This window comes from Mus musculus, chromosome 6 (assembly GCF_000001635.26).
Source record: "Mus musculus strain C57BL/6J chromosome 6, GRCm38.p6 C57BL/6J".
Classification (NCBI taxonomy): Eukaryota; Metazoa; Chordata; class Mammalia; order Rodentia; family Muridae; genus Mus; species Mus musculus.
The window spans coordinates 60042897-60187075 of NC_000072.6; the positions used below are offsets into that span (position 1 = coordinate 60042897).

General features: G+C 37.1%; 1 long non-coding RNA gene and 1 other non-coding gene across 2 annotated transcripts; one reads left to right on the plus strand and one right to left on the minus strand.

Moving 5' to 3' along the window:
- Positions 1–28161: 28161 nt before the first annotated feature.
- On the minus strand, positions 28162–28290 carry Gm22723. Its single transcript, XR_003956585.1, has one exon. It is a non-coding gene; the product is annotated as a small nucleolar RNA SNORA44 (small nucleolar RNA).
- Positions 28291–35122: 6832 nt separating this feature from the next.
- On the plus strand, positions 35123–107149 carry Gm5570 (predicted gene 5570). Its single transcript, NR_152156.1, has 8 exons — positions 35123–35257; positions 39546–39685; positions 40366–40436; positions 40522–40671; positions 42852–42962; positions 43392–43493; positions 74811–75001; positions 105523–107149. It is a non-coding gene; the product is annotated as a predicted gene 5570 (long non-coding RNA).
- Positions 107150–144179: the final 37030 nt, after the last annotated feature.

Genomic DNA, 144179 nt, shown 5'->3' on the forward strand with positions numbered 1-144179 from the left:
TTGGTGTTTTCCTTTATTATCCTTTGAAGGGCTGGATTTGTGGAAAGATATTTCAGAATTTGGTTTTATCATGGAATACTTTGGTTTCTCCATGTATGGTAATTGAGAGTTTTGGTGGGTATAATAGCCTGGGCTGGCATTTGTGCTCTTTTAGGGTCTGTATAACATCTGTCCAGGATCTTCTGGCTTTCATACTCTCTGTTGAGAAGTCAGGAGTAATTCTAATAGGCCTGCCTTTATATGTTACCTGTCCTTTTTCCATTACTGCTTTTAATATTCTATCTTTATTTAGTGATTTTTTTTTTTTGTTTTTGTTTTGATTATTTTGTGTCGGGAGGAATTATATGTTCATGTTCATCTCTTTCTTTAGGTTTGGGAAGATCTCTTGTATAATTTTGTTGAAGATGTTTGCTGGCCCTTTAAGTTGTGAATCTTCATTCTTATCTACCCCTATTATCTGAAGGTTTGGTCTTTTCATTGTGTCCTGGATTTTCTGGATGTTTGAGATAGGATCTTTTTGCATTTTGCATTTTCTTTAATTGTTGTTCCCATGTTCTTTATGGAATCTTCTGCATCTGAGATTCTCTCTTCCATCTTTTGTATTCTGTTGCTGATGCTCACATCTATGTTTCTATATTTCTTTCCTAGGTTTTCTATCTCCAGCATTGTCTCACTTTGGGTTTTCTTTGTGTCTACTTCACTTTTTAGGTCTTGTATGGTTTTGTTCAATTCCATTACCTATTTGGCTGTGTTTTCCTGTATTTCTTTAAGGACTTCTACACTTTTAGCAGTGTTCCTCTGCATTTCTTTAAGTGAGTTATTAAAGTCCTTCTTGATGTTCTCTACCAGTACCTAGAGATACGATTTTAAATCTGAGTCTTGCATTTTGGATGTGTTGTGGTATCCAGAACTGGATGAGGTGGGAATTCTTGGTGCTGGTGCTGGTGAGTGGTCTTGGTTTCTGTTTGTAAGATTCTTACGTTTGCCTTTTGCCATCTGGTAATCTCTGAAGTCAGTTGTTATAGTTGTCTCTGGTTGGAGCTTTTTCCTCCTGTGATTCTGTTAGCCTCTGTCAGCAGAGTTAGAGGTGATGCTCTCTCCTGAGTTTCAGTGATCAGAGTACTCTCTGCCAGCAAGCTCTCCTTTTGCAGGCAAGGTGCATAGATATCTGGAGTTTGGACCTACCTCCATGCTGAAGATGAAGGCCTGAAATGGGGCATGCCCAGAAGTTGTGTAGCTTCTGTTGTCCTCACACTTACCTGTGCAGACTAATCACTGAGTGATTGGGGACCCAAGATGGCTTCCCCAGGTGCTCTAAGGCAGAGCCATCCTGGGCGGGAATGACACCTCTCCTTTGGTGGGCAAGGTGCATGTGTGTCCTGAGCCCGAAATAGGGTATTTTCCAGAAGCTGTGTTGCTTCTGCCTGTCCTGGAAGCTGTGTAGCTTTTGTAGTCCACACACTCACCTGTTCAGACTAGTCACTGAGGGATCCTGGACCCAAGATCAAAGACCAAGTTTCTTAGTTAAAATTTCCGTAAGTGTGAAGTAACATCATGAGCAAGGGTACTCTTATAAAGGACAATATTGAGGTGGGGCTGGCTTACAAGTTCAGAGGTTTAATCCATTTTCATCATGGTGAAAAGCATAGCAGTGTCCAGGCAAGCATGGCCCTGGAGGAACTGAGAGTTCTATATCTTGCTCTGAAGCCGTTCAGGAGAATACTGCCTCTTCTACACTGAGCAGAGCTTCAAAGCTCACCCCACATTGACAGACTTCTTCCAACAAGACCTTACCTACCCAAATATGAAAAGAACTAGTAAAAAATTTTAAGGAATCAGATGTTTACAGTTTTACTCAGAGCTTCAATCTACCTTTGAACTTTATGTCTTCAGGGATAGCAGGGCAACTACTTCACATATGGACTTAAGCATTCATGAAATAAACCTGAGAGCCTAGCAAGATGAAGTCTTTGCATTGAGAGTAGAGGATGGCATGCTGTTTTGTCCCAGCAGAGGAGCTATAGCCAACTGACAGCTGCTGGGAAAGAAAGAGCCAATTTTAAGAGCATAATCAGTTACTGGTAAGTTGGCCATACTCCAGAGGAAAGCCACACATCAGAGAACATTTGAACAGTACAGAAAGGCTGACATGGGTTTAACAAGTGTAGCCTAAGGTTGTGTGGGTAGGGAATGGTGGTTGATTTGAGATGAGTTGAGGAGAGGTGCATATAATCAAAACACATTGCATGGAATCCTCAAATAATAGTATAAGTATCCCAAAGACGCATAAATAGTGACATGTATTTATATCTGGTACACAAAGTAGAAGAAATATATTCAAGGCAGCTTGTTCAGGAGTAACTCATAAAGCCTGACAGCTAAATGTTATTTGGAAAAGAACTACACACAGTATAAGAGGATAAGGAAACGGGACCAGGCTTTTGACCCTCAGTGAACTGAGCAGCTTGCTTCAATTGTTCAAGAAGGAGAAAGTATGTGTATGTAGGAAGTTGGCTTTCTAGGGCTCCATTGGGCCTCCTGTTTTAGCATAGTAAGCAGAGGAATACATGTGCACAGCCATTCATCTGAAGATCCGTAATTCATTCGAGAGTCAGGGTGTGCCTGATATGATATGGAGACTCGCCAGCAAGGACACACACAGGACACACACGGGTTCTTCTGCAGCATAGCTTTAATCCATCTCGAGAGAAGGATCATTAGCTTCTTGGGGCGGAGGCCTAGAACACAGGAAACTCAGTCCTTTTGAAACCCACAAGAGTGGTTGGAGACGTGACTCACCCTGACTAGCTGCTCACTATCAGCCCAGATGACGTGCCACGGGACAGGCAGGGCACACGGAATGGAGAAATAGCTCAGCACATACGCAGACTAATTGTTTATCAGTTAGAACACCGGATATGATTGCAAGGGCGGCTCCTTACATCAGGGCTTCTTAACAAAAAGGATCTTACATCACATTATAAACTCCTTTTTTTCACACTGTTCTAAGTAATCATTGGTAACATTTTTCCAGGGGTCTAGTTTATAACTTCCCAGAGAGCTTCCCTCTCCTGCATAAAAATAGTCATTAACGGGCTGAACATGGGCTATTTCTGGCTTTGCTGCTCCTTATCATATCCTTATACCTCTGTTTTGCTTTGAATTTGTGTTTTGCTTATATTATGATACTGGGGTGGGTACTCAGGGCCTTAAGCATTTGAAATAAGGACTCTTCCATTAAGCCCTAGCCCTTGCCCAATGCTTTCATTTATGGACTGATGAAAGACACATCATGGTAACTAAGACAAATGCAAAATGGCCCCACCCACTGCAGCTATGTGTGTAGGAGTGAAAAGTTAGGGATACACTAAATGCCCATCAATACAGCACAAGATAAATGGACCCAACATATCCATATAACAGAATGGTGTCCAGATCTGAAAGCAAGTATGCAGCATATTTGAAGTGATGACATGATTTTTAATATCTATTTGCAAAATAAGAACACTGTATATGAGTGTTTTCCAGAACTGAAATGCACACATGCACATATACATAGACCACCACACAAACATACATCATCTGAGAACTTAATATGCATACTTAATTCCTAAGAGATAATCTCAGTGGCAGAGGCTAGAGAGAGATCAATTTTCTACTAAATAAATAGATAGCTCATCGTATATGTATGTACTTCAATCATTTTTTTAAAAACTTAAATCAAAAAGCATGGCTAGTATGCAATTCACTTTCTCTGCAGATTTAAAAAATAGATCATTACCATGCTAACCAATCTCTCTCTCTCTCTCTCTCTCTCTCTCTCTCTCTCTCTCTCTCTCTCTCTCTCTCTCTCTCTCACACGCACACACATACACACACACATACACACACACACACACACACACACACACACACACAGAGCACTTATGTGTGGGACATTGTGTGGGGAATTTTGTGGAGCATTGGGCTATGAACAGACAGGCTGGTCTCTCCAGTTGAGCTGAGGTCTGAAGAGTGATAATTCACCTACATGCCACTGTAGGCATTCCCTCATGCTCCTGGAACTCTGGCTCCTGTCTAAGTCACTGCCCCCACAACCCCCACAAGAGGAGCATGGCTAGAAGGCACTTAGGCAATGTCCCGAGCTTTTGACCTTCAGGCTAAACACCTCCCCAGTTACCTAGCAACAAAAATGATAGCAGCATACTTTAAAAGCGGCAGTTAGGCCCCTCCTTGCTCTCTTACTCCAAACTCTCTCACTTCTCTCATTTCTTTGTTCTCTTATCTCTCACTTCTCTCATTCCTCTCTCCTTTTTCTTTGTCTTCTCCCTTCCTCTCTCTTCTCACTCTTTCCCTCTTACTCCCTCTTTCTCACTAGCCTTTTCTCTCTCTATCTCTTTTCTACATTCTCTCTTCCCCCCTGCCTCTCTGTATTAAAGCTCTAAAACCATAGACAGTCTCTGCTCATTAAGATCTGCTCTGCACACTCTTGTCAGTTTGGGAACTTCTCTTCCCTCATCCCTCTCTCCCATAATCCCAGAGTTACAGGGAGTGGCCATGATGCCTCAAGTTTGGGCTACCCCTTATCTACCCCCAAAAGAGATGGTCAGAGGCTTGGATGCACACCCAGGGCTGAGTGGAAAGATTGTGGCATTCCTCCCATGTCTACCTGTACAGAGCATAGGTGGAACTCTGGCGGGGAGTGTGTCCTTCCTCAACTCTTTGCCTGAGCCCCATTTTAGTTCCCGCACTTATGCTTTTCTCTTCTCAGTGTTTTTATAAGATTGACATCTATAGTGGAGTCTTCCAGAAGATGAACACCCAGGAATCTATTGTAAGCAAATGTAACCAACATTTCTCAAGTTTCCTAATCAATGACCTTTCTTCTGCTGTTGTATGCTCTCTGTTTGGTGATCCAGTGTTTGAGAGATCTCGGGGGACTTAGATTATTTGAGACTTCTGGTCCTCCTGCAGGATGGCCTTTCTCCTCAGCTTCTTTCAGCCTTCCCTAATTCAACAAAATGGGACAGTTGTTTCTGTCCATTGGTTGGGTGCAAATATCTGCATCTGACTCTTTCAGCTGCTTGCTGGGTATTTTGGAGGGCAGTCATGATAGATCCCTTTTTGTAAGCTCCCTATAGTCTCAGTAATAGTGTCAGGTCTTGAAGCCTCTCCTTGAGCTGGATCTACTCTGGGCCTGTCACTGGACCTTCTTTTCCTCAAGAACCTCTCCATTCCCACCCCTGTAATTCTTTATGTCCTTATCAAACTTATGGAATTCTTAACGAATGCAATCCTAAGGGTAAACTCATAGCACTGAGTGCCTCCATAAAAAAAAAAAATAGAATTGGAGAAATCATACACTAGCAGCTTAACAGCACATTTGAAAGCTTTAGACCAAAGAGAATCAAATACACCCAAGAGGAGTAGACAGCAAGAAATAATCAAACTCTGGGCTGAAATCAGCCAAGTAGAAACAAATATAACTATACAAAGAATCAATACAACTAGGATTTGGTTCTTTGAGAAAATCAACAAGCTAGATCTTCAGCAAATTTAACTGGAAAGCACAGAGACCATATGTATCCAAATAAGAAAAAATCAAGAATGAAAAAGGAAACATAACAGAAAATGAGGAAATTAAAAAAATATATATCAGATAGTACAATAAAAGACAATATTCAAAAAAACTGGAAAAATTTAGATGAAATGGATAATATTCTTTCCTTCCTTCTTCCTTTCTTTTCTTTTCTTTCTTTCTTTCTTTCATTCTTTCTTTCTTTCTTCTTTCTTTCTTTCTTTCTTTCTTTCTTTCTTTCTTTCTTTCTTGATATTCTTGACAGATACCAGGTACACAAATTTAAATCAGTATCTGATAAGCCACATAAACAGTCCCATAAAACCTAAGGAAAAAGAAGCAGTCATTAGAAGTCTCCCAACCGAAATAAATAAATAAATAATAAATAAATAAATATATACATAAATAAATAAAAATAAAATGCACTGCCACATGGTTTTAGTGCAGAATTCTATTAGACCTTCAGAGAATACCTAGGAATAATACTTCACAAATTATTCCACAAAATAGAAAGAGAAGGAAGACTACATAATTCCTTCTATGAATCCCCAGTTTTGCTGATAAATAAACCACAGGATACAACACAGAAGAGAACTTCAGACCAATTTCACTTATTAATATTGGTGCAAAAATACTCTATATAATTCTTGAAAACCAAATCCATGAACAGATAAAAAGGATTATTCACCATGATCAAATAGGCTTCATCCCAGGAATACAGAGTTGATTCAATATATGGAAATTCATCATTGTGATCCAATATATAATTAAACTCAAGTAAAATACCACATAATTATTTCACTAGATGCTGGTAAAGCTTTTGAAAAAATAAAACAGCCCCTCATATCAAAAGTATTAAAAAGATCAGGAATTCCAGATCTACACTAAAATATAATAAAACCAATATATAGTAAACCAATAACCAACATTAAACTAAATGGAGAGAAATTCAAAGCAATCCTATTAAAACCAGGGACAAGAAAAGGATGCCCACTCTCTCCCTACCTATTCAATATAGTTCAACGCACTAGCCAGAACAATTGCAGAATAAAAGAGGAACAAAAGGTTATATATTGGGAAGAGGAATTCACCTTATCAGTCTTATGAGAGGATATGATACTTTATATGAGCGACCACAAAAATTCTACCTGAGAGTTTCTGCAGCTGATATACAACTTCAGCAAAGTGACTGGATATAAAATTAACTCTAAAAAACCGGTAGCATTCCTCTACGAAAAGGATAAACTGAGAAAGAAATTAGGGAACCAACACCCTATACAATATTCAGAAATAATAGGAAATTTCTTAATGTGACACTAATCAAGCAAGTGAAAAATCTGTATGACAAGAACTTCAGATCTCTGAAGAAAGAAGTTAAAGATGACACCAGAAGATGGAAAGATATCCCAAGATCATGGATAGGCAGGATTACCATAGTATAAAAATGGCTACCTTGCCATAAGCAACCCACTGATTCAATGCAATCCCCATCAAAATTTCAACTCAGTTCTTCAAAGAGATAGAAATAGCAATTCTCAAATACATCCAGAATATAAAATAACCAAGGATAGTTAAAAATATTCTCAACAATAAAATAATTTCTGGGGAGATCACCATCTCTGACCTCAATTTTACTACAGAGCAATAGTGATAAAAACCACATGGAATTGGCACAGACAAAGGCAGATAGATGAATGGACTATAATTGAAGACACAATTAAACCCACACACCTATGATCATTTGATATTTGACAAAGACGCAAAAACCATCCAGTGGAAAAAAAGACAGTATTTTCAACAAATGGGGTGGTTCATCTTGCTGCTGGCATTTAGAGGAATGCAAATTGAAACATTCTTGTCACCTTGTACAAAGCTCAAGTCCCAGTGGATGAAGAACCTAGACATATAACCATATAAATGGGATCTAATGGTCAAGAAAGTGGGGAAGTTCCTCAAACATGTAGACACATCGGAAAATTTCCTGAATAGTTCACCAATGTCTTATACTCTATGAACAATAATAGTCCAATGGTATATCATAAAATTACAAGGCTTCTGTAAGGGAAAGTACACTGTCAATTGGTAGTTCCTAAGAGAATTAGAAATAGATTTTCCTGAAGACCCAGCTACACCACTCCTGGGCATATACCCAAAAGATTCTCCAACATATATAAAAATGAATCATGTTTCATATTATTCATAGAAGCCTTGCTTATAATAGCCAGAAACTGGAAATAACCCAGATGTCCTTCAACAGAGGAATGGATACAGAAAATGTGGTGCACTTTCACAATAGTATACTATTCAGCTATTAAAAAAAATTATTTCATGAAATTCTTAGGCAAAAGGATGGAACTAGAAAATACCATCCTGAGTAAAGTAAGCTAGTCATAAAAGAACACACATGGTATGCAGTCACTGATAAGTGAATATTAGTCCAAAAGCACAGAATACCTCTTATATAATTCACAGATCATATGAAGCTCAAGAAGAAGGAAAACCAAAGTGTGGATGTTTCAGTCATTCTTAGAATGGAGAATAAAATACAAATGGGATGTAGGGGTTGGGAGGGACTTGGGAGGAATAGAGGATGAGGAGGAGAATAGGGGTGCAGGATACAGTATGAATAAAATACATATGGTCAGGAATTTGAACAGAATTTTTTAACAATGGAGCATAGGGAACTGAGGATAGCCACAAAAAATCCCAGATGCCAGGAAAGCAAGAGACTCCCAGGACTCAACAAGGATAAGATTAGCTGAGCCATGAGAACTTCATGGTATTCTGTAGCATAGCTCTGCTTGTGGTATTCTCAATCCTTACATGCTTCTTAATATAAGGGTTGTATGTAAACTTATAGCTCAATTCTAGGCTCTCACTCAGCAGTATTATTAGCACTCTCAATAATACTGAATGATAGCCAGGCAGTGGTGACACACACCTTTAATCCCAGCACTTGGGAGGCAGAGACATACCGATTTCTGAGTTCAAGCCATCCTGGTCTATAGAGTGAGTTCCAGGACAGCCAGGGCTATACAGAGAAACACTGTGTTGATAAAAAGAAACAAAAACAAAAACAAAACAAAACAAAACAAAAACAAACAAATCAAAACAAAACAAACAAAATACCCCCCCCAAAAAAACAAACAAACAAGCAAACAAAACCACCCCCCCCCCCAAAAAAATAGTGAATGATCTTTGTTAATGATCACTGCTGGAACAGTTAAGGATTAAATCACACATTTGAAAAGAATTCACAAATATAGTTTGTTAGCAATGACCACAAACTTTTTACTTTGGAAATGAAACTTGTTAGTAAAGCTAGGTTAAGTTGTTTTTGTTGTTGGTGTTGGTGGTGGGGTGTGTGTGTTTCTTGTAGTTATACTATCCAAAATCTTAGGAAATAATTTGAAGTTCAGTAAAGCATATTCTTAATAGTTGAGCTAGATAGGAATAGATATTATATTACTCAGAGTTTTATAGCTGTAAAGAGACACCATGACCAATGCAATTCTTATAAAGGACTATATTCAATTGGGGCGGGATTATAAATTCAGTGGTTCAGTCCATTATCATCATGGCAGAGGCATGTCTGCATCTAGGCAGACATGGCACTGGAAAAGCTGAGACTTCTACATCTTCATTCTGAGGAAGCTAGGAGCAAACTGACTCTTCTGCACTCTGCAGAGTCTCAAAGCATACCCCCACAGTTACACACTTCACACAACAAGGCAACACCTCCTAACAGTACCACTCCTTGTGGACCAAGCATACTCAAACAACCACATTAAACACCCTGCCACTCATAGTCTTTTTCAAGCACATGGCTCTATGGAAGCCATAACTAAACATAGTCTATGGAAATTTCAACAATATTAAAAGTCCAAAAATCAAACACATTTGTGAGATTCATTCAAGTACTTAAATGTATAATTGCGTATAAAGTAAAAATGAAAGAAAAGCAGAGCACATATCTTAAATGTCTCAGGACGCACGCTATCATTCCAAAAGATAGTAGTGAGGAAATACTGGAAAAAACAGGAACAAAAACCACCTAGGCAAATTCCAAACTCTGCATCTATATGTTTGATGTAATAGTGTTCTTCATAATTCTAATTCCTCATCATTGTTGACTGCAACATACTTCTTTCTCTTGGGCTGTTTCTCTTCAATTGTGGCCTACAAGAGTCTATAGGAACTATTTAGGGCAATGGAGAGATAAAGAAAAAGAAATAAAACTTGGGAAAAAATCACATTTACACACACAAACACACACACACACGTATACACACAAATTGTCAGTGAATGAAGCATGGAAAATGCCAAAAAAATTATTTTTTCTTACACTCCTTATATATTCCAGCATAGACTTTCAAGTAGCAAAAATATTACTATGTGATTATATTATAGTTTTTTGAAAGAATGATTATTTTTATAAAATTTTGTTCCCCAAAATCGTATTTTTTCTTAAAAATAAATTATGTATTACATATAAAGCAAAAATTATTTGCAAGAACCCACACACATTCAAAACTAAGCAACTTGTTATATATTAAGAAAGCCATGTAATTTTATCACCCAATTTTTTTTTTTATTGAATGGCTTCAATTTGTGGTTAATAAAGAGATGATCAATTATTTCAAGATCAATCTTAACATGGAATGTTTATGAATCTTAAAAGAATAACATATTAACTTATATTTAGAATGTCAGGGATTTTCATTGCTTCCTACTCGACATGCAAGAAAGATGCAACAAACAGAAATCTTCTGTGGCAAAAGCTTTATTGCTTACTTCTTCAGGAAGACCCCTAACCGGGAAAATGGCACTGCTTATATAGCCCACAGAATGACGTTTAAGCACCTGATATGGCCTGACAGCTCCTGATTCATTGCTCACCCATCACCCCACTACTATGCCCCGAGAATGGGCAGTGACTAGGAGTGAGTTCACTCTCGCACCTGCGTACAAGGCTTGTTTACTAGTTAGGCACAGCGGAGGCCAGCACCCTCTTATAATGGCGATTGCTCGTGGCACGCACAGCTCTCCTCAGTGATTGCTTGCGGTATGCACGTGATTGCTTGCGGCATGCACGTGATTGCTCGCGTCACGTCTCTCCACATCTCCCTCTTTTTATTTTATTAAAATTTGAGGCTGGTCTAGGCCTGTGTAATCATGCCCATCCCCTGTGGCTCCTCTCTTAGGTCGTTCCTCCAATGTCACAGCCTTTCCTGTCATAGTGTAACCCTATTGCCACCAGGCCCCATGTCTTAGGTTGATCTGAGCATAAGAAAATTTGCCCGTCCCTGGACACCACAGTGCTATGTGACAGTAACTACTAAATGAACTAGGGTGAACTCTATAAAAGACGCCAGCCACCAATGTGAACTAATTTTTGAGCATAGATAGCCAGATTTCGGTGGAGGCCCCTTGCTCAATGGCAGCAAGTGCTTGAGTTATCACAACCTTGTCATTTGTTTGTTGGGTTCTGAGCTTGCAAACCAACCAGAGCATGAACACAAGTCCACAGCAAGTGGCAACACCAAATAAACCTATGCCCACCCATTCCTTAAAATAAGAAAATGCAGATGAAATCCAGGAGGAGAGGCCCTCTGTCAATGACAGGTCTACTCATGTCGAGTTGATCTTTAGAATTGCCGCTCTCTGGGCCTCAAGGGTCTCATCGAATCTTTCAGACCAATTTCCTGCAAGATATAAAGAAAGCTGTCTTGACAGATTAGCTGCATAAGTAAAATTTTCATATTGGACAGAGCTTCAAGTTTTCTTTCACAACCCAACAAGGCCATCTGGTATAGAACACCTATCAGTTCCTCCGCCAGGTCAAGGCGCTCATTCAAAATCATCAGCCCACCCTTTAACTTGGTACTAGCAGAGGTTTGGACAGTGATGGCATCAGACAGATCTGCAGAAAGCTGATTTAATTTTGTGCCTGATTGAACCGTACTAACCATAGAATACCCTGCAGGTGTAACAGCAGCTGCATTGGCTGAAATTGCTATGATCACAGCAGCAGTAATGCCAAAATCTCTCTTTTGTCAAAACAGAGATAAGGTGGAGGGTGTTTCCACCGGAACAGGGATCAACGTGGGATCCATGCCACCATGGCACGGGTGTTTTTGGTTACATCCCAACATTGAGAAATCCAACAAGAATCATTGGAACAGACTTCAAATGAATCATTTGCAAGAATAAACAAGAAAGGGCGGTAAACACAGACTGGGGTAGATGGATAATTAATCTGGTTTACCAAAGTTTTATTGAACCCAGTGATCTCTACACTGGTATTAGTATATCCATAAGTGTCCTGGGAGGCATCAATCATGTATTCCCCAATACTGAGCAAATCTTGAGATGCCAGTAGAAGAAGCCTTTCCAACTGCTCCTCCTTGGATAAAAATCAAAGGATTGAGTTCTGTACAACTGCCATTGACTCCACAAAACACCCACTTGTGAAAGGGTTCTATTCTAAAGTCCTGTATGGCAAGTCCCTTTTTCATAACAAATTCCTTCTCTGGGCCATCTATCATGTTGGGAGAAAAGGAAAATGTTTTACTCTGATCTGCCCAACGAGTGATGGAGGATTGACAAGCAGACCAAGGCAGGATCAGCCCTTCATCTTCCAAGCTACAATGAGGAGCTATTTTTCGTGGGTGGGGACGTTCTTTGTCTGAAAGTTAGGTGGTAGAAATGTACCAAATTACCTCTTCCCAAAAGGTCCAATTTGTAATGGTTATATCTACATTGGAAGTATCTTGGGTTGTGCTCACCCAACCTCCTCTGTGCTCATTAAACTTCCCCAAAGCTTGGGCTCTGAGGTTGATACAATTTCCTGGTCCATTAATTTGAAAACATAAAGAACCTTGCTCTAGTAAAGAGCAATTTTCTCCTAATGGTTCTCGAATGGGATCATAGGGTAATTATAGCAAATCCACTGTTTTATTACTAGTAAAGAATTTTGGAAAAACTATAGCATCATGCCAAACTGGCATTGGTTTAGGGAAAGTCGAGAGAATAGCCCATCTCTGTTCGTCTATTATAATAGGAACCTGAGACAATTTCAGCATTGTCAGGATCAGGAACAGTCCTTGGGAGGTCAGCATCTTTTGCACCATCCTTTATGAATATCCTGCGGGTGAGTCGTTCTGGTAGCCAAAATGGGTTATCTTCACTCTGTGGAAAAACACAAACAGCTCCCCGGGATCTGATTAAGATAGGATCCTGGCCTTTCCAAAGACCAGTTAAAACATCCTTCCATTTGACCATTTCTTTTGGTCTATCAGGGTCTGAGCTATGTCACTCAGCTGCAGAACATCCCTGCTCGTTGAGATTCAAAAAATTAAGTGTAAAGAGCGCCATAAATACCGCTACTCTTGGCACTGAGGGCAGAGTCTCATGAACTCCCCCTTTTTGTTTTATAAGATAAGATTTGAGTGTGTGGTGGGCACGTTCCACAATGCCTTGTCTTTGAGGATTATAAGGAAGGCAAGTCAGGTTAGTGACATCCATTTGTTAACAAAATTGTTGAAATTTAGTAGAAGTATGTGCTGGTCCATTATCTGTTTTAAGAATTGTGGGCTTGCCCCAAGCACTCCATCCTTCTAGGCAGTGTTGTATAACATGAGAGGCTTTTTCACCTGTTAAAGGTGTGGCAAACATTACACAAGAGCAGGTGTCATTGGAAACATGTAAATACTGATTTCTCCAAAGGAGGAAATATGAGTGACATCCATTTGCCAGACCTGCAATGGCCTGATGCCACAAGGGTTTACCCCTACATGAGAAGTAGGTAAAAATTGACAACAGTTTTGACATTGGGTGACAATGTCACAAGCTTCTTTCCTGGTTAAAGTGAAATGGCAGTGTAATGTCTCAGCTGTCACATGAAAGCGTTTGTGAAACTCCCTTGCAGTCTCTACCTGCGAGGACAGAGCAGCAGCCACAATTCTAGTGGCTTTGTCTGCTAAGTCATTTCCATAAGACATGGGGCCAGGAAGGCCAGAATGAGCTCTAACATGAGTAATATAGATACGATGTCATCTGTGTAACAAGGATGACTGAATTTTTTGAAAAATGTGAGCAAGCTTACTAGATGGTTTAATTAAGCCTGCAACTTCAAGTGTATTAACTGCATTAACTACATATAAGGAATGAGATACAATATTGAGCGGTCCTGGAAAAGTTTCAAGGACTTCTAGAACTACCAAACACTCTATAACCTGGGGTGATGTCTCATTATATTGTTTAGATGTTACTTGGCCATTTACTACATATGCACCTATACCAGATTTTAATCCATCCCTATACACTACTACCCCATCCGGAAGTGGGTGTTTGGATGTTATTATTGGAAACACTATAGCTTGACTTAAAGCAAATTGTAAAATTGGATGTTTTGGATAATGATTATCAATTTGTCCTTAATAGGAGGCAACCAAGACTGCCCAATCGTTAGTTGTTGCTACCAGGGTTTGAACTTGAGCAGAAGTATAATGCACAGTTAGCATATAAGTTTCTTTCCCAAAATAAGTAAGGGCGACTTTTATCCCCCTAAGTGCAAGTTGAGCAACTGCATTAGGATACCACTCAATGATTTTTGCAGGGGAAGCATTAGGATGGATTCATAGTAAGGGCCCATTTTGCCATAAGATCGCTGTTGGCAACTGTGCAGTTTTTAATATGCACAATTCAAATGACTTTGACTCGTCAATGCATTGCAATTGAGCATCTTGTAAGGCCTTTTCTACAGTTTGTAAAGCTTGACATGCAGGTAGGGTAAGTGCTCTGTGGGAGGAGATATGGGTATCTCCCTCTAATATGTCAAATAAGGGCTTTAATTCTGCCGATGGTATTTTCAAAAATGGTCTCAGCCAATTAATATCTCCTAACAATTTTTTAAAAATCATTCAAGGTATGTAGTTGATCTTTGCTAATCTCTAATTTTTGAGGAACAATTTTGTTAGGATAAATGAGTGACCCTAGAAATGTTCCCATTCGAGCAACTTGCACCTTTTCGGTGGCCACCTGCAACCCCAGTGCCCTAACATTTTTATTAATATAGGGTATGCATCTTGCAATAACTGTGAATTTTTATGGCAAATCAAAATATCATCCATACAAATTATCACCTGTAATGATGGAAAATGCTCTCTAACTGACTTAAGTGCCAATTGTACATACAGTTGACACATGGTGGGGCAATTCACCATCCCCTGAGGTAGGACCTTCCATTGGTATCTTTGATCCGGCTCTAAATGATTAATGGCTGGGATGATAAACGCAAATCTTTGCCTATCTTGAGGGCATAAAGGTATATAGAAAAAGCAATCTTTAATGCCTATACTTATAATTTCCCAATTTTTGGGTAAGGCAGAAAGCAATGGTAGCCCTAGCTGAACTGGTTCAAACAGAGACATTTGTGCATTAATTGCTCTAAGATCATGTAATAAGCGCCATTTGCCTGATTTTTTTCTTAATTACGAAAATAGGTGTATTCCAGGGTGAGGTAGAGGGCTCTAAATGACCCAAGTGTAGCTGTTCAGAAATTAGTTTTGTTGCTGCTTCTAATTTTCAGAGTAGAGAGGCTATTGAGGAACCCATACAAATTCCTCTGTAAGCCATGGTATGGGTATGGAACACACAACAGCTGTTTCTAGAAAAAACACAAACCTTGTCTCCCATTATTACCTTTTTGTGGGATATGTTCAAGTCTACCCTGCTTTCCTTTCCCTAATCCCCTTCCTTCTTTATAGCCCATTTTCTTCATCATTTGAACAGCTTGTGGCGAGTGTTCATTAGTCAAGGTCAGTCCTAGTGCCTGTAAGATGTCTCTCCCCCAGAGATTTACCGGGAGTGGAAAACATAGGGAGTGAATCTTCCCGTTTGACCTTCAGGCGCTGTCCAGCTCAAAGAACAGGAACTAATAGTGGGACAGGGCTGATAACCTAAACCTTGCAAAGAATGTGATGACTGAGTAACGGGCCAAGTTTTTGGACACCAGTGAGAAGAAATAATACTTTTATCTACTCCTGTGTCTAAAATCCCCTTAAATTGTTTCCCTTCTATAACTAACTCTAAAGATGGCCTGGATTGTAAAGGCATTATTAAGTAATCTGAATCATTTCCAGTAGAACCAATCCCTCTGGTAGCTCGAGGGACACGAGAAGAGGGAAAACAGCCACGTAGGCTTGGCAGAATTATTAACTGAGCTATTCTATCCCCTTGTGAAATAGAAAAGACATCCTGAGGACAGGAACAGAGAACTTGAATTTCCCCTTCATAATCTTGATCTATGACTCCAGGGTGAACAATAAGAACTTTTAGTGTAAGGGAAGCCCTGCCCAATATTAGGCTGACACTCCGGGATGGCAGAGGTTCTTTATAGTCAGTAGGAATAGGCTGCACTCCCATTTGAGGGATCAGCATGAATTGGGTGGTGGTTTGGAGGTCCAATCCAGCTGAGCCTTCTGTTGCCCAGTGGACTATGGGTTCCACCTTTCGCCTGTCGAGGTCCCTTATGTTTTCAGGCCCTGAGACCTGAGGTCCCTGTACTGGTTTTTTGAAAAGGTCTCATTATCTATTGCTTGAGGGAATCCTGGCTGCAGGGGCCTGCCTTGAACATCCCTGACTGAACGACAAGCACTAGCCCAATGATATCCTATTCCACACTTAGTACACAGTCCTGGCACTCTCCTTTTGACAAGGGCTTTAGAGTCCTTTTTTAAGTGTCCCAGTTTGTCACAATTATAGCAGAGTTTGAGCTCAGCCATGTCAGGGCGTTTTTGCCCTTGTAGAATGGCAGCTGCTAAACCAGCATTAGTGAGTGGCCATCCAAGTTCACAGCAAACCTTCAACCAGACCTGCAGTCCCTTGCCTTTTCTAGGTGTAATAGCCACCCTGCATTCCTGGGTAGCCTGTTCATATATCAATTGTTCAATTAAAGGCATAGCTGCTTCTGTATCTCCAAATATTCTCCCTGCTGCTTCTATCATTCTAGCCACAAAATCTGAGAACGATTCCTCGTCGTCCTGAGTGATCTTGGTCAAATGCCCACTTGCCTCTCCCTTCTTAGAGAGTGCCTTCCATGCCTTAATAGTGGCAGCTGAGATCTGGGCATATGCTCCCCAATGATAATCTGTTTGGTTAGCATCATGCTGTCCCTGACATGTAAGCAATTAAAACGTCCATGTCCTTTTGTCCCCTTCCATGTTTTGCATTGGCCCTTGCCTGCGTCTGGCAGGAGTCATGCCACAAGGCTTTCCATTAAAGATACTGTAGTGGCTATTCCTGGTTGTCAACTTGACAATATTTGGAATGAACTACAATCCGGAATTGGAAGGCTCACCAGTGACCCTTATCTGGAGGCTTGGAGATCCTTATCTGGATCTTGCTTTGGAGATCTTCAGCCATAGTGGCTATGGATTCCAGAAGATTGAATCTCCGAGTTTAAGGAACACACCTTTAATCTGGGCTACACCTTTCATCTGGGATTAAAGGTGTGGTGGAACACACCTTTAATCTGGCCTACACCTTCTGCTGGAGACAATATAAGGACATTGGAAGAAGGGAGTCTAGCTCTTGCTCTTGCTCCTTCGCCTGCTTGCTGCGTGAGACTGAGTAACTGCTAGATCCTTGGACTTCCATTCACAGCTGCGACTGAACCATTGTTGGGAATTGGGCTGCCGACTGTAAGTCATCAATAAATTCCTTTACTATCTAGAGACTATCCATAAGTTCTGTGACTCTAGAGAACCCTGACTAATACAGATACATTCCCATACTGGGGGCTGCAGCTTTTACTACAGTCTGCCAATCACCAGGAGTCATATCGTGAGTCACAAGCCTTTCAAATTGTGCTACAGTGAAATTAGCGCTGACTCCATAATTGCGAACTACTTCTGCAAGCTCCTTAATCTTTATATACTCTACCAGAACGTGAACACGCCCTCCCTCAGCTCTTTCAAAAACTGGAAATGCCTGTTGTATTTTCCTCTGTTCCTCTTTTGGAAGAAATGAGTCTGAATGATACCTCTGCACATAAGGTGGAGGTGCACTAGAACCCTGAATTTGCGGATCCGAAGACCACACAACGATTTGACATTTGTCTCTAGCTGCTTTCATGTTATTCTGTAACTGATTAACTCGTCTTTCATCTGACTGGTATCTTTCTCCCTCATAGCCTGTTGCTTCCTTCTCTAAGTCTGTTTCCTCAGAGGAGCTAAGTTCCTTATCCGATTCTGAGCTACTGACAGCTAGCTGCTTAAACTCATCTAGTGGTGGGTAGAGGCTCCTTTCCTTATGTGCCTCTCCAGCTCCATCTCCCTTCTTCTCTCCCTTTCCATCCCTTTTTCTAATCTCTCCCAAGGCTTTCTTTCCTTTATATCTCTTTTCCTCGGGCTCAAGGCCCTTGGAAAGGCCTAAATTCTTCAGTGCACTTTGTTTCTTCTCTACTTTTACTCTCTCTCCCCGCTCTAATTCTGATAGACTTTCTTGAATTTCATCCAGATCTTTCTGCCCTGCTTCTACCATTTGCTGACAATCCTCATTTGTTAAACACAATTTCACCAATTTCCACAACGGCATGTTCCCTTCTTTAAGTTTTCCGTTCTGCTGTTCTCTAACTAGATCTCCTTTCAGTTTGTCCCAAAAGGCGACAGTTAATGACCCTGAGCAAGCATACCGTGGTGCCACATGGTCTATCTCCCTGACAAATCCCTCTAAGGTCTTATTGGCGATTTTTAGGCCACACTGCTTCAGGATGGAGGGTAAGGCAACTACTATAGAATGGGAGATTTCCATACTGCCACTGTCCTGTCCTGACCGTGACTGAAACTGGTCGCTTTCCAGGGGCTTCCCAGTCTTGACTGCGACTGAATCTGGTTGCTGTCCAGGCGCTGTCCAGGCCTGACCGCGACTAAGAACCAGTTATCAGTTCCAGCGGTGGAAGCAAAACAAAACTGAAAGGAAAAGTACAATTGTAGTGCAAACAATCAAAACTCTGGAGAAATTTCAAGATTGTACGTACCTTGAAGAGACTTTTGGCCCGCAGTTCTGGTTCCACCCTGCATACAAGGGATCTTCCTTGCGCCTGTGTGATGGTAGTTCCCAGGTTCCTCGGCACCACTTATTGTGTCCCACTTGACCGGCAAGAAAGATGCAACAAACCGATATCTTCTGTGGCAAAAGCTTTATTGCTTACTTCTTTAGGAAGACCCAGAACCGGGAAAATGGCGCTGCTTATATAGCCCGCAGGGTGACGTTTCAGCACCTGATATGGCGTGACAGCACCTGATTCGTTGCTTGCCCATCACCCCACTACTATACCCGAGAATGGGCAATGACTATGACTGAGTTCACTCTCGCACCTGCGTACAAGACTTGTTTACTAGTTAGGCACAGCGGAGGCCAGCACCATCTTATTATGGCAATTGCTCGTGGCACGCACGGCTCTCCTCAGCGATTGCTTGTGGCACCCACGCAATTGCTCGCAGCAAGGCTCTCCACAGATTTCTACATAAAATCCTCAGGGTGTACTTTTACTGATCACCAATGTTTTTATTATACTGTTTTGAAGCTGTTGGCATTAACAGGTTTAAGAATTTAATCATCACCTTGATCATTTGCCTAGTTCTGGAAAGAGAGTCATGCCAGGTAGTGCTGATAGTGCTGCCATTGTTCTTTTTCATTTTCCACAAAACTCCCTAGCTCAGCAATTAAGAGTGTTCCTTTCTGAACTTCAAATTAATAGTTAAAATTCAGTCAGTAGAGCTGTGTGTGTTGGGGGAGACCTTATCCTAACTTAATTAGCAAGCTACAACTCCAAATTATTTCTAAAGTTGGTGATCTTTGCTGGAAATCTACATCTCTAAATTCTTTTCAAGGGTAGTGATGAAGTGATTGAATCATTAATCTGTTCTAGGAGCATTTCTTAACAAAGATCAAGCATTATCACTATGAGTGCTAACAACACTGCTTTATGAGGGGCTGGAAGCCCCATGTGAGTTTTCACACAATTAGAAATGTAAGATTGTGAAAACAGGGAGTACAAGCAGAACTATGCCCCATAATGGCATGAATTCCAGCAGGATACTTAGTCTTCAGAATTCTGCCTCCCTGGGGCATGCCCATGGTAGTTGTTCTCATGGGACAAAGCACATGAGTTCAAAAGCAGTTTGTTGTTCCTCCCAAGTGGCCTGCTACATTGGTATGGATCATAGATTGTCTGCTTGATGGCATTTCCCCATAGGTATATGTGTGACCTGTGTTTATTACAAATCATGGTATAATTACTTCATAAGAAGCAAGTAAATGCATAAGTAACATATATTTGTATGTATATGCATGTAACAGCAACTAATGAAATATTTTACATTACACTTCATAATAGGATTGATTCAAAAACAGAAATTGGGAATGTACATTCATATAGGGCTTTGACACCAATTAGTTGAAAAGGGGCACTGGGACTGGACAGTGGCTGCACATGCCTTACTCCCAGCACTTGGGATGCAGAGGGAGATGGGATTTCTGAGTTCAAGGACATCCTGATCTACAGAGTGAGTTCCAGGACACCCAGGGCTACACAGAGAAACACTATCTCAAAAAAAAAAAAAAGAACCAAAAAACAAACAAACAATCAAAAAAACCCTAACAAAAATTCAAAAGCAAAATAAATAAATAAATACATAAATACATAAATAAATAAATAAATAAATAATAAATAAATAAATAAATTAAATTGAAAAAAGCAATTTAAACATATGGGAGGATTTAGAGGGAGAAAGAAACTATGATACAATTAGAATAAAATACAGAAAATGAAAGTAACTTCAAAACCAAGTGTCCTTCAAAAAAATAGCAGGAAGTATCATTTCTGTATCATCAACCATAGCATTGGATTGAGAAGGGCAGATACAAAGTTTATAACCATTGCAGTATCTCAGTGGACACTTGCATTCATGTGGCAGGAGACCTTGTCTCAAATATATGGCAAATCTTGGCACAGGTGATTCTGTGTCCTGAATGCCAACCCTCACTCAAGGTACAACTACATGTCTGACCAGAGTTTTCCTGGGGCAAGGCTGTGCTATAGCACATAATGGTCTATTTGGAGGTGGCATAAATCTGTGACATCACAGTGCTGAATTGGCCTTTTAAGAACATGCAGGATGGAAACACAGTGCCAAAAAATCATCCAAAAATCTGGATCATATCCTACATGGAGGAAATATTCACATTGCCAGTCAAGGCACTCTAAAATGAGGCTCCATGCTCACATTAGGAAAAATAGCGTCTCCAGTCTTATACAGCTGCTGGTACCACCTTTCCAGCCAGCAAACAACTCATAGTGAAGGAAAACAGCTGCTTCTGTGAGCTGATGGACTGGGCTGGGACTAGTTACAGTGAGATGTTTGAACTAAACCACAAAGGAACACGGAGAGATTCAGAAATAATCCAAGTTCAAATAAACTGGTGAAGTAAGACATTTATAATTATGCTCCAATTCAAAAGAAAATAGAGGATGAGGTATAAAACCTTAAAAACTAACTATTTTGGAATTAATGAAATAAATTCCTTAAGATAAAATTAAATAAATTATAAGGAATAAGTCACACAGGAATGGAAAAAAGTTTAGAAAATGGAACACAAATAAGACATCAAGGTTAGAAAGCAATGGCATATAAAGATAGTCATATAATGATTTCTGAGGAAGAGAAAAAATAGATCAATGTTTTAAATGGTGAATACAAGCTACAGAAACAGACCATTTACAGTAATAGAAATATGGATGTAAAATATAAACATATGAATTCTTCAAAAAAGGAAAGAGAAAGAAAATTAAAGTTTCCTCAAGAAGATGAGAGTTAGATACTAAAAAAGGAAATATTTTCCATATAAAAATAAAAAAACACTGTAAAAGAAGGCATTAGGACTCCATATAGCTTTAGTTTTACTGTCCACATGAAAGGATTATATGTTCAGTAGTAATTATAATTTTATCTATCTTCATTAAAGAGAGAAAAGAATAAAAGAGACTTAGAGAAAGAGAAGACTAAAATATTAAATGCTAGATCTAAGGCCAAATAATAGAAATTAGAGGGTACTTTAAGTCACAATTAAGAGTCTTCACAAAATATAATGTGGAACCTACAAAACAAACAAACAAACAAACAAAGAAACAGAAAAAAATGATTGATGTTTTCATGACTCAGAAAAATTCAGGGTATTTGTTTATCTAGGCAGTCAGTGCTCTTTGTCATTTCTGTAGCTTTGAGAGGTACTTGCTCTGCACTTCCTGCATACTCAGGTAATATTTAGTTCCTCTCATACCTCTGATGGGGTTGAACACTACATAGGTATAGTCTCACAATTAAGACTAATTTTTTTTTAGGATTCAGAAAATGGTTTTAGATATAAGGAGATATTCCTTGGTTATAAATACAAGTATTGATAGAAAAGGATTTCAGAATTCTAAACTCATCAAGGTAGTGCCTTTTCCCAGATTGCCTAATAAAAGGGGGGTAAACATTTTAAATGTATATTTTACTTGGTACATTTTAATATTTGTTATTTTTGTATATCAATAATAGAGATGAAATGTATATTGAACTAAAAGGGTGAATTGTTGGAGTTGGTTTTGTGTGTGTGTGTGTGTGTGTTGTGTATTCAGATGTTGATTTATGTATCTTGACATCTGGTTGCAGTCAGGACTACACTGTGGTCATCCATCTTTGGTCTCTATGATATATAACAAACTGTTTTGCATCCCCTCTTATTGATTAAGAATAAATCTGATTGTTCAGTTACCTGAGCATAAGGGGGGATCTTCTGATACTAGTCAGGATGTCCAAGAAGGAGTGGGAAGAGAGTAGATAAGGACCACAGGGGAAAGAAGGCATGGAGAAATCACCTGGAGAGAACAGGAGGGTTTCACCATGAGGTTGCTATGAGTGAGCCGCCATCAGGAAACACATGGACCCGGTAGCCTTTACAAGATGGCAAGTAGCAAGGCATTTTTCTGGGTTTTACCTGTGTAGTCATGTTTGAATAGCTCAACACCTGTGTAACTTTGAGTTGCAATGTGTTAATAAAAATGTCTTGTCTCGAGCCTTGCATGGTGACACACACCTTTAATCCCAGAATTCAGGAGGCAGAGGCAGGCAGATTTCTGAGTTCTAGGCCAGCCTGGTCTACAAAGTGAGTTCCAGGACAGTCAGGGTTATACAGAGAAACCCTGTCTCGAAAAAAACAAAATAGAAAAACAAAACAAAAACAAAAACAAACAAAAAGCCTGGTCTATGGGTCTCATTTTCAGAAATTAAAATTGTCTAGAGTTGTCAGAAAATGCCTGAGAATTTTATGGTGGCAAAAGTGACAGAGGAATCCTTCCTCAAATACTATTACACACATCCATGAAGCAACATGCATGCTTTAATGCACACACATACAGCCTCTTACATTTGAATACTTGGTCACTAGAAAGAGTTGGTACTTGAGAGAGATTTTAAGGTTGGCCTTGTGGCAGTAGATGTGATCTTGTTGGAGGAAGTGCACTGGGAGTGAGGATTGAGGTTTCTAATGCTAAAGGCATGTCTAGTGTGTCCTCCTGTTTCATGATGATTAGGATTTGGGACTCTGAATTCCTTCCCCAGCACTGACAATGCCTATGCCATCCACCATGCTGATTATGATTAAACCTCTGAAACTGTAAGCTTTCCTTTATAAGAGTTACAGTCTTCATGGTGTGTTTTACCAGCAACAGAATATTTTGTAAGACATGTCTGTAATTGTTTCTTCTTGGAATTAAAATACATACATACATACATACATACATACATACATATATATATATATATATATATATATATATATGTATGTATGTATGTATCCAAAAAAAGAAAATTAGACAAACCTCCTTTTGTTGTTTTGGTTTACTTGTTTGTTTTTTTTTTGTTTGTTTGTTTGTTTAGTTGGTTTTGTTCTTTGAGGAAGTTGTCAAAGAACATTAATCTGAAATGGAGAATCTTAAAAGTTAAAATAATCAACATGAGTAAAAACATGTTTCTGATATCAATTGTGACCATAAAGGTTTCCATTATCCAGACTTCTGTAGAGTGTGGATGTACCTATATTTGTGAGTTCAGCTTGGTATAATTGACATCATGCATAAAAATCTAGATTTAATATTCACCCTAAAATTTTGTGGCATTGTTTGGAATCCTGTTATTTAACTATGTTTCATGTATCTCATTGAAAATATTGTGTGAAAGAAACAGCCCCTCAGAAAAATTGAAGGCAATCCCCTTTCTTGTTTTTCAGTAACACCAGCACTTTTCTATGCATCCAGTTTGGCCAACAGGGAACACACATCTGCCATTCATAAGCAACACTTGGCTCAGATCCTTAAATCCTAAAGAAGAAAATAAGGACCCATACTGACATTATAGAAGTTGAGAAGCAAATAACCTTAGTACATTTTAAATCCCAGTTTCCCTCTCACAGCAGTTAATTCTTTTTATAGCTTCAGTCCATCTGAAAGAAAAACAAACAAACAAACAAACAAACAAAAACCAGGATTTTCTGCCTGTTCTAGCCCATTTTAATTCCTGAAGAAGAGACACAAAGACCAAGCATTTTTTATTAACACACTGCAAGCCCAAGTTAGGCAGGTTTTGAGCTATTCAAACATGACTATAATTTAAGATTACTTAGTGAGAGATTGAGCCTAATCTTCCTGAGGATAACAGGCACTAGTGTAAGGAGGCCATATCTAGGTGGATGAGCACGTATGGGCAACAATAATTTAAATATCATGAGGAAGAACAGATGAAGTGTTGCTGATCTCTGATAATTTATAAATTCTTCTATCTTATACCCTTCTACCTTTTACCCTTGTCCATTTTTTTTTTTTTACACATTTTCCCCTCTATCACGAGATCGGAGAGAAAATATAGGAGAGAGAGAGAGAGAGAGAGATCCTGAGTCACTTCTCGTATCACCTTTGAGCAATACAATTAACAAACCATAATCAGTAACACTGAATGACCAGGACTCAGGACCAACAATGAATAGACAACAGTCAACCCAGACTCTCAATAATCTAGAATTTTTATACTGCCTCTAAAGGTCTCTGAATTCCAAATATCACACAATAGTAAAAACTATCTGAAGCTGGCAAAATCACAATCCTGCTAAATGATAAGGGAAATAGTTGCTGTGGACTCTCTGAAGCAGCCTCACACCTCTTATTGATTCAAAGCACATTCTTATAATATTTCTCTGTGTTTTAAAGAAGTTAATATTCCAAAATTGTCATTACAGTGAAGTTGAGAGAAAAATATGAGATATTTCAGAGAAAATCGTTGGAATTTGAAAGGAGTATATGAGGGTAGCTAAGGTCAAGATATAATATATATTTATATAAAAATTTTGAAATTGTATAATGCCCCCCCTCAAAAATACTCTATAATCAACAAATTTGTAAAATCGCCAATTCACAGTTTGAGATTTTTCAACTTGTTCTTAATTATCTCTTAGTGTTCACTGGATTTCTTAATCACTGTTGTATTGTTGTGAACATGTCAACAAACCAGCTTACCCTTCTTAAGTTTTTTTTTTTTTTTTTTCTGAATGTCAACAGTTCTGGAACATTTATCTTACACACCACTGAATTCCAATCCCATGGATTAAAACAAAGCAATGCCAAACACTCACAAATATTGCCAGTCTGCCAACCTGGTCTGATAAATAAACAAAATAGTGAATTAGCACATTGTGCACACTGAAATGCTTTGTGATCCTTTTCAGTTCATCATTTCAAAAGCAGCTGAACACCTATATTTTTCTACTTCAGAAGAAAACATATTCTGGAAGATTATTCTACTGGCAGTAGCCCCTTTGGTTCCTGAAGCTGAGGAACCCTTAGTGGTAAAACGTTGGGCTTTGACGAAGTTATGTAGCAAGAAAGGTGGATGTGGTGAATTTATCACAGATTGAACTGACAATCAGAGTGATGTATGGACATATTGGTTCCATTATGACTTTTGTATTTATAATAAAGCCACACTATAGATACAATTTTACCTCTTTCATACTAGAATCTGAGTGATTTCTAAGAGGAAATTGGTACTAATGCTTTGCAACACAAAGTCTTTTGACATCTTATATGATTTTTTTTATTTATTTGAATGCATATAGTATGCAGATGTTAGAGACCATACCTTGAGAAAGCGAGCTTTTCACAATCTCCCACCCTGACAAGTCAAATGGCCTTGTGCTAAGGAGCAGGTTGTCATTTCCTTTTCCCTGTTCCCTTCCTGGCACTTGAGGCTGTAAATGCTGAATTATAGTCCCCTCTTCCTTATCTCTTTCTGACTCCCATGACATCCAAGGTCATGAGTTACAGTGCTGAGCCCGGCCTGACACCCATGGCTGTTAAGGAGGATCCGAATTCAGGAGATAAGATGAAGAGTGCCAACACCAGGAGCCTGACTTCGGCCCTCATGTCCCTTGTGTCCACTTCTTTGTTCTTTGTTAATTCCCCCTCAACCCCTCCCTATCCCCCCTCGATGTATGCTTTAAAACTGCTCATTTTAGCATAATAAACGGAGACATTGATAGGAATGTTCTACTTGGTCTCCACTCCTCTTTTCTCTCCCTTCCAATTTTGACGTAGGTTTGCAGTCCCCCTTGAACCCACGAATAACTGAGTCCTGCTGGATGGGATATACAGATTTTTATTAAAAGTTTTTAAGATTAATTATTTTTTGTCAATGCAGCTTCCTAACAGGAACCTATAAGCTATTTTCTACACTTTATTTCTTATTCATATTTTATATGATACAAAATTTAGCCATGTACATATGAATATATGTTTTCAATTAGACATTAGGCAATTATAAGGTATAAATAGAAAAACACAATAATGCTGTCACCACATATATATAATTGTTTTCTATTACAATATTAAATATTTTTATTTCATTACTTAAACATTGATATCATGCTTTTATAACCTTAAATGTTCACAAATTTCATTTTATCATTTTATGTGTATGGGTGTTTGGTCTACATATATAATATGTTTATGTAGTATCCACAAAGACAATATGATATTCCTCAGAAATGAAGTTAAAGAAGATTATGTACCAGCAAGTAGATATGGGGACTCAAACTCATATGCCCTGACTGATGAATTTAGTTCTTCATTATTATTAGTCTTCAGGGAAATTTAATACCATCTACCTAGCAGCCAAAACTGTGAGTACAATGGCATTTAGTATGCTGATGTGTGCGGTTAATTATTTTAACTAATATAGATTAATGATCATGGCATTTTATGTCAGGTAAGAAAAGTTATTTGGGTAGAAGAAACAGTTTGTTGAAATGGGAGTCAATGAAGTCACTTGCTTCGTTTTGTTGATTTGAAAAATGGTGTCAATTAATATTCTGAGCCCTAATTCCATCCACAAGTCTTGGTGCAGACAGTAAGTCACTCCATTCCCTACAGGAATCATATACTGAATAGATGATTAATGAAGTCATTTATGAACCAAAGAATAGCATCATAGAAGACAGGATCAAGACCTGGAATGTGTCTCATTTTAAGCAATATCTGTTTTTTTTTTTTTTTAGGGACAAATAGATGTTTCATGATAATGTAAAATAAGGATTGCTTATTGCTTTATATGTATTGTTTAGGAAAAATGGGAAGCACCAACTACTCACAGTTTTGGCTGATAAAACTGAGTGGATTTATAGCTCAAGTTCCTTTGAGAATCAATGGTTTAGGATGGACTGCAATATTTACATGTTCTGCAAGGAATGTGATTTTTTTCTAACAATGTCTTCAGTGGATAAGTGGTTCATTGTGTCTAATGTTACAGGGTGTTTCTTCCTAAGAGAATGTCCCAAATCAAACAGGACTGATTCCATCCCTGGGATGTGGAGTTTGCTTGATACAGTTTGTCATTTTCTAAACATCTACTTTTATCCAGTAATTGAGAGAGGCTTATATGGAAGTGAGGAAAATCTGCTCCCCAGCAGTATGATAGGGAAATGAACTTATGAAAGAAATCTTTCGATGTGACACAAAGCAAACAAAAATCAAAGAAATATTTAAGTACAGGTTTTGTTAATGTTGATCAAATACAGGCATTGAGTTTTTTTTTTTTTTTTTACTTCATGTTAAGAGATAAGGAAATATTTCCCAGACTCAGTGATTTAATGTAGAAAAAAATATTTGGAAGTATGGCAGAAAACGGGATTAATATCGGAGAATTTTCAACTTTGTTTTAAGAATAATATAATTAAAAACATATATGAGATATATCAAACTTACACTATATGGCCTAAAAGTGTAATGCTTATGAAATATAAATGAAAATTTCTTATTTCATAAAGTATTACTTTATATAAAATGATACATAATTTGTATATTATAAAATATAACAAACTATTATAATATAACAAATATAACCATATGATGAGAATCAGTGAAAAAAGATTGCATGAATTTGAAGGAGATTGTGCATGGGCACAAAGAAAGATTTATTTATTTATTTTTTATATACAGGAAAGCTGAGTGGCAGCTGCAGGCTTTGTGCTGATCTGCCCTGTCAAAGTCTCTCCATTCCTCTGGCATGCATTTGAAGATCCCACAGCTACAAGCAGCCACAGCCCATGGAAACATGCTTACAAACTCAGATTTTTATGGGGGAAGGGAAATTTCAAAATAACGAAACTATATTAATTTCAAAGCTAAACTATAAGTAAGTAAATAAATGAATAAGAATGTCTACATCATGTTCTTATGAAGGAAAATTTATTTCTTCTTGTCCCAAGTGATTTATATATTGTGACACATTTTGTCTCCAACTCCACCATCCTGTTTGAAGCCCAGTTTCTTAATGATGGGAATTACTTCCAGAATCTGGCAGGAGCACTGAGTATGTAAATCTTATATGGGAGAAAGATTTTTTTTCTCTTTTTTATTGCAACACAACAGTGCCCCTAGCATTTACTTTCATGACACACTGGTACAGGGATGTGTTTACTAACATATTTCAAGTATAATCATGATTGTGTGAAATCTAAGTTGAATGGTGCAGGATAATTTGAATACTAATTTAAAAATGCTTTTAAAATTCTTGATTTTAATTCAGTGAATTAGATATGATTGGATGGAGAGATATTATCTTATCCTGAGCAAGAATGTCTGACATGACTTCAGAATATTTCCCTGAGTGGCATCACCATTGTGGTAGGGAGGATTGCTGAAGCAGCAGGATTTAACAACTGATGAGAAGACTTGATGAACTTTGACCTTTTACTGTGATTATAGTGACTGTCTCTTCTGATATTTCTTCCATGCAATGTAGAAACTAGAACAAATATCACTGAAAAAATGTAGAAAGAATATGTGAAGCTGACTCAGCAACTCAGAATTCCTAATAAAAATATTGAAAATGTCTATGAAAGAGTTAAGTTGGTTCCTGTAAAATTAGACCAAAGGCAACTTCAAATTAGAGCAAATAATAAAGATTCTTGTTTTCCATGTCAGTAATATAAAATCCTTACATGAAAATATGATGGAAATCGAATAGAATTTTAAACTGTCTCCCTCTGTTATTAAAAATCATTACTGGATTTATGCATGGTTAATTACATGATTTTAAATTACAACAGATTTTTCAGTAAGTTACCCAATGAACATCCTGCAGTGGATTTTATCCTGAGTCAGCATCAAATACTCATCACCCTTTTTTGAATGAGAACATATTGTACATTTTTTATTGGATATTTTCTTTATTTACATTTCTTTTTTTCTTTTTTTATTGGATAATTTCTTTATTTACATTTCAAATGCTATGCCATTCCTGTTTCTCCTCTGAAAACAAACTCCCCCTATCCCCTTACCCTCCCTTTAATCAAAAACCCACCTACTCCTGCTTCCTGATCCTGGCATTCCCCTTACTGGGGAACAGAACCTTCACAGGAACAAGGGCCTCACTTCCCATTGATGACCTACTAGGCCATACTCCGCTACATATGCAACAAGATCCATGAGTCCTACCATGTGTTTTCTTTGATTGTTGGTTTAGTCCCAGGGAGCTCTGGGGGTACTGGTTATTTCATATTGTGAGCTGGAAGACTGTGAGCATTCAATGCTGTATTTGCCAGGCACTGGCAGAGCCTCGCAGGAGACAGCTATATCAGGCTGCTGTCAGGAAGATCTTGTTGGTATCTGCAATTGTGTCTGGGTTTGGTGGTTGTTTATGGGATGGATCCCCAGGAGTGGCAGTCTCTGTATGGTCATTCCTTTAAGTACAATATTTTCTTTTCATAATGAGCCCAGTAGGAGAATGAATTGATTTATAATGCCCTAGTATAATCAAGTTTAGGATCAATTGGATCCATGTATGCATCATGCAGTTCTTGTTTTTCAAAAATTATTTTCTTTTCTGCTTCGTCTGATAGACATCTTGGACTGTTTAAATTTGAATCTCCTAGTAATTTTCAAACTAATTACTTAACTCATATGTACTCATTACCAATGTTAGGCTTCAGCCTGTTAAGATCTCCATTAATTTATGAAAAGCGTCGTCAAAGTTTTCATCGATTGATTTTATAATCCAGAATAACTAACTGAATCTTTGCGTTGCATTTTTTTCTGAAGCCTTTGTAATGCCCCCACATGGAAGAATTTTTTTTCTTTTGTATGTTACCTTACACATTTTTTTCTAAAACATCTTTGTCAGAATCAGCAAATAAAATATCATTCACAAAATAATTAATGATAGACTGATAATAATAATTAATGATTACTTACAAACTATTTTTATTATTTGATACACAGAAATATACTTGGGCTTTTCATATTCCTTGAGGAAGTACTTTCCAGTGGTTTCTCTTTAGTAGATGGCTATTATTTAATGTAGATAGTGAGAAAGCAAGCTTTCCCCATCCTTTTGATGCAAGGGTAGTGCTAAAAAAGCAAATATTCAAGTCAATTATGTTTACAGGCCATGAACTCAGTAACAAAGTTGGTAAAGGAATTCCAGGATGTAAGGTCCCATTGCTTGGATTACCTAATTAACTACTCTTAAATAAGCCAATTACCTGAGTAGCAGAGAATAGGGAAATTTTTCTGATTCTAGTCAGGACATCCAAGAAGGAGAGGATATAAAGTAGCGAAGCACCACAGGTAGAAGAAGGATTAGAGAAAGCATGTGGAGAGAATAGGAGAATTTGAGTGAGTAGCCATGAGAAAGCACACGAACCATTGTGGGCCTATGCAAGATGGCACGTAATAAGTCATTTTCTGGGTATTATCTGTCTAGTCATATTTGAAGAGTTCAAAACCTACCTACTTAACTTAGGATTGCAGTGTGGCAGTGTGTTAATAAAAATGCCTGGTGTCTCTTTTTTAGAAATTAAATGGGCTAGAGCAGGTGAAAATGCCAAAATACCTTTATTTATGTGGAGGCAAAAGGGACCAAAGAACCGCCCCCCCAAAAAAATTTTCCACACATCCAAGAAACAGCCTGCATGTTTTAATGCACATATATACATCTGTATGCTTTGTTCTTAGGGAGAGTTGCTTCTTAGGAGATTAGAAAATTGGCCTTTATATGTTACTTATACCCCAAATAGACTGGACCAGAAAAGAAATTCCTCCCGACACATAATAATCAGAACAACAAATGCACTAAATAAAGATAGAATACTAAAAGCAGTAAGGGAAAAAGGTCAAGTAATATATAAAGGCAAGCCTATCAGTTTTACACCAGATTTTTCACCAGAGACTATGAAAGCCAGAAGAGCCTGGACAGATGTTATACAGACACTAAGAGATCACAAATTCCAGCCCAGGCTACTATACCCAGCCAAACTCTCAATTACCATAGATGGAGAAACAAAAGTAGTCATTGACAAAACTAAATTCACCCATTATCTATCCACAAATCCAGGCCTTCAAAGGATAATAAGAGAAAAAAAACAAAAACAAAAACAAAAAAACAAAAAACAATACAAGGACAGGAACCAAGCCCTGGGGGGGGGGGGGGAAGAAGGTAATCCCTCAACAAAACTAAAAGAAGACAGCCACAAGAACAGAATGCCAACTTTAACAACAAAAATAACAGGAAGCAGCAATTACTTTTCCTTAATATCTCTTAATATCAATGGACTCAACACCCCAATAAAAAGACATAGATTAAAAAACAGGCTACACAAACAAGACCCAACATTGTGCTGCTTACAGGAAACTCATCTCAGAGAAAAAGATAGACACTACCTCAGAATGAAAGGCTGGAAAACAATTTTACAAGCAAATGGTATGATGAAACAAGCTAGAGTAGCCATTCTAATATCTAACAAAATCGACTTCCAACCCATCATACTCATCAAAGTTAAAATCCTCCAAGAAAAACTCTTAATTCTGAATATCTATGCTCCAAATACAAGGGCAGCCACATTCATTAAAGAAACTTTAGTAAAGCTCAAAGCACACATTGCACCTCACACAATAATAGTGGGAGACTTCAACACACCACTTTTACCAACGGACAGATCATGGAAACAGAAACTAAACAGGGACACAGTGAAACTAACAGAAGTGATGAAACAAATGGACTTAACAGATATCTACAGAATTTTTTGTCCTAAAACAAAAGGATATACCTTCTTCTCAACACCTCATGTAACCTTCTCCAAAATTGACCACATAATTGGTCACAAAACAAGCCTCAACATATACAAAAATATTGAAATTGTCCCATGCATCCTATCACATCACCATGGACTAAGGCTGATCTTCAATAACAAAATAAATAATAGAAAGCCAACATTCACGTGGAAACTGAACAACACTCTTCTCAATGATACCTTGGTCAAGGAAGTAATAAAGAAATAAATTAAGGACTTTTTGGAGTTTAATGAAAATGAAGCCACAACATACCCAAACTTATGGGACACAATGAAAGCATTCCTAACAGGAAAACTCATAGCTCTGAGTGCCTCCAAAAAGAAACTAGAGAGAACATACATTAGCAGCTTGACAACACACCTAAAAGCTCTAGAACAAAAGGAAGCAAATTCACCCAAGAGGAATAGAAGGCAGGAAATAATCAAACTCAGGGGTGAAATCAACCAAGTGGAAACAAGAAGAACTATTCAAAGAATCAACCAATCAAGGAGCTGGTTCTTTGAGAAAATCAACAAGATTGATAAACCCTTAGCCAGACTCACTAGAGGGCACAGGGAAAGCATCCTAATAATGAAAAAAGAAATGAAAAGGGAGACATAACAAAAGATCCTGAAGAAATCCATAACACCATCAGATCCTTCTACAAAAGGCTATACTCAACAAAATTGGAAAACCTGGATGAAAGGGACAAGTTTCTAGACAGATACCATGTATCAAAGCTAAATCAAGATCAGGTTAATGATCTCAACAGTCCTATATCCCCTAAAGAAATAGAAGCAGTCATTAATAGTGTCCCAGCCAAATAAAAAGCCCAGGACCAGACAGGTTTAGTGGAGAGTTCTATCAGACCTTCAAAGAAGACCTAATTCCAGCTCTTCACAAACTATTCCACAAAATAGAAACGAAAGGTACTCTACCCAACTCATTCTATGAAGCCACAATTACTCTGATACCTAAACCACAAAAAGACCCAACAAAGATAGAAAACTTCAAACCAATTTCCCTTATGAATATCGATGCAAAAATCCTCAATAAAGTTTTTGCTAACCGAATCCAAGAACACATCAAAACAATCATCCATCCTGACCAAGTAGGTTTCATCCCAGGGATGCAGGGATGTTTCAATATACGGAAATCCATCAATGTAATCCAGTATATAAACAAACTCAAAGACAAAACCACATGATCATCTCGTTAGATGCTGAGAAAGCAATTGAAAAAATCCAACACTCATTCATGATAAAAGTCTTGGAAAGATCAGGAATTCAAGGCCCATACCTAAATATGATAAAAGCAATCTACAGCAAACCAATAGCCAACATCAAAGTAAATGGTGAGAAGCTGGAGCAATCAAACTAAAATCAGGGACTAGACAAGGCTGTCTACTCTCGCCCTACATATTCAACATTGTACTTGAAGTCCTAGCCAGAGCAATTAGACAACGAAAGGAGATCACGGGGATACAAATTGGAAAGGAAGAAGTCAAAATATCACTTTTTGCAGATGATATGATAGTATATATAAGTGACCCTAAAAATTCCACCAGAGAACTCCTAAGCCTGATAAACAGCTTCAATGAAGTAGCTGGATATAAAATTATCTAAAACAAGTCAATGGCCTTTCTGTACACAAAGGATAAACAGGCAGAGAAAGAAATTATGGAAATAACACCCTTCTCAATAGTCACAAATAATATAAAATACCTTGGCATGACTCTAACTAAGGAAGTGAAAGATCTGTATGATAAGAACTTCAAGTCTCTAAAGAAAGAAATTAAAGAAGATCTCAGAAGATGGAAAGATCTCCCATGCTCATGGATTGGCAGGATCAACATTGTAAAAATGGCTATCTTGCCAAAAGCAATCTACAGATTCAATGCCATCGCCATCAAAATTCCAACTCAATTCTTAATGAATTAGAAAGGGCAATTGGCAGATTCATCTGGAATAACAAAAAAACAAGGATAGCAAAAACTCTTCTCAACTATAAAAGAACCTCTGGTGGAATCACCATGCCGGACCTAAAACTGTACTACAGAGCAATTGTGATCAAAACTGCATGGTACTGGTATAGTGACAGACAAGTAGACCAATGGAACAGAATTGAAGACCCAGAGATGAATCCACACACCTATGGTCACTTGATCTTCGAGAAGGGAGCTAAAACCATCCAGTGGAAAAAAGACAGCATTTTCAACAAATAGTGCTGGCAAACTGGCGGTTATCATGCAGAAGAATGCGAATTGATCCTTTTCTATCTCCTTGTACTGAGGTCAAATCTAAGTGGATTAAGGAACTCCACATAAAACCAGAGACACTGAAACTTATAGAGGAGAAAGTAGGGAAAAGCCTCGAATATGGGTACAGGGGAAAAATTCCTGATTAAAACAGCAATGGCTTGTGCTGTAAGATCAAGAATTGATAAATGGGACCTCATAAAATTGCAAAGTTTCTGCAAAGCAAAAGACACCGTCAATAAGACAAAAAGGCCACCAACAGACAGGGAAAGGATCGTTACCTATCCCACATCGGATAGGGGACTAATATCCAATATATATAAAGAACTCATGAAGGTGGACTCCAGAAAATCAAATAACCCCATTAAAAGATGGGGCTCAGAACTGAACAAAGAATTCTCACCTGAGGAATACCGAATGGCAGAGAAACACCTGAAAAAATGTTCAACATCCTTAATCATCAGGGAAATGCAAATCAAAACAACCCTGAGATTCCACTTCACTCCAGTCAGAATGGCTAAGATCAAAAACTCAGGTGACAGCAGATGCTGGCGAGGATGTGGAGAAAGGGGAACGCTCCTCCATTGTTGGTGGGATTGCAAGCTTGTACAACCACTCTGGAAATCAGTCTGGTCGTTTCTCAGAAAATTTGACATAGTACTACAGGAGGATCCTGCAATACCTCTCCTGGGCATATATCCAGAAGATGTCCCAACCGGTGAGAAGGACACATGCTCCACTATCTTCAAAGCAGCCTTGTTTATAATAGCCAGAAGCTGGAAAGAACCCAGATGCCCCTCAACAGAGGAATGGATACAGAAAATGTGGTACATTTACACAATGGAGTACTACACAGCTATTAAAAAGAATGAATTTATGAAATTCCTAGCCAAATGGATGGACCTGGAGGGCATCATCCTGAGTGAGGTAACACATTCACAAAGGAACTCACACAATATGTACTCACTGATAAGTGGATATTAGCCCAAAACCTAGGATACCCAAGATATAAGATAAAATTTCCTAAACACATGAAACTCAAGAAGAATGAAGACTGAAGTGTGGATACTATGCCTCTCCTTAGAATTGGGAACAAAAATCTCATGGAAGGAGTTGCAGAGACAAAATTTGGAGCTGTGAAGAAAGGATGGACCATCTAGTGATTGCCATATGCAGGGATCCATCACATAATCAGCTTCCAAATGCTAACACCATTGCATAAACTAGCAAGAGTTTGCTGAAAGGACCCAGATATAGCTCTCTCTTATGAGACTCTGCCGGGGCCTAGCAAACACAGAAGTAGATGATCACAGTCAGCTATTGGATGGGTCACACGGCCCCCAATGGAAGAGCTAGAGAAATTATCCAAGGAGCTAAAGGGAACTGCAACCCTAAAGGTGGAACAACAATATGTACTAACCAGTACCCCGGAGCTCTTGTCTCTAGCTGCATATGTATCAAAAGATGGCCTAGTCGGCCATCACTGGAAAGAGAGGCCCATTGGACTTGCAAACTTTATATGCCCCAGTACAGGGCAACGCCAGGGCCAAAAAGGGGGAGTAGGTGGGTACGGGTTGGGGGGGGGGCTGTGTATGGGGGACCTTTGTGATAGCATTGAAAATGTAAACGAGGAAAATACCTAATTAAAAAAAAAAAAAAAGAAAAGAAAAGAAAAGAAAGTTGGCCTTTTACATGTGACCTTGTTGGAGGAAATGGCACTGAAGGTGAGCTTTGAAATTTCAAATCCTAATGCCAGGTCCAGTGTCTCTTCCTGTTGCATATTGATTAGGATTTGGAACACTCAGTTCCTTCTCCAGCACTCTACCTGTAAGTGTCCTTGCCAACATCCATCCTGATTATGGACTAAACCTCAAAAAATATAAGCAGATCCAGATTAATGCTTTCCTTTATAAGAGTTGTCATCATCATGATATCTCTTCCCAGGATCAGAAAATTTCATATGACATGTACCATAAGTGTTTTCTCCTTGGAATTAAATCAAAATTCAAATAAAGAAAATCAGAAAAATCTTTTGTTGTTGTGATTTTTGCTGTTGTTGTTGTTGTTGTTTCTGTTTTTATTCTTTGAGGAAGTTGTCAAAGAGAATCTGAAATTGGGAATAAAAACTTAACAGTAATCAACATGAGTGAAAGTATTTTTCTGATATCAATTGTGACCATAAAGGCTTTTACATATCCATACTTCTGTGTAGTGTGGACAATCTGAAGCAGCTCACACCTGGCATTATCTGAAATCACATTCTTATAATATTTCTGTGTGTTTTAAAGAAACTAACATTTCAAAATTCTCATTACAATGAAGTTGAGAGGAAGAAATGAGATATTTGGGAGAAAATATTTATAATTAGAAAGGAGAATTTGAGGGTGGCAATGACCAAGATACACCATACATCTTTATAAAATTTCTTTTAAAAAGTATAATATCCCTCCATAAAAATAAACTTTAACCAACAAATTTGCAAATTCCTCAAATTATTATGATGAGATTTTCAAACTTGTTCTTACTCATCTTTTGATGTTCATTGGCTATCTTCATCACTGTTGTATTATCGTGATAGGGTCACCAAACCAGCTTGCTGCTCTTGACTTTGTCTTTGAATGTAAAAAATTCAGGAAAAATGGGCTGCCTTTCTATACCCAATAGAAGACACACATAGTCCTACTGCAAATTGAAGTCAAGGAGTGTTGATATCCATGGTCAATCTCCCCTTCTCTGATGTGAAAAAGAAGGGGGATTGGGAGAGGGGTGGTGAGAAGGAGGGACTGGAGGAGATATTATCCTCCACTTAATACTTTTGCATTGTTGTGACAATGTCACCAAACAAGCTTGTTCTTCTTGACTCTGTTTCTGAATGTCAATAATTCAGGAACATTTATATCATAGTCCACTGAATTCTAATCCCATGGGTTAATATAAAGCAATGCCAGACACTTACAAACACTGCCACACAGTATGCCAAACTGTTCTCAAAATTTAAAAAGAGTGAATTAACAGGTTCATCACACATTGTTCAAACTGAATGCTTTGTGAGCTTCTTCATTTCATCATTTCTCCAGCAGTTGAACAACTCTACTCTTCTACTCTTTCCAGAAGAAAGAGAAGATTGTGGAAGATGAAGTTTCTTTTTCTCCTTGCTTTAGCCTGTTTGGTGTCTGCTGCTGAGGAACCCTTACCGGTAGAGGGATTGGCTATCAGGGATTTAAGCAGGAAGAAAGGTGGCTGTGGTGAATTTATCACAGTTTGACCTGACATCCAGTGTGATTCCAAGAATATATTGGTTCCATTTGGGGGGTTGTATTTGGAATATGTCACATATCTTAAAACATTATTTGTTTTATTTTAAGGTATTATTACCTCATGTGAACTTCTCATATTGCCTAATTTTATTTTCCCTAGCTAAAGGGTATTAAAGTAAACTCTTATTAAGTCCATTTAATATTTATATATATATATATCTATAATTGACATTATTTTCATATTGCAAAGTCAATATATAGTTTCATTAAATGTTTCACTATTCTGCACGAATTCAGGGATGACTATTAACCAATATAATAAAAACAAAATCAATTTGATATCTTCAGAGTAAACATTTTGTATACCTTATATTTGAGGAATAAATTGCTCTCCTTTAAAATCATTGGACTATGGTGAATATATGAGACAATATTAATATTAATTTTAATCCTGCAATATCTCTAAAACAGGGACTTAGTTTTTGAAGTTTGATTTTACATGTTTGTGTGTGTGTTTGTTGGTGTGGGTGTGTGCCTGTGTCTACAGGTTTTGAATGGAAAGTTGCAGGAAAAATGTAGAAATCAAGGATAAACCACACAAAGTATAAATTTTAAGTCTTTCCTTCAATTTATGAGTAATTTTTTTTTTTAGTATAAAATGAAGTTTATTTGGGGGCATTAGAAGGAGAGTTGAGAAGGAGGTAGAGGCAAAATAGAGAAGTGACAGAGAATGGCAGAGAGAGAGAGAAAGAGAGAGAGAGAGAGAGAGAGAGAGAGAGAGAGAGAGAGAGAGAGAGAGAGAAAGAGAAAGAGAAAGAGGAAGAGAAAGAGAAAGAGAGAGAAAGAGAAGAAAGAGAGAGGAAAGGAAAAGAAAATAGGCTAGCCAAGAGCAGGTGTATGTGGGGGGTGGGAGAGGGGTCAAAGAGAGAGAAAAAATGTAAAAAAGTGATTTGAGTGATTTTTAAGAGGAAAATTAGTCCCAAGGCCTTGTCATACAAAGATTTTGACATCAAATATGACCGCTGGTTTTTTTTTTTTATTTACTTTGAAAGCATTTGGTGTGTGGATTTCTAGTACATATTATTTAATTTTAATTTTACTTATATGAGTACACTGTAGCTGTCTTCATATATACCAAAAGAGGGCATCAATCAGATCCCATTTCAGATATTTGTGAGCCACCTTGTGGTTGCTAGAATTGAACACAAGACTTCAGGAAGAGCAGTCAGTGCTCTTAACTGGTGAGCTGCCTCTCCAATCCTTTATTATATATTTTTAAGATTACTCTTTTTATGTTGATGTAGCTTCTTAACAAAAACCTATAATCTATTTTTACACCTTTTTCTTAATTATATTTTACATGATACAGAACTATTATCATGCATATATATAGTTTTTCAAATAAGATATTTGGCAATTATAATGTATACACAGCAATACATAATAGTGCAGTTAGTACATTAAATATACATTTTCTATCACAATGCTAAATTCATTCTATTTCTTTACTTGAACATATATAATTTATTTTCTAGCTATTAATTTACCTTAAATTTTCACTAAATTTATTTTATCATTTTAGGGGTGTGGGTGTTGGTGTGCATGGTTCACTGTGAGTATGGAGTACCTATAAACACCATAAGGTATCTCTTAGAAATGAAGTTATATGAGATTAGGTTCAACGATGTAGTGCCATTCCTCAAACAGGTATGCTCTGATATATGAATTTAATTCATATTACTGTTTTAGTTTTCAGGGAAATTCAATACGATCTACCTAGCAGGCAAACATATGGATACAACTGCAGAAAATAGACAAGTGAGGATGCTGATACGTGAGGTTAAGTATTTTAATCAATACAGCCTCATGAGCATGACGTTCTATGTCAGGTAAGGAATGCTATTTGGTTAGAAGAAATAATATTTTGAAATGGGAATCAAGTCATTACAATATATTTTTGGGAATAAGAAGGTGACTGAGATTTAATACTAATTTGAAGAAAGTTTAAGTTGGGAGCGATTGCATCTAAAATATATTAAACCTGAGTGTTCACATCTTGATGATTTAATCTTTTTTTTATACTAGCATGGTGAAAAAACCAAAACAATAAAAAATACATCATGTTATAAAACCTGTTTGCTAAAAGTAAAATATAAATAAATGTGAATATGAATAAAGTAAAATATGATAATATATGATAAAATCAATGTTTATTACTTCACTGTGAAGAATGTTCCTCCTCTTGCAAACCATCCAGATAACTGGATAACTGGCATTGCATCTATGAGGTCACTTGCTTCACATTGTTGACTTAGGAAATCCTGTCAATTTGGATCTGAGCTCCACTCCTATACACAGGTCTTGGTGCACACAGGACGTCAGTTCATTTTCTGACTGAAAGATGATTAATGAAAATATTTACAAACCAAAGAATAGTATCATAAAAGACAGGATCAAGTACAGGAATGTGTATCACTTTCAGCGAGAAGTGTTTTCTTGGGGGAACAAATCGATGTTTGATAATAAATGTGAAATAAGGAGTATATATTGTTTAATATGTATTGTTTAGGAAAAATGGGAAATGCCAACTACACACAGTTTGGGCTGAAAAACTTGAGAGGACATTTTGCTCAATGTCCTGTAAGTATTACTGGTCATTATAAATAATGACTGCATTATTTATAAGTTCTGTAAGTGATGTGATCTTTATCAAAAGTGTCTTTAGTGGCTTATTTTACAGAGTATAAGTTCCAAGGAGAGTGTCCTAAAAGAAACAGGACTAATCCCATCACTGGGACCTGGATGTTGCATGATGCAATTCGTCATTTTCCAAAAATCTATACTTTTCCAGCACTTGAGGGAGGCTTAAATCGACGTGAGTAAAACTGTCCCTTATCTGTTCTCCAGCAATTTTGGGGCAGGGGATGCACTAATGAATGAATCTTGCTAGGTGGCACAAAATAAACAAAAATCAAATAAGTAATTAATTAAATAAATAAATAAATAAATAAATAAATAAATAAATACAGATTTTGCTAAAGTTAGTCAAATACAGGCATACACTTGATTTTTTTAACTTCAGGTTAGAAGATTTAAAAATAGGTTTCACTACAGAACAGAAATGGCTTGTGCTATAAGATCAAGAATTGACAAACGGGACCTCAAAATTGCAAAGCTTCTGTAGGGCAAAAGACACTCTCAATAAGACAAAAAGTCCAACAACAGAGTGAGGAAGGATTTTTACCAATCCTAAATCTGATATGGGACTAATATCCAGCATTTAAATAGAACTCAAGAAGCTAGGCTCCAGAAAATCAAATTAAAATTTATTATAGCTCTTCACCCATTAAAAATTGGGTAAAGAGCCAAACAAAGAATTCTCAAATGGAGGAATACCGAATGGCTGAGAAGCACCTGAAAAAATGTTCAACACCCTTAATCATCAGGGAAATGCAAATCAAAACAATCCTGAGATTCTACCTCATATCAGTCAGAATGGCTAAGATCAAAATCACAGGTGACAGCAAAAGCCTGCCAGGTTATGGAGAAAGAGGATCACTCCTCCATTGCTGGTGGGATTGCAAGCTGCTGGGATTGCAAAACTACTCTGAAAATCAGTTTGGAGGTTGCTCAGAAAATTGGACATAGTATTACTGGAAGATTCAGCAATACCTCTCCTGGGCATATACCCAGAAGATGTTCCAATTCCACTATGTCCATAGCAGCCTTATTTATAATAGCCAGAAGCTGGAATGAACCCAGATGTCCCTCAACAGAGGAATGGATACAGAAAATGTGGTACATTTACACAATGGAGTACTACTCAGCAATTAAAAACAATAAATTTATGAAATTCTTAGGCAAATGGATGGATCTGGAGGATATCATCCTGAGTGAGGTAACCCAATCACAAAAAGACTCACATGATATGCACTCACTGATAAGTACATCTTAGCCCAGAAACTTAGAATACCCAAGATACAATTTGCAAAACACATGAAACTCAAGAAGACCAAAGGGTGGATAATTTGTTCCTTCTTAGAATGGGGAACAAAATTCCCATGGAAGGAGTTACAGAGACAAAATTCAGAGCAGAGACTGAAGGAATGACCATCCAGAGACTGCCCCACTTTGGGATCCACCCTAGAAATAACCACCAAACCGAGTCACTAGGCAGATGCCAACAAGTGCTTGCTGACAGGAGCCTGATATAGCAAGGCTCTGCCAGTGCCTGTCAAATACAGAAGTAGATGCTCACAGTCTTCTATTGGATGGGACACAGGGCCCCCAGTGGAGGAGCTAGAGAAAGTATCCAAGGAGCTGACGGGGTCTGCAACCCTATAGGAGGAACAGCAATATGAACTAACCAATACTTCCAACCTCCTGTCTCTACCTGCATATGCATCATAAGATGGCCTAGTTGGCCATCATTGGGAGGAGAGGCCCTTTGTCTTGAAAAGATTATAAGTTCCAGTACAGAGAAATGCCAGGGCTAGGAATTAGGAGTGTGTGGGTTGGGTAGCAGGGCAGGGGAGGGTATAGGGGACTTTCAGTATAGCATTTGAAATGTAAATGAGGAAAATATCTAATAAAAAAGAAAAGGTTTCCCTGACTCAATAATTGTACATAGAAAAAAAATATGTTGTAGTAAACTAGAAATCATGGTATTATTATGAAAGAATTTGCAATGATCTTTTAAGCAAATATAATTAAAAACAGATATGAGATACATCCAAGTTACATTATATGTACTGAATTATATTCATGAATAAATATTTCATATTTCACAAAATAATATTTTATGTAATTAATACATGATTTGTGTAATATAAAAATATTTTAATATGATAAATATAAGTGTAGGATGATAATCAGTGAATAAAGATGTCCTGACCTTGAAGAAGAGTGTGTATGGGCACACACCTGTTTTTTTAGGGGTGGAGGGAAGATTCACAATGTTGTATTTATATTAAAATCTCAAACCTAAGCAATATGTAGTTAATAAATAGCAAGCTCAATATCATGATCTTATGATGGAAAATTTATTTATTTCAGGCCCCAGTGCATTTTTTATTAAGATACACTTTGTCTCAAACACCACCATCCTATTTGAAGCCCGATTTATTAATGATGGGAATTATAACATCAATCTGTCAGGAGCACTGGGTATGTAAATCTTATATGGAAGAAAATATTTTCATCTTGTGGTTAGTTGCAGCATGAATGTGTCCCCTGCAATTTATTCCATGGCACAATGCTGCAGGAATGTGTTTATTATTTCAAGTATAACAGTCATTGTGTGATATTCAAGTTGAATTGTGCAGGATAATTTGAATAATAATATAACAATTATTTTAATATTCTTGATTTTAAATCAATGACATAGATATGATTAGATGAAAAGTTGTTATCTTATCCTCAGTAAGACTCTCTGACCTGATTTCAGAGTGTTTCCCTGACAGGCATCACCATTCTGGTAGGGAGGGTGGGGTGAAGTAGCAGGATTTACCAACTGATGAGTAGACTTGATGAGCTTAGACTATGACATGTGGTTATAGGGGCTGTCTCTTCTGACTTTTCTCCCATGCACTGCAGCAACTGGAACAAATATCACTGAAGAAATGTGGAAAAGATATGTGAAGCTGACTCAGAAACTTAAAATTCCTACTAAAAATATTGAAAATGTCTATGAAACAGGCAAGTTGTTTCCTGGAAAATTAAAGTAATTTATAGCTTGAAATTAGAGCAAATAATAAAGATTCTTGTTTTCCATCTCAGTTATATAAAATCCTTACGTAAAATTATGATGTAAATCCAATAGTATTTTAAATTGTCTTCCTCTTTGTCTCACTTTACAGATAAGTGCCCTAAATGGGAGCCTTGATTTCATGAGCAGAAACTTTGTATCAGTCACTATTCTTGGATCACTGGAATTAAATTGTGAGGTCAATTCAAGATTGTAAACACAAAGTATTCACAATTGTCACTCAGGAATTTCTGTAAACCCCACTGTTATTAAAATCATTACTGGCTTTATTAAAGATTAATTACATTGATATCAATATTACAAAAGATCTTTCAATAAAATATCCAATGCACATCTTGCAATAGAAGTTATCAGGAAATGACATCGAACTCATATTCATCACCCTACCATGAGTGCGAATAGTTTGTGCATTTCAAAATGTAGGAGTTACAAGTATTTAAAAGTCCTAAGGATATCAGGTATTTCAATTACTTTTCTGTTGTGTGGTTTCGTTCAGAAAATTTCCAAAAAAAGTCTTAAGGGGACATGCTGAATGCCAGCCTCGTCAGGTTAAGATAAACTGGGGTGAGGGCACAGATTTGGCAATTCATCACACAGCAGATTATTCTGAGGGAGTAAAGTTTGATTCAGTGGGGCAAGCAATTCCTGTGACCTACAAGAGGTTTCAGATGGAGGTTATGCTATATATTAGATGCTTTTGATTATAAAGTAAGATAAGAATAGAAAGATATTTATTAGGTCATTAAATAGAGAATTCTATATGATGTCATTTAGTGATGGAGACAAGAATTCAAACATCTCCAGGAATTGCCTTCCTTCATTATTTCATTCATTTCACTTTCTCTTCTATCAGATTCAGTCTATCTCATATTACTTTGAAGTCCTCAATCCATTTGAAATTGATTTATTTGCAAAACGGTCAGTAATGGTCTACTTTTTTCTTCTGCACGAAGCTATCCAGTTTAACCATTATCATTTCTTAAAGATACTATTTTTCTTAGTGCATTGTCTTAGTAAAATTTTTTCTTCTTTTTCTTCTTCTTCTTCTTCTTCTTCTTCTTCTTCTTCTTCTTCTTCTTCTTCTTCTTCTTCTTCTTCTTCTTCTTCTTCTTCTTCTCCTTCTCCTCCTCCTCCTCCTTCTCCTCCTCCTCCTCCTTCTCCTCCTCCTCCTCCTCCTCCTCCTCCTCCTTCTCCTCCTCCTCCTCCTCCTCCTCCTTCTCCTTTTCTCCTTCTGCTTCTCCTTCATCTTCTCCTCCTTCATCTCCTCCTCCTCCTCCTCCTTGTCCTCCTCCTCCCCCTCCTCCTCTCCCCCCTCCTCCTCCTCCTCTTGCTCCTTCTCCTCCTTCCTCTGCATCATCTCTCTTATTCCTCCTCTTTCTCTACTTCTTCTTCCTCTTTTTTTTTAATTATGGTGTGCATAGGTGTGTGGTGTTGTGCCAGGGTTCATTTCTATTTCATATCTCTTTACTGCAAATTAAAATAAGAAATCATGCCAATTCCAGCAGTTCTTTTATTCCTGATTGTTTTTTTATTCATTCTCTCTCTCTCTCTCTCTCTCTCTCTCTCTCTCTCTCTCTCTCTCTCTCTCTCTCTGTGTGTGTGTGTGTGTATGTGTTTTCATATGAAGTTTAAAATTATTTTTAAACATTTCAGTAAAGAACTGTATTGGAAATTTGATGAAGAATTGTTTTCTGAGGTTATTGAGAAAACTCTTCTTTCCCTAATGTCTTTCTCAGTATATTTGTCATTGTGTATTAGATCACTTGGTGTGTGTGTGTGTGTGTGTGTGTGTGTGTGTTAATTTTATATCATGTAATTTTGCTAATATCAACTGCAGATTCTTTCTGGTAAATTATTTAGGGTTTTTTAATTAAAACCATATCTACTATAAATAAAAATACTTTTATTTATTCTTTTCCTATTTATATCCCCTTGATGTCTTTCAGTTATCCTAATACTTTAGATAAGACTTAAAGTACTATATTGAACTGATATGGAGAGAGTGTGTCTCTTTCTTATTTTTAATAGAAATGCTTTCAGATACTTTGGATTTAGGATAATGTTGGCTATTTACTTATTGCGAATTATCTTCATTATGTTGAAACATATAGTTCATATTTATAGTCTCAAGATCCTTTATTATGAAAGAGATGCTGGATTTTATCAGTCACTTCTGTATCTACTGAGATAATAATATAGTTTCTGTCGTGTAAACTGTTCATATGGTAGATTGTATTTACTGATTCCCATTGGTTGAGAAATCCCTGAATTTCTGGAAAAAAAGACATTTGATTATATTGGATAACCTTTTGACATATTACTGGATTTGGATTTTAAGTTTTCTATTGAAAATTTTTTGCATCTAAGTTATCACAGAATATGGGTATATAATTTTCTTTTTTAGCCTTTGTATGATTTAGTTTTAGAGCAATAGTGGTTTCATAAGAAAAATTTGGGAATGTTCCTTCAGTTTCTATTTTGCAGGATAGTTTGAGGAGCATTGGTATTAGTCTTCTTAGAATACTTGACAGAATTCTGCACTGAATTAATCTGGTTCTGGCATCCATTCAGTTGTAATATTTACTTCAATTTCAGTAGGAATTGTGAGTCTGTTTCAATTATTTATTTTATATGGAATTAATTTGATTTAATGTATTTCTATTATCTATATTACTATGTTTTTATGTATCTCTATCTCTAGGTCTATCTATCTATCTATCATTCAATCTATCTATAGGAGAGAAATAGAAAGAGAGATCAGAAGAACAGAGGGATAGAGAGATCTTTCATTAAAGTTTACCAAACTTGTTTAAGTTTCCAAAGAATCTACTTTAATTTTCTTTGATGCTTTATATTCCTAAAATTTCTACATTATTATTTTGAGGCTCAACTTTGTAGTTAGAATTCCTCCAGTTTTTTTAAAAATATAGACACTAATGCTAAGAACTTTTTTCTTAGATCTATGTTTTGCACAATGGATTTTGGCATGTTGTGTTTTCATTTTGATTCATCTTAATTTTTTTCATTTCCTTCTTGATTTATGTCTTGACACAGTTTTCATTAGTGAGTTGTTTAGTTTCAATTAGGTTGTTTATTTTCTTCCATTATTATTCTAGTTATACATCTTTAATCTACAGTGACAAGACAGGATACAGAATATTTCAATTTTTCTAGATTTCTTGAGATAGGTTTTTGTTCTATTATATAATTAAATTTGGAGAAATTTCCTCTGGCTGAAGATAAAGTAAATTTTTTAGTACTTGGGTTAAATGATCTGAATGTGTTTTCTAGGTTCTTTTCATTTATGATATTACTTAATGTCACAGTTTCGCTGTTTAATTTTTGTTGGGATGTTCTGTCTGTTAGTGAGAGTGGTGAAATAAAATCACCCATTACTACTCAGTCTGGTGGTTTGAATAAAAATGAAATCAACAGGCTTATAGGAAGTGGCATTATTTGAAAGGATTGGAGAATATGTGGTCTTGGGAGTGGATGGGTACCACTGTGGGCTTAAGGTTTTTGAAACTGAATCTGTGACCAGTAGGGTCACTCTTTTTTTCCTGACTCCTTCTGTAGAACTCTTAGCCATCAGTACCAGGTTGACCTGTGTTTATCCAGCCTTCCTGCCATGACCAAAATAGACTAAATCTCCGAAGTGTAAGCCATCTCCCTTTCCTTTATAAGAGTTTCCAAATGTTCATGGTCTCTCTTCACAGCAATAGAAACTCTAAGACATTATGTTAAGGAAAACATGTGACTTTTTTGATGTAGTAGTGTTTATATTCTGGAACAGTAGTAGGTATACTTGACTTTCTAATCCGTGCTGTTAGTATTTGTGTTTTTTATGTGAGCTATTACTTGGCAAACTTTATTGATTTTTTTGGTTAGTTATTGTTCTTCTATTATTGTTGATTTTTAAATATTTTACCTCTTATGTATAAGTGGTTTTTGGATTATTTATTAATGCCACCCTCACCTTATCCAGCCGTGCCACCTCCCTCACCTTTTTCAAGTTCTCTGACAGTTCTACTCTTTCAGTCTCAAACAGAAACCCTTTGCTTATAAAATCACACAAAAGGGATAAACTGCAGGTCATCAAATAGAACCCATGTTAAAGATGGTACACAGCACGAAACTATGAGTACCAAATTTATTATGTTATAAATAATTTGTTAGCAATGGTTTATTTTGATTACTGTGGCCAAGCATAAGATTCAGTTAAAAATATGAATTCTGATTTAGGATAGGTAAAGATCCTTTCCCAGTCTGTTGGTGGTCTTTTTGTCTTATAGACAGTGTCTTTTGCCTTGCAGAAACTTTGGAGTTTCATTAGGTCCCATTTGTCAATTCTCGATCTTACAGCACAAGCCATTGCTGTTCTGTTCAGGAATTTTTCCCCTGTGCCCATATCTTCAAGGCTTTTCCCCACTTTCTCCTCTATAAGTTTCAGTGTCTCTGGTTTTATGTGAAGTTCCTTGATCCACTTAGATTTGACCTTAGTACAAGGAGATAAGTATGGATCGATTCGCATTCTTCTACATGATAACAACCAGTTGTGCCAGCACCAATTGTTGAAAATGCTGTCTTTCTTCCACTGGATGGTTTTGGCTCCCTTGTCGAAGATCAAGTGACCATAGGTGTGTGGGTTCATTTCTGGGTCTTCAATTCTATTCCATTGGTCCACTTGTCTGTCTCTATACCAGTACCATGCAGTTTTTATCACAATTGCTCTGTAGTAAAGCTTTAGGTCAGGCATGGTGATTCCAACAGAGGTTCTTTTATCCTTGAGAAGAGTTTTTGCTATCCTCGGTTTTTTGTTATTCCAGATGAATTTGCAAATTGCTCCTTCTAATTCGTTGAAGAATTGAGTTGGAATTTTAATGGGGATTGCATTGAATCTGTAGATTGCTTTTGGCAAGATAGCCATTTTTACAATGTTGGTCCTGCCAATCCATGAGCATGGGAGATCTTTCCATCTTCTGAGATCTTCTTTAATTTCTTTCTTCAGGGACTTGAAGTTTTTATCATACAGATCTTTCACTTCCTTCGTTAGAGTCACGCCGAGATATTTTATATTATTTGTGGCTATTGAGAAGGGTGTTGTTTCCCTAATTTCTTTCTCAGCCTGTTTATTCTTTGTGTAGAGAAAGGCCATTGACTTGTTTGAGTTAATTTTATATTCAGATAGGGGACTAATATCCAACATATATAAAGAACTCAAGAAGGTGGACCTCAGAAAATCAAATAACCCCCTTAAAAAATGGGGCTCAGAACTGAACAAAGAATTCTCACCTGAGGAATACCGAATGGCAGAGAAGCACCTGAAAAAATGTTCAACATCCTTAATCATCAGGGAAATGCAAATCAAAACAACCCTGAGATTCCACCTCACACCAGTGAGAATGGCTAAGATCAAAAATTCAGGTGACAGCAGATGCTGGCGAGGATGTGGAGAAAGAGGAACACTCCTCCATTGTTGGTGGGATTGCAGGCTTGTACAACCACTCTGGAAATCAGTCTGGCGGTTCCTCAGAAAATTGGACATAGTACTACCGGAGGATCCAGCAATACCTCTCCTGGGCATATATCCAGAAGAAGCCCCAACTGGTAAGAAGGACACATGCTCCACTATGTTCATAGCAGCCTTATTTATAATAGCCAGAAACTGGAAAGAACCCAGATGCCCCTCAACAGAGGAATGGATACAGAAAATGTGGTACATCTACACAATGGAGTACTACTCAGCTATTAAAAAGAATGAATTTATGAAATTCCTAGCCAAATGGATGGACCTGGAGAGCATCATCCTGAGTGAGGTAACACAATCACAAAGGAACTCACACAATATGTACTCACTGATAAGTGGATACTAGCCCAAAACCTAGGATACCCACGATATAAGATACAATTTCCTAAACACATGAAACTCAAGAAAAATGAAGACTGAAGTGTGGACACTATGCCCCTCCTTAGAAGTGGGAACAAAACACCCATGGAAGGAGTTACAGAAACAAAGTATGGAGCTGAGATGAAAGGATGGACCATGTAGAGACTGCCATATCCAGGGATCCACCCCATAATCAGCTTCCAAATGCTGACACCATTGCATACACTAGCAAGATTTTACTGAAAGGACCCAGATGTAGCTGTCTCTTGTGAGACTATGCCGGGGCCTAGCAAACACAGAAGTGGATGCTCACAGTCAGCTAATGGATGGATCACAGGGCTCCCAATGGAGGAGCTAGAGAAAGTACCCAAAGAGCTAAAGGGATCTTCAACCCTATAGGTGGAACAACATTATGAACTAACCAGTACCCCTGAGCTCTTGACTCTAGCTGCATATGTATCAGAAGATGGCCTAGTCGGCCATCACTGGAAAGAGAGGCCCATTGGACACGCAGACTTTGTGTGCCCCGGTACAGGGGAACGCCAGGGCCAAAGGGGGGGAGTGGGTGGGTAGGGGAGTGGGGGTGGGTGGGTAAGGGGGACTTTTGGTATAGCATTGGAAATGTAAATGAGCTAAATACCTAATAAAAAAAAATATGAATTCTGCCCTCACGAAACTTAGTGCTAATGAATCCCTGTTCTTATTCAGTTTGAGAACACATTCAAGGTGCATTTGAAAAATATATGTAAGCAATTGACTTTAGAACCCCAATACATACAAGTGTGAGGATATAAAGTTTTAGTTCCATTAATGAAGAGATAGAGAAAGAAAGTACTGAGAGCTCACTAGCTACCCACTATAGCATGAAATGTGATCTCTAGGCTGAATGAGAGACACTGCCTAAATAATTAAAATAAAATAAAAAAGTAATAGGTTGAAGTATTGAAGAAGTCACCCAAAGACAACACACACACACACACACACACACACACACACACACAGAGAGAGAGAGAGAGAGAGAGAGAGAGAGAGAGAGAGAGAGGATACACATCTTTATTACTTTGGATAGATAACTATTTTAAAAACCTTCAAAAACATAAGCATAGAACAACACCATTTTAGAACATATCTTCTTAAGGCTTAGAATTCTAAAATAAGGTTTATGTCCATTCTTTATTTCCTTGGGAACCAAGAATTGAATGTGAAAGTCTGCCACTATAGTTATAGAATGAAAGACACACCATTCCAAAAGGGAAGCAAATTTGCCTGCACAGACCAGTTCATTGCTATGCTAGGATTTCCTGTCAATTCTACATGGGATTAGGAAAGTGACCTAGTGTCCTGTTGGTGAAGGGAGAAAAGGTAAGAGACTTGTAACTTTTTCATTATATTATTTGCTTTTTTTTTCTAGTTAAATATTGAAGGCATCAAAATTAAAATGAAACTCAACGGAAACAGGTAAATGTATAGATATATCTGCAAAGACATAATACCACAATATTCTTAGAAGTACTACTCCTAGGAAGAGGGCCATAGCTGAAGTGAACTTGAGCAGTGTACTGGATAGTTTTGTGTCAACTTGACACAGCTAGAGTTATCAAAGAAAAAAGAGCTTCAGTTGAGGAAATGCCTCCATAAGATCCAACTTTAAGGCATTTTCTCAATTAGTGATCAAGGGGAAATGCCCCTTGTGGGTGGTACCATCTCTGGGTTGGTAATCTTGGTTCTATAAGAGAGCAGGCTAAGCAAGCCAGTAAAGAAACATACCCCCATGGCCTCTGCATCATCTCCAGCTTCCTGACCTGCCTGAGTTCCAGTCCTGACTTGCTTCAGTGATGAACAGCAATGTGGAATTATATGCCAAATAAACCCTTTCCTCCCCAGTTTGATTCTTGGTCATGTTGTTTGTGCAGGAATAGAAACTCTGACTAAGACAAGCAGTAAAATCAAATAGTATGATCAATAATCAGCTATATGTAATAAATGATCATGATTTTTCAAGTTTTAAATGACTACAGATAACATTTCTTGAGACTCAAATATGGAGTGATTTTCTTCACAAAATAATTTCTATCTATCTTCCTAGGCCACTTTTATTTTCCTGATATCCACCCTCTTACTATCACTTGCATGTAGAAGAAAATGGAAGCTACAGTTCCCCCATGCCAGGGAACATTTGTTTTTTGTTTTGTTTTTTTTTTTTTTTTTTTCTGGGCCTGAATTAACTTAGATGATATATTTGCTAGTACATTGCACTTTTTAGAAAATTCCATGATTCCTTTTTTTTTCTTTACTGCTAAATAGATCTAAGTATATGCACATCACATCTAAAGAATATGTTAATCATTTGATGGATATTGAGGCTGTTTACTTGCTAAAATGAACAGAGGAGGAATAAACATGGAGGAGCAAATGTCTCTGTGATAGTGTGGAGTTCTTTGAGTGCATTCCCAGAAAGAGTGCCACTATAATTATAAAATAAAAGACACACCATTCCAAAAGAAAAGCAAATTTGCCTGCACAGACTAGTTCATTGATATGCTAGGATTTCCTGTGTCAGTTCTACATGGGATTAGAAAGTGACCTAGAGTCCTGTGTGTGAAGGGAGAAAAGGTAAGAGACTTGTAACCATTTCATTATATTATTGAGCAATAATGAACGTTTAATTTTTAGCTTTTTAAGAACACTTCACGAAAGGACAGGTGTCCGCCTGGCTTGGGAGGCGACCTCAGCCTCAGCAGCAGCGGTCGCCATCTGGGTTCCGGGACTCCACGGGACCTAGGAAATTAGTCTGAACAGGTTAGAGGGTGCGCCAGAGAACCGGACAGCTTCTGGGACGGGCAGAAGCACAGAGCCGCTGAGGCAGCAGCCTGGGCAGGCCGCAGATAACCGGCCACCATCCGGACCAGAGGACAGGTGTCCGCCTGGCTCGGGAGACGGCCTTGGCCTCAGGAGCAGCGGTCACCATCTTGGTTCCAGGACTCCCTGGAACTTAGGATTTTAGTCTGCACAGGTGAGAGTCTGCACCACAGAAGCTGACAGCTTCTGGGAACTGCCAAAGCAACACAGCTTCTGAGAGAGGCCCTGTTTTGGGCCTTCTTCTTCGACCAGGAGGAGGTCCAAAAACAAGATATCTGCGCACCTTCCCTGTAAGAGAGCTTGCCAGCAGAGAGTGCTCTGAGCACTGAAACTCAGAGGAGAGAATCTGTCTCCCAGGTCTGCTGAGAGACGGTAACAGAATCACCAGAAGAACAATCTCTAAACAGAGTCAACTATAACTACTAACTCCAGAGATTACCAGATGGCGAAAGGTAAACGTAGGAATCCTACTAACAGGAACCAAGACCACTCACCATCATCAGAACCCAGTACTCCCACTTCGCCCAGTCCAGGGCACCCCAACACACCCGAAAACCTAGACCTAGATTTAAAAGCATATCTCATGATGATGGTAGAGGACATCAAGAAGGACTTTAATAAATCACTTAAAGAAATACAGGAGAACACTGCCAAAGAGTTATAAGTCCTTAAAGAAAAACAGGAAAACACAATCAAACAGGTAGAAGTCCTTACAGAAAAAGAGGAAAAAACATACAAACAGGTGATGGAAATGAACAAAACCATACTAGACCTAAAAAGGGAAGTAGAAACAATAAAGAAAACTCAAAGTGAGGCAACACTGGAGATAGAAACCCTAGGAAAGAAATCTGGAACCATAGATTTGAGCATCAGCAACAGAATACAAGAGATGGAAGAGAGAATCTCAGGTGCAGAAGATTCCATAGAGAACATCGGCACAACAATCAAAGAAAATGGAAAATGCAAAAAGATCCTAACTCAAAATATCCAGGAAATCCAGGACACAATGAGAAGACCAAACCTACGGATAATAGGAGTGGATGAGAATGAAGATTTTCAACTCAAAGGACCAGCAAACATCTTCAACAAAATTATTGAAGAAAACTTCCCAAATATAAAGAAAGAGATACCTATGAACATACAAGAAGCCTACAGAACTCCAAATAGACTGGACCAGAAAAGAAATTCCTCCCGACACATAATAATCAGAACAACAAATGCACTAAATAAAGATAGAATACTAAAAGCGGTAAGGGAAAAAGGTCAAGTAACATACAAAGGCAAGCCTATCAGAATTACACCAGATTTTTCACCAGAGACTATGAAAGCCAGAAGAGCCTGGACAGATGTTATACAGACACTAAAAGAACACAAATTCCAGCCCAGGCTACTATACCCAGCCAAACTCTCAATTACCATAGATGGAGAAACCAAAGTATTCCACGACAAAACCAAATTCTCACATTATCTCTCCACGAATCCAGCCCTTCAAAGGGTAATAACAGAAAAAAACCAATACAAGAACGGGAACAATGCCCTAGAAAAAACAAGAAGGTAATCCCTCAACAAACCTAAAAGAAGACAGCCACAAGAACAGAATGCCAACTTTAACAACAAAAATAACAGGAAGCAACAATTACTTTTCCTTAATATCTCTTAACATCAATGGTCTCAACTCCCCAATAAAAAGACATAGACTAACAAACTGGCTACACAAACAAGACCCAACATTTTGCTGTTTACAGGAGACACATCTCAGAGTAAAAGATAGACACTACCTCAGAATAAAAGGCTGGAAAACAATTTTCCAAGCAAATGGACTGAAGAAACAAGCTGGAGTAGCCATCCTAATATCTGATAAGATTGACTTCCAACCCAAAGTCATCAAAAAAGACAAGGAGGGGCACTTTGTTCTCATCAAAGGTAAAATCCTCCAAGAGGAACTCTCAATTCTGAATATCTATGCGCCAAATACAAGGGCAGCCACATTCATTAAAGAAACTTTAATAAAGCTCAAAGCACACATTGCACCTCACACAATAATAGTGGGAGACTTCAACACACCACTTTCTTCAATGGACAGATCATGGAAACAGAAACTAAACAGGGACACACTGAAACTAACAGAAGTGATGAAACAAATGGATCTGACAGATATCTACAGAACATTTTATCCTAAAACAAAAGGATATACCTTTTTCTCAGCACCTCATGGTACCTTCTCCAAAATTGACCACATAATAGGTCACAAAACAGGCCTCAACAGATTCAAAAATATTGAAATTGTCCCATGTATCCTATCAGATCACCATGCACTAAGGCTGATCTTCAATAACAAAAAAAATAACAGAAAGCCAACACTCACGTGGAAACTGAACAACACTCTTCTCAATGATACCTTGGTCAAGGAAGGAATAAAGAAAGAAATTAAAGACTTTTTAGAGTTTAATGAAAATGAAGCCACACCGTACCCAAACCATTGGGACACAATGAAAGCATTTCTAAGAGGGAAACTCATAGCTCTGAGTGCCTCCATGAAGAAACGGGAGAGAGCACATACTAGCAGCTTGACAACACATCTAAAAGCTCTAGAAAAAAAGGAAGCAAATTCACCCAAGAGGAGTAGACGGCAGGAAATAATCAAACTCAGGGGTGAAATCAACCAAGTGGAAACAAGAAGAACTATTCAAAGAATTAACCAAACGAGGAGTTGGTTCTTTGAGAAAATCAACAAGATAGATAAACCCTTAGCTAGACTCACTAGAGGGCACAGAGACAAAATCCTAATTAACAAAATCAGAACTGAAAAGGGAGACATAACAACAGATCCTGAAGAAATCCAAAACACCATCAGATCCTTCTACAAAAGGCTATACTCAACAAAACTGGAAAACCTGGACGAAATGGACAAATTTCTGGACAGATACCAGGTACCAAAGTTGAATCAGGATCAAGTTGACCTTCTAAACGGTCCCATATCCCCTAAAGAAATAGAAGCAGTTATAAATAGTCTCCCAGCCAAAAAAAGCCCAGGACCAGACGGGTTTAGTGCAGAGTTCTATCAGACCTTCAAAGAAGATCTAATTCCAGTTCTGCACAAACTTTTTCACAAGATAGAAGTAGAAAGTACTCTACCCAACTCATTTTATGAAGCCACTATTACTCTGATACCTAAACCACAGAAAGATCCAACAAAGATAGAGAACTTCAGACCAATTTCTCTTATGAATATCGATGCAAAAATCCTCAATAAAATTCTCGCTAACCGAATCCAAGAACACATTAAAGCAATCATCCATCCTGACCAAGTAGGTTTTATTCCAGGAATGCAGGGATGGTTTAATATACGAAAATCCATCAATATAATCCACTATATAAACAAACTCAAAGACAAAAACCACATGATCATCTCGTTGGATGCAGAAAAAGCATTTGACAAGATCCAACACCCATTCATGATAAAAGTTCTGGAAAGATCAGGAATTCAAGGCCCATACCTAAACATGATAAAAGCAATCTACAGCAAACCAGTAGCCAACATCAAAGTAAATGGAGAGAAGCTGGAAGCAATCCCACTAAAATCAGGGACTAGACAAGGCTGCCCACTTTCTCCCTACCTTTTCAACATAGTACTTGAAGTATTAGCCAGAGCAATTCGACAACAAAAGGAGATCAAGGGGATACAAATTGGAAAGGAGGAAGTCAAAATATCACTTTTTGCAGATGATATGATAGTATATATAAGTGACCCTAAACATTCCACCAGAGAACTCCTAAACCTGGTAAACAGCTTCGGTGAAGTAGCTGGATATAAAATTAACTCAAACAAGTCAATGGCCTTTCTCTACACAAAGAATAAACAGGCTGAGAAAGAAATTAGGGAAACAACACCCTTCTCAATAGTCACAAATAATATAAAATATCTCGGCGTGACTCTAACTAAGGAAGTGAAAGATCTGTATGATAAAAACTTCAAGTCTCTGAAGAAAGAAATTAAAGAAGATCTCAGAAGATGGAAAGATCTCCCATGCTCATGGATTGGCAGGATCAATATTGTAAAAATGGCTATCTTGCCAAAAGCAATCTACAGATTCAATGCAATCCCCATCAAAATTCCAACTCAATTCTTCAACGAATTAGAAGGAGCAATTTGCAAATTCATCTGGAATAACAAAAAACCTAGGATAGCAAAAACTCTTCTCAAGGATAAAAGAACCTCTGGTGGAATCACCATGCCGGACCTAAAGCTTTACTACAGAGCAATTGTGGTAAAAACTGCATGGTACTGGTATAGAGACAGACAAGTAGTCCAATGGAATAGAATTGAAGACCCAGAAATGAACCCACACACCTATGGTCACTTGATCTTCGACAAGGGAGCTAAAACCATCCAGTGGAAGAAAGACAGCATTTTCAACAAATGGTGCTGGCACAACTGGTTGTTATGTAGAAGAATGTGAATCGATCCATACTTATCTCCTTGTACTAAGGTCAAATCTAAATGGATCAAAGAACTTCACATAAAACCAGAGACACTGAAACTTATAGAGGAGAAAATGGGGAAAAGCCTTGAAGATATGGGCACAGGGGAAAAATTCCTGAACAGAACAGCAATGGCTTGTGCTGTAAGATCGAGAATTGACAAATGGGACCTAATGAAACTCCAAAGTTTCTGCAAGGCAAAAGACACCGTCAATAAGACAAAGAGACCACCAACAGATTGGGAAAGGATCTTTACCTATCCTAAATCAGATAGGGGACTAATATCCAACATATATAAAGAACTCAAGAAGGTGGACTTCAGAAAATCAAACAACCCCATTAAAAAATGGGGCTCAGAACTGAACAAAGAATTCTCACCTGAGGAATACCGAATGGCAGAGAAGCACCTGAAAAAATGTTCAACATCCTTAATCATCAGGGAAATGCAAATCAAAACAACCCTAAGATTCCACCTCACACCAGTCAGAATGTCTAAGATCAAAAATTCAGGTGACAGCAGATGCTGGCGAGGATGTGGAGAAAGAGGAACACTCCTCCATTGTTGGTGGGATTGCAGGCTTGTACAACCACTCTGGAAATCCGTCTGGCGGTTCCTCAGAAAATTGGACATAGTACTACCGGAGGATCCAGCAATACCTCTCCTGGGCATATATCCAGAAGATGCCCCAACTGGTAAGAAGGACACATGCTCCACTATGTTCATAGCAGCCTTATTTATAATAGCCAGAAGCTGGAAAGAACCCAGATGCCCCTCAACAGAGGAATGGATACAGAAAATGTGGTACATCTACACAATGGAGTACTACTCAGCTATTAAAAAGAATGAATTTATGAAATTCCTAGCCAAATGGATGGACCTGGAGGGCATCATCCTGAGTGAGGTAACACATTCACAAAGGAACTCACACAATATGTACTCACTGATAAGTGGATATTAGCCCAAAACCTAGGATACCCAAGATATAAGTTACAATTTCCTAAAGACATGAAACTCAAGAAAAATGAAGACTGAAGTGTGGACACTATGCCCCTCCTTAGAAGTGGGAACAAATCACCCTTGGAAGGAGTTACAGAGACAAAGTTTGGAGCTGAGATTAAAGGGTGGACCATGTAGAGACTGCCTTATCCAGGGATCCACCCCATAATCAGCATCCAAACGCTGACACCATTGCATACACTAGCAAGATTTTACTGAAAGGACCCAGATGTAGCTGTCTCTTGTGAGACTATGCCGGGGCCTAGCAAACACAGAAGTGGATGCCCACAGTCAGCTAATGGATGGATCACAGGGCTCCCAATGGAGGATCTAGAGAAAGTACCCAAGGAGCTAAAGGGATCTGCAACCCTATAGGTGGATCAACATTATGAACTAACCAGTACCCCGGAGCTCTTGACTCTAGCTGCATATGTATCAAAAGATGGCCTAGTCGGCCATCACTGGAAAGAGAGGCCCATTGGACACACAAACTTTATATGCCCCAGAACAGGGAAACGCCAGGGCCAAAAAGGGGGAGTGGGCAGGTAGGGGAGTGGGGGTGGGTGGGTATGGGGGACTTTTGGTATAGCATTGGAAATGTAAATGAGCTAAATACCTAATAAAAAATGGAAAAAAAAAAAAAAAAAAGAACACTTCACACTGATTTCCACAGTGGCTGTAGCAATTTAAATTCCCACCAACAGTCAATTAGCATTTTTCATTCCCCAGCATTTGTTGATTTTGGCCATTCCCACTGCCCTGAGATGGAATATCAAAATAGTTTTAATTAGCAATTTTCTGAGAGCTAAGGATGTTGAACACAAACACACACACACACACACACACACACACACTCACACACACACACACACACACACACACACACACACACACACACACATATATATATATATATATATATATATACATATATATATACATATATATATATATTTATATATGTATGTATATGTATGTATGTATATATATACACACCATTTGTGCTTCTTTTGAAAAATTTTGCCATAGCCCACTTGTAATAACCTTTGTTAGATTTATTCTTGTAGAATTTCATATATACATAATGTATTATGATTATGCTTATTCTCCACCTTCTCTTATCTCTTTCCCATTCCTTCTCTTTTCTACAAATCTTTTTCATTACACATGTATTTTTGTCTTGTGACTTACTAAGCTTAACAGGAAAAGCTCTGTGAACCAGAGGTTGGGGTTATTCATTTGTATTTGTAGGGCACAAAATGACTATATGAATATGCTGAATAATACAACTGAAGAGAGTAACTTCTGCTTTCCACAATCTATCAGCTGTCAAAAACTCAATAAGGAGAATAAGAGTTTGTAGAATCTTCTCTAGTCCATGATTGACTGTGAAACACCCCAGTCTGTGTTGCTTTAGTTCAGGTAGCCATATTTCATGAGATGATCACAATGATTATGTCATGCCTAGGAGATATAATGCCATAGCCTTTCTCCCTATCTTTGGCCCATACTGCAAAATTGTTCCCTCAGTTTCAGAGATAATGCTACAAGTATCTTTTAGTAAAATTGTCCTGCAATTTATTCATGATTTTAATTATAACAGTATTTGTTTTAGAAATTTTGATGTACCTGTGTTTAAAGAATACATATGTAGAATAGTAATGTTCTCTTAAGTACTAACAAGGCAGTGATATTTTTTTCATTGTGCATACTACAGTTGCTTATTCTCTATAATCATTTTGCTTGCAGTGAAGTGGTTTAGTTTTTTTTTTAATTTTCTTTTTTATTTCTCACATTTTTATTAGATATTTTCTTTATTTACAATTCAAATGTTGTCCCTTTTCCAAGTTTCCCCTCCCAAAATCCCCTAACCCCTACTCATGTTCCCTAAACCATCCACTCACATTCCTGGCCATTGCATTCCCCTATACTGGAGCATAGAACTTTCAGAGGACCTAGGGTCTCTCCTCCCATTGATGATCAACTAGGCCATCCTCAGCTACATTTGCAACTAGAGCCATGTGTCTCACCATGTGTTTTCTTTGATTGGTAGTTTAGACCCATGGAGCTCAGGGGGTACTTGTGAGTTCATATTGATGTTCCTCTTATGGGGCAGCAAACACATTCAGCTCTTTGGGTACTGTTTCTGGATCCTTTTAACTCAATTCTTCACAGAATTAGAAAGGGCAATTTAAAAATTCATCTGGAATAACAAAAATCCTAGGATAGCAAAAACTATTCTCCACAATAAAAGAGCGTCTAGTAGGATCACAATCCCCGACCTCAAGCTGTACTACAGAGCAATTGTGATAAAAAACTGTGTCGTAAGAGTAGGGTACAGGACATAATCAAACTCTGGGGTGAAATCAACCAAATAGAAATAAAGAGAACCAAAAGAGGAATCAACATGATAGATAAACCCATACACAAACTAACTAAAAGTCACAGAAACAGTATTCAAATTAATAAATTTAGAAAGGAAAAGGAAAACATAGTGACAGAGACTGAAAACTTTCTAACCATTACTACAAAAGCCTATATTCTGAAAAAACCTAGAAAATCTAGATGAAATGGATAATTTTCTAGGTAGACGTCATTTACTAATGTTAAATAAAAAATCAGCTAAATGAACTAAACAGTCCCATAACCACTAAAGAAACAGAAACATTCATTGGAACCTTCAACCAAAAAAGCCAACATGTATTAATGCACAATTCTACCAGACCTTCAAAGAAGACCTAATATAATAGCAATACTCTTGAAACAATTCCACTGAAAGCACTGAAAGAACACAATGCAAATCATCCCCTAAAGCCACAGTTTCTCTGATATAAACCATATATAGACAAAAAATAGAGACTGTCAGACAAATATACTCACTAAAATTCGGGCAAACTGAAGAAAAGAACACAAAGTAAGCATCATTCATCACAAGCAGGTCTCATCCTAGGGATGCAGGGATGGTTCACTATATGGAAATCCACCGAGATAACCCATTATATAAGTACACCTAAGATAAATATCACATGTCATTTCACTAGACTCTAAAAAATCCTTCAACAAAATACATCTTTTCTTATTAAAACTTGAAGTTATCTGGAATTCATGACTTATATCTAAACATGCCATATCCAGGGATCCACCCCATAATCAGCTTCCAAACGCTGACACCATTGCATACACTAGCAAGATTTTATCGAAGGGACCCAGATGTAGCTGTCTCTTGTGAGACTATGCCGGGGCCTAGCAAACACAGAAGTGGATGCTCACAGTCAGCTAGTGGATGGATCACAGGGCTCCCAATGGAGGAGCTAGAGAAAGTACCCAAGGAGCTAAAAGGGATCTGCAACCCTATAGGTAGAACAACATTATGAACTAACCAGTACCCCGGAGCTCTTGACTCTAGCTGCATATGTATCAAAAGATGGCCTAGTCGGCCATCACTGGAAAGAGAGGCCCATTGGACATGCAAATTTTATATGCCCCAGTACAGGGGAACACCAGGGCCAGAAAAATGGAAATGTGTGTGTAGGGAAGTGGGGGGGAGGGTATGGGGGACTTTTGGGATAGCATTGGAAATGTAATTGAGGAAAATATGTAATAAAAATATATTTTTTTTATTTATTCATTATATTTAAGTATACTGTAGCTGTCTTCAGACACACCAGGGAGTCAGATCTCGTTATGGATGGTTGTGAGCCACCATGTGGTTGCTGGGATTTGAACTCTGGACCTTTGGAAGAACAGTCGGGTGCTCTTACCAACTGAGCCATCTCACCAGCCCCTAAAAATATTTTTAAAAAATACAAATTATATATTGAAAACCAGCAGCCAACTTAAAATTAAATGAAAGAAACTTGAAGCCATCCCATTAAAATAATGGATAAGACAATGCTGTCCATTTCCCCCCTATCTATTTAATATAATACATAATGTTTTAGGTTCTAGTTTCTCATAATATTCTCTACCTACAACCTCATATGTTATATCAGGTATCAATAATGATAAGGGCTGTCTTTATCTTTTTCTTATTTTACATAAATTACTTTCTATGTTATCCATTCATTATCATGGCATATGGGCTTATCACTAATGGTTCTTATAGCATAGAGTGTTGAGTAAACTCCAAAGTATTTATTCAAAGATTAAATCCTGAATTAGTGTTCAATTTTATTAAGAGGAAAGAGTTTGGTCCAAATCACTTTATTATATTTTTTATTATATTAAAATACATATTGTATTATGTTATATTATCACAAAACAGTTAAAATGAAGGAATTTCTCAGCATCCATTGAGATGTATCTATCAAATTATATCATCAGGTTCTCTATAAACATATATAAACAAAGACTGTCTCAAGATGCATTGTTATATTACTTAACAAAAAATAGAAAAAAAATACATGTTGGAAAATGAAATCACTGTTATTCACTACAAAACAATTGTCATGCGACCCATCATAGTCTCCAGGTGTCTATTCTGGATACTAAATTCAGATGCTATTTATTATTTCCCACGAATCAATATAAGCAAATCTGTCCCAGTGAGGGGGATTTTAAGAAAGACTTGCAGAGAACACTCTGCTCTTCACTCTCTGATTCACTAATTGGGTCAGAAGAATAAGCAAATATTAATGAGACACACCATGTAGTTTTGCCATTTGCACTGATTATAATAGGTCAATTTTCAGTTAAGATTCTCTTCAAACTTACCTCTTCTGTAAATGTCACAGCTCCAACATCAGCCCTTCTCTGCCAACCAGAATATGCTATGCAGAGAAGGTGCTAGGTTGGTGACACAGTGTAGAATGGCTTAATTTTTTTCATGACAAGTGATAGTAAAGAACAAAACAGAAAAGAAGGTGTGATCTATCTGGACTGGTTCCTTGACATGACCTCTTCTCACCTCAGAATGTAGGAAGATAGAAGTGCTGCCTCTGGTGAAATGTTTAAGAGAACTGTAAAGCATGGACATATCCAAGGAGTGTTGTCTCTCTGGTGAAGATTTCACAATGTGGAATGCAATGTGGGCTTCAAGGAAAGAAGACTGAGGGCCATACCCACTTGAAATCACACAATCTCCACTATACCACCCCACTAACATTTTCACAGTGGTACCGAAGGGGAACGAGGTTATGGCATCACGAAAAGTTCTTTTGGAACTGAGGCCTGTTCCATAATAATTATTCAATACTTGTTCTTTAAACATACTAAAAATTCCACACTTAAAAAAATCCTAGATCCCTAAGAGAAATGTGTTGTTTATGGAACCTGATACAGCACCAACCTGTGTTCTAAATGGTTATGTTGAAAGCAGTTAACAAACAGTGCTATCTGTCTCAGGTACAGCTATCCACCATAATGAGTTTGAGTGACAGATGAATCCTGAATTCCAACAGAACATCTGAAGCTCCACTTTGATTTGCAGAGACTATGGAGGCAGGAATGTGAGTGTTCCTACAGCCTCAGATGGTTAATCAATTGGTCCCAAGTGTTTGTCCTGTTTGAAGATAGGTAAAGCTCAATGCCAGGAATTCCAGGGAAATGCCAATGAATAGGAAATAAATAGTTTCAGAGAAAGAAAGTGTATTTTTCTTGTCCATCACCAAAATATTCCATTTGGATTCCATGGTATGTAATAATATGACCGTCAGAGTATGTAGGTGTTGAAGATGTAGTTAGATTTTTTTTTTTTTTTGTCTTTTTCTGCTATTTTAGTGGGACCAAAACTCATCACAAGGGTGAAGGACACTGGTGCTGGCAGAGACCTCATGATTCACCTGTCCCCCACAAAAGTTTATAACATAAAACATAGTAATTGAACAGAGATTTTGAACCAGTATTCACAGGAAAGCATAGCTCCTACAAAAGATGATTGTCAGGATGTTGGAATGTTTGTTGCAGATTTAAAGTTGCCCAATAATCTTGGGCTAGTATTGGCCCATAGTGTAGCTATTTTTTAATGACTATTGGGTTAATTTCTATGGGTTACATGAAGAAAACACTATACTCATTATACAGAAGATCATTCATATATGTGCATGTCTTATATTGAAACCTGGCAAAAATAATTAACTATATTAAAATTTAACTTAAATAAAATTTAAAACCTCCTAAATTTTATATATAAAATTTTCTTTCAATGAACTCTTACAGTAAAGTAATAGTAATCAGTGAAAAATCTGATAGGATAAAGATCATGTGAAAAGAATAAAGACAAAGTGGAAATAACTAAACACACATGTTGCAATAATTCTCCAACTGAAATATGTCCCAGAAATGAAAATATAATTCAATTAATATCAATAAAATCTGTGTGCATAGATTGGACAGATCTATCACTACACTACCAACTTCCCCATGTATGATAAGTTGAGGTTACTCTGCTGTCCTTCCATCATTTCCTCCTCCTTTGTCCCTCTCTCTCTCTCCCACTTCCCTCCTTCTCTCTCTCCCAACTTTCTGCTCCAATTTCTCTTCCTCTGTCCAAACTTTAGCTCTAGACTTGATTTTACCAGTTAAGGTGTGAAGGTTTACAGGAAATCACCTGATTGGTGACTCATTCCTTGTTCACAACCCCTCCCAGGAGATCAAAATTAGCATCAAATTACAAATAGCACCAGGGTCATCAACAGTGCATGTGCGCACACCCCCCCCCCAATACACACATATACACAAAGGGGAAAAAAACAAAAACAAGGAAACCTAAATGGCATATGTGACTGTCTGATTGGGTCTGACCCCATAGATTCATGTGTTTGAATGCTTGGTTCATAGAGAGTGGCACTATTTATAGGTTTGTCATTGTTGGAGTATGTGAGTACTTGTTAGAAGAACTATGCCACTGTGGATATAGACTTTGAGGTCTCAAGGTATAAGCTCAACCTACACACAGTACAAGAGATAGTCTTCTCTGGCAGCCTTCAAATAAAGATGTAGTACTCTCAGCTCCTTCTCAAACACAATGTCGGGCTGCATGCTGCCATGCTTCCTGACATGATGTTAATGGAGTTAACCTCTGAAACTGTAAGGTTGTCCCAATTAAACGTTAGCATTTACACCTTTTTAGCAATGGAAACCCAAACTAAGACTGAATATGGTAACAGTGATAGTCATGAACGTTTTTGTTTGAACGAATGTGAATTTGAGGATTTTTGGAGTATGAAAGCTGTAGAATGCTTTAAGGGTAGATTAATGGGTCATACTGGTAAAGGCATGAGGGGCAGTGTTGCCTAGAGTGAGTCCAACACTGAGAAGCTGGATCAAGAGGTTTCAGAGGGAAAGAGTTTTAATCAGTTGCCTAGAGTTCAGTCTTGTGATATTTTGGGGAAGAATGTGGCTACATTTTCCCTTGTCTGAAGAATCTGCCTGATGCTAAGTTGAATAGATTTAGATCAATTTCATTGTCATAGGAAAACTCAAACAACATAGTTTAGATTCTGTCCTGAACATCATTTTTCTTTTTCTTTTTCTTTTTCTTTTTCTTTTTCTTTTTCTTTTTCTTTTTCTTTTTCTTTTTCTTTTTCTTTTTCTTTTTCTTTTTCTCTTTCTCTTTCTCTTTTTCTTTCTTTTTCTTTTTCTTCTTTTCTTTTCTTTTTTCCTCTTCTTTTTCTTTTCCTTTCTTTTTTCTTTTCTTTTTTCTTTTCTTTTTTTCTTTTTTTCTTTTTTATTGAGACAGGGTTTATCTGTGTATCTGTCATGGAACTCACTCTGTATACCAGGCTGGCCTCGAACTCAGAAATCCACCTGCTGCTGCCTACCAAGTGTTGGGATTAAAGGCATGCACCACCACTGCCCGGCTCCCCCGAACATCATAATTAAGGAGAACATTTTTATCAAGATTAGAAAGTTTAGGAAGGAAAAATGTAAACTACAAAATTTGCTTCAGAAAGTGGAATGGAGCTAAATCCTGGGTTTAAGGATATTAAATTGAATTAACTGAGTGGGGATTTCAAGACAAGATTGCACCTAAGTGGTCTTATTGTTTTTGCATTGACACTTTTACAAGGTATGGCTACATTATATTGCCATTATCATAAGGAGGTTATTGTTTTCATTTGGCTATATAATGATATTATTGTGTGTCAAATAGATAAGGGTTGGATTGTGTACCTATTCTCAGTAGTAAGGTTGACTCATACAGAATGAACTACAATCAAGAACATAAAAATATCTGCTGATAAAGAATCAAATATTCAGGTGTGGTGGAACATGCCTTTAATCCCAGAAGACAGAAGCAAGCAGATCTTTGAGTTCAAGGCCAGACTGATACACATCAAGTTCCAGGACAGCTAGTCTTAAACAGTGAAGGAAACATTGAAAACTGAATGCTGGTAATGATGTAATAGAACAAGTTGTCCGTGTCCTATAGCAAGAAATAGAACATGGCAGACTTGGATACATGGCTCACTCTGGACATTTCTTAAAGAACAGAAGGGGAAAATTGATGGTGGTTAACAAAAACAAAGAAATTAACATCATGTAAGTGAAATCTTGTGGGAAGTGTTTTCTTAGAGCATAAAGAAGCTGTATTCCACAGATATACCCCATGCAAGCACATGGTCTTTGTAATGTGTAAAAATTAAACAGGTGTTACAGATTTTGAAGGCATAATGGCATAATGGGGTCACAGAATACAGCTAAAGCTTGTTTCTATAAGAGGTCAGAAAAGGTCATTGCTGATGGTACAGACTCAGCGGTAGTTGAAGATTGATGACTGAAGTAATGCAAAGTAGTTGAGGTTTGGCAATATGAAAAGAGTCTATGAGAGTCTATTGGTAAATTGCAAACTAGTTGCAGCAGAAGATCCCAGAATACTGGAGATATATGCACCACAGAACTAAAAAGCAGCAGCAGTGGAGTGCAGTTAGCTAGAGCAGAGAATGCTTCAGAGGGCAGAATTGGAGAAATGACCTATGGAAGAACCAAGAACATCATGTGTGGATCCTAGATATTGGAATAAGAAGCTGTGAAGTTTAAGTTCTCTTTGAGACTCTAAGATTTTAGAGATTACAGAGTAATGGAAGATCTACTGAGGAAAGCTGATAACATGGTATAGAAACAGCCCAAGAGAAAGAATTATATTGCAGACTACAAGGCAGAAATAAGTTGGAGATTAGACATGGAAATGCTGAGATTGGAGTTTGTTATTCTGATTTGTGTGTGTGTGTGTGTGTGTGTGTGTGTGTGTGTGTGTGTGTGTGTGTGTTTGGTTTTGTTTTTGGTCTTCTTTTGACCCAGTATTTCCTCAATATGACATTTTGAAAGGGTAATGCATATGCAGTGATGTTGGAAGTATGTGATCTGCATTTTTATTCAATTTTGTAGGCATTGACACTTAAGTGATTGGAAGAATCTCAAAAATGACATGAACTTTGGATTTTAAGCATTGTTGAGACTATGATAGAATATGTGGGTTTTTGAAATTGGACTAAATGCATTTTGTTATGGCTACAAACATGGTGGCCATGGTGTAAAATGTGGTGGTTTGAATATATTTGGCCCCACATACTCATGTGTCATAGTGCTTGGCCCTCAGTAAGTGGCACTATTTGAAGTGTGGCCTTTTTGAAGTCTGTGTGTACTTGTCTGATGAAGTGTAGCACTGAAGTTGGTCATTAAGGTTCCATACATAAAGTCAATTTACACCTAGAAAAGAAGGTATTTTCCGACTATCGTTGAATCAAGATGTAGAGTTCTTCATTTCCAATTTTTATTAGATGTTTTCTTTATTTACATTTCAAATGCTATCCCAAAAGTCCCCTTTTCTTGTCTCATCCACTACCATGTCTGCCTCAATGTTTACATACATCACATCATGAAGATAATGGGTTGAAACTCTAATATTATAAGCCAGCCACAGGTAAATGTTAGCCTTCATGAGATTTTCCTTGGTCATAGTATTTCTTCACAGCAGTGGACACTCTAAGAGAATACATTTCATCAATGCATTCAGGAGACAGTGGTATGCAGATCTCTGAGTTCAAGGTCAACCTACAGAACAATTTGTGGGACAGTTAAGATTTGTTAGTAAAAGAGGTGGAAAACAGAAAGCTGGTGATAATACAGTACAATAAGAGGAACTATATTCCAGTCCCAGCAGAGCAAGCACTACTGAAGTAAGCATCATGAAGAAATCCTATGAGAAGCTATTGGTGAAGCCCAGTTGCATTAGAAAACTTTACTCATTTTTGCCAACATTAATTTATTTGTAGTTCACAAGAGATACAGATTGAAAATATCATAAGTAAATCTACAGATTCTTCCTAAAATATATCCATATCCATATTATAAGACTTTAAATGGACTTAAAGTGTAGGAAAACAATAGCCCTATTATACCAAATAGGCTAACAAATTTAAAGCCAGGTGTCAGGAGTGGACACTTTGCCAACAGCTGACTAGGTCCTCTGTTAACAACTAAAACATTCTAAAAGGCTAAACCAATGCACACAACTATTCACCAACACTCAACTAGAACATTCTGGGTTGCATAAAGTTGAGAGTTAAAATTATCTGTTTGTCTGTCGGTCTTTCTGTTTACCTATCTATATACCTACATGTCAGTTTGTCTGTCTGTTAGCTTTATATACATATGCCATCTATCATCCTTCTGTAATATATTAGTAAATCATATGTTGAACATCTACTCTTATCTATCTATCTATCTATCTATCTATCTATCATCTATCTTTCACATAACTATCTAGCAATGATCTACCTACCTTCTTTTCTTCTAGTATCTATCTATCATCTATTAATTATTTTTTTAATTATATACACACATACACATAATAAAATCTGGTGAGCTCATTTATTATTGTTCATAAACCTGTGTTTAAGGCTAACACCATTATATTGGACAAAGAGTTATGGAACTTAATTCTTGTAAGGAGTAACTCTCTCTCTCTCTCTCTCTCTCTCTCTCTCTCTCTCTCTCTCTCTCTTTCTCTCTCTTTCTCTCTCTTTCTCTCTCTCTCTCTCAATCAATCCATATTTGGTTGTTATTCTTCATTTAAGGTTGAGTCTTGTTAAAAATTTTCCCATGCAATTTGACATGGCATATGAGGACTTATAAAGGTCTTTTTTAGGCAACCATATTGTTGATATTTCAAAAGTGCATTCAAGTGTAGAATTTCACTGTCATATGTAGAAGGTATAAGCTCAAAGCAGACATCCTGGTCCTCTGTCTCCATGACCTTGTTGTTCTTTTTTCTGAGGGTTTTCCAGAGCTTTCTCAGTAGGGATTGTGGTGCTCATTGGCTTTATATCTAGAGTAGGAAAATAGACTGTTTTTCTCCCTTGAACACTTACATAGCATTTTAGAACACTATGGCAGGTGGTCCACATGGAAGATGCTTCTGAGCTAGTTGTAGCTCAATACTTTGTTCTCCTGTGTAATAAAATATTTCCAGAAAGAGTTTTACCTTTAAATATAGATAGATAACCAAGGGACATGTCAATTTCTCTATAGTTTATATTGTTTAGGAATGTATAGAATACCCCTGAATAAAAATTCAAGTGACAACATCTCAAGCTTGGCGCTGGAGCTTTTGGTAGACTGTCTATGTGTGTTTGGGAAAGAGATTACCACCCTAAGTTAATATTTATATTATTTGTAAACAATGAAATAGCAAACTCATCATATCTTAGACAATCAAGACATAGGGGAAAGGACTTGGGACCAAATAACACACTACATGTTTGTCATTTTCCTTGAAAACATTAGAATAGAACAAAATCCATCAACACTTCAGACTCTCCAACAATTGACCTACTGTGAGCTTTGGCAGAGGAAAGGGGATGAAAATGAGTGAGTGTTACCAGAGTGAATTAACTCTTGTGATTTTTCACATTCAGTGTGTTTTTTGTTGATCAAAGATTGTGGTTATTTACTGTCAAGGAAACAAAACAGTGGGAATTTACAATCATTGCCGCATAAGTAAAGACACATTTATTGAATTCATTTTCTATTTCTATCTCTTAAATGATTGTGATTTCTTTCCTTAGTAATATTACAATGCATCATTTTAGTGTTTTACTGAATTTGGTTTGCAAGTACATTATTGAATATTTTTCTCACCCATTTTTATCAATGAGATTTAGCTGTAGTTTCCTATTTGCCTAGCTCTGTATAGAGTTTTTGTTTTAGAATACTACCAGTATCATAGGCTAAGTTTTGACGTGAACTTTCTCTTTTTATTTTGTGAGATATTTTGAAATGTGTTGGGAATAGATCTTTAAATACTAAAAAATGAATAAAATTCAGCATTGAATTCTGCTACTGGAATATACTTTTTATTAGGAATGGAAAATCATTCACAATGGAGGTAACAGATAGGTTCAGAAGACTTCTATTTTTATAACTTTAAGTTTTCATTCTACACACATTTTCAAATGTTGAGTTTTTCCCAGGTTCTATGTCTTCTTGTAATATGAAAGCTTTTAGATAAATTTTTGGACTACCCTCTTGCTTTCTGCTACAGCATGTATGTTTCAAGTTATTGGTGCCTTTAATAGCAAACTCTGGGTATTCTTCAATCTGATAAACCTACTCATTATTAGACATGCTTACACAGTGTAATGAAGTCAGTACTAAATAGACTACACAGGTTAGAGTGAAATTATTCATTATTTCTACATCATTCATTAATATTTGAAGGTATTTTCACTCTACCTACATAGGTGTTGGTATCAAAGAAAAGAAAACTGAGTATAAACATCCAGATCCAAATTCTTTTTTATTTATTTATTTATTTATTTATTTATTTATTTATTTTTAATTAGGTATTTTCCTCGTTTACATTTTCAATGCTATCCCAAAGGTCCCCCATGCCCACCCCCCCAATTCCCTACCCACCCACTCCCCCTTTTTGGCCCTGGCGTTCCCCTGTACTGGGGCATATAAAGTTTGCAAGTCCAATGGTCCTCTCTTTGCAGTGATGGCTGACTAGGCCATCTTTTGATACATATGCAGCTAAAGACAAGAGCTCCCGGGTACTGGTTAGTTCATATTGTTGTTCCACCTATAGGGTTGCAGTTCCCTTTAGCTCCTTGGGTAATTTCTCTAGCTCCTCCATTAGGGGCCGTGTGACCCATCCAATAGCTGACTGTGATCATCCACTTCTGTGGTTGCTAGGCCCCGGCATAGTCTCACAAGAGAGAGCTATATCTGGGTCCTTTCAGCGAAATCTTGCTAGTGTGTATGCAATGGTGTCAGCATTTGGAAGCTGATTATGGGATGGATCCCTTCATATGGCAATCACTAGATGGTCCATCCTTTCGTCACAGCTCCAAATTCTTTATTTTTGAAAGATTTTTCATGAGTTTTATTAGAAGAAAAGTTGTGTCAAAATAAAATTTCATTCAACAAAAATGTAAGACATTCAAACAAACATTGGGGAAGTACACAGATTACAAGAAACAAAAATACAACATGTACAAAAACATGATAAATCACAGACATTATAATCTGATTCATTTGTTTAATATGGTAGAAACACATATCAAAAAGTTGCAAGTAAAAAAAAAAGAAAAATACATCACACATGTATAGTACTTAGTACTCACATGTATAGAAGTCTCAAATAAAAACTCAACTTACACTTGAAAATTAGACAATCCTAATAAGGTCAACCTGCTGTTCAGTTTCTTCCAGATTTTCCCTAATTCAACATCAGGGGTCAGCTGCTTCTGTCCTTTGGTTGGGTGCAAATATCTGGTTGGGTTCAAATATCTGCTTCTAACATTTTCATTTCCATGTTGGGTCTTTCAGAATGCAGTCATGATAGATCCCTTTTGAAGAACACACCATACTAACAGAAGTAGTGTCAAACATGAAGGCCTCCTATTGAGCTGTATCCCAATTTGGTCCTGTCCATGGACCTCCTTTTCCTCAGGCTTTTCTCCATTTCTGTCCCTGCAGTTCTTTTTGATAGGAAAAATTCTGAGACAGAGATTTTGACTGGGGGATGGCAACCCCATCCCGACCCTTGATACTCTGTCTTTCTATTGAAGGTGGACTCTAAAAGTTCCATCTCCCCACTGTAGGGCATTCAATCTAATGTTCCTCCCTTTGAGTCCTGAGATTCTTTCATCTCCCAGGTGTCTGGTATATTCTAGAGTGTCCCATACCCCAGCCTCCTACCTTCTGAGGTTGCCTGTTTTCATTCTTTCTGCTAGTTGTCAGGCTTCAGTACTGTTTTCTTCACCAATACCTGATCATATTCCCCTCTACCCCATTCAGTCCTGTTTCTCACCCAGATCCTTCCCTCATGTAATTTCTTTCTTTTCCATACCAAGTGACATTGAGGTATCCTCACTTGGGCCCTTCAGCTTGTTAACCTTCTTGAGTTCTGTGGATTTTATTCTGAGTATTTTGGGATTTTTTTGTTTTGTTTTGTTTTTTCTTTCTAATATCCACTTAGTGAATATACTCCATGCATGTCCTTTTGGATCTGAGTTGCCTCAATCAGGATATTTCCATACATTTGCCTGCAAAACTCATAATGTCCTCCGTCTTAATAGCTGAGTGGTACTCCATTGTGAAAATTGACCATACTTTCTGTATCTAGCATTCATCACTAACCTGGACCCCCAAGATCTCTCAGACACTGTGCCACTATTCAGGCAGCTTACTTTAGTTGATATGAGGCACATATACAGCAAAGGGTTGCCAGGTCTGGACTCAGTCAGAGAAGATGCAAATAACCCTCAAGAAACTGGATGCCCAAGGGTGTGAGGAGGGCTAGTGGGGTGGGGTGTGTGGGGTGGGTACATCCTCTTAGAGATGCAGAGGAGGAGGAGGTGTGTGAGGTGGAAGAGTCAGAAGGTGGATTTGGAGGGAGTTAAAATCTGAACTGTAAAAAAAAAAAAGATTAAATTAATAAATGGAAGAAAGATAAAAGACAAATAAAAGAAAGAAAATGATATATTTCAGCTAATGCAAATGTGGTGGTTCAGATAAGAATGGCCCCTATGTGTTACTATATTTGAATGCTTACTCATCAGGGAGTGGAATTTTTGATAAGACTAGGAGTGACATTGTTGGTATATAAATGTCTTTGTTAGAAGAAATGTGTCACTGAGGATGAGGTTTGAGTCTCATATCAGACTAGGCTCTCTTTGTCTTTCTGTCTCTGTCTGTTTCTGTCTCTCTGTCTCTGTTTGTCTCTCTGTATTTCAGCCTTTCTCTCTGTTCCTCTCTCTGTCTCTTTCTCACTCTCTGTCTCTCTGTATGTGTATATCCCTTTTTGTCTATCTCTCTAGCTTGCATACATACACAGTGTGAATCAGTATGTTATTCTAAAACTCTCAGATATTATTTCAGCTCTATGTCTCCTGCTTTGCTTCCCAACCCATCCTCTTCCACTCTCCCACTCAGTTCCCTCCCTTAATTGGCCCTCTGGATTCCTTTACCTCCCTAGTGGGATTGAAGCATCCTTACTTGGGCCCAATGGCCTATTAATCTTCATGATTTCCTGCCATGGACTGGCTTCCATTCATGTCTGTAATGAGAATTCTAAGAATACTATTTTGAACTAACCCTGAGATTACTAGTTCCTATGCAGCAAACTGCAAGATTCAAGGTTACTAAACACCAACACTGGGACATTTCCTCTGAATGAGTAACATTCTTATGAAAATTCCAAGCCCAGGGTCAGCTCAAGGACTGCCTAGGAAATTGCTGAAGGCCAGGAAGTAAAGTTCAACCTGATTTAGGTATTTATAAAATCATTTCTTGGAGGCACCTATAATAGAACAATACTGAAAGAAAATACAGAACCATTCACCAACTAACAAAGGGACAGGATTGGAACATTCATGCCATGGTTCCAGGAGACTGAGTTTCTGTAAACTCTTTGTCTAGGGATTGTGTCCAAGCTTTTTGGCCTGTCATGCAGTCTTCATTGGAGTGGGTGTGGTAACTTCCAAGAGTTGTGTCCTATGTTGTTTTGTTTTTTTTTCTAATATTTACTTGTTAATGAATACATACCATGCACATCATTTTTGTTCTGAGATACTTCACTCAGGGTGATATATTGTAGTCCATTCTTTTGTATTCAAAACTAATGATGTTTTTATTCTTAAAAGCTAAATATTAGTCTTTTGTGTAAATAAACCACATATTCAAGATCAATTCTCTGTTGTGAACAACTGGGTTGTTTCCACTATGAACATAGTGAAGCATATGCCCTTGTGGCATGGTGGGGCATATTTTGGGTATGCACCCTGGAGTGGTATAGAAGAGTATTCAGGTAGACCTATTTCCATTTTTCTGAGGAACCAATCTGAGAAACTTCCAGATTCATTTTCAGAGAGGTTATACCAGTTTTCAATCCCACCAGATTTGGATTTTGCTTTGATTGATTTTTGTTTTTGTGACTACTACCACCACTAGTGGAGAGCTTGCCACATTTAAACCAAACATCACAGGAAGCAAATCACCATCTTTGCAGTAGAATGGTGTTGCAACCATGAGCAGACATAATATTGTCATAAAAAGCCTTTTATTAATTACATATCTTTACATTCAATAGTATGTAGATCTCAGAGGTATCTGAAGACCATCTATGAATCTATTTCCAGTATATCTGATTTGCTTCTCTCTAGATCTCTAATATCTACTTACATTAACAGCATCTAAGGAAGCTGAATAAACATTATTTTGTAATTAACTAAACTAGTATGTAACATGACCAATAAGTTTGATTCATTAATCATTACCTTGCATTTCATATTTATTCAAAATAATTTGTAAAGAATATTTCAAAAGAACTAGAATTTAACATGTATATTTAAGAATCAGGTAGGTAAAATACTTTAAAAAATGTCTTTAAGTATCTATACATAATATGTTGTAACAAAATTAAACTTTAAGTATTTTTCAATGTTGAGATTCCATACTGTATAAAAAAATTGGCTTTTTCACACACTTTGGCCTAAATGTTGACTCAATAATCTAATCTTGAACATATCATTCTTACATCTGTGCTTTTCTTTTTCATCTATCCTTTCTTCTCAGTTTAAAAAGAAGAGAAGCAAAGAAACATGAAAGAAAATGAAAGAGAGAAAGATATCCCTGAATATAACCTTCCTTACCTTGTTTCCCCTCTGACCTATAACATCAACAATACCCACCAAAAGACAAATATTCACCCATCACCCTTTTTGTGAATGGAGCATCATTGTCTTAAAATTGTTTCCTGTTGTGAGGTATGTGTGTGGGGAGGGAGTGTTAGCATGGGCATAATTCCTGCAGTTATATCTCTTCATGTTGTAATCTCAGCCTTCACACCCTTTTTAATGTAAATGTTGTGTGAAAACTCAGACGGGTCTACCAGCCCCTCACTGGGAAGTATTATTAATACTCAGTAATAACAATTGATCTTAAGCATTACTGCTGACATTGTTAATGATTCAAACAAAACCCTTGAAAGGAATTTAGAGATGTAGATTCTTAGCAATGAGTAATATTTTTATGAAGAAATTTGACATGTAGCTTGTTAGTTAAGGTAGGTTAAGATATTTTGTCCATGGCTCTTCTGAAAAATAGTTTAGGTATTAATTTGAAGTTCCAGGGCTAGGTTTTTTTTTTGTTTTGTTTTGTTTTGTTTTGTTTTTTGTTTGTTTTTTGTTTTTGTTTTTGTTTGTCAGTGAGCATGAACAATGGCAGCCCTATCAGCAATGTCAGGCACAACTCTCTCTTTAGAACTGGGCAAGTGATCAAAGTGATGACAATTTCTTATACCTGTTATTGCCCCCAGCTTCCAGATATGGTTTAATAAAAACAATGGTGATCAGTAGATGTGCAATCTGAGGATTTAAAATAGTAATGACTGATAGATTTTTATGTAAAGGGTTAGATTTGTGATTCTTTTAAGATTATATAGGTTTACATTTATGACAAATAATAAAATAATTGATTTTCTCTTTATTAACTCCAAATTGCAACCTGTCAGTGAAAGGAAAATGGATGAGCAAATGTCATGGCTTTCTTATACCTTCCTAAAATATAACAAGTGACTTAATTATGAATGTGTGGTTTCTTGGAAATGATTTTTTCTTTCATTCATGTGTAATATGTAAATTGTTTTTTTTCAAGAAAATGTATTAGGGAGCATGATTTTTAAAAATAAGCATTCATTAAAAGAAAAACAGTGAGCCGGGAGTGGTGGTGCACGCCTTTGATCCCAGCACTTGGGGGGCAGAGGCAGGCCGATTTCTGATTTCAAGGCCAGCCTGTTCTACAAAGTGAGTTCCAGGACAGCCAGGGCTACACAGAGAAACCCTGTCTCAAAAAAAAAAGAAGAAAAAAAAAAAGAAAAATTGTGTGCAATCACATTGTAATTTTTAGGCTACCTTAGAGATTTTGCTGGTATATATAAGCAGGTGAAGGAAAAAACAATTACTTTATCAGTGAGTGCAAATCAAGTGACTTCTTTTGTGATTGGGTTACCTCACTCAGGATGGTATTCTCCAGATACATCAATTTGCCCAAGAATTTCATAAATTCATTGGTTTTAATAGCTGAGTAGTACTCCATTGTGTAAATGTACAACAATTTTTGTATCCATTCCTCTGTTAAAGGACATCTAATAGCCAGAAGCTGGAAATATCCCCACTTATGATAGGGTGATGAATGTAACTTTGATAACAACTCCTGAGAAATTCCACAGCATAATGTGCATCAGGTACTTTATTGAAAACACTTTTACAATGTTGAAATCAATGCAATTAATCATACATAAAATCAGTAATGATTTTTAATAACACTAGGGTGTGCAGAAATCCCTGAGGGAAAATTGTGAATAATTTTGTTTACAATCTTGAACCGACCTCAAAAATTAATTCCAATGAATCAAGAATAGCGATTATTACACCTTTTCCTCCTCCTGAGATCAATGCTCCAACTTAGGGCACCCATCTGTGAGGTAAGGCAAAGATGGAGACATTTAAAAATAATAGTGTGTTTTTTCATGTGTTCAAGTAAGAATTTTATATTGCTGAGATGCAAATCAAGAATCATTTTTATTTGCTTTAATGTCATGTCACTTTTACAGGAATCTACTGATCTGTTTCATAGACATTTTTAATATTTTTAGTAGGGATTTTGAGGTACTCAGTAAGCTTCACATATTCGTTCCACATTTCTTCACTGATATTTGTTCCACATTTCTTCACTGATATTTGCTGCATTTCATGGAAATTTTTTTAGAAGAGACAGCAACTATAATTATACCAAATAGTCTATGTTCATCAAGACTTATTAGTTGATAAGTCCTGCTGCTTCACTTCACCCTTCCTACCAGAATGGAGATGCCATCAGGGAGCCATTCTGAAGTTAAGTCAGACATTCTTAATGTGGATAAGATAGTAACTCTCTATACCATCATATCTAAGATACTGATTTAAAATCAGAAATATTAAAATTAGCATTGAATTATTATTAAAATTATTATCCTTTACATTTCAACTTGAATTTCACACAATCATGATCAAACTTGAAATACGTTAGAAAACACATTTCTGCACCAGTATATCATGAATTTAAATGTAGGGGACACAGTAATATTGCAATTAACAGAAAAGAACAAAAGTTTTCTCCTATATAAGATTTACCTACCCATAGAAACCACATACACAGGAACTATTAGAAAAGAGAGTGTGAAAGATCATCAAACACATGAGTACAGGGAAAATTTTCATAAACACAACACCAATGGCTTATGCTCTAAGATTAACATTAGACAAATGGGAGATCACAAAATTGCAAAGATTCTGTAGGGCAAAGGAAACAGTCAATGAGACAAAATAGCAACCAACAGATTTGGAAAAGGTCTTTACTGATCCTACATCCGTAGAGGGCTAATATCCAATATATACAAAGACTTTAAGAAGTTAGATTGCAGAGAACCAAACAACTCTATAAAAATGGGGTACAGAGCTAAACAAACAATTCTCATCTGAGGAAACTCAAATGGCTAATAAGCAACTAAAAAAAATTTTAAAACATCTTTAGTCATCATTGCAATGTATATAAAAACACCCCTGAGATTCCACCTCACACCTGTCAGTATGGCCAAAGATCAAATATTCAAGTGACAACAAATGCTGGGGAGGATGTGGAGAAAGGGTTACACTCCTCCATTGCTGGTGGAGATTGCAGGCTGGTACAACCACTCTGAAAATCACTTTGGCAGTTCCTCAGAAAATTTTACATAGTGCAACATGAGGACCCTCCTATAAAATTCCTGCTCATATACTCAAAGGAATTTTCAACATGTAAAATGGACACATGCTCCACTGTGTTCTTAGCAGTATTACTTAAATAGCCAGAGGCTGATAAGAATGCACATGTACCTCAACAGAAGAGTCGATATAGAAAATGTGATCCATCCCATAATCAGCTTCCAAATGCTGACACCATTGCATACACTAGCAAGATTATGCTGAAAGGACCCTGATATAGCTGTTTCTTGTCAGAGTATGCCTGGGCCTAGCAAACATAGAAATGGATGCTCACAGTCGGCTATTGGATGGATCACATGGCCCCCAATGAAGGAGCTAGAGAAAGTACCCAAGAAGCTAAAGGGATCTGCAATCCTACAGGTGGAACAACATTATGAACTAACCAGTACCCCGGAGCTCTTGACTCTAGCTGCGTATGTATCAAAAGATGGCCTAGTCGGCCATCACTGGAAAGAGAGGCCCATTGGACACGCAAACTTTATATCCCCCAGTACAGGGGAACGCCAGGGCCATAAAAGGGGAGTGGGTGGGTAGGGGAGTGGGAGTGGGTGGCTATGGGGGACTTTTGGTATAGCATTGGAAATGTAAATGAGCTAAATACCTAATAAAAATGGAAAAAAAAAGAAAATATCTAATAAAAATAAATTAAAATAAAAAAAAAAGAAAATGTGATCCATTTACACAGTAGTGTATGGCTAAGCTATTAAAAAATAACGACTTTATGAAATTCTTAGCAAATGAATGGAATTAGAAAATAATATCCTGAGCGAGGTAACCTAGTCACAAAAGGACACACATGATATGAACTTACTGATAAGTGAATACTAGCTGAAAAACTCAGAATCCCCAAGATACAATTCACAAACCACATGAAGTTCAAGAAAAAGGAAGACCAAAAAATTTTGCCTTTCATGTGTATGAAGTGCCACTACTTGTCTTTTTTTGATAACTTTTGGTTGAAAGTCGATTTTATTAAATATTAGAATGGCTACACTAGCTCGTCTATTGGGACCATTTGCTTAGAAAATTGTTTTCCAGCCTTTCTCAAATGTAGTGTCTATCTTTGTCCCTGAGCTGGGTTTCCTATATGCAGCAAAATGTTGGGTACTATTGATGCAGCCAGTCTATGTCCTTTTATTGGACAATTAAGTCCATTAATATTAAGAAACTTTAAGTAAAAGTCATTGTTGCTTTCTCTTATTTTGGTTGTTAGAGTTGGGATTCTGTTCTTGTAGCTACCTTCTTTAAGTTTTGTTGAAAGATTATTTTCTTGCTTTTTATAGGGCATAGTTTCCCTCCTTGTGTTGGAGTTTTATCCAACACAAGGAGGGAATGTCTGGTATAATTCTAATAGGTCTGCCTTTATATGTTACTTGACTTTTTGCCCTTACTACTTTTAATATTCTGTCTTTATTTATTACACTTGTTGTTCTGATTATTATGTGTTGGAAGGAATTTCTTTTCTGGTCCAGTCTATTTGGAGTTTTGTAGGCTTCTTGTATGTTCATGGGCATCTCTTTCTTTAGGTTAGAAAATTTTTCTTCTATAATTATGCTGGAAGATATTTACTGGCCCTTTAAGTTGATAATCTTCATTCTCATCTACTCCTATTATCCGTAGGTTTGGTCTTCTCATTGTGTCCTGGATTTCCTAGATGTTTTTAGTTAAGATCTTTTTGCATTTTCTTTGATTGTTATATCCATGTTTTCTATGGATTCCTCTGCACCCGAGATTCTATCTTTCATCTCTTGTATTTTGTTGGTGATGCTTTCATCTATGACTCCTGATTTCTTTCCTAGAATTTCTATCTCCAGAGTAGTCTCCCTTTGGTTTTTCTTTATTGTTTCTACTTCCATTTTTAGATCATGGATTGCCTCGTTCAATTCCTTCACTTGTTTTTCTGTATTTCCCTATCATTCTTTAAGGGGTTTTTGTGTTTCCTCTTTAAGGACTTCTACCTGTTAAACTGTATTCTTCTGTATTTCTTTAAGTGTGTTCTTAATGTTCTTTTTAAAAATCATCTCCAGAATCATGAATTATGGTATAAATCTGAATATTGCTTTTCCTGTGTGTTGGGGTATCCTAGACTCACTGTGGTAGGAGTACTGGGTTCTGATGATGCAGAGCAGACTTGGTTTATGATAGTAAGATTCTTACATTTATCTGGTAATTTCTGGTGTTAGATATTCTAGCTGTCTTTGGCTGGAGCTTGTTCCTCCTGTGAGTCTGTTAGCCTCTGTCTGCATTCCTGGGAGAGCAGCTCTCTCCTGACTCCTTGGAGTCAGAGCACTGTAGGCAATCTCTTCTCTGGCAGGGAAGGTGCACAGTGGTCTGAGGATCAGCTCTGACTCCTGGATGAGGATGAAGGCCCAAAGGGACCTGCCCAGGAAGCTCTGTTGCTTCTGAGTCCCATAACTCTCCTGCAGGGACCAGCCTCAGAGAGACCCTAGCTAGAAAATGTAGATCTCACCTGGGTCCTGGAGTCAGAGATCTAGGCTTAGATATTTTAAAGTTTACTTTTTATACGGATTCTCAAATTCTTCAACCTCTCCTGTAGCCTACCATACAAATGATGGAAGAAAGTATAGTACAAGCTGATGGACACCTATTCACAATTAGTTCTTTGGGGCAATTCCAGTTTCAGTTCATTAGAATAACAATAGCTCATCTCAGTAGTGTTACGGCACCTAACATGAATCACCAGCTTTGGCTAGATCTATGAGAAACCACTATTCCTCCACTGAATCTGCACAAGTCAGTGGCAGAAGCCAGCATGAGCTAGGAAACCAGGAAATGTTTATTGCTGTGCCTCTCTCAATGAAGTGAAGATCAGTGAAGTTTAAGATGCAAGACCAATGGATATTTGCAAAGCTTTCTATGCAAACTCACAATCACTGTCTGTTGAGTCCTATTTATACTATTTCCAAACATAGTGTGCTTCTCCATGGGTCTTGCCTTAGCAAAACCCATGCATGTCTGTATTAGCAAACATCACCTAAGCAGGCATATTGTGACATATTGAGAAATTTCCACTTTGTTTAAAAAATGTCTGTTTTTTCTAATATTAACAATTTACATACAGTAAACAAAAATTAGAACTTTATATCATATTTTAAACAATCAGCTTATGAATGTCGTGCAAACTTTATATGCCCCAGTACAGGGGAAATCCAGGGCAAACAAGTGGGAGTGAGTGGGTGGAGGAGTGGGGGGGGAGGGTGTGGGGGACTTTTGGGATAGCATTGGAAATGTAAATGAAATAAATACCTAATTTAAAAAAAAAAGAGAGAGAAGCATGGCTAGAAGTCACTTAGGCAATGTCCCAAGCTTCTGACCTTCAGGCTAAACTCCTTCCCATTTACTTAGCAAGAAAAAATATATATAGCAGCATACTTTTAAAGGGGCAGTTAGGCCCCTCTCTGCTCTCTTATTCCTCACTCTTAACTTTCTCACTTCTCTAATTCCTTTGATCTCTTACCTCTCACTTCTCTCACTCTCCTCTCCTCTTTCTTTGTCTTCTCCTCTCTTCTCTCCTCTCCTCTCACTCTCTCCCTCTTACACTCTCTTTCTCACTAGCCTTTCCTCTCTCTCTCTCTCTCTCTCTCTCTCTCTCTCTCTCTCTCTCTCTCTCTTCTATATTCTCTCTTTCCCACTGTCTCTCTATAATAAAGCTCTAAACCATAGACAGTTTCTGCTCATCAAGATCTACTATGCTCACTCTTGCAACTGTGGGAACCTCTCTTCCCTCTGTCCCATGACAATAGGGATTCTGGGAGTGGCCCCAAGGCCCCACGTTGGGCTGCCCCTTGTGCACCCCCCAAAGAGTGGGTCAGAGGCTTAGATGTGTACCTAGGGCTGAGTGGAAAGCGTGTGGCAGCCCTCCCATGTATGCCTGTCGAGAGCATAGTGGAATTCTGGCTGGACTTGGGTCTTCTTTCCCCTCCTTCCCCAAGCCCCCTTTATAGTTCACATACCTCCCTACCTCTGCTTTCATGATTATTTTGTTTCCCTTCTATTTGCAGTACCCACACTTGGGCCTTCCTTTCTTTTAATCTTCATAAGTTCTGTGAGTTTTCTTATAGGTATTCTGTACTTTTGGCGAATATCTCACTTAACAGTGAGTATATGCTATACATGTCTTTCTGGGTCTGTGTTACATCACTCAGGATCATCTTTGCTCACTCAGTTCATTTGTCTGCAAAATTCATGATATCCTAGTTTTTAATAGCTGAATAGTACATTTTCTGGACCTATGTTATGACTGATGGATATCTGGGTTGTTTCCAGCTTCTGAATACTACAAATAAGGCTACTATGAACATAGTATAGCATTTGTCCTGCTGGTTTGTTCAGGCATCTTTTAGTTTTTTGCTCAGAAGTGATATAGCTGTGTCCTCATGTAGAATGATTTTAAATTTTCTGATGGTTTAGATTTACCTGGCAACTAAGAATTGGAACATTTCTGTAAGGTTTTACAAGACCTTCAACTTTCCTCTGTTGAGAATTTTGTTTAGATCTGTACCCCATTTTTTCTTTTTTTTATTGGATATTTTCTTCATTTACATTTTAATTGCTATCCCAAAAGTCCCCTATACCCTCCTCACCCCCGGTCCCCTACCCACTCACTCCCACATCTTGGCCTTGGCTTTCCCCTGTACTGGGACATATAAAGTTTGTTAGACCAAGTGTCCTCTCTACCCAATGATGGCCAATTAGTCCATCTTCTGCTACATATGCAGCTACAGACACAAGTTCTGGGGATACTGATTAGTTCATATTGTTGTTCCACATATAGGGTTGCAGACCCCTTCACCTCTTGGGTACTTTCTCTAGCTCCTACATTGGGGGCCCTGTGTTCCATCCTATAGATGACTGTGAGCATCCACTTCTGTATTTGCCAGACACTGGCAAAGCTTCACAGGAAAAAGCTATATCAGGGTCCTTTCAGCAAAATCTTGCTGGTGTATGCAATAGTATCTATGTTTGGTGATTGATTATGGGAAGGACCCCCAGGTGGGGAAGTTTCTGTATGGTTCATCCTTTTGTCTTAGCTCTAAACTTTGTCTCTGTAACTCCTTCCATGGATATTTTATTCCATATTCTAGGGAGGAATGAAGTATCCACGAATTGGTCTTCCTTCCTGATTTTCTTGTGTTTTAGAAGTTGTATCTTGGGTATTCTAGGTTGCTGGGCTAATTTCCACTTATCAGTGAGTGGATATCAAGTGACTTCTTTTGTGATTGGGTTACCTCAGTCAGAAGATATCCTCCAGATACAGCCATTTGCCAAAGAATTTCATAAAGTCATCATTTTTAATAGCTGAGTAGTATTCCATTGTATAAATGTACCACATTTTCTGCATCCATTTCTCTGTTGAAGGACATCTGGGTTCTTTCCAGCTTCTGGCTATTATAAATAGGGCAGTATCCTAATTAACAAATTCAGAAATGAAAGCAGACATAACAACAGATCCTGAGGAAATCCAAAACATCATCATACCCTACTGAGAGAATGTAAGTTTTACTTGATAAGTTTTCATAATTGTTACATTGTGTATTGTTTATTAATAATTGAGAAAGAACCTTTTGTTTGATTTAAAATGTGAAATGTTGGAGATGATATTTTGTACTTTGTATTCAAATGTTCATTTCTAATCCCAGAAGTCTTGTTGTAGTCAACCATGTCTGTTCTCTATGTTATGTAAAAATTATTTTCTGTCACCTTTGATTCATTAATAAACATATGCTCAGCCATTTAGTTGGGCAGAAGAGAATAGGGCAGAACTGCTGATATGAGACAGTGCTTCTACATAGAAGGAGAAGTAGAGAAGAAACCCAAGGGGAAGAAGGAGTGAAGAAAAAAATATGAAGAGAACAGGAGATTTTCACTATGAGGTTGGCATGAGGACACACATGGGCCAGAGTGAAATTGCACAAGGTGGCAGGGAACACAGAATTTTTTCTTTGTATTTTTTGTGTACTCATGTTTGAAAAGGTCAAAACTTGCCTAGTTTATGCTTGCAGTGTGCTTATAAGAATGCCTGGTCTTTGTGTCTCTTTTTCAGAAATTAAAATGGGCTAGAGCATGCAGAAAGTGCTGGGAGCAAAAGGCACAGTAGAACTCTCTCTTCCTCTCCCAAAATACTATTGTATGCATCCATGTAAACAGCATGCATGTTTTAATGAGCACACACACACACACACACACACACACACACACACACACACGTTTTTTACATTTGAATGCTTGGGTACTTGGGAGGGTTGTTGCTTGAGAAAGATTTGAAGGTTAGATTTGAGACAGTACATGTGACCTTCTTAGATAAAGTATCACTGGAGTGAGCTTTGAGGCTTCAAATGCTAAAACTATGTCCAGTGTCTCTTCTTGTTTCACGATTACTAGCATTTGGAAATCTCAGTTCCTTTCCCAGCATTCTATATGTAATTGTCCATGACAACCACTGTGCTGATTATGGATTAAACCTCTAAAACTGCAAGCAAGTCCATACTAAAATTTTACTTTATAGAAGTCGCCCTCTTCATGGTGTCTTTTCACTCCAATAGAACAGTTTGTAAGACATGTACCATAGTGTTTACCATGGGATTAAAAAAAAAAACAAAAAAAAACCTTCAAGTTATATATTAAATAGAAAGGTAGAGAGTGGGCAGCCTTGTCTAGTTCATGATTTTAGTGGGATTGCTTCAAGTTTCTTTCCACTTAGTTTGCTGTTTGCTACTCATTTGTTGTATACTGCTTTTAGTAAGTTCAGACATGGCCTTAGAATTTCTGATCTTTCCAATACTTTTAATGTGAAGGGATGTTGAATTTTGTCAAATTATTTTTCAGCATCTAATGCAGTTATGTGGTTTTTTTTTTCTTTGAGTTTGGTTATGGGGTGGATTACATTGATGGATTTCTGTATATTGAACAATCTCAACATTCCTGAAATGAAGCCTACTTGATCATGATGATCATTTTGATGTGCTCTCGGATTCGGTTTGTGAGAATTTTATTTAATTTTTTTGCATTAATATCATAAGGGAAATTGGTTTGAAGTTTGTCCTTTGCTGGATCTTTGTGTGGCATCAGTGTAGCTGAGGCTTCATAGAACGAATTGGGTAGTGATCCTTGTGTTTCTATATTGTGGAATAGTATGAAGAGTTTTGATATTAGGTCTTCTTTGAAGGTCCAATAGAATTCTGCACTAAATCCATCTGGTAGTGGGCTTTTTTGCTTGGAAGACTTTTAGTGACTGCTTTGATTTCATGAAGGGTTATGGGATTGTTTACATGCTCTTGCTGACTGAAGCCTGATATACTTGTCCCCTGAGAGGCTCCACCATATCCTGACAGATGCAGATGCTCACAGCCAACAATCAGAATGAGCACAGGGACCCCAATGGAGGAGTTAGGGGAAGGACTGAAGATGCTAAACAGGCCTTATCAATGGAATCAATGGAAGGGGAGGCCCTGGATTCTGTGAAGGCTTGATGCCCCAGTGTAGAAGAATACTAGGATGATGAGGCAGGAGTGGGTAGGTGGGTGGGGGAGCACCCTCATGGAAGTGGGGTCTGGGAGGATGGGATAGGGGGTTTGATGAGGGGAACCCAGTAGAGAAGATAGCATTCAAAACTTAAATAAAATAATAAAAAATAAAATTCTAATAAAAGAAAATGAGAAAAGTCTTTTGTTGGTGAGGGTTTTTGTTTGTTTGTTTGGTGTTTTGGTAGCCTGGTTGGTTTTGTTATTTGAGGAAGTTGTCAAAGTGATTTATTCTGAAATTTAGAATCTAGAAAGTTACAGAGATCAACAGTTGCTGGTGCTTCCATGCATAATTGTTCGAAACCCAGACAATCTGCATTGCTTAGACTCTTGTGTCCTGGATGGCTCTGTGGATTCAGATTGCCATGGTAGACTACAATTTAAGATTACTTAGTGAGGGACTGTGGTTAAATCTTCCTGAGGGCAACAGACACTGGAATAGCATTCCCATAATCAGCATACATCATAATCACACATATGGGCAACAGGAATTGGATATGATGGCAAAGAAAGGAAGTGTAGCTGACTTTTGATGTTCTATACGTACTTCTATCTTCTACCCTTGTCCATTTCTTTTTTACACACTCAACCCTCTAACAATGGATAAGAGGAAAGAATAATAGAGGGGAAGAGAGAGACAGAGAGAGAAACAGAGCAAGAGACAGAGAGACAAAGATATAGAGCAGCACAGAGGACACTGAATCCTTTCTTGTTTTATGTTTGAGAAATACAACTAACAAACCACAATCAATTCCACTGAATGACCAAGACTCAGGACGAACAAGCAATGGCCAACAGCCTCTCAAGAACCTACAATTTATACAATCCCAAAAAATGTCCAAGTATTCCAAATGACAGAAGACTGCAAAACTATCTGCAGCTGGCAGAATCACAACCGTGCTTAATGATGAGGGAAAGAGTAATCGGTTGTTGTGGATAATCTGAAGCAGGCCAACATGTGGCATTAACTGAAAGTACATTCTTATAATATTTATATATGTTTGGAAGAAACTAAAATTCCAACATTCTCATTACAATGAATCCGAGAGCAAGATACCAGATATTTGGGAGAGAATATTTGGAATCTGAAAGGACAATGTAATGGCAGCTATGAACAAGATATACTATACATCTATATAAAATATTTAAAAATATGTATAATATCTCTCCATAAAAATGAGAATCTCGAGGCCCTGAGAGCGGCAGTTTTAAGGATCAACTCGACGCGAGTGGACCTGTCATTGACAGAGGGCCTCTCCTCCTGGATTTCATCTGCATTTTCTTATTTTAAGGAATGGGTGGGGGTAGTTTTATTTGCTGCTGCCATCTGCTGTGGACTTGTGTTCATGCTCTGGTTGGTTTGTAAGCTCAGAACCCAATAAAACCGTGACAAGGTCGTTATTACTCAGGCACTTGCAGCCATTGAACAAGGGGCTTCCCCAGAAATTTGGCTATCCATGCTTAAGACTTAAATGGCATTTGAGTTCTCTCTTATTGCGTCCCACAGATTTGTGGGTCCATTGCACTGGGATGAGAGATACTCAACGCTCATTGATCAGCACTTGCACTTCGCTGAGTTTTACTAATTCGTGTTTTGGCTGGCCTCTTTTTAGAGTTCGCCTTAGGTCATTTGGCAGTTACTGTCACACAGTACTGCGGTATCCAGAGATGGATATATAAGCAGCACCGTTTTCCGGGTTCGGGGTCTTCCTTATGTTGAAGCAATAAAAGCTTTGCCATAGAAGGATCTGGTTGTCCGAGTGAATTCTTGCCTGCGAGATACTAGCTCGGGCAAGAGTGTAACTATATTAAAATCTCAAAGTTAAATTATGCATGAGTAAGTAACTGATTAGGATAATCTATAACATGTTTTTATGTTGAAAAATTTATTTATTACAGTCCCAAGTGGATTTTATATTTTGATAAATATTGCCTCAAACACCACGATCCTATTTGAAGCCCAGTGTTATGATCAAAGTAGTAACTTCCTGAAGATGATAGGAGCATTGGGTATGTAAATTTATATGAAAGAAAAGATTTTTTTAATTGCAATATAGTTGTGTCCCCTGTAATTAGTTCCATGACATACTGTTGCAGGGATGTGTTTGCTAATATATTTCAAGTATCATCATTATTCAAGCTGAGTTGTACAGGATAATTTATACAAAATATGATAATAATATTAATATTTATGATTATAGTTCAGTAACGTAGATTTGATTGTAAGGAGAGATATTATCTAACCCCTATAAAGGCTGTATGACTTCAGAATGTGTGTCTGACTGACATCACCATTCTACTTGGGAGGGTAGGGGGAAGTATTTTGATTTAAAAACTGGTGACAAGTTTGATAAACGTAAACTATTAGGTGTAATTATAGTGGCTGTCTATTCTGAATTATCTTCCATGAAATGCAGCAACTGGAACAAATGTCACTGAAGATATGTCTGAAAAATTCAAGAAGCTGACTCAGCAATCTAAAATCCCTACTGAAAATATTGAAAACATCTATGAAACAGGTAAGTCGGGCCCTGTAAAAGTGACTTAAAGTTAGAGCAAATGCTAAAGATTCTTGTTTTGCATCTCAGCAGTAAAAAGTATTACAAAATATGAAGCCTATCTAATAGTATTTTAAAATGTCTCCTTCTTTGTCTCACCTCACAGATGAATGCCCTAAGGGGGAGCCTTGATCTCACAAGCAGAAACATATGAATCACTATTTTTGCTTCTCTGGAATTAAATTTTGAGGTTGTTTCAAACTTGTAAACCAAAAGTATTCACAATTGTCACTAGGGAATTTAGGTACACATTGAAAATCATTACTGGCTTTATGTAGGATTAATTGCATTGATTCCAATATTGCAAAAGAGGATTCAATTTAGTACCCAGTGCACAACATGCAGTGGAATTTATCAAGAGCTGATATCAAAGTCACATCATTATCAAAGTCAAATTCACCCTATCATGAATTAGAATATTTTGTGCATTTCATAATGAGTATACAAAACTCCTAAGGATATCAGGTATTTCAATTACATTTCTGTTGTACAGTTTATTTTGTGAAATTTACAAAAAAAAAAAAATCTTAAAGGGTCATGTTGAAGACCAGCCTTGTCAGGTTAAGATAAACTGAGGTGAGCGCTTTGAGTTGGCAATTGATCACTCAGCAGAATATCTCTGCGGGTGCAAAGCATAAATGATTCGGTTTGGCCTACAAGAGTCTATAGGAACTCTTTGGGAAAATAGAGAGATAAATAAAAAGAAATAAAACTTGGAAAAGACTCACATTCACACACACAAACACACATATACACAAAAATTGTCACTAAATGAAGCATGAAAAATGCCAAAAATCTTTATTTTTTCTTTCACTCCTTATATATTCCAGCATAGATTTTCGAGTAGTGTAAACATTACAATGTGATTACATTATAGTTTTTTGAAAGAATGATTATTTTTATAAAATTTTGTTCCCAAAAATCTTACTTTTCCTTAAAAATAACTTATGTATTACATATAAAGCAGAAATTACTCCCAAGAACCCATACACATTCAAAACTAAGCAACTTGTTATATATTAAGAAAGCCATGTAATTTTCTCACCCAATTTATTTTTTATTGAGTGGCTTCAATTTGTGGTTAGTAAAGCAATGATCAATTATTTCATGATCAATCTTAACATGGAATGTTTATGAATCTTAAAAGAATAACATATTAACTTATATTTAGAATGTCAGACATTTCTACATAAAATCCTCAGGGTGCACTTTTACTGATCACCAATCTTTTTATTATACTGTGTGGAAGCTGTTGGCATTAACAGGTTTAAGAATTTAATCATCACCTTGATCATTTGCCTAGTTCTGGAAAGAGAGTCATGCCAGGTAGTGCTTGTAGGGCTGCCATTGTTCTTTTTTACTGTCCACAAAACTCCCTAGCTCAGCAATTAAGAGTGTGCCTTTCTGAACTTCAAATTAATAGTTAAAATTCTTTCAGTAGAGCCATGGACAAAACAAAAAAAAAAAAAAAAAAAAAAAAAGACCTTATCCTAACATTACTAGCAAGCTACAACTCCAAATTATTTATAAAGTTGGTGATCTTTGCTGGCAATCTACATCTCTAAATTCTTTTCAAGGGTAGTGATTAAATCATTAATCTGTTCTAGGAGCATTTCTTAACAAAGATCAAGCATTATCACTATAAGTGCTAACAATATTGCCCAGTGAGGGGCTGGCAGCCCCATGTGAGTTTTCACACAATTAGAAAATGAAGATTGTGAAGACAGAGAGTACAAGCAGATCTATGCTCCATAATGGCATGAATTCCTCAGGATACTTAGTCTTCAGAATTCTGCCTCTCTGGGGCATGCCCATGGTAGTTGTTCTCATGGGACAAAGTACATTAGTTCTAAAGTACTTTGTTGTTCCTCCCAGGTGGCCTGTTACATGGATATGGATCATAGATTGTCTCCTTGATGGCATTTTCCCATAGGTATATGTGTGACCTGGGTTTATTACAAATCATGGTATAATTATTTCAAAAGAAACAAGTAAATACATAAGTAACTTATATTTGTATGTATATGCATGTAACAGCAACTAATGAAATATTTTACATTACACTTCACAGTAGGATAGTTTCAAAAACAGAAATTGGGATTGTACATTCATATAGGGCTTTGATACCAATTATTGAAAAGGGGCACTGGGACTGTACAGTGGCACATGCCTTTACTCCCAGCATTTGGGAGGCAGAGGGAGGTGGGGTTTCTGATTTCAAGGACAGCCTGGTCCACAGAGTGAGTTCCAGGACACCCAGGGCTACACACAGAAACACTATATCAAAAAAACAAAAAATAAAACAATACAAAAAAAGACCCTAACAAAAGAGTCAAAGCAAAATAAATAAATAAATAAATAATAAAATTTTATAAAAAAGCAATTTAAACATATGGGAGGATTTAGAGGGAGAAAGAAACGATGATATAATTAGAGTAATCTACAGAAAATGAAAGAAATTTAAAAACCAATTGTCCTTCAAAAAAATAGTAGGAAGTATCCTTTCTGTATCACCAACCATAGCATTGGACAGAGAAGGGCAGATACAAGGCTTATAGCCATTGTAATATCTCAGTGGACACTTACATTCAGGTGGCAGGAGACCTTGTCTCAAATATCTGGCAAACCTTGGCACAGGTGATTCTGTGTCCTGAATACCAACCCTCACTCAAGGTACAACTACATGTCTGACCAGACTTTTCCTGGGGAAAGGCTGTGCTATAGCACATATTGTCCATTTGGAGGTAGCATAACTCTGTGACATCACAATGCCGACTTGGCCTTTTAAGAACACGCAGGATGGAAACGGAGTGCCCAAAAAACCATCCAAAAATCTGGGTCATATCCTACATAGGGCAAATATTCACATTGCCAGTCAAGGCGCTCTAACATGAGGCTACATGCTCACATTAGGAAAAAATAGTTTCTCCAGTCTTATACAGCTGCTGGTACTACCTTTCCAGCCAGCAAACAACTCATAGTAAAGGATGACAGCTGCTCCTCTGTGAGCTGATGGAATGGGCTGGGACTAGTCACACTGAGATGTTTGAAATAAACCAAAAAGGAACACAGAAAGACTCAGATATAATCCGAGCTCAAATAAACTGATGAAGTAAGACATTTATAATTATGTATTAATTCAAAAGAAAATAGAAGAAGGGGTATAAAACCTCAAAGACAAAACCGAATATTTTGAAATTATTAAATTAAATTCCTAAGCCGGGTGTGGTGGCACATGCCTTTAATCCCAGCACTCACAAAGCAGAGGCAGGCAGATTTCTGAATTTGAGGCCAGCCTGGTCTACAAAGTGAGTTCCAGGACAGTCAGGGCTAAAACAGAGAAACCCTTTCTCGAAAAACCAATAAATAAATAAATAAATAAATAAATAAATAAATAAATAAATACATTCCTTAAGATAAAATTAAATAAATTAAAAGGAATAAGTCACAAAGGAATGGAAAAATGTTTAGAAAATGGAACACAAATAAGACATCAAGGTTAGAAAGCAATGGTATATAAATATAGTCATATAATGATTTCGAAGTAAGAGAAAAATATATGAGTGTTTTAAATGGTGCATACAGGCTAAAGAAACACAACATGCATAATAATAGAAGTACGGATGTAAAATATAAACATATGCATTCTTCAAAGAAAGAAAAGATAAAGAAAATTAAAAGTTCCGCAAGAAGAAGAGAGATACTAAAAAAGAAAATATTTTTCATATTAAAAAGTAGAAAACACTACAAAAGAAGGCATTAGGGCTCCATCTAGCTTTATTTTTACTGTCCACATGAAAAAATTATATGTTAAGTAGTAATTATAATTGTATATATCCTCTTTGAAGAGAGAGAAAAATAAAAGAGACTTAGAGAAAGAGAAGACTAAAATATTAAATGCTAAATCAAGGCCAAAGAAGAGAAATTGGAGGATTCTTTAAGTCACAATAAAGAGTCTTCACAAAATCCAATGTGGAACCTATGATCAAAAACAAAACAAATCAACAACAAAAAAACTCCAAACAACAACAGCAACAACAAAACTACAAAACAACAACAACAAATTACCTGATGGATGCTTTCATGATTCAGAAAAATTTAGGGTTATTGTTTGTCCAGGCAGTCAGTGCTCTATGTCATATCTGTTGTTTTGAGAGGTACTTTCTCTGCACTTCCTGCATACTCAGGTAATATTTAGTTCCTCTCATACCTCTGATGGGACTGAAAACTAGATGGTTATAGGCTAAAAATAAAGACTAAATATTTTAAGATTCAGAAAATGATTTTAGATCTAAGAAGATATTTCTCAGTTATAAATACAACTATTGATAGAAAAGGACTTAAGAACTCTAAACTCATCAAGGCAGTGACTTTTCCCAGATTGCTTAATAAAAAAGGAGTGGACATTTAAATGTAAATTTTACTTGGTACATTTTCATATTTGTTATTTTTATATATGAATAATAGAGATGATCCTTTTATTGAACTAAAAGGGTGAGTTGTTGGGGGTGGCTTTTTTGTGCTATGTATTGAGATGTTGATTTATGTCCATAGATATCTGGTTGCAGTCAGGACTACACTGTGGTCATCCATCTTTTGTCTCTCTGATATATAACACACTGTTTTCCATCCCTTCTTATTATTAAGAATCAATCTGATCAGTCAATTACTTGGGCATCAAGGAGGAACTTCTGATACTAGTCAGGATGTACAAGAAGGAGTGGGCAGAGAGTAGAGAAGAATTACAGCCGAAAGAAGGCATAGGGAAACGCATGTAGATAACAGGAGGTTTTCACCATGAGGTTGCTATGAGTGAGTAGCCATGAGGAAACACATGGACCAAGGTGGCCTGTACAAGATGGCAAGTAACAGGGCATTGTTCTGGGTTTTACCTGTGTAGTCATGTATGAATATCTCAAAACCTGCCTAACTTTGGCTTGCAGTGTGTTAATAAAAATGCCTGGTCTCTGTGTCTCATTTTTAGAAATTAAAATGGCATAGGGTTGTCAGATAATGCCTGCTATTTAAATGGTGGCAAAAGCGACAGTAGAATCCCTCCTCAAATACTGTTACACACATCCATGAAACAACTTGCATGTTTTAACTCACACACATATAGGCACTTACATTTGAATACTTGGTCACTACAGAGAGTTGGTCCTTGAGAGAGATTTGAAGGTTGGCCTTGTGGCAGTAGATGTGATATAGTTGGAGGAAGTGCCACTTGGAGTGAGGTTTGAGGATTCTAATGTTAAAGGCATGTCCAGTGTCTCTTCCTGTTTCATCATAATTAGGATTTGGAACGCTCAATTCCTTCCCTAGCACTGACAGTGCCCATGCCAACCACCATGCTGATTATGACTAAACCTCTAAAGCTGTAAGCTTTCCTTTATAAGAGTTGCAGTCTTCATGATGTATTTTATCAGCAACAGAACATTTTGTAAGACATGCACCATAATTGTTTCTCCTTGGAATTAAAAAAGAATCCAAAAAAAGAAAAAAAATGTTGTTTTTGGTTATTTGTTTTGTTTTTTTTTTTTGTTTGTTTGTTTTGTTTAGTAGGTTTTGTTCTTTAAGGAAGTTGTCAAAGAGAATTTATCTGAAATAGAGAATGTAAAAAGTTACAATATGACATGAGTCATATTACAAAATCAGCATGAGTAAAAACATATTTCTGATATCAATTGTGACCATAAAGGCTTTCAGTTTTCCAGACATCTGTAGAGTGTGGATGTACCTATATTTGTGAGTTCAGCTCTGTATACTTGATATCATGCATAAAAATCCAGATTTAATATATTCACCCTAAATTTTTGGGATATTGTTCAGAATCTTGTTACTTAACCATTTTCCATGTATCTCTTTGAAAATACTGTGTGAAAGAAACATTCCTTCAGAAATAATGGAGGCAATCCCCTTTCCTGTTTTTCAACAACACCAACCCTTGTCTTTGCATCAGTTTGGCTATCAGAGAAGACAAATCTGCCACTGGTAATCAACATGTGGCTTAGATCTTTAAATCTTATAGAAGGAAATAAGGATCCAAACTGACATTATAGAAGTAGAGAAGTAAATAACCTTAGTACTTTTAAAATCCCAGTCTCCCACACATAGCAGTTAATTCATTGTAGAGCTTCAGTCCATCTGAAGGAAAACAAACAAACAAACAAACAAAACAACAACAACCAAAAACAAAAACAAAAAACAACCACAAAAAGGAATTTTCTGCCTGTTCTAGCCCATTTTTTTTCTGGAAAAAAAATAAAACAAACAAACAAAAAAATAAAAAAAACAGAGACCTGGCATTTTTATTAACATACTGCAAGCCCAACTTAGGCAGATTTTGAGCTATTCAAACATGAATATAATTCAAATTTACTTAGTGAGGGAATGAGCCTAAATCTTCCTGAGGACAACAGGCACTGTTGTAAGGAACTCATATCCAGGTGGATGAACAAATATGGACAATAGTAATTGAGTATCATGGGGAAGAACAAACAAATTGTTGCTGATCTCTGATACTTCATAATTTCTTCTATCTTCTACTCTTCTATCTTCAAACCTTGTCCACTTTTTTTACACTTTCAAACCTCTATCAAGAGATAGGAGAGGAAAGAGAGAGAGAGAGAGAGAGAGAGAGAGAGAGACCCTGTATCTTTTCTTTGTTTCATCTTTGAGCAATACAAATAACAATAGATGAATGTGAATATCCACTTCTGTATTTGCCAGTCACTGGCCTAGCCTCACTCAAGACAGGTATATCAGGGTCCTTTCAGCAAAATCATGCTGGCATATGCCATAGTGTCTGTGTTTGCTGGCTGATTATGGGATGGTTCCCTGGATTGGGCAGTCTCTGGATGGTCAATCCTTTTGTCTCAGCCCCAATCTTTGTCTCTGTAATTCCTTCCATGGGTATTTTGTTCCCTATTCTAAGGAGGAATGAAGTACCCATGTGTTGGTCTTCCTTCTTGATTTTCTTGTGTTTTGGAAATTGTATCTTGGGTATTCTAAGTTTCTGGGTTGGAACACAGGGCCCCAAAAGGAGGAGCTAGAGAAAGTAATCAAGGAGATGAAGGGTTCTTCAACCCTATAGTGAAAAACAATATGAACTAACCAGTACTCCCAGAGCTCATGTCTCTAGATGCATATGTAGCAGAAAATGGCCTAGTCGTCCATCATTGGGAAGAGAGGCCCCTTGGTCTTGCAAACATGCCCCAGTACATGGGAATGCCAGGGACAAGAAGTGGGATTGGTGGTTAGGGGAGCAGGGTTGGGGAGAGTATAGGGGACTTTCAAGATAGCAATTGAAATATTAGTGAAGAAAATATCTAATAAACAAAATACAATTAACAAACCTTAATCAATCACACTGAATGACCAGGACTCAGGACCAACAATGAATAGACAACAGCCAACCCAGACTCTCAATAATCTAAATATTTTTTACTCCCTTTAAAGGTCTCTGAATTCCAAATATCACACAAAAATAAATACTATCTGACGCTGGCAAAACCACAATACTGCTAGATGATGAGGAAAAAAATAGTTGCTGCAGACAACTTGAAGTAGCCTCACACCTGTCATTAACTGTAAGGATAATTTCATAATATTTCTCTGTGTTTTAAATAAATTAAAATTCCAACATTTTCATTACGATTATATGGTGAGAAAAATACGAGATATTTCAGAGAAAATCTTTAGAATCTGAAAGAAGTATGTGAGGATAGCTAACATCAAGATATACTATATATTTATATAAAAATTGAAATTATATAATACACCTCAATCAAAAATATGTTGTAAAAAACAAATTTGCAAAATCATTAATTTACTGTTTGAGATTTTTCAGCTTGTTCTTAATTATCTCTTGATTTTCACTGGCTTTCTTAGTCACTGTTGTATTGTGACCAAGTCACCAAACCAGCTTGCCCTTCTTAACTTTTTTTTCTGAATGTCAACAGTTCTGGAACATTTATCTTACACACCACTGAATTCTAATCCAATGGATTAAAACAAAGCAATGCCAAACACTCACAAATGTTTCCAATCAGTCTGCCAACCTGGTCTGATACTAAACCAAATAGTGAATTAGCACATTGTGCACACTGAAATGCTGTGCTATCCTCTTCATCACTTCATCAGCAGCTGAGAACCTATATTTTTCTAACTGCAGAAGAAAGAGCATATTCAGGAAGATGAAGTTTGTTTTTTCTTTTTTTTCCTTGCTGAAGCCCCTTTGGTTTCTAAAGCTGAGGAACCCTTACAGGCACAGTATGGGGCTTTCAGGAAGTTATGTAGGAAGAAAGGTGGAGGTGGTGAATTTATCACAGATTGAACTGACAAGCAGTGTGATTTATGAACATATTGGTTCACTTATGGCTTTTGTATTTGGAATATGTCCCATGCCTTAAAACATTGTTTATTTTAGTTTAAAGTTAAAATTAAAATCATTTGAGCTACTTATATTGCCTAATTTTATTATAACTGCATAAACAGTATGAAAATTAACCTCTTATTAATGCCATGTTTTTAATATTTGCATAATTTTACTTAAGTAGTTAAAAGACATTATCCATTTGCAAAAATTGTTTCACTATTTTATATGAATTAAGGGATGACTCATCACCAATAAAATAGAAACCTAAAGTCAATTTGATATTTGCAAGACAAACACATTATATATCATATATTGAGGAATAGATTTCTCTCCTTTAGAGTCATTCAACTTTGGTCAATATATGGAATAATATATTAATTATAATCCAGTAATAATTCCAAAACAGAAACTTATTTTGGAAGGTTGATTTTATACATATGTGTCTCTGTGTGTGTCTGTGTGTGTGTGTGTGTATGTGTGTGTGTGTGTCCAGTTTTGAAAGAAATATTGCAGAAAACATGTAGAAATCAGGGACAAAGCCACACTATGTATACAATTTTAAATCTTTCATCCTAGAATCTGAGTGATTTCTAAAAGGAAAACTGGTCCTAATGCCTTTCCACATAAAGACTTTTGATATAAATGTATGATTGATTTTTTTAAATTTACTTTGAACACATATAATATGCAGATTTTTATTAAAATTGTTTAAGATTAAGTTTTTGCTAATGCAGCTTCCTAACAGGAACCTATAATCTATTCTTTTACACTTTTTTCTTAATCATATTTTAAATGATATGAAACTATTAACATGTATATATGAATATATATTTTCAAACAAGATATTAGGCAATTATGATACTTAAGTAGAAAAACACAAAAATGCTGTTAGCACGTTATACATAATTCTTTTCTTTTACAATATTAAATATTCTATTTCTTTACTTAAACATTGATATCATACATTTCTGACCTTTAAATTTTCAGTAATTTCATTTTATCATTTTATGTGTATAGGTTTTTGGTCCACATGTACAATATATATGGAGTACCTACCAAGACAATATGATATTCCTCAGAAATGAAGTTACAGGAGATTATGCATCAACTAGTGTGTGTGTGTGTGGGGGGGTCCAAACTCATATGCCATGACTGATGAATTTAATTCTTCACTATTATTAGCCTTTAAGGAAGTTTAATGCCATCTACCTAGCAGGCAAATCTGTAAGTACAATAGCAGTGAGGATGCTGATGTGTGAGATTAAGTATTTTAACCAATACAGATTAATGAGCATGGAATTTTACGTCAGGTAAGAAAAGTTATTTGGGTAGAAGAAACAATTTGTTGAAATGGGAATCAATGAATTAACTTTCTTCATTTTGTTGACTTGGGAAATGGTGTCAATTATGGTTCTAAGCCCTAATCCCATCCACAAATCTTGGTGCACACAGTAAGTCAGTCCATTCCCTACAGGAATAGTAGACTGAAAAGATGATTAATGAAGACAGTTATGAACCAAGGAATGATATCATAGAAGACAGGATCAAGACCAGCAATGTGTCTCACTTTCAGCAATATGTGTTTTCTTTAGGGACAAATAGATGTTTCATGATAAATTTGAAAAAAGGGATTATTTATTGCTTAATATGTATAGTTTAAGGAAAATGAGAAGTGCCAACTACACACAGTTTGGGCTGATAAAATTAAGTGGTTTTATTGCTCAAAGTCCTGTGAGTAGCAATGGTTCAGGATGGACTGCATTATTTACATGTTCTGTAAGGAATGTGACCTTTTCTAACAGTGTCTTCAGTGGATAAATGGTCCATTGTGTCTAATGTTACAGGGTGTTTCTTCCTAAGAGAGTGTCCCGGGACAAACAGGACTAATTCCATCCCTGGGAGGTGGAGGTTGCTTGATACTGTTCTTCTTTTTCCAAACATCTACTTTCATCCAGCAATTGATGGAGGCTTATATGGAAGTCAGTAAAATCTGTTCCCCAACGGTTCTGGTGGGGAAATGCACTTATGAATGAATCTTGCTATGTGACACAAACAAAAATCAGAGAAATATTTAAATATAGGTTTTGCTAAAATTGATCCCATACAGGCATAATCATGGTTTTCTACTTCATGTTAAGTAATAAGGAAATGTTTCCCAGACTCAATGATTTAATGTAGAAAAAGTATTATGAAGTATGCTAGAAAATGGATTATGAAAGAAATTTAAACACTGTTTTAAGAATAATATAATTAAAGACAGATATGAGACACATCAAACTTTCAATTTATAGATTAAAAGTTTTATGTTTATGCATGAAGATTTCATATTTCATAAATTATTGCTTTATATAAAATAATACATAATTTGTATGATATAAAATATAACAAAACTATTATAATAAAACAAATATAACTGTATGATGGTAATCAGTGAAAAAAGATGGCATGGATTTGAAGGAGATTGTGGATGGGCACACACTCAGATTATTGTGGGGGAAAGTTTCAAAATAATTTAATTATTTTAAATCTCAAAACTAAACTATAAGTAAGTAAATAAATATATAGGAATGTCTACATCATGATCTTTGAAGGAAAATTTATTTATTCCTGCGCCAAATGATTTATATATTGTGATATATTTTTCTCCAATTCCACCAACCTCTTTGAAGCCCAGTTTCTTAAGGATAGGAATTACTTCCAGGAGCAATAAGTATGTAAATATTATTCATTAGAAAATGTTTTCTTTTTTTCGTTTTTTTCTTGTTGTTTATTGCAATATAACTGTGTCCCCTGGATTTATTTTCATGACACACTGGTGCAGGAATGTGTTTACTTACATAATTCAAGTATAGTCATGATTCTGTGAAATCTAAGTTGAATTGTGCAGGATAATTTGAATAATAATTTAACAATGATTTTAATATTCCTGATTTTAATTTAGCGATTTAGATATGATTGGATAGATAGATATTATCTTCTTCCAAGTAAGAATGACTTACCTGACATCAGAATATTTCCCTGACTGGCATCACCTTTCTGGTAGGGATGATTAGTGAAGTAGCAGGTTTTACTAACTAGCGAGAAGATTTGATGAACATAGATTTGTTGCTGTGATTATATTGGCTGTCTCTTCTGAAGTTTCTCCCATGCAATGTAGAAACTAGAACAAATATCACTGAAAAAAATGCAGAATGAATATGTGAAGCTGACACAGCAACTCAGAATTCCTACTAAAAATATTGAAAAAGTCTATGAAAGATGTTAAATTGATTCTTTTAAAATTAGACCAATGACAAGTACAAATTAGAGCAAATAATAAATATTCTTGTTTTCCACATCAGTAATATAAAATCCTTACAAGAAAATATTACCAAAATCCAGTAGTTTTTAAAACTGTCTCCCTCTTTGTTTCTCCTCAGAGCTTCATGTACTAAGTGGGAGCCTTGATCTCATAAGCAGAAACATATTAATCACTATTGTTGGCTATCTGGAATAAAAATTTGAGGTCAATTCAAGATTGTAAAAATGAATTATTCATAACTGTCACTAAAGAATTTCTGTAAACCCTACCATTATTAAAAATCATTACTGGCTTTAATCATGGTTAATTGCATTGATTTTAATAATGCAAAAGATTTTTCAATAAAGTACCAGGGCACATCCTGCAGTGGAATTTATCAGGAGTTGTCATTAAAAACGCATCACCATAATATGAATGATTACATTTTGGGCATTTCTGTTTTTCATTGGATATTTTCTTTATTTGCATTTCAAGTGTTATCCCCATTTCTGATTTCTCCCCTAGAACTGTGCACCCCCACCCACTCATCCCCTCTTCTCTCCCACATTCCTACTCTTATATTCTGCTAAACTGGGGCATCAAGCCTTCATGGGACCAAGGGCCTCTTCTCCCATTGTATTAGTCACTAATCTTGAGTCACTGGAATTAAAGTCGGAGGTCGATTCAAGATTGTAAACACAATGTATTCCCAATTGTCACTCAGGAAGTTCTGTAAACCCTACTGTTATTAAAGTCATTACTGGCTTTATGCAGGATTAATTGCATTTATATTGCAAAAGATTTTTCAATAAGACACTCAATGCACATCTTGCAGTAGAATTTAACAGGAGCCAACATCAAACACTCATTAATCACCCTATCATGAATGGTAATATTTCAAGCATTTCAAAATGTAGGTGTTACAATTATATAAAATATCTAAGGTTATTAGGTATTTCAATTACTTTTCTGTTGTTGTATGTTTTCTGCCGGTAAATTTCCAAAAATATCTTAAGGGGACATGTTGAAGGATAGCCTTGTCAGGTTAGGGTAAACTGAGGTGAGGACACAGAGTTGGCAATTCATTGGTCAACAGACTATTCTCAGAGGGGGTGAAGCCTGATTCAGTGAATCCAGCACTTCCCTTGACCTACAAGAATCCACAGGACTACTTGGTGGCTGGAGAGAAGGTAAAAAGAAAAACAATCAGGGAAAAGATTTAAACAGTCACACAATTCTCTCTCTCTCTCTCTCTCTCTCTCTCTCTCTCTCTCTCTCTCTCTCTCTCTCTCTCTCTCACACACACACACACACACACACACACACACACACTCAGTGAATGAAACAGGACAAGCTCCTAAGAAACTTAAGATTTTCTCACTGCTTAGATATCCCAGCCATTTCTTTCAAGTAGCTTAACATTAAGATGTGATTACATTAATTTTTCTTTTTAACTAATAATTATTTTTAAGATTATATTCTCAAATCCATTTAATTGAAAAACAGCTTATATATTATATGCTAAGAAGAAAACATTTCATTCCCAAGAACAAATATATATTCATAACTAACAACTTGTTATAGATTAGAAAGGTATAAGAAAGCCATGTAATTTTCTGTTTTTTTTAATGACATGCTGCAATTTGTGGTTAATAAAGAGGAGATCAATTATTTAATTATTTATCTTGAAAATTAATATTGTATAAATTTTAATCACAAATCTAAACTTTTAAATATAAATCTATCAGGCATTTCTACTTTCAATCCTAAAGGTACACACATACATATCATCAATGTTTTTCTTAAATCATATCTGGAAGATGAGGACAAACACACACACACACACACACACACACACACACACACACAAACACACACAAACATAAGTCAGGTAGAGCTGATATATCTACCATTGTTCTTGTTCACTTACCATGAGTAATCCCCAATCCAAATATGAAGAGTGCTCCTTTTTGAACTTCAAACTATTTCCTGTATCTTTGTACATTAGAAACATTGAGTAAAATATGTTAATCTAACTTTACGAACAAGCTACATCTCCAAGTTCTAAAGCTTTTGGTGATTGATGATAATCTATATCTCCACATTCTTTCCAAATGCAGGACTTGAAACATTAATCTGTTCTAGCAGCAATGCTTAACACAGTTCAATCAAAATTTTTGTGAGTGCTAATAATACTGCTCAGTAAGGAGCTGGAAGCCCATTCTGAGTTTTCACACAGCACTTTGATTTGGAAAGACGTGGCAACTGAGAGTACAACAAGTACAGCCATGCTCCATAACAGCATGAAGTCCTCACGACACTTAGGCCTCAGCGATCTGCTTCTCTGTGGCTTGCCAATGGGTGTGTGGGTGGGCTTCAATCCATGAGTTCTAAAGCAATTGTTATTCCTCTTAAATGGACTTCTGCAAGTACACAGAACATACAATGACCCCATGATGCCAGTATCTCATATGTATACAACCAATTTGGTTTTAGTACAAATTGTAGTACAGTTGTTTCATTAAAATGTAAGTCAATAAAAAAATTATGTAATTTATTGAAAAACAGCAAGAGAGGTAATACAGGAGAATTTAGATGGAGAAAAGTAACAGTGATATAATTGAAGTGTAATACAAAAAAATAAAAGAAATACAAAACGGTGTTCTTCAAGGTAAAGAATAAAAGATGTGTAGTATCATTTCTGTAACATCAGTCATTGCAATTGAAAAAGTGGCTTGGAAACTGTGTTTTAACCATGACAACATCTCAGATCCCATTTGTCAATCATGTGTAAAGATACCCTGTCTCAAACTTATGGCATAGAATGATAGATGTAACACTCTTAGAAACTTACAAATATGAACAAACACAAATATGACTGTTGGGGAGCAGTTTTGTACACTGTGCATTCAGATGCTGATTTGTATATTCAGATATCTGGTCGTGGTTTGGATAACGGCACTGTCAACTATCTATGTTCTCTATATCATGGAAACATTGTTTTCTATCACCTCTGATTGTTTAATAAAAGGTCTGATGAGTTAATTAGCCAGGCAGAAGTGAATAGTGCTGGATATCTTATCCTACTCAGGGGTCCCAGATGGTAAGAGTGAAGAGTAGATAAGGGCCACTAGGAGAATAAGGTTTGAAGAAACCACATGGAGTAAACAGATTTCACCATGAGGGTTACAATGATGGAGGAGCCTTGAGGACACACATGACCTGAACAAGACAGGAGAATCCTAAATGGCAAGTAATGGTACACATTTCTGGATATTAGCAGCCTAGTTTGATTAGAAAATTTCAGAACCTGCCAATATTAGGCTTGCAGTGTGTTAAAAAAAAAATAACAGGTCATCTGTGTCCTTACTTGAGAGCTAAAAATCAGGTAGGCAGGTGTAGTAATGTCCTACACTTACTTGGCATCCAAAGGGATGTAAGATTCAGCATATGGCCCAATGAAATACTGTTGTATTTGACACACTGAATGTTGGGACTCGGGAGGCAGAGGCAGGCAGATTTCTGAGTTTGAGGCCAGCTTGGTCTACAAAGTGAGTTCAAGGACAGCCATTGTTATACACAGAAACCCTGTCCAAAAAAATAAAAAAAGAATAATATATCCTTTTCCTGAAAATGTGTTTTGTTTTACCAAATAAAGATAGAGAACCTCCCTATCATCTCCATGGCAAGTGTAGGTCGCCCTGCAACACTGCACAAAGAGGAATCAATTTCTTGCCTGGTAGAACCTATGAACAAAATTTTCCACTGTATTTTCTTTCCCAGGGTATCCTACTCTTTATCTGTCCTCATTTGGATTTCAGCAATCTCCCACCAGGTATTCTAGGTACACCAGTGCTTACTGCTGCCTTTCTCTTATAGCACAGGTCTCCCTTGGTCTTGGGCTACTTGGTTATTCTTCAATCTTAGCTCTATTCTAATGTCATGTGTATTCATTTTGTTCCACATTTTTTATTATAGTAAGAGGAGGAACAACAACTATTAAGTCATTAGACTTAATAATGTAATTACATGTGCTTATAGTAAGAGGAGGAACAACATCTATTAAGTCATTAGACTTAATAATGTAATTACATGTGCTTATAGTAAGAGGAGGAACAACATCTATTAAGTCATTAGACTTAATAATGTAATTACATGTGCTTAACTACTAGCTTTACACTTCTTTTTCATTTTTTATTTAGATGTTTTCTTTATTTACATTTCAAATGCTATCCCCTTTCCTAGTTTCCTCTCCAAAAATCACATATACCCTCCCCCATCTCCCTGATCCCAAACCCACCAACTCCTACTTCCTGGCCCTGGCATTTTCCTATACTGGGTCATACAATTTTCATAAGACAAAGAGCATCTCCTATTGATGGCTGACTAGGCCATCCACTGCTACATATGCAGCTAGAGAAAGGAACACTCAGGGTACTGGTTAGTTCATATTGCTGTTCTTCCTGCAGATCCCTTCAGATCCTTGGGTACATTCTCTAGCTCCTTCATTGAGGATCGTGTATTTCATCCAATAGACGCATGTGAGCATCCACTTCTGTATTTGCCAAGCACTGGCAGAGGCTCAAAGGAGACAGTAATATCAGGGTCCTGTGAGCAAAACCTTGTTGGTTACAATATACAATAGTGACTGGATTTGCTGGTTGTTTCTGGGATTGATCCCTGGGTGTGGCAGTCTCTGAATGGTCCTTCCTTCAGTATCAGATTCAAATGTTTTTAATAACTGAGTAGTACTCCATTTTATAAATGTACCACATTTTCTGTATCCATTCTTCTGTTGAGGGACATCTGTGTTATTTTCAGTTTTTAGCTATTATAAATAAGTCTGCTATTATCATAGTGGAACATGTGTCCTTATTACAAGTTGGAACATCTTCTGGGTATATGTCCCAGGAGAGAAATTGCTGGATCTTATGGTAGTACTTTGTCCAGTTTTCTGAAGAACTGCCAAACTGGTTTACAGTGTGAATGAACCAACTTGCAATCCACCAGCAATGGAGATATGTCCCTCTTTCTGCACATCCTTGCCAGCATCTGCTGTCACCTGAATTTTTTATCTTAGCCATTCTGAATTGTGTGAGTGTTGTTTGATTTGCATTTCCCTGATAATTAAGGATGTTGAACATTTTTTTTAGCCACTACACCAAGTGATTTTGCCCCATTGTAATTTTACAAATGTGTTTTCGATTGTACGAGGGATAGTTATATCATGTTAGGCATATTTCACAACCTTGTTATTGGTTCATGTGAACCTGAGATATTATTTGTGCTAAGTTGACAAGGGGTGGATTGTAGTGGCTATTCCTGGTTGTCAACTTGACTATATTTGGAATGAACTACAATCCAGAATTGGAAAGCTCAGTAGTCACCCTTATCTGGAGGCTTGGGGAGAGAAATTTCTGATCTGGATCTTGGTATGGAGATCTTGAGGCATAGTGGCTATGGATTCCAGAAGATTAAATCTCTGAGTTCAAGGTCATCGGGGATTAAAGGTGTGGTGGAACACACTTTTAATCTGGGATACAACTTCTGCTAGAGGTGAAGGAAATACAGAATGGGTAGTAGAAGAAGGTCGTTATAAATACCAATTAAGGCCATGTAACCAGTTGCAGAAACGAGGATTATAAAGTAATATGAATGACCCTGTCTTATTTTGCTAACAAAAATATTTGTCTTTCTTCCAATTTCTTTAACATCAATTTGTATTCAAGTTGGGCTTCACCTTCTGCTGGAGACAATATAAGGACATTGGAAGGAGTCTGGCTCTTGTTCCTTTGCCTGCTTGCTGTGTGAGACTGAGTAACTGTTAGATCCTTGGACTTACATTCACAGCTACTACTGAAACATTGTTGGGAATTTGGCTGCATACTGTAAGTCATCAATAAATTCCTTTACTATCTAGAGACTATCCATAAGTTCTGTGACTCTAGAGAACCCTGACTAATACATGTACCTATGAAATTCTTTAATAAAATGTTACGATAAGCTGTAGTCCTTTTGAATGCTTCATTACAAACAGTTTAGGACAAATAAGACATTCAAGTAAGTAATCAATAAATCAAACTTAACATGCTAAATTCTAGTTTATTCATTTTTAAAAATAAACTTCATGTATCTTCTTTAGATGTAGATATTAGCTAGCTAGAGATATGAAAATCAGATATACAATAGATATATTTTCTTCATAAACCTTAAAGATCTACAGACTAAGTAACATAAAGTTATATTTTTAATAAAAGTTTTTCTGACAATGACATGTTTACTCCCAGCAGCTTCTACTTCATTCTACTTCAAAAAGGATGATTTGCACTGCAGAGCCAACTTTTGAAACTGGCAAATTCATCTTTCCATTTCTATGTAGAATTGTGTTGGGATTTTAATGGGGATTACAATGAATCTGTAGATTGATTATGTTAAGAAGGCCATATTTTAGTATATTAATCCCATTGATCCACAAGCATGGAACTTGTTTATGTATTCTTAGGTTTTCTTTAATTTCTTTCTTCAAAACTTGAAGTCCTTGTAGTACAGATGTTTCACTTGCTTGGTTAATGTTACACTATCATATTTTCTGTTATTTGTGGCTATTCTGAAGGGTGTTGTTTTCACTTGTATAAAGGAAGGATACTAAGTTGTTCCAGCTAATTTCATATCCACAAATATTGCTGAAATTGTTTATCTGCTGTAGGTGTTCTTAGGTAGATATTTTGTGGTTGCATATATACTATTGTATCATCTGCAAATAGTGATATCTTGAGAAAATTGTAGCAATTCCACTGAAATCAAAGACACATCAAAGCTTCCTACCCTATTCTTATCTATTCAGTATAGTACCTAAATTCTAACTAAAGCTATTAGACCACAAAGGACATCTAGGGGATACAAATTGAAAAGTAAGAAGTAAAGATAATCACTATTTACAGATGATTGTTTTCTTGAAATTACTTTATCTGAATTGGGTAAAAGAACTCCTGTTTAGTGTTGGGAGCTATTAAGACAACACAATTGTCCTGATTTCTGAATTGTTCCTCTCCCCCGAGAAGAAAAGGGGGTCAAAAGCGGGCCACCGACGCACCACTTTGAGAACAACCACAGATTGTTCCAGCCCTAAGTCAGCGACAGATGTCCTGACATCAAGATGTACCCTGATACCACCAAGTTCCTGCTTCCCCGTGAAAATTTTCTATTGTCCCACCCCTCCTGCTGATAAGTACCTGTACTTCTCCCTTTTCTTGTGCAATTCTACTGCCTCACCCTTCCTGCTAAAAGGCACTTCCCCTTTTGCTTGTGTATTTAAACCTTGGGCCTGGCTAATACAGTGGGACCTTGATGCCTCTCAGAATGTTTCTGTGTCGTTCTTGGACAAAGTTCTCGTCTTTCTCTATCCCCCCATTTGGTTCTTAGGAGAAGGTCCCCTCGAGATCTTCGAATAACTGGACCTGATGGACGGGTCAGTTTAGACCACAAGGGAAAATATGTTTAATCTGAAAAAATTCAAAAAGAAAGTAAGAAAGAATAAATGAACTAACAAATGAACTTTAGCATTAGCATTTGTTGCCTCAACTTTGTTAATCTAGTCTATGTGTTCACCAGAAAGTAATGTGTTGTTTAGTCAGGCTATTTGTTTTATATCAGTCTATGTGTTATTTGTCAAGTCTAGATGTTGACCATTTTCTGTGTGACAGTTGTTTATGATAGCAGTTTTGAAGTTGATTTGCATGCATATGGTAGAGAAATCAGTATCTGAGAAAGTCTGTGAGAGTAAATCATCTGGACTATTTTTTTAAATATATTCATGTCCTAGTTGATATGAGATTTTTCCTGGTCAGATTTAATCTTTATGAATTTTGTTGATATGTGTATTTTCATTTACTGTACATACATGAACATAACCACATTCTCAACTTAAAACTATTGCACGTTTCCATTCTAATTTCAACACATTCCTTTAGTATATGTGTTGTCATATTTCCTTAGATTTTTAGATAATAGAGGGTCTCCCATTTGCTGTTCTTCCTTTTTCACAAACATTGAGACAATTTAGTGTAAACAAGGCATTATTTAGTCTGTCCCTTGGAATTTTTACTCTCTCTTTTTGATTAATTAGCATCTCACTTAAGGTACATATGGCTCTTCCTATAACTGATTGTCCATTGGGTTTGTGTGATACAACAATAACATGCTTTATATTTGAATATGTAGGCAATTGTTTCCTCTTATTATCTAATATGAGAACATTATCAGTTTTAATTTGTGCGGGTAACACCAAAACTTTCATTATTTCCAATATCTGTGTAATAACACTATCAGGTTTTCAGAACTTCAGGGAGTTGCACACAGAAAACTTGAGTACATGCATATTTTATGGTGTATATATGTTTGTTTTCTAACTTCTGCAAAATGGAAAACATCCACCTGTCTTTTGTTTTGGTACTCCTAGGTACAAGCAGGTAATCAAATTTTGTGGTATAGAGAATATTTAGAACTATTACTATTATTATTAATTTTTTGGCTTGTTTTCAAGTGATGGAGTTTTAAATCTTTAAGATTCTTCCAAGTATAGGTTGTTTTCAGGAAAATTTGTGATTTATCACTCATTTCCTATTAATATCTGGTCAATTTCATTATTTCCTTGAGCTAATAGACATGGCAAACCTGTATGAGACTGAATAGGAGTAATATATAATGAATGTTTTCTACTTCTGATAGCCTGTTTTAATTGTATAAATAATAGGATTAATACTGAGATGTAAGGTACAAATTCAACAATTTCTACATGCCGAAAAATTCTACATGCATATAAAGAGTCAGTGATTATAATAAGAGATTAAGGATAATCTGTTAATACCATAAGGCCTACGTATATTTCTGACTTTTGAACCATGCTAGATGAACTTTTTAGCACCTTCTTTATTTGACCTAATTTATAACATGTGATCCTCATCTTGTTTATAACTGTATAGAATGTTGGTTTTTTTTGGAATTAGTGTTCTCTTTACAATATGAAAGGATACAATTCCTTCCTTTTTACTGGCTACATTCTTTATTTACATTTCAAATGTTATTCCCTTTCCAGGTGTCACCTCTGGAAACCCCCTATTCCTACCTGCCACTCCTGCCTTCCTGTCCTGGCATTCCCCTTCACTGAGGCATCATATGCCCTTAGGCCCAAGGGCCACTCCTCCCACTGATTTCCAACAACGACACCCTCTGCCACATATATGGCTGGAGCCTGGGCCCCTCCACGTGTACTTTTTGGTTGGTGGTCCAGTCCCTGTGAGCTCCAGGGGGACTGGCCAGTTGACACTGTTTCTCCTCCCATGGGGCAGCAAACTCCTTCATCTCCCTCAGTTCTTTCTCCAACTCTTCCATCTGCAATTCTGCACTCAGTTCAATGGTTGGCTGCAAGCATCTGCCTCTGTATTTGTCAGGCTCTCACAAAGCCTATCAGTCTCCAGATATCAAGCACTTCCCAGCATTTGCAATAGTGTCCAGGTTTGGCTACTTCATATGGGATACAATTCCTTCTTTTATAAAGTATATTCATTTGCTTTTCTGGTATTTGGTAGTAGTTTCACCCAAATGATTACTATAGGTTCTTTACCAATCTCCAATGATCATGCATTATCAGCACATATAAGAGATACTACAATTTTAGCTGGATTGTCCCTGAAAATTGACCTAATCTAATACTACCTATTATAAGTAACTTGGAAATCTTTTCTATAAATGTCTTCAATTTTTGTTTTATGAGCTAAGAAAAACCATTTGATAGTATTATCTTCTCTTTGCACAAAGAGCCCAGTAGGAGAATGAATTGAGGTATAATGACTAAAATATGATCAATTATAGGAACAATTTGATCTATGTATGCATTGTGCAGTTCTTGTTCTACAATAATTAATTCTTTTTTTGCTTCAGCTGAGAGACATCTTGGACTGTTTAAGTTTGAATATCCTGGTAATGTTTAAAACAAATTACTTAACTCATATGCACTTAATACAATTGTAGGCCTTATCCCATTAATATCTCCCTTAATTTATGAAAATCATTAACTTCCTCAGGAGCAGTTATTATATCACACATAGTTTCTTATTTGTTGTTCTTTGAATGATCAAAATATTAATTGTCATACCTTATTATAAGAGATACTTACCCCATGAATTGATGGGTATGTCAGCACCATAAGGTTTCAAATTCCCTGCTTTCCTTTTTGGTCCCACACAGTTAATCTTTTGTACACTTTGTCTTATTCCTGGCCATTTACGGATTCATATAAACTGTGTATAAACCTTCAGAAGTGGCCAATCTGGATCAAGACTTTGGGGAAGTATATTAATATCAGTTCCTCTATCTATCAAACATTCAATATAAATATCATTCATTTGTATCATTCCTTTGGGTCTCTTATCATTAACCGTTATGTGTCAGGAAACATGTTTTCCACTACTCCCAATAGCTCCTGTTTTTTCTACTGGTGAATCCTTGCTCTTCATATAAGAAAACAACAACTGTGGTTCAATTATCTTACCTTAATCAATTTGCATGTGCTTTCACACATATGTCATGATTCTATTTTCTTGCTTGGTGCTCCATCTACTGTACAGGGATACTCAATAAATCTCTTACTTATTTCAAAGAATATTCCCGTTTTTCCTGAGCTAAACGACCATACATGCTATTGGTTAATTTATAACTTTCAACTTTTAGGGAAAGTATAAGGAGCATGTCTGTCACCAAGTCTATAGCTACATTCCTTTTGACAGCATGTATAGGATCAGACATACTCATTCTCTCTTGGACTGGCAATATTTTGACCAGTGATTGCCCTTTCTATAGCTCCTACAATAATCAGGAAAAGTTTGTGGTCCATAAGTGCCAGAAACTGCCTCTTCTCATCTAGAAACAAAATATTCTTTAACTAGAAATTTACCTGCTATATTGACCTCTGAATCTTCTAGCCTTTTAATCTTGCTGTAAATGGCCAAATTCATAACAATTAAATATTTGGCATTTTGTTTTTTATAACTTCTAGCTAAGGTTTCCCTAGGCCATTAGCATGCTACTCCTGAGACCTATAACAATCATTTGTCTTCACCATTTAACTATTAGGGTTTCTCATGCTTTTAATGGTCTAAGTGCACTTTTACATTAAATATTTGCTTTTTCAGGGGCCAGAATTTCTAATTATGATTATCTGGTTTCATGCTCTGATGTGGTTCTATTTACAACTGAGTCCAAACTCTGTAAGCAATCATTTAATGCTTCTGTAGGTTCCTTTATTCCTTCATGAATGAGGTAGATTTCTTTCCGTGCTCCTTAATCATATATCAGGACCTTAAACCACAAAAGAACATTTTTTTCAATTATGTCATCATCAGATTAGATTTGGTCTTGTCAGTCAGCATGACACCCTTCATCAAGCAGTTATTCTTCAGTAATATGTTTCCCTCTATGTATATTCTGTTCCACCTTTGTGTTTTCTATGACTTTACCACAGCAAACACTGTAATTGTTTTCTACCTTCTAAAAGAACTGACAACAATCCTTTCCAGTCTTGAGGAAAACTTTATTTTGCCTAGTTCAACTATATAATATTTCTTTAACAAATGGAGAGAACAAGACATACAATACTACTGCCTCTTTAAAATGGTTAAATATGTTGGGAAATAAAAAGGGGGCCCAGAAGAAGAGGGGGAAGGAAAAACTCACAACATGCCAGAGTTTTACCTATTCTCAGGTCAATGAGGCATGTGAAAGCTGCCATACACCTTCCTCTCAGCCCTGGGTGGGCATTCAATCCTCTCACCCATTCCTCAGGGGGTAGCCAAGGGGCAGACCTACCTGGGAAGCACTGGAGGTGCTTTGCTAAAGCCACCAGAGTTATAGGAGAGAAGGATTTGGGAAGAGAGGTTCCCAACACCTGTGAGAGTTAATGCAGCAGATCTTGACTGGAGCACAGGAAGGCCTTCTAATTGGAGATTAGAAACTGCTCATTAGAAGAAATCCTGCCCCATCCTCCAAATGCAGTGGGCCTTGATGAGCAGAGACATTCTATTGTTTTAGAGCTTTATTGTAGAAAGACAGGGAGAAAGAGAGAAGGGAGAGAGAAAGAGAGAGGAGAGAGAGAGAGAGAGAGAGAGAGAGAGAGAGAGAGAGAGAGAGAGAGAAGGCTAGAGAGAAAGAGAGTAAGATTGAGAAGGGCGGGGAGGGGAGGGGAGCAGAGGGGAGGAGAAAGGAGAGGAGAAGACAAAAGAATAGAAAGAGGCAAGGAGTGAGAGAAGTGAGAGGTAAGGGAACAAAGGAGTGAGAGAGACAAGTAAGAGAGTAAGAGGTAAGAGAGTGAGGTGGAGCTGAACAGCCCTTTTTATGGTCTTCACTATTGCTAGGAAACTGTGGAGGAGTTTAGCTTGAAGGTCAGAAGATTGGTCCATTCCCTACATGACTACTGACTATTGTTCCCTTGTGGGGGCTCTGGGGGCAGTAACTTAGGCAGGGTCCAGAGATACAGGAACACAAGGGAACACCTACTGTGTCATAAAGGTGAATTATCACCACTGGGGTTCAGACCTCAACTCAACTGGAGACCAGCAGTTTACAGAAGAAAACATATAGCCTAGAGAAGAAACAGAACAAAGCCAGAGAAGTAAGGGGAATTAAGGGTAAGAGTTGAGAAGGCAAGTGATTGTACAATCATTTAATTGTTCCATGGGTAGTACAATTTTAGGGTAATAGCATCAATTTTGAACAGCAATCAGTCAATCTATATAGACATTATGCTTCCTCACTATCATGTAACTTTCCCCAAAGTTCAGCAGCCATAAAAAAAAAGCCATGGCTTTGGCATAAGAATCTATTTGTATCTAGAAGGGCCCAAGTCTGTTTTCTGTGGTTAAGCACTTCTTTCAGGAATCTTCAGCCAGATGAGATTTTTGGAGGAAGGCAGCTTTTGTCTGTAGGTCCCAGGAGATGGCGCTGTCTCAGATGGATCTGTGGCAGCAGGCCCCGTGTGGAGATAGACCTGTATAGTAATTATAACAAAGGAGCAGAACATCAGCAGGGGATACCTGCATAGGATGAATAGCAAAAAATAAGGCCTGCAATGGTTTGCTTAGGAGCACATCACAGTCTGCTTTGGATGGCTGAGGAAGGAAACGTGTTAATTGTGTAACTGGAGTGGGCAGTTTACAGTTCTTCTGTAAAAGAAAGACGGTTATTAATTAAGGATTGGATGATTTTGAACCTTAGAAGGAAATGTTAAACAAGTTAACAGATTTTTTGGACACATATCATGAATACTAGAGAGAGAAAAAAACATTTAGAAAAAGATGCAAGTAAACTTGTTGTTAAAAAGCACACTTCAGGTATTCCTGTAGGGCCACAGCTTCAATGAAGATTTCACAGGCTTATCTGGATGAGGGGGGTACATTGTACCTTGCAACCTCATTTTACTTCGCCTCCCCTTTTTTTCTAGGTACTGGAGAGTAAAGGGTTAATTGAAAGGCTTTTTAGCCAAGGTGCTGTTCAGCCAGGCTGAGGTGAGTGCATTCCCCCCAGCCCACACAGCTGTCAGTTACTGCCTAGTTGTGCTATACACACAGCTCAAAGCGAAGAGCAAGAGGGGCTACAGAATTTAAAAACCAACTTGCTTGCAGCTGAAACTTGTAACAAAGATGAGAAAGGGGACTTGACAGAGCTCAGAGCAATTGTTGATGGGCAGAGTCATTCAAAGCCTAGAGCTGGGGGGGGGAGGGTGCTACAGAGCTGGAGAGAAAACCAGCTGCTTGAAGCCAAAACTGGGGGGGGGGAGAGAGGGGGAGAGAAGGGGAGAGAGGGAGAGGGAGAGGGAGAGGGAGAGGGAGAGGGAGAGGGAGAGAGAGAGAGAGAGAGAGAGAGAGAGAGAGAGAGAGAGAGAGGTAAAAAGCCAAGTTTTTTAAACTGGATCACTCAAGGTCTTGGGAAACTTGGAGATCCAATGAACATCTCTGTGCAAAGTGTTCTTTACCTGGTTCTGTCTCATGTGTTTGGCAAACCATGACTCTGCTACCAGTTGTTGGTAACTAAAAGGGGGGGCCCTGGGGAAAAGGTGGAGGAAAAACCCACACCCCACCAGAGTTTTACTTATTCCCTGTCTGTTAGGTGTGGGAGATACACTTTCCACTCATCCCTGGGTGGGCCTCAAGCCTCTGACCCATTCTTCAGGGGGTGGCCAAGGGGCAGCCCTACCTGGGAAGCACTAGAGCTAATTTGCTAAAGCCACCATGGTTATAGGAGAGAGGGATGAGAGAAAAGAGGTTCCTAGTACCTGCTAGAGTGAGTGCAGCAGATCTTGACTGGAGCACAGGAAGGTCTTCTAATGGGAGATTAGTGAAAGAGAGTAAGAGGGAGAGAGGAGAGGAGAGGAGAGGAGAGGAGAGGAGAGGAGAGGAGAGGAGAGGAGAGGAGAGGAGAGGAGAGGAGAGGAGACAGGAGAGAAGACAAAGAGAAAGGAAAGAGGAGAGAGGAGTGAGAGAAGTGAGACTTAAGGGAACACAGGAGTGAGAGAGACAATTAAGAGAGTAAGAGAGTAAGAGATAAGAGAGCAAGATGGAACTGAACAGCCCTTTTTTATGGTCTTCACTGTTGTTGCTAGGAAACCGGGAGGAGTTTACCTTGAAGGTCAGAAGATTGGACCATTGCCTACATGACTGCTGACCATGCTTCTCTTGTAGGGGCTGTGGGGGCTGTAACTTAGGCAGGGACCAGAGTTCCAGGAACATGAGGGAACACCTATTGTGTCATGAAGGTGAATTATCACCACTGGGATTCAGACCTCAGCTCAACTGAAGACCAGCATGTAGCCCAATTCCCACATAGATCTACCATTTGTATTGGATGCCAGGTTAGTTCATTCTAAGGAGGAACAGCATCATTATCAGGAATATGCTGCACAAAGTCCAAGAAGACCTTAGGTACTTGTGAAGGCCCAAAAAAATCTGCTGGTTTTGCACTTAGCTGAATACTATATGGTTTAATCTGTACAATTTCTTGTTCTTCTCAGCCTCTACTTTCTCTAAGATGCTCTGGAATCTTGGATGTCAAAATGTGTGGAGAAGGCAGTTCAAGGCAGCAGCTTACTTTCCTCCCTAATTTTCTTCCCTTTTTCATCATTCAGTGCATTCCTGTTGTCAGAAACCATGTCTGGACCCTTTTGTTCTTTTTTCTACTTCTGTAGCAATTCGACATCTATTTGCAAACTCTCTACTTTCTTATCCCACTCAAAAATATTTTCTCTTTTTTTGGAGTTTTTTTTATTAGATATTTTCTTTATTTATATTTCAAATGTTATTCCCTTTCCTAGTTTCCCCTCTAAAAATACCTTTTCTCCCCTCCCCCTGCTCCCCAAACCCACCCACTCCCATTCCTGGTCCTGGCATTCCCCCATATTGGGGTATAGAGCAATGGAAAGAGTTACAGAGACATAGTTCTGAGCAGAGCCTGTAATAATGACCATTTAGAGACTGCCCCACATGGGGATTCACTCCATAAACAACCACCAAACCCAGACACTAGGCAGATGAAAACAAGAGCTTGCTGACAGTAGGCTGATATAGCTGTCTCCTGCTAGACTCTGCTAGTGCCTGGCAAATACAGAAGTGGATGCTTACACTCAACCATTGGACTGAGCAAAAGGTCCCCAATGAAGGAGCCAGAGAAATACCCTGGGAGCTGAAGGGGACTGAAACACCATAGAAAGAACATCAATATGAGATAACCAGTACCCTGAGAGCTCCTTGGAACTATACCACCAATTAAAGAAAACACATGGTAGAACCTGTGGCTCTAGCTATATTTTTAGCAGAGAATGGCCTAGTCGGTAATCAATGGGAGGAGATGCCGTTTGTCCATAGTCTTTTATAACATGAGAAATTGTCAGCTTTCCCCAAATATTTTTCAAAACAGGATACATGAATACCAAGAATCAAAATTAAAATCCTAGACTGTGAACAATGTAGTTGACAACACAGTAACCAAGTTGGCATTTTACCAACCACCCTAACATTTCTTACCCTTCATAATCCAACATTTCCTCTACAAGATTTGAACCAAAATTACCCTATACATTTTGCCATGTTGGGAGCCACATGTCGTCTTAGGTTTTCAAAACCTACATTTAATAAGGGTTCATAATTGACTTGATCCCCGTCAAGCCCACCATCTAAAAGAAGGGGAGCAAATATGATAAATAGAACAAGAGGATGTGAACTTGTTCAGAAGCACTTTGTTGGGACAATTTCAATCTCTTTTTTTCAGGACACAATCAGTCAATTTTGGTAGTATCAGGATACCAAGCATGAATTGGCAGTGCTGTTATGAGCTAGCAGAAACCGTCACTCCTCTACAGTATCTTCACAAATCATATGCAATGAGTAGGACCAGCTGGGACACTTGAAATAGTGCTATGCTGAGTTTCTTTCAATAAAGAGAGGATCAGTGTAGATTAAGGCATGTGACCAAGAGATAATTGCAAAGGTAGTTACTCATGATCACTGTTTGTTGAGTCCTATATATTTTCTCTCCAAATGTCTCTTATCTATCCTAGGTCTTGTCTCTGCAAAGCACCATGTGAGTCTGTCTTAAAAAAAACATGATGCAAATATTTCTTACCAAAAAAAAAAAAAAAAAAAAAAAACCAAATGAGTCTGCTTGACCTGATATATTTAGAAATTTCCAATTGAGCAGGATTACAGCCTGAAGTGTACCAAGTGAAAGGCACAAACAATTTCTTCTGGGGACAGAACAGTTTTCTAGGTCTGTTGCTTTAGATAATGATGCTGCGGAATGAAGTGATTTAAACGGTTTCCTAGTAACTACAAATGACTCACAGTTGGGACTCCTGAGTTGATTTAGCTACTGCTAGCATTGGTTGTTTTTCCCAAGCATTTCTGGCTCTGGATAAAGATGAGAATGCATAGTAGACTTAGTACAGTTGCTTCTGTGTGCTGGATGCTTACCCACCTCTCATAAGTTGCAGTTACATGTCTGACCTGACCACATCTGAGGTGAGGTGTCCTACTGTCCTTGGTAGGCCATGAGCGTGCATAATCAGTGATATCACAGTGCAGACATGTCCTTTTAAGGCAAATCAAAACAACCCTGATATTCCACCTCATACCAGTACTAAAGGCTAAGATCAATAACTCATGTTACAGCAAATGCTGGTGAGTATATGGAAAATGAGGAACACTCCTCCATTGCTGTTAGAATTTCAACCTGATGCAACCACTCTGAAAATCTGTTTGGTGGTTTCTCTGAAAGTTGGATGTAATGAAACAATACCAGTCCAGGGTATATACCCAGAAAATGCTCTAAAATGTAATAAGGACATATGCTCCACTATGTTCATAGCAGCCTTATTTATAATAGCCAGAAACTGGAAACAATCCACATGTCCCTCAAGAGAGGAATAGATGAAGAAAATGTGGTACATTTACACAATGGAGCACTACTCAGCTATTAAAAACCGTGAATTTATTAAATTTTTAGGAAAATGGATGGATCTAGAGGATATCATCCTGAGTTATTTAACCCAATCACAAAAGAACACACATAATATGCATTCACTGATAAGTGAGTATTAGTGCAGCACAGATCCAGCTACATGTGTAGCAGAGGATAGCCTAGTTGGACATCAATGGGAGGAGAGTCTGTTGGTCCTATGAAGGCTCTATACCCCAGTGTTGATGAATGCCAGGACCAGGGAGTGGGTGGGTTGGTAAGCAGGGGGAAGGGGGAGCAGATGGGAGGGTGTTTTTCAGAGTGAAAACTAGGAAGGGGGATAACATTTGATATGTAAATAAAGAAAATACCCCCCCCAAAAAAAAGACTAAGCAGATGGAATTACAGTATATAAAACCATACCTCATAAAGGTAGATAATTATTGGGGTAAACTTTATGCATGCCAGCTGGTGCCATCTACCATGAACATCCACTCTCACATGAAGTCAGACAAAGCCCCAGCTTTAAGCAAGTGCTGGTACTGCTTTCTCAGTCAGCAAACAGAACTGCTGCTCCTTTTTAAACTGATGGACTAGGATGGTGCTAGTCATTGTGAGATATTTGTACTGAAACCACAAAGAGACACAGAGGGACTAAGAAATAGTATGAGCAGAAATGCTCTTCTGATGGGGTAAAATATTTGGAAATATGCTTAAATGCTAAAGAAAAATGAGAGTGGATACAAACCATCAAAGACAAATATAGACAGTTTGAAATAACTAAAATAATGTACTTAATATTAAATTAATTAAATTGCAAAAGACCAATTCATTCAAGTATGGAATATTAAATACAAAAATATAGTAATGTTAGAACACAATAATTATCAAATAAGTAAATACATAAATAAATAAATGATTGAATGTGTATAAAAGTTTAAGAAGAGAAAAACATAGATAAAAGTGTTTTAAAAGGTACATAACTTTTAAATAAATTGAACAGTCATAGTTATAGAAATGCAGAGCTTAAATAAGAAAAAAATATAATGCCTAAAGTAAGGAGATAAAAAGTAAAAATATATACTCCAGAGAAAAAAGAGAGATTGAGAGATTAAAATCAAACATATTTTCAACATTAAAAAAATTGAAAGCTCTTAAAAGGATGGTGCTTGGACCCCATATAGTTTTGTTTCTACCATCAAGATTTATATATCCATTTAAAAGAGATCAGGATAAATCTAGACTAAAATTTTAATTCTAGGTTGAAGGCCATAGAAGAGAACTTAAAGGATTCTTTACATCAGAATAAAGAATCTTCTAGTGATGCAATGTGGAACATAAAATGTCAGCAAAAATCCTTTAATCTCATTTAAAAATCAAAAAAAAATATGTTGAGAAATTAGAATGGCAACACATAGAGATGCAACATACTGAGTTAAAAATAAAGATTCTGTTTAATATACTTACATTAGAGCAATTTCATAAAATTAGGTTATATATATCACTATAGTGTTTGACAGATTAAAATATAATAAATGTTGATATATTATACTATTGATACATATTCAGAATTCCAATGAGAACTCTTAGAATATTGTATTGAATTCTGAAAAGGCTGATTCTGAGATTAAGTATTAATTAGAGATGATAAATATCGTGGAAATACCTTTGTAGTTTGAGGCTGATGATGCTTCAGCATTTGTATCCAATAAGACAGAACAGTTTTTGAGAAATTACTGTATAAAACTTGTTCCCGGCCTATCTCACAATCTAATGAGACAATCAATGGTAGAGATGTCTAAGAGAACTTTTAAAAAAGTACTCTTAAAACAAAAGATGGATACAAATAGCCCAAGAGATAGGTTAAATAATGCTTTATTAGCTAAAAGTTTTAAATGTCTAGGAGACATATAACATAGCTGTTGTAAAATACAGTATTTTTGTAAAAGCTGATGAAATAGATTAGCCTATATAGGTTATAAATTCAGAATTGAAGGAAAGAAATATTTTATACTGAAGAATATTTTTTGTATTTGTTCCACTGAAAAACTATGGATTCATTTAAAATTATCAAAAATCAGACTTAACCTGGGAAGACCTCCTGAAGATCCAGAATGCAGACACGTAAGAAAACCATAAGACCAACAAAACAGGTAATATATATTGCTGATCCCTCTACATTGGATAATCATTGAGACTTCCTGAGACATAAAATGTTCTCCAATCAGCACTTCAGCTAAGCATACTCAATAATCTTGTAGGCTAAAGGATCTTCAAGACTTTTCACACCATCCTTTCAAATGGGCATAGATACTAATTTATGTTAGAGTTTGTTAATACAGTCCAAACTAACTTGTAATCTTGCTCCAAGCAGAAAATCATCATTTTCTAATTTTGCAAACACACATACCATAATTTCCTAATGAAGAAAAATATATTACCTATGTGTAGTGGCTATTCCTGGTTGTCAACTTGACTATATTTGGAATGAACTACAATCCAGAATTGGAAGGCTCACCAGTGACCCTTATCTGGAGGCTTGGAGATCTTTATCTGGATCTTGGTATGGAGATCTTGAGCCATAGTGGCTATGGATTCCAGAAGATTGAATCTCTGAGTTTAAGGAACACACCTTTAATCTGGGCTACACCTTTCATCTGGGATTAAAGATGTGGTGGAACACACATTTAATCTGGGCTACACCTTCTGCTGGAGACAATATAAGTACATTGGAAGAAGGGAGTCTAGCTCTTGCTTCTTCGCCTGCTTGCTGTGTGAGACTGAGTAACTGCTAGATCCTTGGACTTCCATTCACAGCTGCGACTGAACAATTGTTGGGAATTGGGCTGCCAACTGTAAGTCATCAATAAATTCCTTTACTATCTAGAGTCTTTCCATAAGTTCTGTGACTCTAGAGAATCCTGACTAATACACTATGAAAGTGTGCATGTGTACAAGCACCTCAGACTAGCTTAGATGTTTCATTAAAATTTGCATAGGTACAGCTTCAAAGCTGCTGTCTTTTGTGGATTCAGCCTCTTAAATTGTGCCAATCAAGACTGGATATCAAGTGTCACAGATAGCTTTCTTCTTCTTCTTCTTCTTTTCTTCTTCTTCTTCTTCTTCTTCTTCTTCTTCTTCTTCTTCTTCTTCTTCTTCTTCTTCTTCTTCTCCTTCTCCTTCTCCTTCTCCTTCTCCTTCTCCTTCTCCTTCTCCTTCTCCTTCTCCTTCTTCTTCTTCTTCTTCTTCTTCTTCTTCTTCTTCTTCTTCCTCTTCTTCTTCTTGCAAAAATATCTTCAATATTTTTTTCTACAGTCCCATAGTTATCTCCTTTCCAATCTGTCCTCTGACAGTTTTTCATCCAACACCCCTTCCCCTGTCTCCAAGGGGATAACCCTTGCAACACTCATACAGACCCTGCCTGGCCTCATTATTCCCTGGGACCTAATGTCTCAAGGATTAGGTGAGTCTTCTCTAATTGAAGCCAAACCAGGAAGTCTTCTGTTACATATTTAGGGGGTCCCCGAGAAAGAAATCAGAGAACATAGTCTCCCTTACCTTATTTCTGCCCTGAACAAGACCAGTAACAACTCAACCACTAAAAAAACCAAAAACACACACCCTGCCTTTTGAAAATGAGGCATTGCTATCTTAAAATCTCTTTTCTGGTGCAAACAGTGGATGTGGGTGTAGGGGTAGGTTCAGCATTCTCTTGGGTGCCCAGAGAAAATTAGGATATTCCCCAGATTTAAGAATGCTATCTGTAACATGGCAAGAATAGTTTCCCCAGTTTCATGCTGGTGATGGTACCGCCTTCCCAGTCAGCAATCAGCTAACACTCTGGGGAACAGCAGCTCATGTGTAACTGTACTGTGGCTGTAGTGTGAGCATACTGAGGATATTCACAGGGAGATGTATGAGATGGACCACAAAAAGATGCAGAAGAAATCAGAAATTTTTAAAGTTGAAATGAAATTCTGATGAATTAAAATGTTTAAAGTTATGTTTAATTACGAAGAAAATAGGAAGAGTGGGTGCAAAACATCAAAGACAGATATAAATAGTTTGAAATTAATAAAATAAAGTCTTTAAGAGAACATTAAATACATAAAAAAGAATAAGGAATGGAAAGTTTAAAAAATACAAAAAGATTAGAAAGAAATGACATATAAATATAGTAATATAAAATGATTGAGGAAAAAAGTTAGAAAAGAGTATTTAAAAAGGTTAAAGAAGCCTAATATGCACATTCATAAAATTATGAACTTTAAATAGAAACATATAAAATCTCCAAAGTAAGGATAAAGAAAATTAAAGTCTCCATAGAAGGAAGAGAGATATTGAGATTAGAAAAGAAGATACTGTAGGTATTAAAAATATAAAAGTGTGCAGGATCCCTAGTAGTTTTTTTTTTCTGTCTACATTATATGTTCAATATTGATTATAATTTTATATATCCACTTTAAAATAGACTTAGATAAAGAGAAAACAAAAATATTAAAAGTTAGAGTGAAGGACATTGAAGTTAGTGGATCTTTTTTTTTCTTTTTCTTTTTTCTTTTTTCTTTTTCTTTTTGTTTTTTGTTTTTGTTTTGTTTTGTTTTGTTTTGTTTTGTTTTGTTTTGTTTTGTTTCGAGACAGGGATTCTCTGTATAGCCCTGGCTGTCCTGGAGCTCACTCTGTAGACCAGGCTGGCCTCAAACTCAGAAATCTGCCTGCCTCTGCCTCCCAAGTGCTGGGATTAAAGGCGTGTGCTACCATGCCCGGCTTAGAGGATTCTTTAAGTCAAAATAAAGAATCTTCAAAGATTCCCATGTGGAACTTACCAAAAAATGATGGATGCTCCAGAAACTCTGAAAAATTTAGGGTGATTTTCAGGCAGCCAGCTCTCTGTCATTTCTGTAATTTTGAAAGTTACTTGCTTTGTACTTTCTTCATACTCAGATATTTATTTCCTCTCAAGCCTCTGATGGGGTTAAGACGAGATAGGTAAGGTTTCACAATTAAGCCTAAATTGTTTAGGATGAGAAAATGGATTTAGATATAAGAAGATATACCAAGGTTATAAATGAAAGTTTTGATTGGCACTTTTCCCGCCAGAGGAGAGGTGGCCTCAAGGGAGGGTTCTGTCCACAGGACCAGGCGAGAACTCAATCTTTTATCCCAGGTCCCAAAGAGACAATTCTACTCAGGAGAGCACATTGGTGGCAGAAAAACCTTAGCTTCTGGCACAGAGTCCCTCTTGGGCCTTCATCTTCAGCCAGGAGGCATAGCTGATCTCCAGACGTCTGAGCACTTGCCTGCAGAGAGTAATCTGAAAAATGAGAATCAGGAGAGCATCAGAATCCCAGGAATGCTGACAGAGGCTTTCTCAGGAGTGCTGACAGAGGCTAACAGAATCACAGGAGGAACACACACAAGCCAGAGACACCTATAAAAACTAACACCAGAGATTACCAGATGGTGAAAGGTAAACTTAACAATCTCGCTAACAGACACCAAGACCGCTCAGAATCAGTAGATATCAGGAGTCCCACCACAGCAAGTCCTGGATAAACCAACACACCTGAAAAACAAGATTCAGATTTAAAATCATATCACATAATACTTGTAGAATATTTTAAAGAGGACATTAGCAACTCACTCAAGGAAATAGAGAACATGGATAAACAGGTAGAAGGCCTAAAAGAGGAAGCACAAATATCCCTGAAAGAATTACAGGAAAACACTGCTAAATAGGTAGAAGTCCTTAAAGAAGAAACACACACAAACACACACACACACACACATACACACAATCCCTTAAAATTACAGGAAAACAACAACCAAACAAATGATAGAATTGAACAACACCATCCAAGATATAAAAATGGAAGTAGAAAAAATAAAGAAAACCCAAAGGGAGACAACTCTGGAGATAGAAATCCTAGGAAAGAAATCAGGAAACATAGATGTGAGCATCAGCAACAGAATACAAGAGAAGGAAGAGAGAATCTCAGATGCAGAAGATTCCATAGGTGACATGGACACAACTATCAAAGAAAATGAAAAATGCCAAAAGATCTTAACTCAAAACATCCAGGAAATCTAGGACACAATGAGAAGACCAAAACTAAGGATAATACGAGCAGATGAGAATGAAGATTTTCAACTTTAAGGGCCAGTATATATCAACAAAATTATAGAAGAATACTTCCCTAACCTAAAGAAAGAGATGCCCATGAACATACAAGAAGCCTACAGAACTCCAAATATACTGAACGAGAAAAGAAATTCCTCCCAACACATAATAATCAGAACAACAAATGCACTAAATAAAGATAGAATATTAAAAACAATAAGGGAAAAAGGTCATGTAACCTATAATGCAGACCTATTAGAATTATACCAGATTTCGTACCAGAGACTATGAAAGACAGAAGATCCTGGAAAGATGTTATAAAGAACCTAAGACAACAGAAATGCCAGCCAAGGCTACTATACCAAACAAAACTCTCAATTACCATAGATGGAGAAACCAAGGTATTCTATGACAAAACCAAATACTTACATTTTTCCATGAATCCAGCTCTTCAAAGGATAATAAAGGGAAAACACCAGCACAAGGATGGGAATTACACCCTGCAAAAAGCAAGAAAGTAATCCTTCAACAAACCTAAAAGAAGACAGCCAGAAGAACAGAATCCCAACTCTAACAACAAAAGTAACAGGAAGCAACAATTAATTTTCCTTAATATCTCTTAATATCAATGGAATCAATTCATCAATAAAAAGACATAGACTAACAGACTGGCTACACAAACAGGACCCAACATTGGCTGCTTAGAGGAAAACCACCTCAGGAAAAAGACAGACACTACTTCAAAGTGAAAGGCTGGAAAACAATTTTCCAAGCAAATGGTCTGAAATAACAAGCTGGAGTAACCATTCTAATATCAAATAAAATCGACTTCCAACCCAAAGTTATCAAAAAGACTAGGAGTGGCACTTCATACTCATCAAAGTTAAAACCTCCCAAGATGACCTCTCCATTCTTAATATTTGTGCTACAAATGCAAGGGCAGCCACATTCATTATTTAAAAAAAAATTAGTAAAGCTCAAAGCACACATTGCGCCTTATATGATAATAGTGGGAGACTTCCAACACCCTACACTCATCAAAGGACATATTCTAGAAACAGAAACTAAACAGAGACACATTGAAGCTAACAGAAGACATGAAATAAATGGACTTAAGAGATATCTACAGAACATTTTATCCTAAAACAAAAGGATATGCCTTCTCAGCTCCTCATGGTACCTTCTCCAAAATTGACCATATAATTGGTCACGAAACAGGCCTCAAGAAAAAAAAAATATTGACATCATCACATGCATCCTATCAGATCACAAAGGGCTAAGGCTGATCTTCAATAATAACATAACTAATAGGGAGCCAAAATTAACATGGAAGCTGAACAACACTCTTTTCAATGATATCTTGGTCAAGGAAGAAATAAAGAAATTAAAGATGTTTTAGTGTTTAATGAAAATGAAGCCACAACATACCCAAACTTATGGGACACAATGAAAGCAGTCCTTACAGGAAAACTCATAGGTCTGACTGCCTCTAAAATGAAACTAGAGAGAGCTTACACTAGCAGTCTGACAGAACATTTAAAACTCTAGGAAAAAAAGAAGTAAATTCACCTAAGAGGAGTAGACTGCAGGAAATAATCAGACTCCAGGTTGGAATCAACCAGTGGAAACAAAAAGTACCATACAAAGAATCAAGCAAACCAAGAGCTGCTACTTTGAAAAAATCAACAGTATAAATAAACCCTTAGCCAGATCAACTAGAGGGCATAGGAACATTTTCCCAATTAACAAAATCAGAAATGAAAATAGAGACATAACAACAGAACCTGAGGAAATTCAAAACATCATCAATTATACTACAAAAGTCTATACTCAACAAAACTGGAAAACCTGGATGAAATGGACATTATCAAGAAAGATACAAGGTGCCAAATTTAAGTCAGGATCACATTAATGATCTAAACAGCCTCACATCACCTAAAGAAATATAAGCAGTAATTAATAGTCTCCCAACCCAAAAAAGCCCAAGACCAGATGGATTTAGTTAAGATATTCAAAGAAGACCTAATTCTAACTCTCCTCAAACTATTCCACAAAATAGAAACAGAAGCTACTCTACCCAACTCATTCTATGATGCCACAATTACTCTGATACCTAAACCACATAAATACCCAACACAGAAAGAGGACTTCAGACCAATTTTCCTCATGAATATTGATGCAAAAATACTCAATAAAATTTTCACTAACTGAATCTAAGAAGTCATCAAAATGGTCACCCATCATGATCAAGTAGGCTGCATTCCAGGGATGCAGGGATGGTTTAATATACAGGAATCTATCAATGTAATCCATTATTTAAACAGAGTAAAAGACAAAAACCACATTATCATCTCATTAGATGCTAAGAAAGCATTTGACAAAATCTATCACCAATTCATGATAAAAGACTTGGAAAGATCAGGAATTCAAGGACCATATCTAAACATAATAAAAGCAAACTACAACAAACCATTAGCCAACATCAATGTAAATGGAGAGAATCTAGAAGCAATCCCACTAAAATCAGGGACTAGACAAGGCTTCCCACTTTCTTCCTTCCTATTCAATATAGTACTTGAAGTCCTAGCCAGAGCAATAGGACAACAAAAGGAGATCAAGGGGATACAAACTGGAAAGGAAGAAGTCAAAATATCACTCTTTGCAGATGATATGATAGGATATATAAGTGACACTAAAAATTCCACCAGGGATCTCCTGAACATGATATACAGCTTCAGTGAAGTAGCTGGATATAAAATTAATTCAAACAAATCAGTGGCCTTGTTTTTTGTTTTTTGTTTTTTTCTTTTACTTTTTCGAGACAGGGTTTCTCTGTATACTCCTGGCTGTCCTGAAACTCACTCTGTAGGCCAGGCTGGCCTCGAACTCAGCAATCCACCTGCCTCTGCCTTCCAAGTGCTGAGATTAAAGGTGTGCACCACCATGCCCAACAACAGCCTTTCTTTACACAAAGTATAAACAGGCTGTGAAAGAAATTAGGGAAACAGCACCCTTCACAATAACCACAAGTAAACATAAAACATCTTGTGGTGAGTCTAAGTAAAGAAGTAAAGATCTGTATAATAAGAACTTCAAATCTTTGAAGAAAGAAATCAAAGAAGATCTCAGAAGATTGAAAGATCTCCCATGCTCATTGATTGGCAGGATTAACTTGTACTTGTATAGAGACAGACAGGTAGATCAATGAAAGAGAATTGAAGACACAGAAATGAACCCACACACCTATGGTCACTTGATCTTTGACAAGGGAGCTAAAATCATCCAGTGGGAAAAAAGACAGCAACAAGTGGTGCTTGTGCACCAATTTTTAAATGGGTTATTTTATAACGGCTATCTTGCGGAAAGCAATCTACAGATTCAAAGCAATCCCCATCAAAATTCCAACTCAATTCTTCAACGAATTAGAAAGGGCAATTTGCAAATTCATCTGGAATAACAAAAACCCTGGATAGCAAAAATTATTCTCAACAATAAAAGAACCTCTGTGTGAATCACCATGCCTGACCTTAAGTTGTACTACAGAGCAATTGTGATAAAAACTGCATGGTACGTGTATAGAGACAGACAGACAAGTAGAGACAGACAAGTAGACCAATGAAAGAGAATGAAAGAGTAACCCACTCACAAGAGATCACACATGATATGCACTCACTGATAAGTGACAACCCTAGAATACCTAAAATACATGAAACGCAAGAAGAAGGAAGACCAATTTGTGAATACTTCATTTCTTCTTAGAATAGGGAGCAAAATACCCATGGATGGAGTTATAGAGACAATGTTCAGAGTTGAGATGGAAAAAAGGACCATCCAGAGACTACCCCACCTGGAGATCCATCCCATATAAAACCACTAAACCCAGACACTATTGCATATTCCAGCAAGGTTTTGCTGACAGGATCCTGATATAGCTATCAATTTTGAGGGTCTCCCAGTGCCTAGCAAATATGTAAGTGGATGCTCACAGTCATCTATTGGAAGGTATACTGGGCCCCTAAATTAGTAACTATAGAAAATACCCGAGGAGCTAAAGGGGTCACCATTCCTATAGGAGGATCAACAATATGAACTAACCAGTAACTCCCAGAACTGTGTCTCTAGTTGCATATGTAGCAGAGGATGGTCTAGTAGGCCATCAATGGAAAGAGAGGTCCCTGGTATTTTGAAGATCATATGCTCTATTACAGGAGAATGCTGTGGCTAGGAATTGGGAGTGCATGGACTGAGGAGCAGGACAGGGGGAAGGTACAGAGGACTTTCGGGATAACATTTTAAATGTAAATGAGGAAAATATCTATTAAAAAAAAGAACTCTAAACTCATCAAGATAGTACCTTTTTCAAGGTTGCCTAATAAAAGTGGACTGGAAATTCTGAAATTTCACTTGGTATGTTTTCATAATTGTTATTATTGTATATAGTTTATTAATAATAGAAAATAACCATTTATTAGATTAAAAGTGTGAATGTTGGGGGTGGTTTTGTGGGCAATGAATTTAGATGTTGGATTCTAAACCTTGATATCTGGTTGAAAACTGGATGACAGCATGGTCAAACCTTTCTGCTCTCTATAATATATAAAACAGTGTTTTCCATCATCTCTTATTGATTAAGAATAGAACATATAAGTCAATTACCAGAGCAGCAGAGAATAGGGAGGAAATTATGATACTACTCTGGATGTCTGAGAAGGAGAGGGGATAGAGAAGACCAGGACCACAGGGGGAAGAAGGAGTGGAGAAACCAAGTGGAAAGATAACACACAGATCATGATTGGCCTATGCAAGATGGTAAGTAATTAAGTGGTTTTTTTTTTCTTTTTGGATATTACTTTTCTAGTCATGTTTGAGTAGCTCAAAATCTGCCCAACTTAAGATTGTAGTGTATTAATAAAAATGCCTGGTCTTTGAATCTATTTTTAAGAAACTAAAATGGGCTAGAGGAGGTAGAAAATGTGGACTCTTTATATGGTAGCAATAGGGTCAGTTAAATCTCCCCCAAAATACTATTGCAAGAAGTTGGATTCCAAAAAGCCAAATAACCCTAGTAAAAAAAAAAAAAAAAAGGTGGGGGTGTAAGCACTAAACAAAAAATTCTCAACTGATGAATAGAAAATGGCTGAAAAGCACCTAAAAAGAAAAATTCAACATCCTTAATTATCAGTGAAATCCAAATCAAAACAACCCTGAGATTTCACCTCACATCAGTCAGAATGGTAAGATCAAAAATTCAGATGACAGTAGATGCTGGCCAGGTTGTGGGGAAAGAGGAACCCTCCTCCATTGCTGGTGCAGTTGCAAGCTGTTACAACCACTTTGGAAATCAGTTTGGCAGGTCCTCAGAAAATTGGACGTACTATTACTGGAAGAACCAGCAATACATCTCCTGGGCATATGCCCAGAAGATGTTCCAATTTGTAATAAGGAAATGTGCTCCAGTATGTTCACAGCAGCCTTATTAATAATAGCCAGGAACTGGAAAGAACCCAGATGTCCCTCAACAGGGGAATGGATAAAAAACATGTGGTACATTTACACAAGGGAATACTAATCAGCTATTAAAAACAATGAATTTATGAAATTCTTAGGTAAATGGGTGTATCTGGAGGATATCATCCTGAGTGAGGTAACCCAATTACAAAAGAATGCACATGATATGCACTCACTGAAAGGTGGATATTAGCATAGAAATTTAGAATACCCAAAATACAATTTGGAAAACACATGAAACTCAAGAAGAAGGAAGACCAAAGTGTTGATACTTTGTTTCTTCTTAGAATGGGGAACAAAATACCCATGGATGGAGTTACAGAGATAAAGTTCAGAGCAGAGCCTGAAAGAATGACCATGTAGAGACTGTCCCAATTGGGAATCCATCCCATAAACAACCACCAAACCTAGACACTGGGCAGATAACAACAAGAATATTCTGACAGGAGCCTGATATAGCTGTCTCTTGTGAGGCTCTGCCAGTGCCTGGCAAATACAGAAGTGGATGCTCACAGTCATCCATTGGAGGAAGAACAGGGCCTCTAGAGAAGGAGCCAGGGAAATAGCTAGGGAGCTGAAGGGTATTGAAGCCCCATAGAAGGAACATAAATATGAACCAACCAGTACCCTCTGAGCTTCTTGGAACTATACCACCAAAGAAAACACATGATGGAACATATGGCTCTAGCTATATTTGTAGTAGAGAATGGCCTAGTAGGTCATTAATGGGAGGAGAGCCCCTTGGTCCTGTGAAGGCTCTATTGCCTAGTATAGGGGAATGCCAGGACCAGGAATGGGAGTGGGTGGGTTAAGAAGCAGGGGGAGTGGGGAGAGGATAGGCAATTTTTGGAGGGGAAACTAGGAAAGGGGGTAACATTTGAAATGTAAATAAAGAAAAAAATCTGATAAAAAAAGAAAAGAAAACAGAAAACACATACACACATACATAATCATATATATCTATGCACATATATGACTTTTAAAAGTATATCCAGTACATATACACATTTGCATGAATTATCATGATATTTAATCTGTAGGTTGTATTTGAAAGAAAATAGATTTGATAGAATTGAGACTTAAAAAACAAACTAAATGTTTATTTTAAATATTATGTTTTTGATTGTGGTAATTTCAAGATGGTCTAGTGACTCATGTAGGAACTAAAAAGGGGCATGGGAAAGAGGGGGAGGGAGTACCCATGTTCCACTTATGCTCTGGACAGGGGGACGTGGAAGGATTGCCTGTCGCTTTCCACTCAGCTCCAGGTGGGCATCCAAGCCTCTAATCCACTGGAGGGCGATTGACAACGGGCAGCCCCAACCTCGGGGCCCTGGGGCCACACCCTGTAGACCCGGGGTTATTGGAGAGAGGGAAGAGAGTTTCCCACACAGGTGATAGTAAGCCCAGCCTTGATGAGCAGAGACTGTCTATGGTTTTAGAACTTCATTGTAGAAAGGCAGGGGGAAAGACAGAAGGTGTGTGTGTGTGTGTGTGTGTGTGTGTGTGTGTGAGAGAGAGAGAGAGAGAGAGAGAGAGAGAGAGAGAGAGAGAGAGAGAGAGAGAGAGAGAGAGAGAGACTGAGGAAAGGCTAAAGAGAAAGAGAGAGTAACGGAGAGAGAGTGATAGGAGAGGAGAGTAAGAGCAAGTGAACAAAGGAGTGAGAGCATTGAGAGCAAGGAGGGGACTAACAGCCCCTTTTAAAGTGAGCTGCTATCTTTTCTGTTGCTAGGTAACTCGGGGGCGGGGGAGTTTAGCCTTAAGGTTTGAAGCTTGGGACATTGCCTACATGACTACTAGCCATGTTTCTCTTCTGGGGGCTCTGAGGGGCTGTAACTTAGACAGGAGCCAGAGTTCCAGGAGCATGAGAGGACTCTTTCCATCCCATGTAGGTAAATTATGTCCACGGGGTTCCGGGATTCAGCATCTCAGCTCAACTGGAGACCAACCTGTCTGTGCATAGCACAATGCCCAACAAACTGATATTTTTCATCACAGATAATGAATTTCTTCTTTCTCTCAGGATGCTCTCTGTCTGTGTAACCAACACTCTATGGCACAAATAGCAGTCCATTGCTTCTAAGTTAGGCTAACAAGCTGCAACTTTGTTTTCATCCCTCTCTTCATTGGTAACTTTGGAGAAAGCCAGGTATTGTATCTCTGTGAGACATACATTGTGAGGAACAGAGGACTCTAAAAACCCTGAGCCTGACCTGGGAAGTAGATTCTCTTCCCTATTCAGTTTTTCAGATGCTGCAGTCTGGCTTGCATCCTTATTAGTAATTCCATAAATGGCTCAGAGTGAGAACCCCAGAAAGTGTGTGGTGGTGAAGTTTTATTGTTCTTTGTTTCGAAAGTGTGATGTATCTGTGAAATTGTCATAGACATCATCACAGGAGGAAACAGAGGAACACTGAGTCTAAGATAATAGGATGAAAATGAAGATTCAACTACTTCTTACATTTTCTAAATCGCAGTAGCAATAAGATTGACATTCTTCATAAGTCTATTTGTCCTCTCTCATGAAGATTTATTTGTTTTCTCATTGAAAGAATGATGTTCTTATCAGCTTCAAAGACATTTTTTCATGGTTCAAGAACTTTCATACCATGAGTGCAACCATCAAATCTCCCAACTGGTACTTAGTTAGCTCTTAGGAGGTACTTAATACCAATTTCTTTCTCTTCTATGAAAATTGTGATTTGTGAAATATATCTACCTACATTTCTTAGAAGATTTGTTTACTAGTAAATGAAGAGTTTTGCCATGCCCAAATTCTCTTATACCAAGTAATGAAAGCATGCAACCAACAAATATGCCCACAAGCACAAAGAATTCTAAAGAAAAACAAGGGTTAGGAAGAAGCATGCAGCAAGTTATGTCTCAAAACTTTCTTTTACTTACAATACAGTTAGACAGTAGAGTAGTATAAAAATAACTGAATTTATTTATCATATATTTTACAATATATTTGTACTGGTACATTTCCTTAAGGATCCCAACTTTTGCAACATGCTTCTGATATATTTTTAGAAGCTAGTATTTAGTGAACTTGTAGCAGCAAGAGGCCAAAAATTACCTCTGAGCTAAAGGTCAGATTTGAAGATTTTTGAAAATAACAAAATGTTCAAACAATGGAAAGTCAAGTTTTAAGACAAGGTACCCTTTTCAAATGATTGAATGAAGTTTTCCTTTGTATCAAAATTATAGTATACAAGATTAAATTGTTAAATAAATTGTAGTCATATAGTATCATGTTAGAATATTTATAGCAAAAAAAAAACAATATTTAAAGTTGGTATGAAATGGAGTGCACATATTTTGTCAAATTCTAAATACTACATTTAAAGAGACCCCCCCCCAAAAAATGATTGCACACATCCATGAAACAACCAACATGTTTTAATGCACATACATGTATACACTTCTAAGTTTTGTTACTAGGGAGACTTGATGCTTAAGAGAGATTATATGGTTGGCCTTGTGGTAGTAGAATTGACCTTGTTGGAGGATAAACTTTGAGTTTTCAAATGATCTGTACAGGTCCATTGTCTCTTCCTGTTGCATGTTGATTAGGATTTGGAACTCTCAGTAACTTACCTAGCACTCTATCTCTAAGTCTCCATGCAAAACACCATGCTGATTATGGACTAAACCTCTAAAACTGTAAGCAAGTCCCAAGTCAAGCATTCCTTTATAAGAGTTGCCATCTTCTTGGTGTCTCTTCACTCCAATAGAATATTTTGCAAGACATGTTCCATAAATGTTTTCTCCTTTGAATTAAAAAAATAAATCAGAAAATCCTTTTGTTGTGGGTTTTTTGTTTTTTGTTTTTTGTCTTGTTTTGTTTTGCTATTTGAAGTTTTCAAAGTGAAATACCTGAAATGGAAAATCTAGAAAGTTACAGAAATCAACAATGTGTATTATCAGTGAAAATACATTTGTTATCAAACCCATGACCTTAAATCCTTCAAAATATCCAGACAGCAGTTGAGTCTGGAAGTACCTATATTTTTTGAGTTCAGCTCCAGGTATCCTTCATATTATAGATAAAACTCCAGATTTAATATTCACCTGGAAAGTCTGTGACTTTCTATGGAATATTCTCACCTAAATAATTTCCTTGTCTTTGCATACATTGAAAATTCTTACATGAAAGAATCAACTCCCTCAGAAAAATTAGAGGCAATCCCCTTCATGATTTTTCAGCAAAACCTGCTCTTGTCACTCTTGCTGAGTGCAACAGGCACTGGTCTAGGGTTTCCCATAGCCAGATGGATAAACCCACATGTAGTGGCTATTCCTGGTTGTCAACTTGACTATATTTGGAATGAACTACAATCCAGAATTGGAAGGCTCATCAGTGACTCTTATCTGGAGGCTTGGAGATAGAAGTTTCTGATCTGGATCTTGGTATGGAGATCTTGAGGCATAATGGCTATGGATTCCAGAAGAATAAATCTCCAAGTTCAAGGTCATCTGGGATGAAAGGTGTGGTGGAACACACCTTTAATCTGGGCTACACCTTCTGCTGGAGACAATGTAAGGATATTGGAAGAAGGGAGTCTCGCCCTTGCTACTTCGCCTGCTTACTTTGTGGGACTGAGTAACTGCTAGATCCTTGAACTTTGATTCATAGCTACTACTGAACCATTGTTGGGAATTGGGCTGCAGACTGTAAGTTATCAATAATTTTTTTTTTACTATATAGAGACTATCCATAAGTTCTGTGACTCTAGAGAACCCTGGCTAATACACCACATATGCTCACATATGGGAAATTGTAACTGGATATCATGGGGAAACAAAGTGTAGCTGATCTTTGATTCTTTCTGGGTTCTTCTTTCTTCCACACTTGTCCACCTTTTTACTTTACCCTTACAACCCTCTAACAATAACAGGAGAGTAAAATGGTGGAGGTAGGAGAGAAAGAGAGAGAGAGAGAGAGAGAGAGAGAGAGAGAGAGAGAGAGAGAGAGAGAGAACACTAGAGAGCCTCGATCTAATTTATTTCTTTCTCGTTTCATCTTTGAGCAATACAATTAACAAACCACAACAAATCACACTGAATAACCAAAACCCAAGATGAGCAAATCTTGGCCATCACCCAACCTGGCCTCTCAAAAACCACAAATTTGTAAACTCCCTGAGAATGTTCTGAATCCCAAATATCACACATCTGCAAAAACGATTTGCAGCTGAAAAAAAATCATGACCCTGATAGATGATGAGGAAAATGAAAGTCAGTTTCTGTGGACAATCTGAAGTAGGCCCACACCTGGCATTAACCAAAAGCACATTCTCATAATATTTCTGTGTGTTTTAAAGAAACTAAAATTGCAAAATTCTCCTTACAATGACGTTGAGATGAAGATATAAGATATTTGGGAGAGAATATTTGAAATCTAAACAGAGAATGCAAGGGTATCTAGGACCATGTTACAGCATACATCTATTTTTTAAATGTATAATTCCCCTCCATGAAAAATGCATTGTAACCAAAAAAATTTCAAATTCCTCAATTTATTGTGTGAAATTTTCGAACTTGTGTTTTAATATCTTTTGGAGTTCACTGGCTGTGTTAGTCACTGTTGAATTGTTGTGGCAATGTCACCAATACAGCTTAGACTTCTTGATTTTTTTCTAAATGTCAACACTTCACCAACATTTATCTTACACTCCACAGAATTCTAATTCCATGGGTAAAAACAAAGCAATGTTAGATGCATAATAACTTATCATATAGTCTGCCAGATTCTTCTGAAAAAAATTTTTTTACATGTGAATTAGCAGTTCATTGCACATTGTGCACATTGAAATATATTGTGAGCCTATTAAGTTCATCATTTCACTCGCAGCTGAACAACTCTACTATTCTGTTTCTGAAGGAGGAACAGGTTCTGCAAGATGACATTTCTTCTTCTCCTTCTTCTAGCCTGTTTAGTTTCTGCTGCTGAGGAACCCTTACCGGTAAAAGCCTGGGCTCTTCAGGAGTTATGCAGTGAGAGAGGTGGCTGTGGTGCATTTATTACTGTTTCACAAGACAAACAGAGTGATTCTATGAATATATTGGTTTCTTTTTGGGTTTTGTTTTTGGAATATGTTCCCTGTCTTTAAACATTATTTGTTGTAGTTAAAAATTATAATTATTTTATTTGAACTTCTTATATTGCCTGATTTTATTTTCCCTGGCTAAAGGGTATTTAAAAAAAAAAAAAAAAAAAAAAAAAAAAAAAAAAAAAACCTCTTACTAATGCCATGGCTTTTTAAACTTTTGCAGAACTAACATTATTTTCATAGTTGAAAGTCACTATACATTTGCATTAAATGTTTCACTGTTCTATACTAATTCAGGGATGATTCTTAACATAATAGAAACAAAATCAATTTGATATCTGCAGGGCAAAAACATTGTATATCATGTATTTGAAGAATAGATTTCTCACTTTTCAAGTCCTTGTACTATGGATAATATTTGTGACAATATTGATATTAATTATAATCAAGGAATATCTCCAAAGCAGGGACTTAATTTTTGAAGTTTGATTTTGTATGTTTGTGTGTAGGTACTTGTCTATGTGGGTGTATACCCATGACTACAGGTTTTGAATGGAATGTTGCAACAAAAATATAGAAACTAGGGACAAGTCACACAAAGTGTACAATTTGCACTCTTTTCTCATATGATTAGAGTGATTTTAAGAGGAAAATTTGTCCTCATGACTTGCCATACAAAGTCTTTTGATATCAAATTATGATTTGTTCCCTTTTATTTAATTTAAATTAAGTTCTTATGTGGATATTTATTACATATTTTAATTTTACATGTTTGTTTCAGCTTCATAATCAGAAACTATAATCAATTTTTACATTCTTTTCTTAATCATATTTTGCATGATATAAATCTATTATCATGTATATATGTATATATGTTTTAAAACAAGATGCTAGGCAATTATAAGGTATAATCAGAATTATACAATAATGCTGATGGCATATTTTATATAATATTTTATCACAATGCTAAATACTTTCTATTTCTTTACTTGAACATCTATAACTTACTTTTATAACCATTGATTTATCATAATTTTCTAATAATTTATTTTATCATTTTATGTTTGTTGGTGGTTGTCTACATGGTGCACTGTTAGAATGTCATACCAGAAGGCCATATCTCTCAAAAATGAAGATAGACGATATTATGCACAAGCATGTGCATGTGTGGATTCAAACTCATAAGCTCTGACTGATGAATCTTATACATATTAATTTTTAGTTTTCAGGGAAGTTCAATACCATCTATCTAGCAAGCAAATATATGAGTATAACTGAAGAAAATAGCCAAATGAGGATGCTGATGCGTGAGGTTAAGTATTTTAACCAATATACAGTCATGAGCATGACATTCTATGTCAGGTAAGAAAAGTTTTCTTGGCTGTCAAAGAGATGTGTGGTGGTAAATACGAAACAAGTATTGTTTATTTTCTAATATGTATTGTTTAGGAAAAACGGGAAATGCCAGCTACACACAGTTTGGGCTGATAAACCTCGATGGAATTATTGCTCTCTTTTATGTGAGTATCACTGATTCAGGGTTGACTGCATTATTTACATATTCTGTAAGGAATGTGATCTTTATCAAGAGTTTCTTTAGTCAATAAACAGTCCATTTTGTCTCATTTTACAGGGCATTTATTCTACATAACAAAATGTCCTAAAATCGAGGAGACTGATTTCATACCTGGGACCTGGAGTCTGCGTCATGATAGTCGTCATTTTCCAAAAATTTACTTTCATCCATCTTATGTGGGAGGCATAGCACGAAGTGAGCAAAATCACCATTATCTGTTGTTCAGCAGTATGAAGAGAGATGGAAATATGTGCAAATCGTGCTAGGTGGCACAAAAACAACAAAAATAAACATTTAAATACACGTTTTGATAAAGTTGTTGATATACAGGCTTACGCTGTATTTTTTAGTTACATGTTAGAAGATGAGACAATGTCTCCCTGACTGAATAATATAATGCAGAACTGATAAAATATAGTGTAGTATGCAAGGATAAATGGGATTATTATTAAAGAATTTAGAGTGTTTTTAAAATATAATTAAAACAAATATGAGATACATCTGAGTAACATATGAATTGAAAGGTTTATATTTATAAATATCTTTTTTCTATTTAATAAATTATTTCATATAAAATAATACATACTTTGTATGGTATAAAATATAAGATATTATAGTACAATAAATATAAGCATATGATGATAATCAGTAAAAGCTTTGCAATAAACTTGAAGGAGAGTGAGGATGCGAACACACCCAGATGGGGGAAAAGAAGTTTCAGAATGGTATAACAATATTAAATCTCAAAAATAAACAAAAAGTAAGTAAATATATGAATAAATAGGAATCTCTATATCGCCTTCTTATGAAGAAAAGTTTATTCATTACCAGGGCCAAGTAATATGTATCTTGAGATACATTTTGTCTCAAACACCACCATCCTGTTTGAAGTCGAATTTATTAATGATTTGAATTATTACCTGAATCTGACAGGAGCACTAGGTATGTAAAACTTGTACGGGGAAGACATCCTTTTCTTTCTTTCTTTCTTTCTTTCTTTCTTTCTTTCTTTCTTTCTTTCTTTCTTTCTTTCTTTCTTTCTTTCTTTCTTTCTTTCTTCCTTCCTTCCTTCCTTCCTTCCTTCCTTCCTTCCTTTCTTTCTTTCTTTCTTTCCTTCCTTCCTTTCTTTCCTTCCTTTTTTCTTTTCTTTTCTTTTTTTCTTTTCTTTTTTTTTTACCTTTTTTGACCCTTTTTATTAGATATTTTCTTTATTTACATTTCAAATGCTATCCCAAAAGTCCCCTAGACCCTGACCCTGCCCTGCTCCCAGCCCATGCACTCCTGCTTCCTGGCACTGGCATTCCCCTGTACTGGGGTATGTAATCTTCACAAAACCAAGGGCCTCTCATCCTGTTGATGGCCGACTGACTAGGCCATCCTCTGCTACATATGCAACTAGAGACACAAGCTCTGAGGTTTACTTGTTAGTTCATATTGTTGTTCCTCCTATTGGGTTAATTGCAACATAACTGTGTCCCCTGAGTTTAGTTTTATGACACACTGGAACAGGAAAAAATTTGCTTGCACAGTTGCAAATAAAAGCACTATTGTGTATAATTCATGTTGAATTGTGCAGGATAATAATTTTCATAATTCAATACTATTTTTAACATTCCTGACATTAAATCAGTATCTTATCTATGCTGGGATGAAGAGTTATCTTACCACTAGAGAAAATGTCTGACCTGACTTCAGAATGTTTCCCTGACTGGCATCACCATTGGTAGGGAGGGTAGGGTCAAGTAGCAGGATTGACCTGCTACCTGAGAAGACTGGATGAACTCAGAGTATTAGGTGTGATTATAGTGGACATTTATTCTGAATTTTCTTCAATGAAATGCAGCTACTGGAACAAATATCACTCAAGAAATGTGGGAAGAATATGTGAAGCTGACTCAGCAACTAGGAATTCCTATTGAAAATATTGAAAACGTCTATGAAACAGGTAAGTTGGTTCCTGTAAAAGTGAATTGAAATTAGACCAAAAAAATAAAGATTCTTGTTTCCTTTTTCTGCAATTTAAAACCCTGACATGAAAATATGAAATAAATCCAGTAGAATTTGAAATTGTTTCCCTCTTTTTCTTACCTCACAGATGTATGCCCCAAATTGGAGCTTTGATCTAATAAGCAGAAACATATTAGTCACTATTCTTGCCTCACTGGAATTAAATTTTGAAGAGGATTCAAGCTTGTAAACACAAAGTACTCACAATTATCACTCAGGAATTACTTCACAACTTACTGTTATTGAAAATCATTATGGGATTTATGTAAGATTAATTGCATTGGTTTCAAAACTGTAAAAGTGTTTTCAATAAAGTACCCAATGTACATCTTTCAATGGAATTTATCAGGAGCTGATATGGAAGTCAAATCAACTGCCTATCATGAATGGGAATATTTTTATGCATTTTAAAATATAAGATCTAAAATTACATAAAACTCCAAAAGACATCACTTATTTCTACTACATTTCTGTTGTATGCTTTATTTTGGGTAGTTTTCTAAAATATCTTAAAGGGATACATTGCAGGGCAGCCTTGTCTGGTTAAGGTAAACTGAGGTTAGGTTGGACATTCATCACTTATCATACTACTCTCTGAGGGAATAAAACCTGCTTCATTGGGGCTAGAACTTCCTGTGACCTACAAGAGTATTAGACCTCCTTGGGGGCAGGAGAGAAGGCAAAAAGACAAACAGGGAAAATATTTAAACATACATGAGTGCGTGTACACACAGACACACATTCACACACACACACACACACACAAACACACTGCATGAATGAAGCACGAAAAGCTCCAAAAGAAAATATTTTTTCTTCTACTGCTTATATATCCCAGTAAAATATTTCAAATTACATAAACATTACAATGTGATTACAGTCAACTTTCTTTTAATGAATGATTATTTTTAATATGTATGTTCCCAAATACCTTTATTTGAAAAACAATTTACATTTTACACATGAAGGGGAAAACAAATCATTCCCAAGAACCCATATACATTCATAAGTAAGCACCTTGTTACAGATTAAGAAGGTATTAAAAAAAAGTCATGTAATTTTCTCTGCCATTTTCTTTTTATTGACAGGTTGTTATTTGTGGTTAATCAAGAAAGCACAATTAGTTTATTATTAGTCTTAAAATAGTAATCTTATATAAATCTTAAAACTCTCATAAATCTAAACACTTATATAAAAATATATCAGTCATTTCTACTTTTTATTAGATATTTTCTTCATTTACATTTCAAATGCTATCCTGAAAGTTCCCTATACCCTCCCCCTCCCCCCACCCTGCTCTCCTATCCACCCACTCCCACTCCTTAGCCCTGGCTTTTTCCTGTACTGGAGCATATAAAGTGTGCAAGACCTATGGACCTCTCTTACCATGATGGCCGACTAGGCCATCTTCTGCTACATATGCAGCTAGAGACATGAGCTCAAGTCTAAGTGGATCAAAGGACTCCACATAAAACCAGAGACCGTGAAATTTATAGAGGAGAAAGTGGGAAAAGCCTCGAAGATATGGGCACATGGGAAAAATTCCTGAACAGAACAGCAATGGCTTGTGCTGTAAGATCAAGAATTGATAAATGGGACCTCATAAAATTGCAAAGCTTTTATAAGGCAAAAGACACTGTCAATAAGACAAAAAGGCCACCAGCAGATTTTGAAAGGAATTTTATCAATCCTAAATCTCATAGGGGACTAATATCCAATTTATACAAAGAGATCAAGAAGCCGGACTCCAGAAATTCATTTCTACATTTAATCCTCAAGGTACACATATACTGACTATCAATGATTTGTATTAAATCCAATCAGGACTTTGATGGAAAATATTTTTGAACACCTTGATCACCTGTCCAGTTTTAGGAGAGCCATGTCAGGTAGTACTAGTACGGGTGCCATTGTTCTTCTTCACTGACTGACCACAAGAAATTCCTAGATCAATTACTAAGAATGTTCATTTCTGATCTACAAATTGTTTCCTAAGATGTTGTCCATGGTACCGCACAATCATGGACACAAACATCTTAATATACCTTTATTAACAAGATACATCTCCAAATATTTTCTAAAGGTAGTGTTTATTGCTGAACATATACATATATAAATTCTTTTAAGGGTAGTAATTGAAACATTAACTGTTCCAGCAATGATACTTAACAAAGATCAAGCATTATTAATGTCAGTGCTAATATAACTGCACAGTGAGGGGCTGGAAGACCACTCCAAGTTCTTGCACAACACTTAGATTAGGAAAAATGTGAAGACTGAGAGTATTACAAGCAGAGCCATGCTCCATAATAGCATGAAGTTATCAGGACACTTGCCCTTCAGGGTTCTGCCTGTCTTGAACATGCTTGTGTTAGATGTGCTACTGGGTAGAACACAGCCCATGAGTTCTAAAGCCGTTTGTTAGTCCTCTCAAATGTGCCTATACAAGAACACAGATCATACAGTATCTCCTTGTTGGCAGATTCACATATGAACAAACTTGACTAGGTTTTATTTTAAATCAAGGTATAGCTGTTTAATAAAAAGCAAGTAAATAAAAATTAGTAAATAATATAAAAGTATTGTGTATATATAAGCATGTAAGAACAAATATTGAAATATTGTTATATTAAACTTCATGGTAGAATTGTTTTACAAAGTGTGGAAATACATATGTGTATATTTATATGTAATATATATGTATATATGATATATAAAATATAGTGTGTAATATATATACACACACAGACACACACGACTTTTTTTTTCCATTTTTATTAGGTATTTAGCTCATTTACATTTCCAATGCTATACCAAAAGTCCCCCATACCCACCCACCCCCACTCCATACCCACCCACTCCCCCTTTTTGGCCCTGGCGTTCCCCTGTACTGGGGCATATAAAGTTTGCGTGTCCAATGGGCCTCTCTTTCCAGTGATGGCCGACTAGGCCATCTTTTGATACATATGCAGCTAGAGTCAAGAGCTCCGGGGTACTGGTTAGTTCATAATGTTGTTCCACCTATAGGGTTGCAGATCCCTTTAGCTCCTTGGCTACTTTCTCTAGCTCCTCCATTGGGAGCCCTGTGATCCATCCATTAGCTGACTGTGAGCATCCACTTCTGTGTTTACTAGGCCCCGGCATAGTCTCACAAGAGACAGCTACATCTGGGTCCTTTCGATAAAATCTTGCTAGTATATGCAATGGTGTCAGCTTTTGGATGCTGATTATGGGGTGGATGCCTGGATATGGCAGTCTCTAAATGGTCCATCCTTTCATCTCATCTCCAAACTTTGTCTTTGTAACTCCTTCCATGGGTGTTTTGTTCCCAATTCTAAGGAGGGGCGTAGTGTTCACACTTCAGTCTTCATTCTTCTTGTGTTTCATGTGTTTAGCAAATTGTATTTTATATCTTGGGTATCCTAGGTTTGGGGCTAATATCCACTTATCAGTGAGTACATATTGTGTGAGTTCCTTTGTGAATGTGTTACCTCACACAGGATGATGCCCTCCAGGCCCATCCATTTGGCTAGGAATTTCATAAATTCATTCTTTTTAATAGCTGAGTAGTACTCCATTGTGTAGATGTACCACATTTTCTGTATCCATTCCTCTGTTGAGGGGCATCTGGGTTCTTTCCAGCTTCTGGCTATTATAAATAAGGCTGCTATGAACATAGTGGAGCATGTGTCCTTCTTACCAGTTGGGGCATCTTCTGGATATATGCCCAGGAGAGGTATTGCTGGATCCTCCGGTAGTACTATGTCCAATTTTCTGAGGAACCGCCAGACTGATTTCCAGAGTGGTTGTACAAGCCTGCAATCCCACCAACAATGGAGGAGTGTTCCTCTTTCACCACATCCACGCCAGCATCTGCTGTCACCTGAATTTTTGATCTTAGCCATTCTGACTGGTGTGAGGTGGAATCTCAGGGTTGTTTTGATTTGCATTTCCCTGATGATTAAGGATGTTGAACATTTTTTCAGGTGCTTCTCTGCCATTCGGATTCCTCAGGTGAGAATTCTTTGTTCAGTTCTGAACCCCATTTTTTAATGGGGTTATTTGATTTTCTGAAGTCCACCTTCTTGAGTTCTTCATATATGTTGGATATTAGTCCCCTATCTGATTTAGGATAGGTAAAGATCCTTTCCCAATCTGTTGGTGGTCTTTTTGTCTTATTGACGGTGTCTTTTGCCTTGCAGAAACTTTGGAGTTTCATTAGGTCCCATTTGTCAATTCTCGATCTTACAGCACAAGCCATTGCTGTTCTGTTCAGGAATTTTTCCCCTGTGCCCATATCTTCAAGGCTTTTCCCCACTTTCTCCTCTATAAGTTTCAGTGTCTCTGGTTTTATGTGAAGTTCCTTGATCCACTTAGATTTGACCTTAGTACAAGGAGATAAGTATGGATCGATTCGCATTCTTCTACACGATAACAACCAGTTGTGCCAGCACCAATTGTTGAAAATGCTGTCTTTCTTCCCCTGGATGGTTTTAGCTCCCTTGTCGAAGATCAAGTGACCATAGGTGTGTGGGTTCATTTCTGGGTCTTCAATTCTATTCCATTGGTCTACTTGTCTGTCTCTATACCAGTGCCATGCAGTTTTTATCACAATTGCTCTATAGTAAAGCTTTAGGTCAGGCATGGTGATTCCACCAGAGCTTCTTTTATTCTTGAGAAGAATTTTTGCTATCCTCGGTTTTTTGTTATTCCAGATGATATTACAGATTGCTCTTTCTAATTCGTTGAAGAATTGAGTTGGAATTTTGATGGGGATTGAATTGACTCTGTAGATTGCTTTTGGCAAGATAGCCATTTTTACAATGTTGATCCTGCCAATCCATGAGCATGGGAGATCTTTCCATCGTCTGAGATCTTCTTTAATTTCTTTCTTCAGAGACTTGAAGTTTTTATCATACAGATCTTTCACTTCCTTAGTTAGAGTCACGCCGAGATATTTTATATTATTTGTGACTATTGAGAAGGGTGTTGTTTCCCTAATTTCTTTCTCAGCCTGTTTATCCTTTGTGTACAGAAAGGCCATTGACTTGTTTGAGTTTATTTTATATCCAGCTACTTCACCGAAGCTGTTTATCAAGTTTAGGAGTTCTCTGGTAGAATTTTTAGGGTCACTTATATATAATATCATATCATCTGCAAAAAGTGATATTTTGACTTCCTCTTTTCCAATTTGTATCCCCTTGATCTCCTTTTGTTGTCGAATTGCTCTGGCTAATACTTCAAGTACTATGTTGAAAAGGTAGGGAGAAAGGGGGCAGCCTTGTCTAGACCCTGATTTTAGTGGGATTGCTTTCAGCTTCTCTCCATTTACTTTGATGTTGGCTACTGGTTTGCTGTAGATTGCTTTTATCATGTTTAGGTATGGGCCTTTAATTCCTGATCTTTCCAAAACTTTTATCATGAATGGGTGTTGGATCTTGTCAAATGCTTTTTCTGCATCTAACGAGATGATCATGTGGTTTTTGTCTTTGAGTTTGTTTATATAATGGATTACATTGATAGATTTTCGTATATTAAACCATCCCTGCATCCCTGGAATAAAACCTACTTGGTCAGGATGGATGATTGCTTTAATGTGTTCTTGGATTCGGTTAGCGAGAA